Here is a 124,361-nt window from a genome sequence, read left to right as displayed (position 1 = left end):
TGGGGACTAGAGATATCAGTTTTGCTGATCAAAGCCTGTCACCCAATAAAAACCCAAAACAGGAAACCATGACAAATATCTGACTATCTGGTGTGCAGCCATTTGGAACACAAAGGGGTATGTGCAACCCATCACACATGTAACACGCACACCCACATGTATGCAACCCATCAGCTCAAGGGGTATGTGTGTGCATGCATAAATGCATGTGTGTGTGTGTGTGTGTGTGTGTGTTTAGGGTCAGTGTGGAATAATAGGCTGAATAAGAGGATAAGGTTTTATGATATACACCCGGGGGAAAATCTGTGTAAGTTATGCTTTTATCTTGTTAGGTATATGTTATTACTCAAGAACACTTATACCTGGTGATCCAGCAGCTCAAACGCACATACATGCACACACTCCTAACTTGATATCACCCTGGTGTACACTAATTGTCTTAAGCCACTCATTTGATTCAAGAAGCAAATATAACTCTACAGCAGCAGTTCTCGACATGTGGTCAGAGACCCCTGAAGTTGCCTGCAGGAACTGTGAAGTCATACAGGGCCCCATGCTCAGAGCTCAGTTCAATGTTCTCCTGTGGCTGTCTTGAAATTCTTTATAACTTTTGGACAAGAAACAGCATTTTCACTTTGCACGGGTCCCCATCTATGTAACTGATCTTAGTTGCTTGAGATCCTTTTAGGAGGTCCATGAGCTCAAAACTATTTTAACAAGAATAACAATATTAATATATTATTTGCCTTTTCTACTCTGATTTTCACACAAGTATACAGTGGAGTTTTCCGGAGGTGACATGGCATTGGTATTGCAACAGACTAAGTGCACAGCAGATTTAAGAATCCAGATCTCTTAGGCCAGACATTCAAGAGATTTTCAGAAATAAAAAACAAAGCCGCTTTTCTTGCTATATATACTTTTTGCGTTTGGAAAATATAGCTATTTTTCATAAAAATACATTACTTATGTTAATTTGTAATGGCTTTTAAAATTATTTTTTAATCGATTAATAAATAACCAAGGATTTTCTCAGTTTTAGTTTCTAATATGTTAAATATCAACAGATATAACTTATAAAACCAAAAGACTTTAAGGCTCATAATAATTTCTAAGACTTCAAAGGGTTACTGAGTTCAAAAAGTTTTAGTCACTGATCTCTAGGTATTTACTGTTTCTACCAGAGGAAAGAAATCATTGTGGGAATGTGATCAAATGATAGTGTGTTTGCTTATACTTGTTCCTTTATGTGGGCAAATCAATGTCTACTGAAAAAAATGAGGTAAAGAGACAACCTTTTTCATTACCCTTGGACTTCTGCAGAATTTTCCTAAGTGTCACCTAACACAAGTCACTTGTTTTTACTTGTTTTTCTCCTTTGTTTTAGAGCAGCAGGTTCTAGGTTATATCTAACTCTTGTAGTTTTCTAAAATGGAATGGCTGTTAAAGAGAGATCGCGAGCCTCTTTTCCCTCAAGGGGCTTGGGAGAGGTGCTACAGACGATTCCAGCATGAGGCAGAGTTGGATAAAGTGACCTCCGAGGGTCCTTTCAGTTTGGAGGATGCTAGTAGAGAGAGTCTTTTCCCTTACCAAGTTCAAAGTCGGCGGGGGCTGAAGTAATAACAAATGAGTACATAAAAGGCAAAAAAAAAAAAAAAAAAAAAAGACATTCTGTCAGCACAGAAGCAGCAGGCAGTCACCAGAGACTCCTGCCTTCCATTGGCGAACAGGTCACCGGCTCCGTCCTGAAAACAGAACTTGGCTCCGAGTGATGCAGGCAAAGGAGAATGCTTCCGATGGGAGGGCAGGGCAGGGTGGGTATGGGAATCGCATGCTCTCATTCTTATGACTCTGACTCACTGAAACGGATCCCTCCCTTCCCTTTTTGAGGCCCCTATTCCTCCACTTTTAGCACCAAAGTGCTGACGTGTCTTTTCCCCACTTGTCTTTAGAAAATCTATCTTGCAAGTGAATGCTAAGGTGCTTGGCTATTGACAGTTTCACACATCACCCTTGGCGGGGTGGGGGTGGGGGGACGGGGGCGGTGGTTGGTGGGAAACGATGACAAGGAGAACCCGAGACAGTATCTTTACCCCAGGAACAAATCTCCAAAAAAGGACGTTTTAGACACTGGGCAAGCAGAATTGACATATTGGGGAAAGAATGTTTTTCTAGCACTTCTCACACCATGCCTGCTGTTTCTGTTTGAAAGCGTAATCAATTATGTCTGTCCTCCCTTCTTCTCTCCACCCATCTTTCCTTCCTCACTTCCACTTTTCCTCCTTCCTTCCATAAAAGGTCTTATGGATTCTCTGTTATAGCCCAGGCATTGCTTAGATATTGGGGATTCAAAGATAAATAATGTGCTGTCATTGATTTTATAATTTGTGAGTGGCAACAGACAGGTAAACTGATCACTGTAACAAGAGTAGGCAAATGCTGCATGGGTGGGGGCTGGGGGGTGGTGTGTGTGCTGAGTGCTTGGGCAGCCTGCCTGGGATGGAGGAACAGGGCAGCCCTTTGACCTGCCTCCTGCAGGGGGAAGTGGATATTTCTAAGGGGGAGAAAGAGAAGAAGGTGCTCCAGGCCCAGAGACGTTGAGTCATGCACCCAGGTTCACATGGCTATGTCACTGGACCAGGCCTGAGCCTGGTTTGTCTCTGCACCCTCGATCTGTGTGCAGTAACTACTGCCTTTCCCAGACCACAGGCATCTCAGTGTGCGCGGGCATAGGATGAAGTGAGAGGGAAAGAGTGGCCGGGAATGAGGCTGTGGTCAAGACTCCACACACCATTCTTTGCATCATACCGGAAGACAGAAAGAGAGGCAAATATTTATGGACCAGGAGAAAAGTAAGCCCAATCCTTTGCTGTTAACTTACATTCATGCCACAAGTTATTTAAAATATATTCCTGGAGTGCTTTCGAAGTGTGAGGGCAGACATCACTCCCTGACCTCTGGGAGCTCATATCTTTCTTTCCAGATTAGCTGGGGACAGATTGACTGTACTAAGCAGAATTCACTGTTAATAGCTCAACGCTTTTCTGCAGATGCTGTGGTTACAGCTCCTCACCGCTTCCTTAGAAGCTCTTTTGCCCCTTCTGATAATAAATGACCTGACTCTTGTCTTTTCTTTTCCCCTTCCTCCTGACCCGCCTTTGAGAGATGAATCAACCCCCGGGCAGGTTTCCTGCAAGTAGTGGATGGAGGAAGGGCCCCAGCTCCTAGACCAGCAGAAAAAGCAGGAGTTGACCGATTTCTGCTAAGCTCACTTGACAAAGGGATCTGGTCCCCTTTACTTACCAGTCTTTCTGTACCTGCCTGACACTGGCAAGGCACTTACTCTTCCAGAAACAGCTGGGCCAGAGGAAAATGGCCCACCCCTCCCACAAGAATGCCAAGAAACAATCGGCTATTAATTTCCAGTAGGACGAACAGGAACTCTTTCAGCCAGGAAATCTAAACTGAACAGTGATTAAGTCATTCAAGCTCCATGGCCCTGTTTAATTTCCAGGTCTACAGATGGCTCTGCCTTCCTCTTAGAGACCATTTTTAGCCACTGGTCTTGGGAGGGTATTTCACTTTCAAATAAGGCACCTGTGTGTTCTTGTCAGGCTGCACTCTGTGGTGGTTAAACCCACAGACTAGTGGGGGCAAAATGTCCAGGTGTGAATTTCAGCTCTGCCATTTGCTGTGTGACTTTGGGCAAGTTACTTACCTCTCCGTGCTTCAGTTTCCTCATCTATGAAATGGAAATAATAATAATTGCACTGGGCTCATAGTGTTGTTTCATGCTTTAGGAGAATTAATGAGTTGACACTTGTGCTGAGAGCTATGCATAGTAAACATTTTTGGGGGTTAAATTAATACACATATTTAATTATCCAACTGTGGATGGGCCTTGCCTTTGTCCTTTCCTTCTCTCATGAGGTCTGTCATTAGATAGAGGGAATGAATTTAGTAAAGAGGTTAAATGCAGAGATCTGGGGATCAAATTGCCTCAGTTCAAGTCCTGACTCCACCACTTAATTAGAGGTTAAGTCATCTCACCTCTCTACTCTTCAGTGTCTTCATCTGTAAGGTAGGTTATAATTGCACCTATTTCTTAGGATGGTCATGGAGAACGAGCTTTGTAAAGTTCTTAGAGTAGTGCCTGGTGCTTAGTAAGTGCTCAGTAAATTTTACCTATTGCATTATTACAAACTGAAAAAAAGTGACACATAAACACAGCGGTTTTGATTATACAAGCTACAAACTGCCCAAAGCTAACGTCCTGAGCAAGTGTAGCCAGGGCCTCAAGCCAGCTCCTAGAGGCTGGCTGTGTGTTAGTGAGCAGGAAGCTTGGCAGTTTGTCCAGATGTGGAAGAGCTCAGCTCTCCCGTGTTTGAGTCCTGACTTTCCTGCTTGTTAAAGGTGTGACGTTGGGCAATTTGACATCTCTAAACCTCAATTTGTTTCCTTTCTCCCTCCCTCCATTCCTTTCTCTCTTCCTTCCTCTAGTGAACATTTATTGAGTGGCTGCTCAGTGGAGGAGGCACTGTGTGAGGTTCTAGATATTCCCCAATGGACAGTTCAGTGATCCGTGTATCACAGGCAGGCTGTAAGGATTAAACGAGTTACTATCTGCTGGGGGCTTAGTCTGGGCCTGGTACTTAATGTAAACTCAGTAAATAATGGCTGCTCATGCTGATTTCCTATCAAACGTCCTTAGATCATATCTGTCAGGTCTCATCATCCCTTCTGTGAAGGAGGTAGCTGGTTCTTATGATAAAGCACTTAGGGGGAATGATTGTTCAAGGTTACTTGCTTTGTTTCTGCAGTGGAAACTGAAGCAGGGCTTTTTTATTCTCTCTAAATTTGGGAGACTATCAGCAGACCAGTCATCCAAGAAATTAAAAAGCCGAAAGCAGAGTCTACTGAGTAGACTCAATTAAGATCTCCCCTCGTCTTATACAGTCTCGGGTCCTTTCAAAGCAAGTTTGACTGACAGGGAATTCTTTTGTCTAGGACCACATTTCCCAATTATATCCTGCAGAATATTATTTCCTTAAGCTCTTAATAGTATTCCATGAAATGAAATTAAACTATTGAATGTATTTTTTCTGAAGACCACCTCCAAGTTATTAATACACGACTGCATTTTCCAGTATTGCAAGCAGTATTTTTCCAAAAGTTATTAGACTAAGGAATGTTTCTCCAGCAACATCAGCCCCTTCTCCTTCTTGGGGAACAGTTTGAGAAATGCCCATCTAGGATAGCTAAGCCAGACTTCATCAATGAAAGCCAGGCTGAAACACCAAAACTCTGGTAACGCAAGTATTATATTTAGAAAAAGAATTGAAGCAGATGTTGAGTGATGGGCCAGTCTGTATTATTGTCAGACTAGAACTGCCCCCTAGTTAATGCTGGAGAAAGAAGAGAGTTCTTTGTGAAGGGCAGCCATCCACCTGGCTGGCATGTCTCACCTTGACTGAGTGAGACATTCAAGCACTGCTAGGTACAGGTGCTGCTAGGGGACAGGGCATCTTTCCTCTGTTCACTTTCTGCTCTTGCAGAAATCTAATTTCTCACATCCAGCAGAAAACCTCCCTGCAATGAGTGGTTTGGATGAGAATATTTATCTTCCCCAAACAGTTTTGCAACTTCCTCTTCCTTAATTGGGAGGTCAAGATGACTGAAGAACTTACACTGGGAAATAAAACTGTATAATTTGTAGTTATTTCTACCTCTGTCAAGCTGTGGGACCTTGGGAAATGACTAAGCTATTTCTTTTAATCTCAACTTCTTCATCTATAAAATGGGGATAATAATAGCACCTCTTTCCTGGTGTTGTCTGGGGAGCAAGTGAGCCACTGCTTGCAAAGTACCTCACATAGTGTCAGCACATGGTACATCTGCAATTCATATTTTTTTGCAATTAATATTAATGTCAGTTGTAATTTTTTTGTTTTTATCAATTCCATATTTGTGTGTGTGTGTGAGACAGAGAGAGAGAGACGACAAAAAGGGAGGAAGAGGGAGGCATATGCCATACTTAGAGTATAATGTCAATTCTATTTTGCAAAGGAAGATTTAGAGTAAAATGAAAAACAAATACATTTCCTATTAATGACATCTCTTTTGCTAAAGAGATAATTTATAAATGTGATTTTAGGTAGAAAGTCCTAGAAACCAAATTACTGATTAATTACTATTTTAGTTTATTTGTCACTCTCTGGGGAATGTAGTTAGCATGAGTTAATCCCCCAAAGCTTACTTTGTATGGGATGTACCTTGTATTATGGTGCCTAGGACGCTAAATTAGTGGTTAGAGGGTTGTACAGTAGGCTTTGACTCTGAGGAAAGGGGCTGAGATTGCCTTGAGGAATTTTTGATTGGGTCTCTTGAATAGCCTAGATAAACTATCCTGGCCAGAATTCTTTCACAGTAGAGTTTAAAACTCCTCTCTCCTTCTTTCTCCCCTTCTTTGCCCTCCCTTCCTTCCCTTCTCCTCCCTTCTCCCACAGACAGGAATGAATAAGCATACACAAATTTTTGCTTATTCCATTCGCCTTTCTATATATCCAATGTAGACTGCTGTCTTATGTCATTATTTATGTTATATTCATGTGATTGTGTTCCTTATCTTGATTTTATCTGTTTCTGAAGTGGGAAGGGTATGAATGTCAATTTTTATTTTTAAGATTACGACTGTATTTCCATATTCTCGGACCACTTATTGAAGTCTCATTTATATTCAACAGCATGTAGTAATACACATCAGAATGTAACTAAAGGCTAAAGCATATGTTCACCAAATTGGGAATAGAATAAAATACTAGGCTTTGCCATAAAAGAATTGAGATTATTTATGTGGGGAAACAAACATAATGGTTGGTCAAGAACACACAAGGTCTCTTATTTCAAATATGGTATCTAATTATTTTTCTTTGTTACTAAAAAATGTATTACAATGTGCCAAGCATTGTGCCAAGTATTTCACACAGCTCTCCTAAACCTCATTTAGGCCTCACGAAATCCGTGAGAAACAGGTAGTGTCTGCAACTGCGACTCTCACTGCCTTCAAACGGAACTGTCCTTAAATGGTGCTACCAGGTCTCAGTCCAAACCTTAGCCTTTTTCCCCACAAGGAAACATTGACTGACCTAACGTTTGGCTTATACTAGAAGGGATGACTGTTCTGGTCAAGATATTTGGGTTTCAAAGGACAACTTGACCTGGACCCCGGACCCCGGACCCCACTATCTCAAATAAAAGGGGCGGTCTCATAGAAACAAGCCCAAGCCAGGCTTCATGGGAGCTGGGACCAGAGAACTTCTCTCTCTCTCTCTCTCTGTTGCCGTCTCTCTCTCAAAGTAAATACAATGAAGTGTATGAGGTAAACAAAAGGGTAAGAGAGTCCGGGGTGTATGTGAGGGAGTTAATATAATAAGGGAATCTAATCTGGGTGAGGAGGGAAGTGAGGACTTGAGGATGACCAGCTGTGGGTTAAGATAGTATATCTCAGGGGAGCTGAAGATTTGTGGGAGCCAAAGCACTAGAGGGAATGACTGTGAAAGATGGGAGGTGGTGATTAGAGAGTGGGAGTGGGTGTAAATAGGAAATGACAACGTCAAGGCCGACCATGAGAGTAAGTGGCTGCCGTAGAGAGGAGAACAAGGTCATCAGGGCAGAGGTCAAGGATCTGAGCTTCTGAGATATTGGAAAAATCATTTCTATGGATATTGAAATCATGGAGAATTATGAAAAGAGCAACATCTAAGACAGTGATCATAAACTCTGAAAATTTCAAGGCAAGAGGGAGATAACCCAGGAATCTGTAATGACCACTACAGGGGCAGGGGATAGCGAGTAGAATAGTCTAATGGCTTGATGGGGATTTTAGGGAGGGATTGTGGTCTGGAAGTGGCACAAAAAAACAAGGAAAACAATAACTCTACCTCAAAGTCCAGTCATGCCATGAGTGTGGGAGAGAAACTACCATCATTTGAGAGGATTTTTAGGGCCTCAGCAGAAAAGCAGAGTTCACTTTGAACAGTGATTCTCAAAATGTGGTTCAGGGACCCTTACGGAATCTCTAAGACCTGGCAGAGATCCACAGCTCAAAACTATTTTCATAGAAAACTAAGATATTATTCACCTTATCACTCTCATTCTCTCACAAGTCTATAGTGGAATTTTCCAGAGTCTACATAATGTGTGATAATGCAACAACCGATTGAATGCAGAAGTCAGTAGAAGAATCCAACTGTCTTCTATTAAGCCAGGCATTAAAGAGATTTTCAGAAATGTAAAACAATACCATCCTTCCCAGTACTTTTGTTTTGTTTTGGAAAATATAGTTATTTTCCATAAAATATGTGATGGTTTTATTATTATTTTAAACTGAATACATTAATTTTAATTTTTAATTTCAAATACAGTAAGTATTGATAGATATTACCCACGCAAATCAAAGCTCTTAGGGTCCCCAATCACTTTAAAGAGAGTGGTGAGATAAAAGTGTTTGAGAACCACTGAGTTAGTACATAAAGGCAAAGGAAATGTTCAGAAAAGAAGTCAAAGTGTAGGGGATTTTGCCGGTGATGGACTATGGGTTTCAGGGTGCACAAAAGGAGGCTTGGGAATGAGGAAGGGCTGGGAGACAGGTCAGAAATGGGGATGGAAAAAAGCACGTGGTGATGATAATCTGGGGTGATTAAGAGAACCTTAGGCCCTGATCTTTGAACTGATGGGCAGAGACAAGGATGCAGGGCATAAGGTGGCCAGTCCTGATCACTGCAATGCGGAGAGTGATGCTGACGCTGAGGCTGAGTGTTGTGAGGAAATCAGAAGCCAGCTTCTGCTGGGGGAGGATGAAACTGGGAGACCAGTTATCTTATACAGCATGTGGGTCCCTTAGTTTGAATCCCAAAGGACACTTTGGTTGGCACATCTCATCTGCTCATGTGTCAGGTGCCCAGTCCCAGGACCAGTCACCTGATACAGGTCTAGGACAATCCGCTGCCCCATTCTGCAGAGTCTGAGGTATGTGATGGTTCCTGGAAAAGGTGGTATGGTCTGGTCAGATGTTCCCCAAAGGCATCTACAGTCACCAAAAAAGATGAAAATCTCTCTCTTTTTTTTTTTTGATAACTCTGGGAATTTATTTATTTATTTTTTTTGAGATGGAGCCTCACTCTGTCACCCAGGCTGGAGTGCAGTGGCACGACCTCAGCTCACCACACCTCTGCCTCCCAGGTTCAAGCGATTCTCCTGCCTCAGCCTCCCGAGTAGCTGGGACTACAGACTCCTGCCACCACGCGTGGCTAATCGTTTTGTATTTTTGGTAGAGATGGGGTTTCACCACGTTGGCTAGGCTGGTCTTGAACTCCTGACCTCAGGTGATCCACACACCTTGGCCTCCCAAAATGCTGGGATTACAGGCGTGAGCCACCATGACCAGCCTGCAACTCGGTATTTATTTGGTATATTATTTGGAATGTTTCCCATTCAATCCTGTCTTAAGATGCAGAGAGGGATTATTTGCAATGGAGTGTCTTCCATTGATGCAAAAGGCCTTCTAGGAAATGAACTGGGCAATACAATGGCAGCATGTTTGATCATGGCAGTGGTGACTTCCCACTGTGACCAGCTTCTTACCAGGACCTTACCATGACCTTGCTCTGTTGCTTGGACCTCATCTTGTCCCCCACCCCACCTGTTTCCTATGCTTCAACCATAGCAGCTTGCTTTCTCCTTCTAACTTGCCATGCTTCTTCCTGACTCAGGGCCTCTGTACTGACCATTTCTTCTGTTTGGAACATTCTTCTGTTTCCATAGATGCCTCTTTTCATCATTTAAGTCTCTATTTCAAAGTTATCTTCTATGGAAGATCATCCTTGATGACCCTACGTAAAGCGTTTCTCTTCTTTTTTTCCAGTCACTCTAGTTTATCCTCTTCATAGCACACATCAGTACTTGAGATAATCTCCTTTATGCATTTGTTTCCATGTGTAACGTTTGTCTTCTGCTCTTTGGTGTTAGAAACCTTGTCTTTCTTGTTCACCATTACATCACTGGTGCTTGACAGCAATAAGTGGCCAGCCAGTATTTGTTGACCAACTGACTGACTTAGGACTGTGGGAAGGAATAATTGAAATCCTTGAAAGTTATCCAAGAGGCCAGGTGAGGTGGCTCACGCCTGTAATCCCAGCACTTTGGGAAGCCAACGCGGGCAAATCACAAGGTCAGGAGTTTGAGACCAGCCTGGCCAACCTGGTGAAACCCCATCTCTACTAAAAATACAAAAAATTAGCTGGGTGTGGTGGCAGGCACCTGTAATCCCAGCTACTCGGGAGGCTGAGGCAGGAGAATTGCTTGAACCCGGGAGGCAGAGGTTGCAGTGAGGCAAGATCATGCCACTGCACTCCAGCCTGGGTGACAGTGTGAGACTCCATCTCAAAAAAAAAAAAAAAAAAAAAGAGAAGAAGAAGAAAATTATCCAAGAAAAATTCAAGTGGGATTACCAAATTTCTTTTTTCCCTGTTAAGATTTGCTCATTCAAATTATTCTCAAAAGACAGTCAGATTTAATTCACTACCAGCCACTTCAGAATGGAGGGCAGACACTCCACAATACCAAAAGACAGAAATGATGAGAAAACCCAGCATACCAGAAATACCCCATTGCTAGCAAGAGAAAGATGAAAGGGACTAAAATAATTATTTTGTTTATGTCATCCAAAATTCTCCCAAAAAGCGAACTTCAGGGTTCTCAATTTTTCTACTGTGGAAGTTACAAGGAAGGCAGAAGGAGGGCAAACTTTTATCATTTTTGTGCTAAATCTCCATGCTGTACCAAAGGTCACTGATTTTACACCCTGGTGTTAGATCAGATGCTGAGCACATTTCTCAAATGGTCCCATTTTTATGGGTAGTACAGTGCTGTGGTGGTATATTGAGTGTTTACGCAAGTTTTATATCTAGATTGGTATTTATCATGAGTAAGTACATTAACTCTTTTTATTACCTGAGCTCTGAGGACCTGAAAAACTGTGTGTTCTTATGTTGTACGCAGCTGGGAGATCTACCTGTGCTCCTCACAAATTGTGCTAGGCATTAACAAAGGATCTTGGATTCTCAGGGCCTCCTTTTTTCCATCTACAAAAGGAGAAAACTTATGGGAGGACATATATTTTTCTTCATTGGAATACTTTTATATCATAGTATGAGACATTAGGGTTATTGTGGAGGGAGATCAAACTTTAAACACCTAAACTTGGCAGACATTTGTTTCACACCTATTGTATATCAGACCCCTAAGGCATTAAATGCGATAATGTGGGCTGGGCATGGTGGCTCAGGTCTGTAATCCCAGCGCTTTGGGAGGCAGAGGTGGGCGGATCACCCGAGGTCAACAGTTGGAGACCAGCCTGGCCAACATGGTGAAATCCCGTCTCTACTAAAAGTACAAAATTAGCTGGGTGTGGTGGCGCACGCCTGTAATCCCAGCTACTTGGGAGGCTGAGGCAGGAGAGTCGCTTGAACCCAGGAGGCAGAATTTGCAGGGAGCCAAGATCGTGCCACTGCACTCCAGCCTGGGTGACAGAGAGACTCTATCTCAAAAAAATAAAAAATAATAAAAAAAAATAAAATGAATAAATAAATGCGATAATGCGTAAATTGAGTAATTTTCATTATTATTCAGAGATGGAAAGAGTTAATCAGAGGAAGAGAGAGTGGACAGAGATCTCTGTCCTGTCCTTTTTTGCCTGTGTATAACTTTAAACAAGTCACCTAACCCTGCCTGAACTTGGTCTGATTAGGCTCTGTGCGGGGTAGAAATGAGTAATGGGAATGGGGTGGGCAGGCATTGTCATGGGAACAAAGCAAAAGTAGAACAATGGCCCTCTGGAAGAACAGAATCTGAAAGGTGGTTTTGATCACAAGGCAGCCTCTCAGGGAGGGCCTCTGCTTCTCCTGGTCTTGATGTCCAATTGTCTTCTACTGCTTCTTTTATCTCAATAGTGTTCAAATTATGTGGTTCCAAGCAAGGTTTTCTTTGTAAAATGGTTTGAACCCATGCCATTCTATTGCATAATTTCTGCTTGCTCATAGCTCTGGCCCCTTCTAACTATGTGTCCGCATCCCTTGCAAGCTGCATTCAGAGTGGCAGGAAAATGGGTGATCAGGCTGGTAACAAGAGAAGCAGGGAGTGGCTGGGATTGTGGCAAACTGGAAACTGCATGTTCTCCCTAAAAGGGAGAAAAAGCACTGCAGAACTAGCCAATTATGGACTGCAGGTCTGCAGCAAGAATGATGCCAGGTCCCGTAGGTTTTTCAAGGCAAGCTGAAAGATCTGTATTTTTGCCTGACGTTTTCTAATTTTAAAATATTGGCAAGTAATTCAAACAATGTTGACCTCATGAGGTTCAAACAATACAATCTAATATATAACATTGAACAAGCCCACAGCCAGTCTGCAGCTTTTAGAATCTAGAGTTCAGATAAAGTCACAAACTTCAGCTTTTGCTCTGCCTAATAGTTGTGTGTGTGTGTGTGTGTGTTCACATTCCTGAAATGTAATCTTACTGGTGAAGTGTACTTTTTGGGGCCAAAATTTTCACAGGACAAATCTATGGATTGGATGCACCTGGGTTAGGTGCCCACCCTTAGTCTTAAAGGGGGCTGCCTAAGGGATAGCTACTGTTTCAACAGGAGCCTTGATTGGACTGACTTCCATTTCACAGGTTGTGGACATGGCAAGCTGTGTATATATCTAATAAAGACCTAGAATTTCCTCCTCATAAATTAATGTTTAAATAGAATGACCAACACTGGTTTCTCCTATGAAGGTTCTGTTTCTTAATAAGAAAAAGCAAAGTCCCATTGATATTTAGGTAGAATTTTGGTTAGAATTTGGGTGGTGACAAGCATCCTGTATTGGCATTAACGGTCCTTAAGGAGAAGCTCTGATTTCCATGGAAATACTGACTACTTCTCATCTTAAGAAAATTCTGGCTTGGCGTGGTGGCTGTGATCCCAGTGCTTTGGGAGGCTGAGGCAAAGGCTCAGTTGAGCCCAGAAATTTGAGGCTATGGTGAGCTATGATTAAGACACTGCAGTCCAGCCTAGGCGAGAGAGCAAGACCCTGTTTAAAAAAAAAAAAAAAAGAAAGAAAAAATATCTGCTTATGAAATGAGAAACTCTTAGGGTTAGAAAAGAATTTAACCTCTTTAAACTTCCGTTTCAATCCTTCAATACTTTTTTATGGCATGCTCCTATGTTGTGAATACTTCTCTTTACCAGGAAGTACGCTTCTTCCAGAGGAGCCTCTTTCATCTTTAGATAGGCCTCATGATTAACTTTTTTTTCTTGTTGCACAATGCCCTGCCCACCATAGGCAATCAGTACAGCATACGCTAAATGAGTTCATTTCTATGGCATTTGCTGAGTACATACTATGTGCCAGACACTATTCTAGAAACTTGGGCAATATCAGTGAATTAAAAAAATCGGATTTGTTTAACTAAAGCGATCCCTTATAGAGCTGATGTTCTACCCTGAAAGTAGGAGGTGGTAAAAGAGAGATAATAATATTTTTTTTCTATTTTTTTTTTTTTTTGAGACCGATTCTTGCTCTGTCTCCCAGGCTGGAGTGCAGCGGTGTGATGTCGGCTCACTGCACCCTCCACCTCCCGGGTTCAAGCAATTCTCTGCCTCAGTCTCCCGAGTAGCTGGGATTACAGGCACCCGCCACCATGCCTGGCTAATTTTTGTATTTTTAGTAGAGATGGGGTTTCGCTATGTTGGCCAGGCTGGTCTTGAACTCCTGACCTCGTAATCCACCCGCCTCGGCCTCCCAAAGTGCTGGGATTATAGGCGTGAGCCACCGCGCCCGGCCATAATTTTTTTCTTAAAGTAAACCGTACAATATGTTACAAGGTTATAGATGCTATTAAAAAAAAAAAGCGGAGTTGAATGAGGGAGACTGGGAGGGAGGGGCGAATTACAACTTTAAATAGGTGGAATAGGGTAGGTCTCATTGAAATAAAACTTGAAGGAGATTGAGAGAGTTAGCAATGTAGAATGGATGTTCCCAAACTGACCTCCCTGCAGCTGGGTAGAACTAGCTCCCTTTCCACTTCCCAGGCCCTAGGGATAATGATAGGAATAATAATAGCTTAATATCCTTTGAATCCCAGCAGGGATTCTAAGCACTTTTTCTATGTGAATTCACTAAATCCTCATAGCCACCCTAAGACATAGCTACTACTTTTATCCCCATTTTCATATGAGTAAACTGAGGCACAGCAAAGTTGAGTAACTTGGCTAATAACCAGAGGATGGGAAGAAGAGGAGCTGCTGTAGAGACCTTGCCATTTTGGCTCCAGGCTTTGGCTCTTAATCCCTCAGACCAGCCTCTTTTAAGTCTCCTCTCTGCTCATTGTCCTCTCAGTTTCTTGCCAGGCACGGTGGTTTATGCCTATAATCCCAGCTCTTTGGGAGACGGAGACATGTGGATCACTTGAGGTCAGGAGTTCTACACCAGCCTGGCCAACATGGTGAAAGCCTGTCTCTACTAAAAATACAAAAATTAGCCGGGTATGGTGATGCATGCCTGTAATCCCAGCTACTCGGGAGGCTGAAGCATGAGAATTGCTTGAACCCCAGGAGGTGGAGGTTGCAGGGAGCCGAGATCATGCCACTGCACTCCAGCCTGGATGACAGAGGGCAAACTGTCTCAAAAAAAAAAAAAAAAAAAGATTTTGTTTCCTAGGCATGTGTCCCATGCCCAATCTCTTTCATTGTGTGTGATTCCTGGGATGAAATTTAAAGCCCTTCATCATTCTAGGGCTTCTGTTGAGGATCTTTTAGCTTTACCTAATATCACAGGACAAATGAGACACCCAGAACTTCCTCAACCCGCTCCCATGCCCACAACCACTGTAACACATAGGTTTTATAGGGTCGCAATGACCAAATCAAAAAATGAAAATGAGTCTTGCTCAGTTTTGAGATAAAAGGACATGCACATCTTTTTCTTCAGCAAATGTCACTGTGGTTTCAAAGCCTATGTGTGATGTGCGATCCGGCAGCATTTTTAAAGTATTTCCTGCTCAACCATAGCGTGAAATGATGCAAGTAGTGAGTCCTGCAAACAGCTGCACTAAATTCTTAACACCTGCCAAAAAAAAAAAAAAAAAAAAAAAAAACACAAAAAACACACACACTAACAGTTTTCAAAATAATTATACATTGTTTTTAATTTTTGGCTTGTTGGTTTTCTGTGGTTTCAAACTCGGAAGGACCCTCTAATTCATGAAACCTGCAGTTAGAAAATGAGTTTGGGAGCTTTAAAAGAATTTGCAAACAAGGGAAAGATTTCACTTGCATTATATTTTCATCAATGCACTTAAAACAACTTCTGGAACGCCCTAGGGACTATTCCTTAAAAAAAAAAAAAAAAAAAAAAAAAAGAGTTTCAGGCTCCACTCCTCTCTTCAGCTCCGCCCTGCTCCTTTTAAGTGAGCCCCAGAATCACCTCTTAGCTTGGCAGTTTCCCATTGCGGGGCAGCGGGGCCGGGGATGGGGTGGGGGGGCGGCTGCAGATCTCCCCTTGTGTGAGAGAAACGCAAGCACGGAGCTCCCTTGACCTGCTGCATCCTCCTCGGCAATTTTTTTTTTTTTTTTTTTTTTTAAGTCAAAAAGCTTGGATTTCCTGAAATTGTTGAACTGGATGTAAGTGCAGGGCCCCCCTCTCCGCTCTCCCCAGCAGGGTGAGAGTTGCTGAAGGGGAGGAGGAGTGGGATGGGGTGAAGTAAGGTGGGGGCCATTGGAGAGACACCAAAGCTAGGTGCCCGGGACAGGAAAAGTGGGAGGAGGAGGAGGAAGAGGGGAGGAGGGGGAGAAGGGGGAGGAGGAGGAGGCCGTAAGATGAGAGAGGAGGGAAACGTGTCACCAGCCCGGCTGTGGGAGCTCCGCGGCCGAAGCGTTTGTTGACTCGCGCTGGAGAGGAACCGAGGCTGGACGGGACCCCATCTAAGGGCAGAGCTGGGGGAGGAGGGAGGGAGGGAAGGAGGGAGAGCTGGGCAGAGCGCGACGGGGAGAACCATCCAGGTCGCTCATTTCTCTCCGGTGAGAAAACTTCCTTGGGAAGACCGGAAACTTCTTCCTAGGCGCGCGGAGTCTGGGGCGGAGGCGAGCGGCGGGTGTGCGCGACTCGGGGTGATTCACGCCGGAGACCCCAACGAGGTGAGTGGTGGGTGGGGGGCGTCTCTGGGAGTGGCCAGAGTCATAGGCTCAGCAACCGGGCAGGATTGAGCGAAAATTACCGCCCACTAATCTGACGGGGCGCGGCGTGGCGGGGGTAGGAGCTGGGGAAAAGTGTCACATTTGGGGGGCAACCAGGTGGGAACTCCTGAATGGTTAAGGATCCTCCGATCGGACGCTGCAGGCAGGCGTAGGCGATCCTACTCGCGACCACCATGGTGGGGCGGTGGGCAGGCCACGCTCCCGGTCTGCTCTTTAGGGTGGTTGAGGTACCGCCGTGGGGTGGGATGGGGATGCTGGTGATCATGGGACTTAGGCTGAGCCGGGAGGTCGAAAAAGAAAGTCGGCTTGTTTGACTCTCTCGTTCTCCCTCTGTGGGGCAAATCTAAAGAGCTGTCCCCTCTTAAGCGCGGAGAGGGGGGGGATTTCGCGCCTGCAGCAGCCTTTTCCCGGCGGTCCCCCTTTTTCTGGAGGGAGGCGTGGGAGAGAAGGGAAGGGAAGGGAGCCACTTTGTCCCGTGCGCTGCTGCACGCGCGCGCTCTGCGGACTAGGGTGGGCCAGGGCCCAGCGGGTGGGGATCCCGCCGGGACGGGCTGCGAGCAAGCCCTGGGACGGCCCTGCTGCGGACCCCGCGCTGGGAGCCCGCAGTATCCCCCTTCCGTTTTATTTCTCCCGCCTGCCTTCCTTTCGGCGAGGCTTTCCTCTGCGCGCTTACTGTGCGCGCACGCCGGGCTCGCTGCACGCAGGGGGCGCTCTGGGGGCCCCGCCCGGGCAGCTGGGACCCTGCCTGTCCAACCCTCCGGCCCATTTTCCTAGAGGCCGCCGCCCGGGGTGGGACCAGGCTGTGTGCTTGCTAACTGTGCTTCAGGAATCCGCTCTGGGATGCCTTCCTGTCTGGCAAAAGGGGTTTCCCCCAGTTCTACCCAGTCCCTGTCCTCGGTCACATGCTGCCACCGCCTGCCTCTTCCCCCCCGGTGTCGGGAGCCCGCGTTTTGTTTGTCAGCAAGTTAGGCGGTGAGTATTTATAGACGCCACGGCAGGCCTGCGGTGTGCAAGGTTTCAATCACTGCGATGCGCCCCACAAGACCAAAGGTCACGCGCTGCGTCTGAGCTGCACGTCTGCCCCGGAGACCCGCGTGGAAAAAGCTCTGGGCTGGAATCTCCGGGCTTCCCTGCTTGGGCAGAATTCTGGACCTGTTGCCCAGACGACACGTGCACATTCAGATGACCCATGCTAAGGACCAAAGGGATGCCACCGGCCCAATGGACTGCCCTCATCCCCCACCATCCTCAAGGGACCCTTGCTGATCAAGCCCGGGAGACTACCCTTTTTGACCTCTCTTTGGTGATCCTGACCAACGTAGAAATTTGCAGTCATGACATTTCATTGCCCTACATACTGCAAAATGTCAAAATGCTGAGCTGTGGTAAATTGCTCTGGGGTGGAAGGCGCTGTTACTGACAACACGAAGCAGCTAGCGGGTCAGGAGGGGAAATGGAGCTTGCAGAAACTAATTTAGCCACATTTAAAATTTAGCCCCTGGTAAGGTTCCCAGTATGACTGACGAAGGTGCAGGGCTCCTGTCTGTGGAACCTGGCTGGTTAGTCTTCTCTGGTTGCAGCCCTAGAATCAGGATCAAGGGTGCTGTTTGGAGCGGTTTCTGTAGAATGTAGCCTTGCAGATAAGGGAAGTCATGCCTGGTCAATCCACAAAGTTGTCTTCAGTTTTTCCAACTGCAACCATTGTTCTTTGAGTATGTTACTGATGCTTCTAACAACTGGAACCATTAATATGTAAAAGAAGAAAGGCACTAGAAATAAGAAAGTCTAACTAGCTTATTTCTCAAAGGCTTAGTTTAGACTAGTTTGTTTCTCAAGGGTGGGACCTCATTTCTTTCAGGTCCAGAGGGCCATGGATTTATATTTATTTCTGTGGGTGAAATTTCAATAATGTTCTGTCTTAGAACATTACAAACATGTGCCACTTGTTTTAAAAAGGGGAAAGGTGCAAACACCTCTTGAGGTCTTATGATGTCTTAAGCTTTGCACTGAGAGACTTTGACAGTATTATATACTCCTCATGCAAACAATGATATAGGTACTATTATATCCCTATCATATAGATGAGCCCACTGAGGCTTGGAGAATTTAAGTAATTTGTCTAAGGCCATACACACAGGGATGGAGCTGAGAATGGATTACAGATTTGTTACTCCAGACTCGTAGTCTGGAGATGTCTTTCCCTTCAATTCTCCATTGTTGATTAGCTCACGTTATAGCTGATTAGATTGATGGCTTTTTATTTATTTTTAAAATTTCACAGAATGTTACAAATTGGCTCAGATAGGGAAAAAAGCCCTAATCTTGTCTTTAGAAAACTGTTACACTGATTATCTGAAAATCTCTTGCTGATAGTCCAGACCTAAATCCTAATCCTCACTTTGCTCCTTGACTTAATGTATCTTCAACATTAAAGCCATTTATCTGTAGAAAATTGAATTCAGTAAGGACTTTGTGGATTACTTATTTTTTTTCAGATTTCTCCATACTAATGATTTGTAGGCATGCATGTGTCTGTTTTCCTGTGGTTGTTCCTTTCGTACAAGGTAAAATATGCTGAAATCTCTCTTAAATTGCAGCCTTTTTCCTTTTCATTCTTTCTGCAGTGCTAGACCCAATACAGAATTGATTTGAAAAATAGTGTGTGAGTTCCTCTGAAAGATCCTTACAGTGTCTAATGTTCATCATGAAAGGTTTGTTCTCAAGAGTTGCCTCTCTGTATGTAAAATGTAAATACATGTTAAAGGCAATGCTTGTAGAAATGACCCTTTGTTAACAAGTCAGTGTGAATTAATATTTTAGTTGCTGAAATATAGGAATAAAATATTTTGTGGATTTTTTACAGAATATTATGGGGTTTGGAATTGGGGAACAAAGAGAGCGGTACCCTGACAAGCAGAAAGCACTGTTTTACAAGAGAAGATTTCACATGGAGCTAAGGAGGGGGATGGATGGCAGTGATGGGGCATCAGAGGTGAACTTGAGTTAATTCACATTTTTGTCAGTACCTGGGGATCCAAGATTTACTTTGAAACTTGTACAGTTAAAACAAATGAGCTGACTTATTTATTGGGCAACTTCTGTGAGCCAGGTATAGCTATGGTAATGGTATTTGTGCCTCCCAGCAACTCAGGTAGGAAGGTATTATTTTCTCTATTTTCAGATGAGAAAACAGAGGCTCAGAGAGGGTTGTTACTTTCCCAGTGTCACACAGCCATGAACTCAAGCGTCTTGCTCTTTTCAGTATATTCTGATATCTACCCTTGAAGGCCTTCCATGGAGAACCCAGGGTCCCAAATTCTCAAGAAAATCCTAGTGGTTCACATGGAAGTTTCTGGACCAGAAGTCAACGCCGGAGCTATTCAGGGACTCTAAAATGAGGAGACAAGAGGTGGGTGAACAATGAAGCCTGAAGGGGTAGTCTGGATAATTCTGACAGTAGTGATGCCACAGAAGAAGGAAAGTCAGGCCCTGTAGATATTGTGAATATAGACAATTACTAGCATTGGCCTGGGCGAGGATGGCTGTCACATTGCAGAACACACCAGATGAGGTTCCCAGAAGGGCAGAGTGGGGAAGTGTCTCCACTTCCCTCCCGATGCCTTCTGCTGCCCGGTGTTGGCTTTATAGTCAATATAAATTAGGGAGCCTGTGGGACCTGTTTCCATTTTAATTAGACTTGGCCCTTTGAGGTTCCAGTCACTCAGTCTCCCTCTTTAAATATTCTTTTTTTATGCTTTGCCACTTTATGGCCTTTGTAGATCAGTCCTCGGATTTCATGTACGGGAGACAGAAAGAGAGAAAAAACGCAAAGGTTAGTGATTACCTAAATTGGATTAAGTTCTGTCTAGCAGCGTTTAAAGAAATGCCGCTTGCTCCCTAATTACCATCAACTAAGAATTTAAACGGTCTATTAAATTTAAGCTGACTTTTTTTAAAAACTCCCTGAAATTTCCAGCTGTAACATATTCTGAGATTTTAGAGGCTTTTATATATTCTTCAAATGTGTAGAGGACATTTTCTGCTTTCCCCCCCTTTTAAAAGTTATTGTATTTCTGGAGCAAGATAATAAATGACATCACTATATACTAACTTCATTAAAAAAGCAGAAGCTCACAGCTAGGCTCAGCTAGAAGGGTTTGTGGAGAGCGGTAGAAATCCATCTGACCGTGGCCTACGGGAAGACCTCATAAACATCTACCCCCTCCAAACAACCTGTCATTAATTATTTGTTCAATTTATTTAGCATATAATTATATGTTACATAAAATTATGTATTTACTCATATATTAAACTTGCAAAGCTTTCATTCTTCTTTTTCTCCCCTCAGTTTTGAGGTGTGAATATGTTTCCCTCACCCACACATCAATGGTCTGGTTTCACTTTAGCTGGTTGCCAAATGCCAGCAAAACTTCCACTTTCCCGTTCTTTCCTTACTTTACCTATTACAGTACTTTCTCCAACTTTGCTGGTTCTTTTTGACACAGGACGTGTCCTGTATTTTGTTGATGGCATCTTTGACAGCAGTTGGGTTTCCAGCAAATACTAGGATTAAGGGACTGCAATGGATTCAGCTGTTTCGGAACTGGAGTATATGTTAGCTTAAGTTGAGCCTGGAAGAATAGCTGAAAGGATTTGTTTTTGCCTTTTTCCCAAGGACAGGGGGCAGGGTAGGGGTGGGTGGGGAAGGGGAGAAAAATCTACCATTGGCTCTGATGTGTGTCTGTATCAGACTGAACTAAGCTGCCTCAAACCCTGTCACAACCTGTTTGTGACCTCAGCCACATAAAATCCTTGGTGTAAACCCTTTTACGCTTGCCATTTAATTCTAAATACTTCTCTGGAACTGGTTCAATATCATTCCCCGGATGTCTTTGAAGAGACCACATCGACTGCTGCCATCATTTTGGAGAACTGTTTCATCATGCTACCTCCCGGACACCACCACTATGGGAGCAGTATGGCCACTTTCCTTGTAAAACGTCTCGCAGGCTGAATTAGTGGGTAAACATGGTACTCTTCTGTGGTGTCAGGGATAATTTTTTAAAAAATTATTCACCAACAGGACAATAGATTCCTTTCAGGCCTCAAAAAAGCTCCCCACCAGCCGGGCGCGGTGGCTCACATCTGTAATCCCAGCACTTTGGGAGGCTGAGGCGGGTGGATCATGAGATCAGGGTATCGAGACCATCCTGACCAGCATGGTGAAACCCCGTCTCTACTAAAAATACAAAAAATTAGCTGGGCATGGTGGTGCGTGCCTGTAGTCCCAGCTACTCGGGAGGCTGAGGCAGGAGAATCGCTTGAACCCGGGAGGCAGAGGCTGCAGTGAGCCGAGATCGTGCCACTTCACTCCAGCCTGGGTGACAGAGTGAGACTCCATCTCAAACAAAAGAAAACCTCCCCACCAAGGTTGGTATCAACTTTTCAGAGGGGCAGGGTTGTTGAATGAGCCCTCATTTTGGTCCTAACGGGCATCATGGAGATAACACAGGTTGAGGAATTGAGATCTGGAATCTGATCTCAGCTCTGCCATAAGCAAGCTGTATGACCATGGTGAGTTGCTCAGTTATTCTGGGCCTCAGTTTCCCTATTTACAAAGTAATGACTTTGGCCTACCACTAAGGTTCCATTCTGTTCTAAAATTCCTTGATGGCAAAGGAAGCGTGGTCTAGAGCTGTGCTTCTGAAAGCACACTTGCATCACCTGGAGATCCTGTTAAACCACAGAATCCGATTCAGTAGGTCTGGGCTGGGGCCAGAATGTCTAAGAAGCTCCCAGGCAATGTTGATTCTGTTGATTCCCAGACTACAATGTGGGTAGCAGGGCACTAGAGCCTTGGTCAGGGCTTCCCAACCTTGGCCCTATTGATGGTTTTGGCGGATAATTCTTTGTGATGCGGGCTGTCCTGTGCATAGTAGGATTTTTGGCAGCATCCTTAGCCTCTACCCATTAGATGCCCATGGCACCCTCCACTCCCATAGTTATGACTATCAAAAAGTGTCTCCAGGCAGCGGGACAAAATCGCCCCTAGTTGAGGACATTGGTCTAGACCAGTGTTATCAAGCCTAGTTGTACATCAGAATCACTTGGAAGATATCTGGGAAGTACAAATTTAGGTATCTTGGCCCCAGTGAATGAAAATGACTAGGGGGAGGGCCCAGGAATCTATATTCTTTAAAAATAAGGTGATAGAGATGGCCTGGAATTCTTCTCTTTAAGAGTCTGAAAAAGTACAAGATCTACACCTGAGTTCTGGTGTTATCCCTCCATAGCTATGGGACCACACAGGCAAGTTGCTTAAATGCTCTGAACCAGAAACTCTCCACTTCTAAAATAGGAATAATAATGGTGTCCACCTCCTAGGATTGTTGGGGGCCAAGTGGGATAACATGAGGAAGAGCCTTAGTAACTATAAAGTGCTGTGCAGATGTTAGTGGCAAGTGTTATACCACACGCCTCTGGAGTTTAATTTTTTTGGTCCAATTACTTTATTTATTTTTCCCAGGGCTGTATTTCTTTTTCTTGAGGCTTAGCTCTGTAACCTTCACAATATCTCTTTTCATCATTCCTTTGGCCCTCACAGTCAACAGCTGTGTACATTTGTCCCCACTCAGTCCCATGCAAGGGTCTCAAACTGGCAGCCCGTGGGCCAAACTTTGGCATCAGACATGTACTGTTTGGCTTGCATTGTATTTTGGGGAAAAGAAGAAAACAAGATGATTTTTTCCAGTATTTAAAAGTTGGGAGAGTTGACATCTGAACACAGGTTTTCAGCTTTTCTGTAATAAACCAAAAGGAGTCTGAGGACACTCTTTAGTTTGCCACATCCCCCACCTGGCCCGCTAATCTTGTTCACGTTCTCTGCTTCAGTCTGCTGTAAGCATTGTTTCCCATCCCAGCATTAGGCTTTCCTGTCTTTTTCTTTCTTTTCCTTTTTTTTTGAGATGGAGTCTCACTCTGTCGCCCAGGCTGGAGTGCAGTGGTGCGATCACGGATCACTGCAACCACCGCCTCCCGGGTTCAAGTGATTCTCCTGCCTCAGCCTCCTGAGTAGCTGGAATTACACGCGCCTGCCACCACGCCCAGCTAATTTTTGTATTTTTAGTAGAGATGAGGTTTCACCAGGTTGGCCAGGCTGGTCTCAAACTCCTGACCTCAGGTGATCTGCCCGCCTCGGCCTCCCCTGTCTTTTTCTTTAATCATGACCAGTTACTATTCCCTTTTATTATTATATTATTGTAGGAGCCATATCTGGCTCATCTTTGTGGCAAGGGTAGTAGGTACTCCCTAGATATTTGTTGAAATGTGATATTTTCATCCTATACCTGGTCTTTCATAGTTAAGACCTTGGATACACCTTGAACTTTTAAAGCTTCTTACCTATGAAATCTTGTTTTTCCTTCTCAAAATTTCCTTTCCAGTCTCCAGGCCCCATATTCTTTAGAGTTATGGGCAAGGAAGTGGAGAACCTGTAGTTTTCAGTTGACCTTTCATTAGCTTTGCTTCATAACTCCAGAATGTGAGTTAACCTTTCTGCCTCAATCTTGTCTCAGTTGTCCATCTTCAATTACAGCTGTTGGTGTCTGCTTGCATTTATAGTATTACTTTTGGATATTTCCTTAGAAACCCTGAGCTCCCTGGGAGAAGATAATTTATTCTTCTTTGCCCCCTGTAACTTCCTTTACTCAGATCCTGGCATCCAGTGGACACTCTAATGTTTGGTTGAGTTAAATGGACTTGAACTGGACTCATTACCTCCATGAAATGATCATATGTGGATATTTCCATCAGTTTTCTGAGCCTCTATTCAATGCCTGTTATACCTAGCTATACTACCCGAGAAGAAATTTCCCTTCCCTTCATCTCTTTTTCCTCTTCTTTTCTTTTCTTTTCTTTCTCTTTCTTTCTTTCTTTCTTTTTTCTTTCTTTCCTTCTTTTTTTTTTTCTTGGAGATAGTGTCTCACTTTGTCACACAGGCTGGAGTGCAGTGGCGTGATTATAGTTCACTGCAGCCTTGAACTCCTGGGCTCAAGGGATCCTCCTATCTCAGCCTCCTGAGTAGGTAGGACTACAGGCATGTACCACCATGCCTGGCTTTTTTTTTTTTTTTAGAGATGGGATCTGGCTGGATTGCCCAGGCTGGTCTCAAACTCCTGACCTCAAGGGATTCTCCCACTTTGGCCTCCCAAAGTGCTGGGATTATAGGCATGAGGCACTGCACTCAGCCTCATCTCCCTTTCTTAGGAAAAAACCATTTTATCTTATTTCTGCAATGAGAGAGTGGAGCTAATTTTTAAAAGTAAGTTGCACATTTTAATCTAGAGCACATTTTCCCACACTTAAAACGCTTGTTGGCTGCCAGACTGTAGCTTTTGACTACTCTTTCACTCACCAGGGTTTTATATACGTTACATGTCAGAAATGTAATTGCTCACTCACATAATGGTCAGTCTTAGCTACTGCTTGTGTCTAGACTTTTTGGCTTACCATCTGGTAGGCGCTGCAGAATCACTCTGGATGACATTTGGGGGCCACACCCAGACAATATGCACTCCAAGGAACTTGATACTTAAAGTGGGCTTATAGATGAGTAAATAAGATGTGTGGTTATTTCCCACAGCTTTGTTTAACTTGTATCACAGAAGGGGATTTTTCTGGTGATTATACAGTGGCTTGCAGGCCAATGTGATGATGATGTGATGATATAATTGCTTCTAGGTGCGTCTAAATTGTCAGCTTTCTGAATCCTGTGGACACTTAGTGAACACCGTTAAGCAGAGATAAACACTTGAGTGTGTATCCTGTTTGCCCTAATACTTATGGTTGCGCAAATTTGGACTCTCAGACTCTTCTGTCTGCACTCGGTTTCCAGTAGCGCCTAAGAAAGTTGTCTCTTGCTTCCTGTTGAGCCCTTTCCATAGTTCACAGTTGACCCTTAACATTTTCTTGTTTGGAAGAGTCAGTGTTCATTCCTTGGCCGGCTTTTGTCTCCTAAGAGTTGCAAAGATTGGTCCTTAATAGAAACAAATGTGCTACGCTATGTAGCACGTACTTCTGCTCTGCTAAGTCTGTGGGCTCCACTGACCAGCAAACAGACTCAGGATTGCTCACCCATGTGGCCCAGGTCTATGTCCCCGTGGACAATAATGCTTAGGTGGACCCAAGTTTGGTCAGCAGCAAAGAAAATTATTCTGATCTCTCAGAAATGGGAAGGCCACTCTTCCTGGTGGCTTGGAAGTGCACCTTTCATTCCATCATTTAAAAATATTTGGGCAGGCATGGTGGCTCACACCTGTAATCCCAATATTTTGAGAGGCCGCGATGGAAGGATCACTTGAGGCCAGGAGTTCAAGACTAGTCTAGGCAATACAGCAAGACCTGTCTCTACAAAAAATTAGCTAAGTGTGGTGGTACACACCTGTAGTCCTAGCTACTCAGGAGGCTGAGGTGGGAGGATTGCTTGAGCCAGGAGGTCAAGGCTGCAGTGGGCTGTGATTGTGCCACCATACTCCAGCCTGGGTGACAGAGCGAGACCTTGTCTCAAAAAAAAAAGTAAAAATAATTAAAAATACATTAAAAATAAATAAAATAAAAATATTTATTGGGTACCTTTTATGTGCTCACTACTGTGCTAGGGACCAGGATATAATAGTGAACAAGATGGGCAAGATTTTTGCCTTAAAGGAGCTTGCATACTGTCAGGGTTCATCAGACACTGAACAAGTAAACAAACACAACAACTGCAGCTTGGTCTGTGGGTGCCACAAGGAAACAGACTCCTTGCTTGAGGGGCAGAGTCCTCTTGCTCTAAGGTAAGAAGCTATGGGTAATGTTTATGAAGGGAAGCAGTGGGTGGCGTTTAATCTCTCGGCTCTGTGTGTGGCACACACGAACATTGTTTAAAACAGAGAGGTCAGGAGTTCAGGCTCTGGAATCACACAGGATTTGCCTCTTGGTTCCTCTTCCTAATCTTCTGCCTGTGGGCAAGTGAATCCCTATGCTTCTGTTTCTTCGTCTGCAAAATGAGCCTAATGAAACCTACCTCATTGGTTTAGAGTAGAAATTAACTGAGGTAATAGATGCAAATGGAGGCTTGACACAGTCCTGACCATCATGGCCAGCCTCTGATGATAGTTAATATTATTCTAATCAGCAGTCATAATGGTAATAAAATAGTCATGGTTGACAATTGATTTGACCAAATGGCCCCACCACTTTTGAAAATCTGCTTGTGACCTGGTTTCCATCCAATGGGCTGGCACAGGGGCAGGCATGGGGTCCAGAACTAGTCTCCTATGCTGGCTTGGAGGGTTCTGCCTTCTGTGTGTTTCCTTTAGCAGTACCTTGGGTGCTTACCCTGTATCTGGGTGTGTATATAATACATAGGGGAGTATGTCATACATAAGGCTTCATAGAGAAATCGGTGATGGGCCGCATGTTCTCATTCATAGGTGGGAAATTGAACAATGAGAACACTTGGACACAGGGTGGGGAATACCTCACACCGGGGCCTGTCGTGGGGTGAGGGGAGGGGGAAGGATAGCATTAGGAGATATACCTAATGTAAATGACGAGTTAATGGGTGTAGCACACCAACATGGCACATGTATACATATGTAACAAACCTGCACGTTGTGCACATGTACCTTAGAACTTAAAGTATAAAAAAAAGGAAATCGATGATGGGCTGACAGTGAGATAAGACAGCTGCTAAGTTAAGAGGCTGGTGAATTAGATGATGTGGTAGGTGGGAGTTCAAACATGGCTGAGGGATGGTTCTGAGTTTGTGTTGTGTTAGGGTATCAGCCTCTGCCTCCTCTCTCAAAGGTTCTCAGTGTGTATGGCTCCCAGGGTAGGGGCTGAATGCACAGCCAGAGATGGTGAAAGATCATCATGGCCATCAGCTGGGCCAAACCATTAATTAACTGGTGAGTCAGCAGATCCAGAGACGTGAAGTGACTTGCCCAAGGCCACAGGGACTGATTAGTGCAGGCTTACCTTATACCTGGCTTAGGCTCTGCATAAAAGGTCTGAGAAGGCTGGAGGCCGTAGCTGTGATGGGGTAGAAAAAAGGTCACAAACTTCCATGTTTGACCTTCAAAGTGCTGGTTGGTCTGGTGAATTAGTTGCCAACACTTACAAATCCAGTGATTTCATATTTCTAAAAATTTGGATTTTTGGCCTTTCTTGGGAAAAATCAGATCTGGCAAAACCAGGCTTATATCCTAAGATGGCAAACACCAGATCGGATTGAGTAGTGGCCGCCTCCTTTAGCCAGGGCAGGTGCTGGTAGTAAAGCAAGCTTACTGTCCACACCTGCCTCACTCCCTAAGCTGGTCCCAGCCTGGCCCTTTTGGCCTGTTTATGATGCATAGTGCAGAAAAAAGAAAAGATATTGGTTCTTCCTTTCATCTACGTTTCCTGCCAGTGTTTATTTGCTAGCCCATGTGTTCCTGCACAGGGTCACTCCTATTGTGAAATAAATGCTGAATAAATAAAATTGGTGTCAAATGAATGAACTGTCATTGCTAGAGCCCAGCTTGGGATCAGAAGCTGAATCCTGACTTCCTCCTAACAGCTGGGTGACTTTGAAGAAATCATATGACCTTTATTTGTTGTCTTCCTTTTAGGGAAAGGAGGTTAGGGGAGTCACTATTGCCTTTACATTTATTTATTTGAAGAAGTAAGACATTTTCATGCTTCTGAATTCAAAAAGTCCAAAAGGGTTTATAGAGAAAAGACTTCCCTACTGTGTCGCTGCTACCCAGCTCCTTGCCCTAGGGGAAACCGTGTTAATCTGTTGCTGGTTTGCCCTTCCAGAGACATTTTATGCACATGCAATGAAAAGGGTAAATGCTCTTTTTTATCTTTTTTACGTAGATGGTAGCATAATGTACACGTGGCTCTGTGTTTAGCCTTTCTTTCATTCAAGGTCGGCTCTTTCTTTTTTTTTTTTGAGGCGGAGTCTCGCTCTGTCGCCCAGGCTGGAGTGCAGTGGCGCGATCTCGGCTCACTGCAAGCTCTGCCTCCCGGGTTCATGCCATTCTCCTGCCTCAGCCTCCGGAGTAGCTGGGACTACAGGTGCCCGCCACCAAGCCTGGCTGATTTTTTTGTATTTTTAGTAGAGACGGGGTTTCACCGTGTTAGCCAGGATGGTCTCGATCTCCTGACCTCATGATCTGCCTGCCTCGGCCTCCCAAAGTGCTGGGATTACAGGCGTGAGCCACCACGATCGGCCCAAGGTCGGCTCTTTCTTAGAGCTGCATCGCCTTCCAGTATATGGGACACCATAGTTTACATATGGCCAGTTCCCTGTTGGTGAGCACTTAAGTTATTTCCAGCTCATTGTTGTTATAAGGAAGGCTGCAATAAAAACCCATGTTACATAAGCCACTTGACGTGCCTTGAATAAAATTCTTGGAAATAGATTTGTTGGGTCAGAGGGTATGGCCTTTGTCCCTTCGGTAGATCTTGTCACATTTCCTTCCACAGCAGTCAATTCAGACTGCTCTCCCTCCAGCGATGCGTGGAAGTGCAACCCCACCACCCATCACCTTGCGAAGCCTAAGAGGGTTTTGTGAAGAACACAATGTTGTATAAAAATATTAATACTAACCATAGCTTTTTGGGCCCCTATTCAGGGCGAGGCCGTGATCTAGGTTATCTCATTTTCATCTTAACAACACGCACATAAGCATTACAACCATTTGACAGACAAGGACACTGAAATTCAGAGCCTATGAGGAACGTAGGCAGGTCATCCAGCTAATAAGCTGTAGAGGCTGGATTTGAAGCCAAGTTAGTCAGATTTCAATACCATGGTGTTTACCCATGGTGAAGCCCCATGTATATTTTTTTTTTTTTTTGGTAGAGTTTTGCTCTTGTCACCCAGGCTGGAGTGCAATGGCACGATCTTGGCTCACTGCAACCTCCGCCTTCCGGGTTCAAGCAATTCTCCTGCCTCAGCCTCCTGAGTAGCTGGGATTACAGGCGCCCGCCACCATGCCTGGCTAGTTTTGTATTTTTGGTAGAGACGGGGTTTCACCATGTTAGCCAGGCTGGTCTCGAACTCCTGAGCTCAGGTGATCCACCCGCCTTGGCCTCCCAAAATGCCCATGTAATTTTAAATGTTGGTGTTCTGAGCTGACACCTGCTTATGGTTCCTGTCTCTCAGCAATGATGCCTCACACACAGCTGGCTCATTTACTCATTCAGAGAATATCTATGGAATTCCTGCTTCACTAAGCCCTGTGCTAAGCCCTGGGGATGTACCTGAGAACATGACAAACAGTGCCTGCCCTTATGGGCCTCACAAACCTATGACAAATAATTCTGTAGTCATTTATTAAGGCAGATTATGACAAGACGACAAAGGAGATGGGGAGGGTGCTCTCTGGGGTAATGGAACCTAATCAGGGGTGAGGAGAAAGGAGGGTGTCTCTGAGCAAATGAAGGTGGGCTATAAAGGGGGTGCAGGTTTGAACCTGGAGAGTTGGGTGGGAAATATTTCACATAGAGGCCATAGCACATGGAAGGATCCTGAGGTGGGGCAGAGCAGGTGCTGGTGGAAGACATGAAGGAAGGCCAACGAGCAGAACTGCAGAGTGGTGAGAAGTGAGCGTGTGAGGATGGTGTTTGTGGATTTATTCTAAGACTTGTGGGGAACATTTGAAGGCATCGCAGCAAAGAGTGACATAAGCGTTGTGGGCTATGGACTGTTGGGTTCTAGTTCCAGCATCCTTTCTCATGAGCTGTGTGACCTGAGACAAGTTAAACACTCGGTACCTCCATTTGCTTTTCTGTAAGCTGGGTCTGGTAATAGCACCTGCCTTCTGGTGGTTGTAAGATCAGACACAGGTGCTTCCAAACAGGTGCTTTCATGTAGTTTTGAGTGCCATATGAGGTATGAAATAAATGAGGCATTTTAACCCAGTAATCATGAATAAATTTATTTTCTCCAAATGTGATGCACTCCGATATTTTCTATTCCATTTCACTAAAAGTCAAGACCTTCTAAGTTAATTTTTAAAATGCTGAGATAATACATGTCAAGTGCCCGCCTCACAGTTGGCAGTCAGTAAATGGTGCTATCATGATCATCAAGGTTGTCATTAGAAAGACCATTCTGACTGCGATTAGAGAATGGATCAGTTGAGTTTGACCGATCATTATCTAAATCCTGGTGGTGTGGAAGGACATTGGGTCATTCCTGTGTTCATGGTCCAGGGAAGGATTTGCACACTGGGCTTTCTGACTGCAGAAGCTTCCGAGGGTTGTGTGTAAAAGAGGCCATCTCTCTTGTTTCTCTGGGAACTAGTTTCTCCTTGTTTTCCAGGCAGTCACATCAGATGGCATGGCTGTTTTCTTTGACTTCTTTGTTATTTACACTCAGAATGGCTTTTTCCTGGAAGCCTCAGAGTTATTATAAGCCACCCACTTCTTTATTTTAAGTTGTTGGGCCATGATTCTACTTCCCTTTTCAGAGTCAAAGGTTGGAGCCCTAGTGGAATTCATTTGCATTTTCCACTAAGTGCAGCATCTTCCTTTACCCACTGCCCCAGCAGGCAGGGCTCTGCCCCATCTCCATGCCCTGACGTGGCAGCTGTGAGGAGAAAGTGAGATGACACATTCTTTTTCTCCTAGAAACACATCTTGGAAGTTTTTGAAGAAACTCATATAAGCTGAGTGTTAGCAAGGCCTGTGATACCTCCCAGTAACCCTGTAACTGCCACCGAATTTCCTGGACCCAGGGCCTGGGCTTTCTAGATAACTGAAGTTAACCCTTTCAGCACCAAAACTTTTAAGTTGCTTTTGAAGGGAATTTTTCTTAATGTAAATGGCATTGGTCCTTCAGAAAGAAATATGGACCAAAATTCTAGTTTCTCTAACTCAGAGACATTGGGCATAGAACATTTCTTTTAATTTTTAATTTTTGTGGGTACTTAGTGTGTATATTTATGGGGTACATGAGATATTTTGGTACAGGCATGCAATGCATAATAATCACATCAGGGTAAATGGGGTATCCATCACTTCAAGCATTTCTCCTTTCTTTGTGTTACAAACATTCCAATTATACTCTTGGTTATTTTAAAATACAGTTGACTGTAGTCACCCTATTGTGCTATCATATACAAGATCTTGTTCATTTTACCTAACTATATTTTTTTATCCATTTAATATCCCCCCTTCCTCCCACCACCACTACCCCTTCCAAGTCTCTAGTAACCATCATTTTCCCATCTCCGTGAGTTCAATCATTTTAATTTTTAGCTACCACAAATAAATGAGAACGTGAGAAGTCTGTTGTTCTGTGCCTGGCTTATTTCACTTAACATAATGATATCCAGTTCCACCCATGTTGTTGCAAATGACAGGATCTCATTCTTTTTTATGGATGAAGAGCACTCCATTATGTATATGTACCACATTTTCTTTATCCATTCGTCTGTTGATGGACACTTAGATTGCATACAGATCTTGGCTATTTTGAGTAGTGCTGCAATAAACATGGGAGTGCAGATATTCCCTTTGTATTCTGATTTCCTTTCTTTTGGGTGTATACTCAGCAGTGAGATTGCTGAATCATATGGTAGCCCTATTTTTTGTTTTTTGAGGAACCTCCAAACTGTTCTCTGTAGTGGTTGCACTAATTTACATTCCCACCAACAGTATATGAAGGTTCCCTTTTCTTCACATCCTCACCGGCATTTGCTATTGCCTGTCTTTTGCATAAAAGCCATTTTAATTGGGGGGAGATGATATCTCATTGTAGTTTTGATTTGCATTTCTCTGATGATCAATGATGTATTAGTCCATTTTCACACTGCTGTAAAGCATTACCTGAGACTGGGTAATTTATAAAGCAAAGAGTTTTAATTGACTCACAGTTCCGCATGGCTAGGGAGGCCTCAGGAAACTTACAATCATGGGGGAAGGCAAAGGGAAAGCATAGTGACGGGAGAGAGAGACAGAGAGAGAGCAAGGCTGGAACTGCCACACACTTTAAAACCACCAGATCTCATGAGAACTCACTCACTTTCATGAGAACAGCATGGAGGAAACTGCCTCCATGATCCAATCACCTCCTACCAGGTCCCTCTCCTGACACATGGGGATTATAATTCAACATGAGATTTGGGTGGGGACACAGAGCCAAACCACATTAAATGATCTTTTCATATACCTGTTTGCCATTTGTAGGTCTTCTTTTGAGAAATATCTATTCAGGTATTTTGGCCATTTTAAAATCAGATTATTATATTTCTTTCCTATAGAGTTGTTTCAGCTTCTTATATGTTCTGGTTGTTAATCCCTTGTCAGAAGGATAGTTTGCAAATATTTTCTCCCATTCTGTGGGTTGTCTCTTCACTTTGTTGATTGGTATCTTTTGCTGGGCAGAAGCTTTTTAGCTCAATGTGATCTCATTTGTCCATTTTTGCTTTGGTTTCCTGTGCTTGTGGGGTATTACTCAAGAAATCTTTGCCCAGTCCAATGTCCTGGAGAGTTTCCCTAAGGCTTTCTTTCAGTAGTTTCATAGTATGAGGTCTTAGGTTTAAGTCTTTAACCTATTTTGATTTGATTTTTATATATAAGACAGGGGTCTAGTTTCATTCTTCTGCATATGAATATCCAGTTTTCCCAGCACCATTTATTAAAGAGACTGTCCTTTCCTCAGTGTATGTTCTTGGCACCTTTGTCAAAAATTAGTTCACTGTAAATGTATGGATTTGTTTCTAGGTTCTCTATTCTGCTCCACTAATCTGTGTGTCTGTTTTTTATGCCAGTACTATGCTGTTTTTGGTTATTACAGCTCTGTAGTATAATTTGAAGTCAGGTAATGTGATTCCTCCAGTTTTGTTCTTTTTGCTCTGGAGACTTTGGCAATTCTGGGTCTTTCGTGGTTTCATATAAATTTTAGGATTTTTTTTCTATTTCTGTGAAGAATGTCATTAGTATTTTGATTGGAATTGCATTCAATCTGTAGACTGCTTTAGATAGTATGGACATTTTAACAATATTGATTATTTCAATCAGTGAACATGGAATGTCTTTCCATTTTTGTGTGTGTGTCCTAGAAGAGGCAATTTGGACATAAAGAGAAACATCAAGGGCATGAGTGCACAGAGGAAAGAGCATGTGAGGGCATGGCTGCAAGGCAGCCATCTGTAAACCAAGGAGAGAGACCCCAAAGGAAATCAACCCTGTGGACACCTTGATCGTGGACTTCTAGCCTCCAGAACTGTAAGAAAACAAATTTCTGTTGTGTAAGCCATGCAGGCTGCTGTATTTTGTAATAGCAGTTTGAACAGGCTAATACAGGGGTAGTAGTAATGGAGGCAATAAAAGAAACCATAGGTAGCATTTATCAAGCACTTGCTGTATTCAAGGAGTATTCTAAGCCCTACTTGAGTCATCTCATCCAATATCTTGCAAATCCTAAATCACCTGCTCAATGCCCCACGGGAAGTGGTGACACCAGCCTGACTCGGGTGCCTTTTCTCTCCGCCTCCACTGCACCTGTGTCTAGCACCTATACAGTTCCGGGAACCATGCAAAGTACTTCATAGACGATCTTTCTGGTAATCACAACTCTCCAAGGTAACTCTTCCTATTCCCACTTTTCAGATGTAGAAACTGCAGCTCAGAGGTGTCCAAGGTCACACTGTGAGTGTATTGGTTTCTTGTGGCTGCTATAACAAATGACCACAGCTTTCATGGCTTCAAACAACAGAAATATATTTCTTTCATGGTTCTGGAGGCCATAAGGGCAGAATTAAGGTGGGGCAGGGCTGTACTCCCTCTAGGGGGGAATCTGCTTCTTTTCTCTTTCAGCTCCTGGTGGCTGCATTACTCCAGTCTCTGCGTCTGTCTCCACATCACCTTCTTCTCTATGTGTGTCTGTGTCTTCTCCTCTTCTGTCTCTAGTAACTTCTGCATCCCCTTTATAAGGACACATGTGATTGCGTTTATGGCCCACCTGTATAATCTGGGACCAGCTTCTCTTCTCAAAATTCTTATCTGAATCGCATCTTTTGCCATATAAGATAATATTCACAGGTTTTGGTGACAAGTGTGTGTATCTTTGCTGGTGGTGGGGAGATGTTTTTCTGCCTACCACAGCGAGCGAATGGCAAAGTGACCACTGATTTTAGGGTTTATCTGCCCCCAGAGCTCTGAGTGATACACATTTGTGGCTGTACATCCTTCAGAGCTATAAGCATTATACTTCTCAACATCTTTTCTGCAATGCTATTTCTAGGCTCTGGTGGGGGTGGGTATTAGAGTCATAACTAAGAATTTCTGGACCCTTTGATTCAGAAGTTCCATTGCTGAGAAGGCACCTTACAAACGTGGTCATGTCATCCCGAAGACCCACAGATGTGCTCATTCTTTACAGTAACCAAAAAAGGGGAAACTCCCTAAATATCTACCCATAGGGGACTGGTTAAATAAAAGGTAATACCTCCTAAATGGAATAGTCAAGCTACCATTAAAAATAATAAAGTAGATCAATATGTAGTGATATGGGAAGATGGCCATAACATGTTATTAAAAGGAAAGAAAAACATTACTCATTCTTATTAGGATACTAATAAGAATGTGTGTGTACACATGTGTGCAGCTATTAACAATTAAATAAAATTAAAACTCAGTTCCTCAGTTGCACTAGCCACATTTCAAGTTCTCAATAGAGAATAGCCATATATGGCTAGTGGCTACCATATTGGACAGCACAAATACGGAACATTTCTGTCATCTTGAAGTTCTACAGGTTAGAGCTGCTCTATGCTAAGTGGCTAGAAAGAGGCCTTTCACTATGTTTGTCATAGAGTTATGTGAATGCTTATGTTTTTTATAATAAATGACCAAGTATGCTATTATCAGAAAAATAGGGGCACATAGAGTTTCCAAGGTAACATTCTATTTCTTAAGTAGGTACTAGTTCATCATTATTTATTTATTATTATTATTATTATTTTAATAGAAACAGGCTTTTGCTTTGTTGCCTAGGGTGGAGTGCAGTGACATGATCACAGCTCACTGTAACCTTGAACTCCTGGGCTCAAGCAATCCTCCTGCCTTAGCCTCCTGAGTAGCTAAGAATACGGGCAAACACTACCATACCTGAATAATTTATTTTTATTTTTTTTTTTTGTAGAGGCAGGGTCTCACTACATTTCCCAGGCTGGTCTCAACCTCCTGGGCTCAAGCAATCTGCCCGTCTCAGCCTCCCAAAGTGCTGGGATTATAGGCGTTGGCCACTATGCCTGGCCTATTATTATTATTTAAAATGTATGTTTGTGTGTGTACAAACTTTTAAAGTATGTTTCGTAATGAAAATATTTTGAAATATATAGGAAAAAAGAAAAAAGGAATCTCCTGGCAGGCTCAACAGTGAGCCAGGCGTGAGGCTGGGAGACTTCCGGCCGGGGCTGAATCCCTGACCTGACAGCTTTCCAGCCTTGGCCGAGTCAGGCACCTGCTCAGGCCTCAGTTTCCTAATTGGTGACAGACTGTCTGCTCCATCTGCCTTACAGGACTGAGGTAAGACTTAGAAGCACACCATGTGTAGAAAAACACTTTCAAACTGAGGAACTTGCTACACAGAGGTGTAGGGTCAGTAAATAACGTCATGAGTTATCAAAGGGCTAAGGAGGCAAGCCTGGGTGCACTGTGACGGGAATGGGGGCTCAGAGGACTTGTCTGCTCCTCAGTGGAGTATTTCCAGATGCTACTGCGTCACCAGAAGCAGAGGGAGCTGCTGTTGTATCCCCACTGCTATCACGGCTTGGCAATTTAGAAATAACTACAACAACATGATTTTATTTATTGAACGAGCTCTTATGTAGCACTTATTTGCCAGGTACAGTTCTAAGTGCTTGACAAATATTTATTCATTTAATCCTCCTCCAACCCTCAAGTAGTCACTCAGGGTCATTTCATGTGGGAGGAATCTGAGACTCAGAGAGGTCAAGTAACTTGATCAAGGTCACACAGCTCATAGGGAGTGGGTGTCTAAGGCAGCTGTGCTTTCTTCTTTCATCCTTTCTCACCACTCCTCTTGCCCTATCAAATATGGTCATAGAGTTCCTTATGCCAGTTTATTTATCTCAGGGGCATGAGATTGAACTTTTGATAGGAAATTTAGTTCCTAACTTAGTGGCTTCAATTCTGGTTTTCTGGCTGAGTTTGCTAGCATGGAAAAGTGGGAATGGGCTGGAGAATGAGGCACCAGTCAATGATCTGCCACTCACTAGCTGTGTGACTTTGGGTAGGTTACTTAACTTCTCTGATGTTCAAGTATTTTTTTTTTTTGAGATGGAGTCTTGCTCTGTCGCCCAGGCTGGAGTGCAGTGGCACGATCTCGGCTCACTGCAACCCCTGCCTCCTGGGTTCAAGCGATTCTCCTGTCTCAGCCTCCTGAGTAGCTAGGATTACAGGTGCGCCACCACGCCTGGCTAATTTTTGTATTTTCAGTCGAGACAGGGTTTCACCATGTTGGTCAGGCTGATTTCGAACTCCTGCCCTCGAGATCTGCCCACCTTGGCCTCCCAAAGTGCTGGGATTACAGGCATGAGCCACTGTGCCCAGCTCAACTGGTATTTTGTGAGGGTTGAGTAAGTTTATGTATTGTGACAATGCTTGGCTTCATGTCAGCCAGGCAGCCGATGCCTTTTTTTTTTTTTTTTTTTTTTTTGAGAGAAAGAGAAGCCTTGCTCTGTTGCCCAGGCTAGAGTGCAGTGGTGCCATCTCGGCTCACTGCAACCTCCACCTCTCGGATTCAAGCGATTCTCCTGCCTCAGCCCCCCGAGTCGCTGGGATTAAAGGCATGCGCCCTCATGCCCGGCTCATTTTGTATTTTTAGTAGAGACGGGGTTTCTCCATGTTGGTCAGGCTGGTCTCGAACTCCCGACCTCAGGTGATCCACCCACCTCAGCCTCCCAAAGTGCTGGGATTCCAGGTTAAGCCGTGAGCTTAGTCTTGAGGATACAGAGGTGAATAAAGCCCGATGCCTGTCTTCAAGGAGTTTGCAGAATGGCCTAGGTGGGAGCTGGGGAACATGCTCAAACAGGTGTCGGGGAACAGCTCTCACAGTCCTGGCCCTCTTCCTGCCTCGAGCACCTTGGACGTATTTCTTTGCTTCTTTGCTATACCTTTGTCATCTGTAAATGGGACCTGGACTGGCCCCACTCTGAGGCCCCGTCTGTTCTGTCATTTTCTGACTTGTCAGATATAGGTCAGGACAGGCCTGCGTCTGCCGGGCCAGCGCTGTAGCAGGTGAGCCCAGGGTGTATCAGCGTCTCCCTTCAAGCCACTCTTGTGAATGCTCCCAACGGCCTCCTCCTTCCTCCCTGTGCTGCTCTGGGGAGGTCTCTTGGCTCTGCCCAGCAGTAGGAACGGTGGAGACAAAGACAGCTTCATATTCTCTTCAGCTGTCAGGATTGAGAGTGGTGGATTCGAGAGGAGAAAAATGAGTCAGTGGCAACTCGTTGTGTGTGACTCTGAAGTTTATCTGAGTCCGCGGGAGCCACAGTTGTAGGCTGAAAATGACCCTTATTTAAGAGAGGCTGAGTGTGTGGATGGGGCTGCCCAGGCGCTTTGCTGGACTAGGCAGCCTGGGGACACTAATTGAGAAGTGGATGGGGACAGGAGCCAGCCTGTGATTCTCAGTGTCTTACAGTTTCCTGGAGAAGTGGGTGTTTCAGCAGGAAGGTGGTGGGTAAACACCTGGAACGATCCGTTCTGCTCACTTTTCTACTTCCCTGTACCAGTGCCATGGAATGAGAGGCAGCTCCATTAACTTGTTTAAGATCCTCATAAAGGGAGTTAATATCCTGTAATTACACAGGTGAATTGCACTTAGCAGGCCTATTTGAAGAAGGTCAGCGAAATGGATCCTGTCTTAGTAATGTGACCTTTACTGGGCGAATTAAATCCCAAAGCTAGCCAGTTTAAGGATACAGAAGGACCTTCTGTGGCTTTATTTCTTCGTCACCTCATTTGTTGGTTTGTGTAGATCTTTCCACGTTGCAGTGGCATTTATGAAGCTGCTGAGGCCTTCTGAAACTTGACAGGCCTGTTATGCTTCTTTTGTTAATAAAGTTTAACAAAACTGTTGAACTCATTCTGAGCAGGGGGTGAAGGGGCAAAGACTGTACAGGAAAACAGGACATACGTCTGCTTTCCTTAAAAGAAAAAAGCTAAGAGACAGGACAAGCCATTTCTTTTCTGCCTCTTCTTGTTACAAGTTCCTTGTTGCTAGGCCTGTTGCCTGTAGATAGCTGCTAACACCTCCCGTTACCTCTCGATGGCTTGCCTCTGTGCCCATCTGAGTGGCTTAACTCACTCTTCTGATCACAACAGCATGTTTGATTTGGAGGTGAGACTTCGGTTCCCCCTTCTTCAAATGCTAACCGGCTGGAGCTGCAAAATCTTCTCCCCTGGCAACCTGAAGGTTGACTTAAGGCTAGAATATCTTTTTCTTGCATCGTTAGTTTTTGGGACATAGCAGAGTTCGCTGATGAGAGAGATGGCAGTGAAAATACTTCTGGGCTAAACCTACTAAACCCTCAAGTAAAAAGTGACTATGAGATTTGTGGTGTTTCCTTTTGTCCTTCACTCTGCTGAACTCTAATACTCACCTTTTAAGTCATTCATTTAGACTTTAGAGTCACTAAAGAATAAGAGACTGAAATTACAGGTCCAAAGGTGTCGAGGAAAGAAAGAAATTCATCTGAATGGAAATAGCCAGTCCTTGAGGCCCATGGCTCTGCCATTCTGCCAGCCATGTCACATGATCTCATTTCATCTCTCCAGTCCTGGAAACTGGGCATTAGTAACAGCTGAGGACTTCAGACTCAGTGTGTTCAAAGTCACACAACTTGGGAGTGGCCAAGTTAAGACTCAAACCTGAAGCCACTGCCTTTAACCGCGAAGCCATGAAGTCTCCCAGCAACTGCTACAAGGGGACAGTGTCCTTGAATCCAACCCTGCAGGGCGAGTTGGGTTTAAATAAGCAGAGGGAAAAAGGAAGAGAATTCTGGGCAAGAGGAGTAGTTGGCACGAGCAAAAGCATGGGGGAAGGACTGTGCATGACATAGAAGAGTGCCTGCTGGTTGCGAGCTCCATGGGGCAGTGCACCAGGGCCTCTGGAGCCATCTTATATCTCCCAGTGCCTGAGTGCCTGTGCATAGTAGCTGCTCAATAAATATTTATTGCATGAGTGAATACTTGAAGACAGTTATCTTCTCCATAGACTGAGTACCCTGAGGGCAGGGATTTGGTCTTAGAAATCTTTGGATGTTCTGCAACTCACAGTGGTTAATAAATAGCAAACACTCAGTGAGTGTGTCCTGATGAAATGAGTGAAGGAACAGCAGGTAAGGGAAGGTGAGATGTGCCTGAGTGAAGAGTCAGTGATACTTTGAGAAAAACTGAGCAATGTATGCAGACTGGCATGGTAAGGGCATATCATGGACGGTCATCAATGCCAGGATGAGGAGCTCTTGTGTCCTCCTTGAGACATTTTTTAAAAATCCATCTCTTACTGCACAACATCGTGGGCCACAGGAACCCAGGCAGTGCCCAAACTCATGGTGCATATTGGAACCAGAGTCTAGCACAGCTTAGAAATCATTTTTCTGCAGGACTGGCCTTAGGCTGGCCCCATTGTCACTGTCTTCCCACTTGAGGGTGACCACACTGTTACAACCGAAAAGAGACCTGTACAAACCTGTGAATGGGAACCTGCAAGGGAATAGATGCTATTGTTGGGTCCCGCAGTTGTTTTCAGGGTAGTTAGGCTGGAAAGTCCCAGCCAACTTCCTCTAAGAGGTGTTCTCAGGCCAGGAGTTCTCAATAAAAGCTGCCCTCTCTTTTCAGGTGTTGGCTACGTTTGTGGTTTTAAGAAAGCCTGAGGCCCTGAAGGCAGCCCCTGGAGAAGCCCTTTTCGAGGGCATTCGGAACCTTCTGGTCCTAGAGGTGAAGCTGAACTGTCACCAGGACTTATGACCCGCGGCTTCGCTCCCATTCTGCCCGTCGAGTTCCACAAGATGGGCTCCTTCCGCAGGCCTAGACCGCGCTTCATGAGCTCCCCCGTGCTCAGCGACCTTCCCCGATTCCAAGCAACTCGGCAGGCTCTGCAGCTGAGCTCCAGCTCAGCCTGGAACAGGTGAAGGAGGCCGCAGGATGTGGGGTGGAGGGCTGCCAAGGGCCATGGCAGGGAGGGAGGCATCCGGGGGCTGACTGAGCTTCTGCTGATTCTGGGAAGGCCGTGATTATGGGGGTAAATAATGATGAGAGCAAATTTTCTTTTTTTTTCCTTTTTTTAGAGACAGGGTCTCACTCTGTCACCCAGGCTGGAGTGCAGTGGTGCAATTATAGTTCACTGCAGCCTCAATCTTCTGGGCTTGAGCGATCCTCCTGCCCCAGCCTCCCGAGTAGCTGGGACTACAGGCACATGCCACCACACCCAGCTAATTAAAAAAGCAATTTTTTTTTTAAAGAGAGGGGGTCTCACTATACTGCCCAGGCTGGCCTTGAACTCCTGGCCTCAAGGGATCACTCCCACCTCAGCCTTCCAAAGCGCTGGGATTATGGGTATGAGCTACTGCACCTGGCCAAGAGAGCAAGTTTTTTTTATATCCAGTGTGTCTGTTAGCTTTCTTTGTTTCAGTAGCCAGAAAATAGACCACTGAGAGCCTCTGGCCTGTTAGAGTCAGTTTACCAGACTGGGACAGTTGCACTGGAATTTACAGTCACTATTCATGCTCATTAGTCACACCTGAAACTGTCAGCATATCCGAGAGTGGGCTTCTGTAAGAAACCTTAAGTAACCTACTTCCCACTTGGGAAGATAAAACATGTCTGTGAAAAATTAAATGATTGGCATAAACCCAAGATTATGAAGACCTGAGAGCCACAGGTGCTTGGAAGAGGCACAGAGTTTTGTTAGGTGTCTAGCCAACCTTTTGTGCACCAAGAATTGAGCAGACTGAATCAGCACTATGTCTTATATGCTTGTGGGCTACTGTTTTTCAAATCTTTGCAGACACTGTTTGGAGTAATTAAATGCATCATTATTTTGAAGCATAACTGAATTCTTTGTAGTTTGGATCATTATGGATCTTTTCTCTTTTTTCTTTTCTTGAGACAGTCTTGCTCTGTTACCCAGGCTGGAGTGCAGTGGTGCAATCTTGGCTCACTGCAACCTCTGCCTCCTGGGTTCAAGCGATTCTCCTGCCTCAGCCTCCTGAGTAGCTGGGTTTACAAGTGCGTGCTGGGTTTACCACACCTGACTGATTTTGTATTTTTGGTAGAGACGGGGTTTCACCATGTTGGCCAGACAGGTCTCGAACTCCTGACCTCAAGTGATCCACCTGCCTCTGCCTCCCAAAGTGCTGGGATTACAGGCGTGAGCCCCCGTGCCCAGCCCATTATGGATATTTTCAATGAATGGACACAGAAAGCACGACTCTGATGATAGGGATGGAGAGAGGGGGCTCCAAAATGTTTTGGTGTTAAATGGATCCCTGTTTTTTAAAGAAAAGGCCAGGGCCCTTAATATAGACAAGATCGTAAGCAGCTCCTTTGCTGAAACACTGGGCTGTCGTCCCAGAGGCTGTGGAGTAAGCCCTGATATGGCCTCTCAAAGAACTAACTCTACTGCCGGTACACCTCACAGGAGTGGAAAATATGAGGGGCCTGTAAGGCTGGCCTGCGAGAAATTCTTCCAAGGAAAGTGCTGTTAAAAAGGAAAGGACTTACCGGTTCATGTTAGCTCAAGGCCACCAAGCTTCCCTGTGAAGACAGGGGCTGTGAAAGAACCGTAGGCATGGGTCAGCTTCTGGTTGCAGGAAATGCCATTTGGAATCTCCCAGGCCCATGCAGTTTCCTGCGATCAGATCCCACTGGCTGCCCTTGACTGTGGCTGCACCAGCAGGGCCGCTGGCGAGGTAAGGGAGGAAGACCCGCCGGCTTGCAAGAAAGCGGGGGCTGCTTTTGAGTCCTTTCGGCTTCGGTCTTCCTTTCTTCCCAAGGACACTGAGGAAATGGAGGATGGATGGAGAGTGTGGCCAGGTTTGTGCTATGAGCTTCCTGGTCACTCCACCCACCTTCAGCCCTGAGCTGCTATTGAAATGGCCCAAGAAGGGAGATTCTCTAACCAGGGGTTATTCTCTTTTCCTGTAGCGTTCAGACTGCTGTGATCAACGTTTTCAAAGGGGGTGGCTTGCAAAGCAACGAGCTCTATGCCCTGAACGAAAACATCAGGTATGTGGCAGGCCAGACTTGGTGCCATTTTCCCCTATAAGCCTGAGCAGGGGCATAGGGGCTACCACCTTAGGAGCCTTAAGCGTTTTTTTGTTTTTTTCCTGCTTGATTCTTATTGCTTCTTCTGTCAGCTATGCTGCTTTCATGGCTGTTGCGTTCTGAGACCTGTGTCTGTCTAGACTTCTGATCCATAGAGAATCATTTGTTCAGTGTGTAGTGTGTTTTGTGGGGGAAGGGGTAGAGGGTTGATAGATGGCAGCTGTCATTTATTCTGTAAGCGTTTATTGTGCCCTTCCTAACCATTAGGTACCATAATAGGCAATTCAGCTTAGTTGTTGGAACCAGACTGCTTGGGGTTTTATTGCATTCTTCCTTTTACTAAGTGACTTACCAGCAAACATTTGAGTGCATCTCTGTTGGCCAGGCACTGGAGAGACAGCAAGGACCAAAGACAGACATGGGCCCTGCCCTCCTGCATTGGGAAGAGAATCATTAGTCAACTAGCCACACATGTGAAATGTAAAAGTGCAACTAAGACAGCTACTCCAACACAGCTGATGTGATGAAAGCATATGTTAAAATGACTTGATTTTTGTCAAGGAGGCCAGGAATGGTGTATGTGATGCTGCTGCTGTGATCTGAAACATCCATGGAAATTACCTAGGTGAACAGGGTTCCAGTTGGTAGAAACTGCACATGCAAAGTTCCTCTGGTTGCAATGAGCAAGGAACCAAAAGAAGGCCCATCCATGTGCATAGAACACCAGAAGTTGGGTAGTTGTGCAGTTAGGTCTATGTTTTGGTGAAATGATAGCAGCAAGTCAGGCAGGGCTCAGAGCACCAGGATCTTCTAGGGACGGGAGATCGATCCATCAGGTTTTTTTTGTTTGTTTTTTAAACGGGGTCTTGCTCTGTTACACAGGCTGGAGTGCAATGGTGCCATCTCGGCTCACTGCAACCTTCTGCCTCCTGGGATCAAGCAATTCTCTGCCTCAGCCTCCTGAGCTGGGATCACAGGTGCCCACCACCATGCCTGGCTAATTTTAGTATTTTTAGTAGAGATGAGTTTCATCATCTTGGCCAGGCTGGTCTTGAACTCCTGACCTCGTGATCCACCCACCTCAGCCTCCCAAAGTGCTGGGATTACAGGCATGAGCCACCGTGCCTGGCCTCCATCAGGTCCTTTCATGCCCTGGTATTCATTTGTTTCTGGATATGTTAAGTGCAGAACTTCAAGGCTAAAGACCCAACCCTGGAGTGGGCAGAACAATAAACAAGTCCATTGTTCTGGTCCTGTTTACTGTTAGTTAAGGCCTGCATTAAGGTCATTGAGGTGTTTTAAGAGCTCTACTTTCATTAAAGTCTTTAGAATTGTATTAAATTTCCATCCATGTTCTTGAATTTCACATCATACTTACATAAATATGGAAAAAGACAAAAGATATCTAGCCCAAGGCCTCATTTTACAAAGGAGGAAACTGAGGCCCCAAGAAATTGAGTGACAGGGGCAAAGCGGGGTCAGCCAACACACACATTGCAAAGCTTCATTTTTCTCCAAGAACTAAAATTCTGGCCTTTCCATGAGGTTCTTTAGTTCACAATAGAAGAATAAATAAATAAAACAGTGACTCAGGAATGTGCTAATTATTTTTCACTTTGGGAGGCTGATCCTGAAATTGTATTTAAAAGCTCTGTTTATGGACAGCTGGGAGAAGTACAAGTCAAGCCAGTTTTCATCAGCCCAGGTAGCCCAGGGGCTGCTAACTCAAAAGACTTCAGGTACCAAGCAGGTCTTCTGAATGGGTGAAGCTGGCGTGGGTGTCTGGCAGTGAGATTGTGCCCTCTGTCAAAAGAGGATTACCCTGGTAGAACACAGGCCCACTGATACATCTCTTATTTTTCAAGAAGAACTGGAAATTGAGATGTTTATGTAAATTTTCTGACTTTTAAATGTTGGTAAATAATCCAAATTTCCCCAAACATTTGTGCAGGCCAAACAAAACACATCTGTGGATTGAATATGGCCAAGAAGCTGCCCTTTTATAACACCAGCCATTGCATGCATTGGGGAGGCATTGCTGCTTCAGAGTGTTGAGTCCCAGAAAATGCTAGGTGCCTTTCTCCTACATCAACACATTCAACCCTCCCCACAGCCCTTTGTTATGAGTAGTTGATAAATGAGAAAATCATGCATTAGAGAAATTAAATAAAAGTCACACAGCAATGAGCAGTGGCAAAAGGATTTGAACTCCTTTCTGACTTAGATACCTGTAGCAGTTTACTGGGGCTGCCATAACAAATACCATAGACTGGATGACTTAAATAACAAAAATTTATTTCTCAATGTTCTGGAGGCTGGGAAGTCCAAGATCAAGGTGCCGGTCATTTCCATTCCTGGTGATGGCCCTCTTCCTGGCTGGAAGATGTGTACTGTGTGTACACATGATCTCTTTTGCACTCGATGGGGAGAGAGAGCTCTCTGATGTCCCTTATAAGGACACTAATCATGTGGGCCCTACTCTTATGACCTCATCTAACCCCAAGTATCTCTCAAAGGCCCATATCCAAATCCCATCAAATTGGGGGTTAAGGCTTTGACATATAAATTTTGGGCGGACTCATAGCAACACCTTTGTTCTTTACACTATATTGTAGTGTCAGAAAGAGAGGTCTTATGTTGGGAGAAGGATTAAGTTGATGGTTCCTGATCTTTTTTTCTGCCATCGTTCCTTTCCCGAGGTCTCTGTGAGCCCATCTCTTATCACGTCCTGTGACTAACACCCATCATGAGGAGCATGACACTCCCCCAGCCCTCCTTTCCAGTGTTGGCGTTAGGGCTGCTAGATGTTCCTCTGTGTCTTGAGTGATTTTTCAGACTAGTGGGAAATACATATGGTTGAGGTTTGAAACTATGTGCCCAGATATAAATTGAGCCCAGAATAAGCCAAAGCTTAAAAAAAAAAAAATCAGAGCTTTCCTTCCCCATGTTTCTGTACCTTGCATTCTAGCCACACTATTTTAGAGAAGGCCAGAGGATGGAGATAGGCTTTCACATCAGAGACGCAGAATATAACTGAGGATGTGAAGTATCTCCCAGGCATTGACGTGACCTGGATGTCCCAAGTTGAATGAAGCTAGCCCTCCCACATCAGCAAGTGCCTGTGTGGAGGTAAACACAGCTGCCTTTATTCCAGCATCTTAAACACTGAGATAGGCTGCTCTCTGGTTACTTTCAAGTAGACACTTGGGTTTTGATTTTCCTTTTGGAAGAGACTTGTTTGCAGAATAGATCTATCAACTCAACATGGTTGAGGCAGGACTGGTGGAGAGGGTGAGGCACAGGATGGTAGGGATGTCAGAAAGAGATGTGCAAACAGAGAAGCCTCAGTTCTTCAGCCCATTTTTCAGTTGTGACAGTTCCTGTTATATGCAAGAGGATTTGTGCTAAGTTTAATAGAAATTTTTAACCGAAGAGAGCAGTTTCTGGATTCAGAGAAACCAGGGATCAAGATTGGGCTAGCTGTGTGACCTTGGGCAAGTGACCTCATTTTTCTAAGTCTGTTTTGTCTTTTATGAAATGAGGATAATAATAGCACTAACCTCATGGTCATTGGGAGGATTGAGATAATGCTAAAAGCATCCTTAGTACAGGGTCTGGTGATTTAATAAAGGTTTAATAAATGTTAGCCATATGATTCTTATTACTGTGAACAGTTAAGAAATTGTAAAGTGATACATAATGGGTGAGTACGATGCATGAGAGCACAGGCCGATGTGATGAATTGCCCCATGAATAGTGCTGTGTATAACCCACTCCAGGCCAGGTGTCACGCTCCCACCTGTAATCCCAGCTCTTTGGGAGGCTGAGGCAGGGGGATCACTTGAGTCCAAGTGTTTGAGACCAGCTTGGGCAGCATAATGAAACCCCGGTTTCTACAAAAAATATAAATAAAATGAAAAGCTGGGCGTGATGATGCACACTGCACTCCAGCCTGGGCAACAGAGCAAGATCCTGTCTCAGAAAAAACTTCTCCAGCAGTTTGGATGAGGTGAGCTCACTTTGAACTAGAGAGTCTGGGACAGAATCCTCAAAGAGTGGTGCCTGGAGTTGAAGTTTGGGTGAGGCTAAGTTCTTACAAGGAGAGCCAGCTGTTTCTCCTTTCCACAGAGAAAAGAACAAGAGGAAATGACTTTCTCAGTTCTCCATTCTACTGAACCCAAATGGTAATAAACTTTTTGATGGAGTATCCAAGTCTGGGGTCAAAGCCTAAATCAGATTCTTTGGGTCACTCATCCCAGCCACCCTGGCCACTTTCTATCTGTAGGGTTAGTACGTACCTGGGAAATACAAATTTATTTAAATAGTAGCCAATGCAAAGGATGACTAGGAAGGTAGATGTTTTATGTAACTGGGTCTTGTAATGCAGTCATTATTATAAGTGGCCTTTCCATTTAAGACATGTCTTTGAAAATAGACTCTAGTTTAAATGTTAGCAGATAGACTTTGAAGTAATTATGAGGAAGAACTTGGGACTGAGGACGGTCAAATTCTAAAACACAGTATTGGATCCAAAGACAGGTTTCTCCACACTTTAAGAATAAATCCGTCAGGCCAGGTGCGGTGGCTCACTCTGTAGTCCCAGAACTTTGAGAGGCCGAGGCGGGTGGATCACCTGAGGTCTGGAGTTTCAGATCAGCCTGGCCAACATGGCAAAACCCTGACTCTACTAAAAATACAAAAATTAGCCAGGTGTGGTGGTGTGCGCCTGTAATCCCAGCCAGCTATTTTTGGGAGGCTGAGGCAGGAGAATCGCTTGAACCTGGGAGACACAGGTTGCAGTAAGCCAAGATCGTGCCACACTGCACTCCAGCCTGGGGGACAGAGCAAGACTTTGTCTCAAAAAAAAAAAAAAAAATCCATCAGAAATGTCTCACCTCAATATAGCGGCCAATGTTGCCCCATGTAAAAGTCAGGGCACATGGTCTATTGATATGAAAACCATAAATCAGAATATTTCCTATTGAAACTGCCTTAGGAGGCACAGCTTGTACATTGTAATATCTCTCAAGGAGAGAAAATGACCTTTCAGAATAGATGTATTCTAGCTAAATCCCCAGGCATCACAATCAATAATTCTGGCTTCCCTAAATTTCCATCTGCCGGAGTTCGGGCTGATTCTGGGAGTCTTCTTGTTTTGAATTCTCAGTGGGGTGTTAGTGCGGTTTTTAACACTCCTCTCCAGCCTCACCCCTGATGTGGCTGCATTTTGGCAGCGAGGAAAAGTCTGGGTTAGAGGTTTGGGTTTCATGAGCCCTTCCAAGAACAAGAGCAGCTAAGCTGACACAGGAGCGCACTCTCCCTAAGCAGTCTTTTCTGCCAACTCTCCCACTGATTTTATGTGACCGAGAAGAATTAGAAAAGTGTGAAAAAAGCAAGATTGATGTTTGCTGGTTCTTTGAAGAACCTGCTTGCCGATGTTCTTGTAAGTGCTTTCAGTCTTTGAGTGTTGGGGTGTGTGTGTCAAAGGAGGGGCCATTGATTCATTGATTTATTTATTGAATAAATGTGGAGTGCTCTGCCCAGTACTGGGCTGTATACTGGGGTGGTCATTGAGTAGGTGGTTTGTGTCTTGGAGATCTTACAGCAGAATGAGAGAGGAACGGGGCAGGTAGTTCTCAGGCAATGCTTTTAGAGGGGTGATGGTGGAATCTGGAGTGCTGGGGGCGTGTGGACGATGGGCACATAATTAGACCTAGGAGAAAATGATACCCAAGTTGAAATTGGAAGTGGGAGCAGGCAGACAGGGCAGTTGAGGATCTAACATTCTTGCCACCACCACTCACTCCATGCCCTCCCGCCTCCTCAAACTCCCTGGGAGGACTTTTTCTCTGCAGAAATAAATGCTCAGAGATGAGGTTTCCGGAAACCAGAGATGAGTTATCTGCAGCCGGCCTGAGACAGGAAACGCACATTTTCCTTCTCTCTCCAACCACCCTGCTTCTGTTCTTGTTGGGAGGGAGGAGGTGGTGTGAAGAAAACCCCAGAGATTTTCAAGGAAAGAGGAGGTTCCAAGAATTGTGTTTGATCTCTGACAGGTCTGAGTTGAAATATCTTCCTTCTGAGTCAGTTGGTTGCCTGAAACCCAAAGGGAAATCCACCTCCGATTTTTCCATCTCTTTAACAGAGTGTTGACTGTAGGGGAGGGGGACCCACAGTAGCGGGGAGAGCTGGGAGGGAACCGGGAGGAAGGTGAGCCTGGATCCAACTCACAGGCTGATACCATAGACCAGTCCCAGGCTCGATGCCACGAGGTAATGATAACTGCAGACACTTGCTTAGCCTTTAGTATGTGCCAGGCTCCAAGTGCTTCATATGTGTCAACTCCTTTAAAACTCCCCACACCCTGTGAGATAGATACTGTATCCCTGTCTTACAAGGAGGAAGTACAGATACAGAGAGGTGGAATAACTCACCCGGAGTCATGTAGCCAGTGTAAGTGCCTGAGCTGGGATTTGAACCCAAGCCTCCCACATACTTAAACCCTTAGTAAGTGGGCTGCAAGAGCTACACAGAGCTGGCATTATCCAGATTTGGGCTTGATGTACCTGGGCATAGGTTCATGAATAGATCATGAGGTAAGGGGGGCATTGCCCTTCTGAGGAGCCTAGTTTTGGAGGGATTAAGATGAGGTCTCTTCTTGGTCCGGGTGACTCTGCCTGATGATGTGTTACTACTTTGTACCTGCTGTGGCTGAGAAACAGACTTGCTTTCAGGTTAAGAAGGGTTGTTAGAAATGGCAGATTGGAAACCCATGGGGTTGGCGCATGTGGTTTGGCCTAAAAGTTGTTTAGAAATCTGGACATCTCACCTAAAACTCCAGGTTTCCGGCCTCTCTGGAAAGGTCAGACCTGGGCACTGGACTCACGGTCTGGTGTGGAGCCTGTCAGGGGACCTGAGGCCTGGCTGCTGGCTTTAGAGGGACTTTCTTGGTCCTTACAGTACACACTCACTTGCCTCCCTTCCTTGCCCACCTGCCCCTGTGGCATGGGGGGTACCACTGCCTGATTAGTTTGGCCTCCATTTGAGTTGGGATCTACCAATGTATGGCCCCTGGCAAAGCTCTGAGCATCAATCTTATCTGAAAAATGAGGATACACTCCTACCTGTGAGGCTGTTGGAGAATTTGAGATTCTGTGTGCAGACTGCCGAGCATAGTGTGCCACATAACTAGGAGCTCAATAAATGCTCTTTGTCGGTTTCCTCCATGTTTCTCACTATTCCCACTGCCACCCACTAGGATGCAGACACCCGAAGGGTGTGAGTACTCCATGTCCTGAGTCAAGGACACCACCTCCCATGGGCTCCCATGGAATGGACCAGAGAAGGGGAGGGGGCCTTTCTATCTGTTCCTGCTTAAGAGAAGCTGCCTCCTTGAAACATATCCTATTGCAGAAGTGAGGTGGGTGATTTCAGAGCATTCAGCAGTCAGGCTAGATGGGCACTGACCAGCTACAGCATTGGGCCCAGGACTCTGGAGGACCCCTGCTGTTCCTGGATCTTGAGGCGGTCTGGGCGGACCTCGCCAAAGGGCCAGGGTGCAGGGCCAGAGAACTTGGGGCAAACCCTACTTGCCAGATGGCGCAGAAATATTAACTACTGATATGGTTATTCCAACTCACCTTGGCTAACCTGCAGCACTTCTTTCAAGCTGCCTCATCCTCTTTAACCTCATGTGGGAAGAGAGTTGGGACAAGCAGTGGGATTTCGCCGCCTTGGGTCTTTCTCTGTGTGCAAGGCAGACTGACTCCGTCCGAGGTAATTTCCCTCTGTCACTTCTGCGCTTGCCCACTCTGCTGCCATCCTGCTGTCCCTGCGCCTCTCCACCAGCTTGATTGCAGCTTTTAGTAATGCCTCCTTTACCTTTAAGCCCACAGAAGTGGGAAGCTGAGTTGACAAGACGGTGAGGCGTGAGATTGCAGGTCTGTGTAATAACAGGAAATCCTGTCAACTGGGGTGGTGTCTCAGCTGGTCAGCCTGGGAGGGAGAAAGGGTGAGATAATGTAGACCAGTCAGTGCTTCCCCATTTTTCCCCCTGTTATGGCTCCTTTTGGCTTCTGGCTGAACTTCACGCTCAGTTTCTCATTTTGGTCAGGCCCCATGTAAGTGTCCCCTTCACATTACCCTCAGCTCCCGGCTTCCCTTTTTCTAGCTCAGTGGCTTGTCGTGGTGGTTGGTAGCAGCAGAATTCTGTTTTCAAATGAAACCAGGCATGGAAGTCCAATATGTGAAACAGATGGCATATGGGGGCTGCTGAGGCTGAGGGGTTGCTTTCATGTCAGTTACACGTCCCGGCAATTCTTTTCTCCAAAGCTCTGCCTCCACCTTCCTACCTTCTTACCCTTTCATCAGCTGGTCTGGCCCTACCTAACATATTACCGGCTTTATGAATTTCTCCTGGGTCTTCAATCCCAGTGTAGGAAATGCTAGTGTGGCTGTACTTGTAGGAAGATGTGAGAAGCAGTGGGCTGGAGTTTTCAAGACCCTGGGCTTCAGAGTCCTGGGTGAAATCATAGTAGCTCATGCTTGCCAAGCCTTGCTGTGGGCCAGGCAGCATTCTACCAATTTGATGAGGATTAACCCATTTTACTTGTGCAGTAATCCTGTGAAGTAGGTATGCTTATCCTTCCCACATTCTAGGTGAGGAAATTGAAGTATGAAGAACCAGTGAATTTTCCCGGGTCATTGCTAACAACAGCTACTAAGTGGCTGCCAGGATGCAGAGCCAGGCAGCTCTGGGCTCCCTGATCTCAACAAGACACTTGCTATCTCTGGCCTGTGCTTGCTTGGGTCAGTTTCCTTGTATATTAAAATTGAGGATATTATTGCTGCTTACAGTTCTGTTTTAGGCTTAAATGTGGGAACGCCTACATTGTTGACAGTGGTGTCCGGCACCCAGCAAGTGCTCAATAAACTTTAATTGGAGAAAAAATGCCGGGTTCCATCCTAGGAGCAATTTGTTTATTATTCCTTATGATGATGATGATTGTTTGTTCTAACAAGTAATTGCTTTTCTGTTGACAGGGCAGCAACCCTAGGATAGAGTGGAAAAGCGGAAGGGAGGCTGCCAGATTCTAGGCCTGAGCCTCAACAGAGCTTATGGCCTAGGTATTAGGAATCAGGATTTTCAGCTTTCCTGCATCTAGGGAACCACAAACCACAGCCTCTTTAATTTGGCTGTCTCTTTCCAGCTTTTCTCTTCTTTCTTGTTCTTTCCAAATTAAATTGGTAAAAGTAAGTCAGGCTACAGGGTGAATTGTCCCATTGTGATTTTGGCCTAGGTATCTAATGCCTTGATATTTTTTACTCTCATCTTTTGGGTAAGATGAACCTCCTGTGCCCTGTAAGAGAGTGGCCTAGATCACTCTCTCATAGGGCCCAGGAGAAATCATCGAGCTCTGTTTCATCCTTTTCTTCTAGCATCCAGCACCATGTCTAACACATAACATTATGTTTTCAGTAAATGGTTAAGATTCAAAGAATTAATGAATGGGGTCTCCACTCTGAGTTCCTCTTTTTTTGGTGGGGGGAAGGTAGCTTTTAAGTGGAGAAGCATCTGCCAAGTTCCACTGGAGATGGTGTATCGGAACAGAGCTGTGGAAAATCCCCTTCTCTCAATTCAGCTGAGACAAGAATAGAGGTTTTTTCAGAAGCATTCTTTCCTTATAAACCAATGCAAGCAGAATAAACAGAGTATAGACATGGATTGTAGATTTGCAACATGACTCAGCCACAGTCTGCTCACAGGCTGGCCTAGCCAGCACTGCTGGGGACTCCTGGCCGCCTTTCCTCATCTCTTCACTCTCTATAGTCCTGGGAACAAGGGTTCTTGGGTTACCAGCTTGAGGCAGGTCTGTATTGGTGGGTTCCCAGGACTTGTGGGATTCTCTGTTAGCTGGTACACACCCTGCTTCCTGATGTTGTGCCCTTGGTAGGGACTTACTCCTGCGATTCTTTCTCGGGCTTCTGGCCATTCTGCGGTAATCTTGGTGGTGGTTATTAACTTCAGAATCTTAAAAATTTGTTTCTGAATAGGATTGTATTGACATGGTTCGAAAATTTTACACATATAGCAAGGGTATACAGTAGAGTCTCCATCCCTGTATCCCAGAAACCAGTTTTCCATTCTCTTTTCCTTAAAGATAAGTATTAGTAACAGTAGCTTATTGGGTATTCTTCCACAGTTTCTTTATGCATGTATAAGGAATACATATGGAAACACAGTTGATGATACTGGATACTTTATACAGGGTCTGTGGACTAGACTGGGGTCTGGTGATGTGGTGTTTGCAGGACAGCGTCTTCCTCGAACTTCAGGGAATCAAGCTGGCTAAAGTGTTGTGTTGCCTTACGTAATTTCCAGCAACAACTTCAAGCTTCTTCAAGGCTTTACGTGTAGACATGGAGAAGAGGACACACAACCCAGTGCTTTTTTACATATGATTTTTTAAAATGCATATGTGGGCTGGGCACAGTGGCTCATGCCTGTAATCCCAGCACTTTGGCAGGCCAAGGTGGGCAGATCACCTGAGGTCAGGAGTTCGAGGTCAGTCTGCCCAAAAGGGTGAAACCCTATCTCTACCAAAAATAGAAAAATTAGCCAGGAGCAGTGTTGGGTGCCTGCCCTCCCAGCTACCCAGGAGGCTGAGGCATAAGAATCGCTTGAGCCCGGGAGGCAGAGGTTGCAGTGAACTGAGATCGCACCACTGCACTCCAGCTTGGGCAACAGAGTGTGACTCTGTCTCAATAAAAAATATTTAATTAATTAAAAAATAAATAAAATGCATATGTGTTCTCTGTGTTTAAAAATCAAGGAGCTATATATTTCAATTCTAAGGGCCTATGGGGAAACCCATTCATATAGTAATACAGACTTGAACAGCAAGTTATAAGAGTGGAATTGACCAACATATGTGTTAGTGTTGTGTAAACTAAAATGTGTATTCTTATTTTTCTCTTCCCATTTTACAAGGTAGCCTGTTGTATGTACACACTGTTCTCTATCTTGCATTGTTTCTTTGCTTACTATGACTTAGATCTTTCATATCATTATTTAGAGCACTTCTTCCCTCCCTTTTTAAAATAGTTGCATAGAATTCCATTGCCTGAATGAACATAATCTTTTTATTAGCACTTTATTGGTGCATATTTATGTTGATTTCTATATTTTGCTGCAGTGAAAAACTCTGCATATATATATAACATGTGACCCTGTCTAACCATGTTATCATGCCCAGACAGAAGGCAGGATTTCGTAAGGGATAAGGGCAGTGTAGCTTATTGATTTGCCCACGTAGAGCAATAGAATCTTGACTTAAATGATTAAGAAAAGTCTCTTCTGTTCAGATAATTCTATGAACAGTACCTAGTGGAGAAGGTTTTGCATTCTGGATTTGATAAAAGGACAAGTGTGTGGTTCTCCTGCTGTACCTGGCTATGGCCCATTACATTTAAAGTATATAAAGCAGATTACCACATCGTGTCTGGTTCCTCCTCAGTAAAGAAATAGTTATCACTGTCAGCATGGTGAAAGGCCCCTCTTCATGTTCTACTTCTTTATTCTTACCCATTACCATCTCATCCCCTGTGTTACAGCTGCTTCTAGCTTCAGAGTCTTTTCTGCTAAGTCTTTGTCTTGGAAGTTGCATTGTCTGCTCTTAAGCTTGTGCTCTGTTATTGGCTGATTTCTACCTAGACTTTTCTCTTCCTGGGACACTGCAGAATTCTGGCCTTGGCTGTGGCTTGCTGCACCCTAGCTGCAATGTAAGGCTGCTGTGCTTCCACCCTCTCTGTAGAGTGAAGCCCCTTCCTGCCCTCCCTGATAGGAGGGGAGGAGATGTCTTGGATTCCTCAACTGGGTAGCATCAGGATGCTTTTCTGCATGCCGCTGTGAGATGCCCGGGGCAACCTTTACTTGTTCAGCATATCCAGCCCAAACTCACAATTATTACACCATCATAGATCCCTCCTCCATGCTGCTCTCCAGGAGGGTGTCCATAGTTTTTTATTTTGAAGACCCCCTTAACCCCGACCTCTTTCTTTTTCAATCTTACCCATGGCATCTTCATGAGCATAGTGTTTTCCCACTGTGGGTTCCTTGGGACACCAATTCCACAGCGTATTATTTGATCTCAGAACCACATTAGTCCCTCAGCATCATGAGTACCCAAGATATCTCCTTGGGAAGCTCTTCCCTAAGTAGCCTATCGGTAGGACTTGTTTTTCCACTTGTGCGCAAAGCTTGGCTTCTTCACCTACGGTTTTGAGACTTCCCAAGGACCACGAAGACTTTGTTAGGAGGTGTTTCTTCCTCCTGTGGTCAGAAGCAATCTCCTTACCTCTTCCTGTTTCAAAGCCTCCGTCCACTTGGGGCTGCCCCGTAGGTTGCTGTTTCCTGTCTGAGAGACACGTCTAGCCTCTGCCTCAAAGACTAGCGATGCCCAACCTGCTCTTAGTCCAGTGGCTTTTGATGAAGGCTTCCCTGTCTCAGATCAGACCTGCCCACATCTGAGAGAACTCCTGGGTTGTGTTGACGGGGTGGCCCTCCATGAGACTGCCTTTAAATTGGCCCTTAAAATGCAGCATCCACAACAGACATATATTCTGTCATGGGAAAAGGAAGGTATTTTCTTTGTTTAACGTGTGTTTGTGGCTTTCCAGGGCTTTTTCTGCTACAGTAATTCAAATCATGGGTGGTTCTCTATTCTTTTGTCTTAATTTTATTGTGCCTGTTTTCTCTGCACATAACATCTTGCTGTAACCTCCTGTTTATCCTTCAGTGACATGAGTGAACGTGTTTTGGGGGAGTGAATACTCAGCAAGGGTTGTCAGACACTTGAGCATTTGCTCCTTAATAGCCATAGCCAATGGGATGAGCAAAGAAAATCATTTGAAATCATGAAGGGTTTACTCACTGGATCTGGGGAGCCAGTTATTCTTGTTTTTTGTTCCCTTACCTTGTCTGGATCAAAATAAAGAATAGTATGGATGGTTCCATTATTTGTCACAGGGAAAAGGAAAGCTGGTGTCAATATCCCTATTTTCCATTTGTATTTTATTAGCACTTAAGATTCGTTGAAATCATCTTGTGAGTATATTTATTAACGTGCTATCTATCCATCAGCCCCCAAGAAGAGAGCAGATACCTTGTCTGTCTCATTCACCTTTGAACTCTGTATGCTAGAACAACATGTAACACATAAAGAGCCGCTCAATACACCTTCGTTGCTGGATAAATAAAATCTCTCTATTCTCCCTGCTGTGGTCCCCTTGGAAGACTGCCTCAGTCCATTGGGCATGGGTTGTAAGACCACCCAAACCATGGTACCAAGTTGAATTTTAACTTAGGGTGAGGGGAGGGGGTTCTGGATTTGGAGGAGAGACAGGGTGGAGTTATGGGAAAAGATGTTGAATTTGCAGAAAGTCTGGGTTCACATCTTGGCTCTGCCACTGACTTATTTTGGGGAACTCTCTGAGGCATAATTTTTAAAATCTGTACAGGAAGAATAATAATTACTCCTACCCGCGGTGGCTCACGCCTGTAATCCCAGCACTTTGGGAGGCCGAGGCGGGCGGATCATGAGGTCAGGAGATCGAGACCATCCTGGCTAACATGGTGAAACCCTGTCTCTACTAAAAATACAAAAAATTAGCCAGGCGTGGTGGCGGGCGCCTGTGGTCCCAGCTACTTGGGAGGCTGAGGCAGGAGAATGGCGTGAACCCAGGGGGTGGAGCTTGCAGTGAGCCGAGATTGCGCCACTGCACTCCAGCCTGGGTGACAGAGCAAGACTCTGTCTCAAAAAAATAATAATAATAATTACTCCTACCCCACCCCACATACACTTTATAATCCTTAGTTGAAGAATGTATGAAAAATGTGTTTTAAACTATATAGTGCTCTGCAAATGTGGAGGAGTGCAAAATGATGGTCTTTCTCTTCCTTCTTTTTGCTTCATATAAAGTCAGATGCCCTGGCCTGCCCCTAGCAGCTCTGCTAGAATTAGGATTTCCTGTGGCCAGCTGCCCTCTTCACAGTGCTACTTCCTCAGAGTGAACTGAGGAACGCATCTCCTTCTAGGATTCCCATCACTGCAATTCCATGATAACAATGGGGGAAGGGGGACCAGGACCTAAGAAAGTGCCCTCAACATCTCAGACCTGGCCCCACCCCGTGCCACTGGTGAGCACATTGTCACCATGAGCTGTACCATCAAGGGCTGCTTGACGGTGTTTCTCTTCTCCCTTCTCCCCAGGCGGCTGTTGAAGAGTGAACTTGGATCATTCATTACAGACTATTTTCAGGTAAGCTGTGTAGATCTGAGCATCCATCATTATCATGCATGTGGGGGCATGGACCTAAAAGGGGTGGCCAATACTGTACAGTTGGACATTCCTTCAACAGACAAAATTACGTATCTCAAGTCCCTGCTGTGTGCTGCGCGTTGCAGAGGGGCACCAGTCCTGTGTCTCCCAGCGGTTAATGGAGATCACAGTCTCATGCAGCAGTTCTCAGGCATTTTGGTCTCAGGACCCCTTTACACTCATAAAACGTATTGCTTATTTGGGTTATGTCTATCTTTACCATAATAGAAATTAAACCTGAAGAGCTTTAAAATATGTCTTAATGTATTTAAGTAATAAGCCTATTACATACTAGTGCTAATTACATTTTTATGAAAAACAACTCTCAGAATAAAATAGTAAGGAGATCTCTGCATTGTCTGGCTTCATGGAAGACAGTTGGATTCTTATATCTGCTTCACTTTCAATTTGTAATGATATTGCATGCCACGTAGTTTTGGGAAAATTCCACTGTAAACTCGTGGAGAATGTAAGGGAAAAAACAAATAGCTTAGTATTACCGAAAAAATAGTTTTGACCATGGGGATCCCTTGAAAGAGTTTGGGTAGTGGGGGTGCCCCAGGGGACCCTGAATCATACCACATCTGGATCCATTGTCAGGATCAGACAGTCAGACTTCTCCCCTGTCTATACATTGTTGGTATAAAGCTAGTGAGTTTAAGCTTCCAGGACCAATCAGAGGATAGTTTCTAATTCACAGACACAAGCTGTTTTCGTGACTCTAACCACAGGCATATGGTGGAGAGGGAATGGGGAGTGTTGAGTGACAAGGAGTCACTGACTGGACGGCACCTTAGTGAAGTCAGAATCCCTACTTCTCACTCATCTGCTGAGTGGGCAAGCTGTTTCACCTCCCTGTGCCTCAGTTTCCTCATCTGTAAAATGGGACTAAAAATACAACTTACCTTAAAAGGTTATTATATGCTTTATGTGAAATAACACATGTAAAGCACTCTGTACGTAGTGTGTAGGGGGCAGTATAGGGTAGTGGTCAAGGTTGCAGCCTTTAGAGGCAGAGTGCTTGGGTTCAGTGCCCAGCATAGTCACTTACTAGCTATGTGACCTTGAGCAAGTTGCTTTACCTCTCTGTGTTTCCTTTTCTGTGAAACAGCGGTAATAGGACCAAACCTTATAGGGTTGTCATGAAGACTAAATAAGTTCTTTATAAAAAGTACTCAGTGACTAGCAGAGAGTAAGACAGCAATAAGTGCTTATTAAATTTATATAAGTGCCTATGTGTTATTCTAAGGTGTAATCCATCTCTTTTAATGGGAAAGTAGCATGAAATGCATAACATCTTGGTTTCAAGTTAGCAATGTTATTCTGTATCCAAATAGAGCATACTTTTAAGACAGTTTAAAGAGATTTTAGGTTTTGAAAACAGTACAGGCATCCTTTTATAATTTTTCTTTATGAGATTCAGGAAGCTTAAACTTTTACCTGCACTTTAAAAGAATGACATGTCAGTTGTTTAAAACACACACACACACACACACACACACACACACACACACGAACAGCTCCTCTAAATCTGGACAAACCAAGACCCAACAGAAGCCTGGAATTCAATCGGGTCATATGTCTCAGCTGCTTGGAAGACAGCTCCTGCTCAGGGAGAGACAAACATAAAGATTAAGAGAGAGATAATTAGTCACAAATGTGAATCATTTCAGTCACCCTTGACTCAAAGGTCAGTCTTGGCCTCACTCTCTTCTCTTGCTGTCTCTACTGATTGATTTTTTTTTTAAATCTAACTACAGAGAAGTGGTTTTTCAGTTAGTCCTGGAGAAACCTGCTGGGTTGAATTGCCTTCCTCCTTGACATTTAAAAGCTCCATGGTTTGGTGTGGTTTCAATCAGGTTTTAAATGTCATTTGTCTTTTGGCGCTGGGGGTTACCCCTAGGACAGATAGGAAAGGGTGTTTGGGTGGGGACTTGTTTATCTGGGAAGCCCTGAGGTTTTTGGGGGCGGTTAATACTGCTTACGAAGCATGCCAGATGCTTAAAAACTAATAACCACTTGTCATTTCCTATCGGGAACATAATCAGAAATGCCGCTTTGTGAATACAGAGTCTCTTGCTGGGGTGTGGGGACGAGGACTGGTTTTCACAGTTTTAAATCGAAGTTTATTTAAGGTGTTGATCTGGAAAGAAGGCTCTCCTAGATACAGTTTTGTGTTTTTTTTAAAATAGATTTTAAGTGTCATGTGGGCACACAGATTTTTTTTCCTTCTTTCTTAGTCTTTTGGTTCCCCACTCCCTGCAAAGTTCCTGGAACAAAGTAGATACTCAGTAAACCTTCCTGGGAGAGAGGGAGGGATTTTCTGCCACAGATCACTGAAATGATTTTAGGCGATGCATGCAATGACATTAAATAACGTTAGGGCTTGTGGTTAGAAACTGCTCTCCTCTTTTATTTTCCTTTCACCCTTGGGATTGTGCTAGAGAGGATCTTGAGTTGCACCATGGTGTCCTCTCCCCTCCTCCAGGATTTGGCAATCTCCCTTGTTTGAAGAAGGAGGAGCAGTCCCCGAACTTAGTGTCTTCAGCTAGGGACACTGACTAGTTAGGATTTCTTAACATTATTTTGTTGGCATTGAGTTGATCATTGAGTTCCATTCCACTTAGTGTAAATGACGTTGCTGTGGTTTCTGTTTTAAACATATTTACGTGTTTAAAAAGTAGATTGATATAAGAAAAATAGTATGCAAAGAATAATCATGTAGGTGGCCCTGGCTCTGGCCCTAGTCATGCAGGTGGTTCAAGAGAGACTCAGATTTGGAAAGCCCATTGCCAGGCACTGCTTAAAAATGGGCTGGTTTCAAACCATTCACTTTACAGAAGAAATCTCCATATAAGGAGACACATCCCAGAGGGAAGGCTCGTAAAGGCGAGCTTAGCTTCACATTCGACTGTCAGATGTCTTTTCAGGAGGGAAAGTCAGGAGGAACTCCAGAAAGTGTGTTCCTCCAGTAAAGGGGACAGATGAGGAATGGAACCCAGGGGTGGACAGGAAAGTCACCAAAACCACGGACCTGGCTGTTGGGAAAGGTGAAAGATGGGCTTCCTGGGTGCTGGGCTCTGCACTGCAAAGGCTCAGAGAGCCATGCCTAGACATCTGCACTCAGTAGTCAAGTCTGTCTCCTCACCCTGACCCTCAACTCTGAGCTTGCCACTCGTACAGCCCTTGCTGTGGCTTTGCTTTTGAAAGCGAATATTCTCATTTTACATTCTGTGAGTCCTAACACAGAATGTCCTGAGTGGGGAGTAATGAAAATGACCCCAGGTGAGGCCAAGAGAAAGCAGGTAGGAAAATTGTGCTTATCTCATGCCTGCACACAGAGAAGACAAGCTGTGTGATCTGCAGAAGTTCAGATAGACATCCATAAGGCACCGGCTGGAAAAGTTTCTGACATTTCCAGTATTGATATTTTTTCCTTTCCCTCTGTTTTGAATCGTGGCCGGAAGGAAAATTGGGGTTTCCGAGAGAAACGCTGTATACCTAGTGACAGCTCCGAGGGATAATTGGTTTCTTGTAATTTTTGAAACTGATGATATGAAACGTTCTGGATTTTCCTATTTACCTAATTAGGTATCTTGGTGGTTCAGAGCATGGGCGTGTTTGCAGATTGCACTTTCTGCCATTCTGTATCTACTGGCTTTGTTGTGTGTGTTATAAGCTTTTCCCCCAAGCCCAGAAAGTTCAATTCCTTTTGTTGGAACTGGAGTTTTGCTTGATATAGAAACTCAGGCTAGAGTCAGTGGCTTTGAATGAGTTAATACTAGGAAGAGAGGAAACTTAGCTACTACCGTTGTCAATAGGTCATGGATACCTGGTAATGTGTGAGATATATTTGTGTGCATGTATGTGTACGTGTGTGTGCATGTATGCACATATATGTATTTTTCCATTTGCTGCTCATATCTGCAAGAGTCCCAGTAGGCCAATTTCCCCTAGAGTTTACAGAATATGGCAGAGAGCTGAAAGAGTGTAGTGTTAACTGAAGACCCAGATGGATGGCAAAGAGTTTAAATCAGGCCCAGAAAAAGCAATTATACTTTGTTGGTACAAAGATAGGACTTCTAAGGATTCATGGCAAGCTGGATGGAGAGAAGATCAAGAGTGGTGAAGGTAACTTTTGTGATTTCTACATCCAAATTAGGAGGAGAGAGAAGTTTCAGCTGTTCTTTGATCAGCTGGACAGGCTTCTCTAACAAGCAGGACTCCCAAAATGGAAAAAGAGCTAATTGGGTGAACAGAAAGTAGTAAAAGGAATTCCACATACACTCTGCTTTGAAGGTAAAATTGGGGCCTATCTACACAGGGGGGCTTTGAACAAGTGGAGCGGGGATCTGGTGAGAAGACAGAGGAGAAGTTATGTTTTGAGGTGAGAGGTCATCAGAGGTTGCATTTTTTGATTTGGCCAGTACTTAGAGAAGAACAGCATTGTGGAATCTATAAGCTTTGGGGTGACCTAGAAGCTCCCACTGGCCACTGTGAGGGGCAAGAATGAGGTGGAGCCAGACTGGGGGCTTCGAGAAGCACCCCTGGGTGTCTTGGGCTACTCACTGTGGGGCTGGCTGCCTGCCAGAGGTCACTTCTCAGCAGCTTTGCCATTCTTAATCTCCTTAGTAATTATTTGAATTTTGTACAATTAGTTGAATATTTTGATTGTACTTTTATCATACTTTATGAGTCTCCGTGGAAAAAAATGGATCTTGAAATTGATGACCACAGGTCTTAATATAATTGAGATAAAGATGAAAATCAATAGGCTTGCAGAAGTGGCAAGTCTTTATCCTCATTGGACTCAGGTTATTGCACATCAGTTGTGGAAGAAAGGAACACATGGGTACCAAAGGCTGAAAATATATCACCCGAAAATGAGCTCTGAAGATGAGGTGTAATTAGGGATTTTATAACCCTTTCAAGCTCTATGAGGACAGAATTCCTCCTAAATCATGGAAGTGTGGTATTCTACATGAGTATGTATTTGCAGGAACTCATTATGTATGGAATTTGGTGATTTACTGTAGATGAGAAAGGAGTGGCAGGAGCCAGGCTTAGGGCATTGATGGGGGAGGCATAAAAGGTAGGAGCAGATGCTGGAAACGACGTGGTATTAAAATAGTGGAAACACTCAGTGATTCAGTGGGCGTGAGAAGTAGAAACTGAGTTGGAAGCGTCGGGAAATTTTTGTTCAATATGGAAAGCAATAAGGTGACTTTCTCTGAGGCTCTTGAAGAGCTATAAGGAGAACAGAATTAATGATAATGGTAATGACAGCTAACATTTTCAAGCACGTACATGCTGGGCATTGTTCTAAGCTGAAGGTTCTCAAAAGTATGGTCCCCAAACCAGGAGCTTCAGTATCAGCTGGGAATCTGTTAGAGAAGCAAATTTTAACTGAATCAGAAACTCTGGGGTTAGGGTCCAAGTGATCTGTTGGTTTTTTTTGTTTTGTTTTTTGTTTTTAGGCAAAGTCTTGCTCTTGTCACCCAGGCTGGAGTACAATGGCACGATCTCGGCTCAATGCAACCTTCACCTCCCGGATTCAAGCGTTCCTCCTGGCTCAGCCTCCCGAGTAGTTGGGATTACAGGCGCACCCCACCATGCCTGGCTAATTTTTGTACTTTTAGCAGAGATGGAGTTTCACCATATTGGTCAGGCTGGTCTCGAACTCCTGACCTCAGGTGATCCACCCACCTCGGCCTCCCAAAGTGCTGGGATTACAGGCGTGAGCCACCGGCCCCAGCCACAATCTGCGTTTTGATGAGTCCTGCATGATTGTGAGGCATGCTCAAGTCTGGCAATGCTTTCAGCATTTCTCCGGGGCTAACTTATTTATTCCTCCTGATAACTGATGAGGACGGTTCTGTTATTATGTATCCCCCTTTTACAGATGCTGCCACTGAGGCTCAGAGATGGGGGTTATTTGTCTAAGATACAAATACATACAGCTAGTAAATGGTGGCATGAAGACCCAGCCCAGGTCATCTGGCCACAGAAGAAAAATCTCTTGGATTATATTTAAAATGCCCTCAAGGAATCCCCAGGAAAAAAACCAAAAACCCAGGCAGGAGGAGTTCCAGAGTTACTTTATTTGTTGTTGTTTTTGTTTTGAGTGTTCAGTAAGTCAGACACGGACTGTCTTCCTTCTTCCTTATAAACATAACCTTTCAAAGGCCCCAGTGTACACTTTAACTATGGCTGAAACAGTGCTAAATGAAGAATTAGCATTAGCACCGAGTTTCCACTTCTTCAATCTCCATCTGGGGACTTCTCGTGGGTCTCATCACACCCACACACACCAACACTGGCTTATTAGGAACTCTCTGGGCCTGGGAGTAAGTTGTGTTTGTAAGACTTTGTTGTTTATCTAGGAAGGCATCCAGGTTCACAGGAGATGTGCCCATCATTAGAGGTGATGGCTGGCCTTTCAAAGTCATAGAGGGGGAAAAAAAAAAACAAAACTGGAAGTGGCCTATAATTTACAGCCCTGGGTTTATGCCAACAACAGGAACCTTCTAAGACATTGATATCACCAGAAGCAAATGTCTGGAGTGAAACTGGTTAACACAGGTTCTGGGAAGGCAGAGCAACACAGCTGCCACCCCTCTGGGGTAGGAAAGAATATCTCATTTGGAAATGGAATCCACTCGAGTGCCAGGCACTCCTCTTGCTAGATGTTGAATGTGGATAGCTGAGAGGAAGGCCCAGCTGAGTGGAGGCCCTGTGGCAGAACCCAGTTACATGGCCTGAGATTGCCAAGCCAACTGCCCCAGTATCTGAATCTGTAATGGATCCCATCTGCTTTCTCCTCTGGGCAAGGACAGAAGAAACCTCTCTAAGGCAGGAGAGCATGATGTCTAAAAGCACCAGCCTTTCTGCCAGTAGGTCTGGTTTCTAATCCTTGTTAGAACACTTACTAGCTGTGTGCCCTCAGCCTTGTTACTTAGCCTCTCTGATGCTCAGTTTTCTTAATAGTAATCCAGGTGGAATCATGGGAACTACTTCATATGGTTGATGTGGTTACTAAGTGAGATGACGTACACAAAATGCCTGATTACATAGTGAGCAGTCAACAAGTGATAAGTATTTGTATCAGTATTTTTATTACTATTGCTAAGTAAACCAGAAGAATACAATAGGGGAAAGATATGGGCTTTGGATTCAGACCAACCTTGGTGCAAAGTCTGGTCTCACACTTGCTAGTTGCTTCTTTGAGCCTCAAGTTCTTTATTTGTAAAAAGTGGATAGGTTGTGACGAAAGTAAAACGTGAGAAGGCAGGAAAAGACTGTAAGACAGTGTGTGACACTGAGTAAAAACCAACAAGTGACTCCACTGACATTCTTACTGCATTATCATCACCACTAAAACATTAAAAGGGACAGTAGCTAGCAGCCTTAGCTTTTACAGAATTCCTGCTTCCTGGTCTGTGTGGAAAGTTCTTCCTGCTGGGAAGATGGGGTTCTCCCTGTACCTAGCCTTCTTGGTTACCCATCTCATCTGGGTCCGTCCCACCGGGTTGGGAAGGTGCCTGCTTGGCAGGAGGCATCCATCATTGGTAGCCCCCACACCACCCATGGTCACCCTTTGCTCTGTTCTGTCCACCCTTCCAACACGCCCTCTGTGATAACCCAGGAGGAGCTGGGTCTTTCCTGTCCACTGAGGACTGGGTGGTTTTAGATGCCTTTCCCCAAACATCTTGTTTACATTTTTCCTAGCTAAGCCTCATTTTTCTGTTTGCAGCCCGTTTTTCTATGTCTTAGGAAAATTAGATATGTCAGCTGTTTTTCTTTTTCACTTCCATCTCCTTTGCCACTTCATTATAGTGCGACTTGACTGTGTCCAAGTTCATTTATGGGGTGGGGAGAGGATGCATTAAGTAACAATGGGCCCAGTTCCAAGTCCCAAGTTGCTTCCTGGGTGGTTACTATTTAGTAACCGTTGTTGGCTTAGTCTTTTGCCTGGGGAGGTGGTGGGGTTGGTGCCATCAGGCAAGGAGTGGGACAAGAGAAACTTGGGTCGTCTCCAGCTCTGTTATCATACAGCTCCATCACTACAGCTCAGCAGCTAGCAAACACTCAGAAACTTCTGGAGTCAGGCATTCATCAGGGGATGGGAATACTGTGAGGTGAGGTCCAGGAAGACTGGACACTTAGGAAGAACAAACAATGCAAGATGGCTGCCTGAGCCAAGGCTGGGTTTCGCCCCGCCTTCAACCCATTTGAGCAGGCTTAAGCCCCACAGATGTCAAGTTGGCATATCTTTAGGTGAAGTGACAGGGTGAGCTTCATAATTTGCAGAGCCCAGTGCAGAAGGAACATGTGGGTACTCAGCATTCTGTGCAAGGACTTCTGAATGCCATTCTTCTCACCACCTCTAATGTCAACACTGGTGTCCCTGGCTTCTTCTAAAACAACTCTACTAACCAGACTGGTGTGGGGATGCCAATCTCCCCTTCCCACGGGCCTACCACTGCAGCTCATAGTGGGCAGGTAACCCCAAGAGATTGCACGTCTGCACTGGGCACTCTTGATACCTAGATGGAGGGTGGGTGAGAGGTCCCCATTGAGTCAGCAGCAATTGCACTGCAGCACTGCCAGTCCAGGGAGTGCAGGATGGCTGGCACTATGCCTCTCCCCACGATGTTGTAGGGTGCATGCCCAGTCCTGACTCTCCCTGTACTGGTGCGGAGGCCTCCACCAACATGACTCTGTCAGCACCTTGGGAGTAGGGTGACATTGGTGGTGGAGCCCAGGCACCAGGGGTGAGGTGTAGGTGCCTGAAAATCCCTCCTGGGGAGGTGGTGAGGAGGCAGGGCCATGGGTGAGCTGGGGCTTTAGACCCCAGTGCATATTCTGTTATCCCTTCAGACTTCACTTACAAAACACAAATTCAAAGATAAAAATACTAAAAATCAACTGCAGAGCACCCAACTGCAAGTGGAGGCCTTTGGAGTACAAGGCCCTTAAGAATGCAAGACCCTTTGGGGCTCAAATTCTCTAGAGAGGAGATTTGGGGTTCAGTTTTGAGACCCATTGGCAAAGCTGGAAGATGCAGCTGTGGCTCGGTTGTTGGAGCATGAATGGATGGGCACAGCTCCATTGGGTGGATGGCAGTGGTTTCCCAGTGAAGAGAGTCCTGGGGCTTGGCTAACTCAAAAGATCCTTACTCTGATAGTGTGTGCTGAATAAAACATGAGTAGTAGAGACACTAAGCCTCACTCTCATGTCTTTTATTGGAATTTTGGAGAGGGAGACCCTACTTCTAGCCTCGGTTTATACAACTATAAGATAAGAGCAAAATCTACAGACTCCTGGGGGCAGGGGGTTATATAAGGATTTTCAAGATGCCTTTGAAAGGTACTTTAGCCTCCTGAAAAATGGAAATGGATCCACTAAATATCATCAAAATGTGTGTGACCAACTAATTTTCACCATAGGACTGGCGAGAGGCGAGAATGTCTAGATGATTCTTAAGACCCCTTCTAACCTCAAGTTTGTGTTTCTCTTATTTTGGTCTAAGCTATAGAATTTCCATGCTGTGTATTGTGACAAATTTTAAAAGAGTATTTTCTTTATCATTTCTCCATAATATAGGAATAATTACTTTTCCTTGAAAATAAATAAAAAAGATTTTTTTTCCTAATGTCTCCTTGAAGGGAGAAGACCTAGAAAGGAGAAGAAAGGAAAATCCAGGCCATGTTTTGAGGTTTATTCCATAAGATATGGACACTGTAATTTTCAAATGATTTTAATTCAAATGAAGAAAATGGCAACAAACTTAGGGACCCTATAGCACTTATTCTTCTTTAAAATATTCTTTTATCTTGGCTTCTTAAAAATAAAAAATCTTTATCACTAAAATAGTCAGTATATATATTCAGTAAATATTTATTAGGTACCTACTATGTTCTAGGTACTATACCAGGAGCCAAGGGTACTAACTAAAATACGATATGGTCCTCACTCCTAAGGACCTAAAATTCTAACAAATGAATGGTTTGAATTAATTTCTGTTAACTCATGCTATCACCTGGACTAGGTTTTTATTTCTGTCCGTGCCTCAGTTCCCCCTATCCTCCCCCCGTGTAGATAATTATAGTGATAGAACAAAATGATGAAAATTGAATCACAGAGGTGATCTCTATTACCTCCATGGGAGCATCTCAGAAATGTGAAATTAGGGAGGGTTAGGAAAGTTGTTTTAATAGAAGCCTGGGACATCAGTGTTGACACTAGAGGTGCTGAGAAGAATGGCATTCAGGAGCCTGTGCACAGATTGCTAAGGGGACATTCTGAGAACCTCACCTGGACTAGGTGAAAGGGACCAACCCGGCGGAGACTGCAGGGCACAATTGAGATTTGTGCTCAGAAGCATTCAGGTGGAGTGGTTGCCATCTGAACACACTTCCACAGACCACTCATGTCCAGCTCAGCTGTCACAAGATGTCGATTTGGTGCTGGGGTATTTTCTTGCTTTCTGACCCAGAAAGTCTTGCCATGACCCAGCTGGGATTCATGAACTTGGCTGGAAGCTAAAGAACAGGTTAGGGCTTTGTCTTTATTGCCTGTGTGTTTCACAATTCTTTGTGAAGGAATTGCTTTTTTTTTCTTTAACAAAGTTGGTGTATTCCTATATGTTGTCACTGTAACTTTGATTTGGTATTCTATCTGCCATCTTGAAACTACATGGTAGCTGGGTGTGGTGTCTCACACCTGTAATCCCAACACTTTGGGAAGCCGAGGTGGGCAGATCACTTGAGGTCAAAAGTTCGAGACCAGCCTGGCCAACATGGTGAAACCCTGTCTCTACCAAAAAAGTACAAAAATTAGCTGGGCATGGTGGCTGGTGCCTGTAATCCCATCTACACAGGAGGCTGAGGTGGGAGAATTGCGTGAACCTGGGAGACGGAGGTTGCAGTGAGCCAAGATCCCACTACTGCACTCCAGCCTGGGTGACAGATTAAGACTCTATCTCAAAATAAAGAACTACATGATGACCAGTTACTTTTTCAAATTAGGTCGTATTTTGTAAATTTTAATAGGAGTATGAATTTGGTTAATATGTATCCATCGCAGAAATGGGATAGTACCTTTGATAAAATGTTCTATTAGTACATTTTATAAAGGCCCATTCACTACTGACTCTCGGCCCTCCCACTCCTTTTTTGAAGAAGTTGGGCTGAGATAGCAGCTATTACTGTTGCTACCACCGGTGCTGATTACTAAGGACATAAAATACTGTGTGTATGTGTTTATAATGATTAATGTGTTTATAATGATTATAATGAAGAATGTTATGGTACTGCTAGTATTATGCCATTTTACAAATGAGGAGCTTGGGACTCAGGGAAATTAAATACAAAATCGCACAGCTAGAATGTAGCTGAGCTGGAACTTGAACTGATACCCAAGTTCTTTCCAATCTGCTCCGTATACTTCTTTTATCATTGCAGTAGTATCTAGGGTTTTATAAAGGAGAAGGCTAAAGAATGCATTAGGTCCTTTGGTAAGATACATATCACCTTTGCAGCTGCCTCTCCCATAATCATAGGCCTAGGTAATCTAATAATGTGACATGAGTGTAAAAACACCAGCCCGTCATTGATCTCTGAGCTTCTGTGACTTGCAGAAGTCTTAGGGGGCCAGCTATAGCCTTTCAAGGGAAGAAAGGGGTCTGGGTGGGAAGACTTGCTGGAAGGCAGCGAAGTGGAGTGGAAAGAACATGGCTTACAGACCCAGGAAGATCAGGTCTGTCTCCCTTGAGGAGTCTCTTCACTAACCATCAGTAAAGTGAGGACAGTAGCACCAACTTGATAGGACTGAATTAAATGAGATGAAGGATATAAAGCTTATGATGTAGACAGGACGCTCAACAATTGTTAGTTGCAGTTGCAAGAGGGCTTCACTTTCTCTTTCCACAATTTCCCATGCACACATTCGTTGACAGATGCATATTCACTGCTGCTTAAGATTTTGCACGCAGTCTCTTTCATGCTAGTGTGAGAGGCCCTAAATTTATCTTTTTTTTTTTTAAAAAAAAAATGTTATTTCTGCATAGTTTCCCATTGCCTCAATGCTCCCTTTTGTGAGTTTAGATCACTAAGGGCCTCTAGGACACTGGGTGTCAACAATAGCGAATTCATCCAAGCTTGTGTCATGCCTCTTCCCTGGTCTGAGGGATGAGGGTGGCGGTTGGGTTTGCCTCTTATCTCATTCGCTCTTTTGCTATGGGAAGTCTTACTGCCTTCTCCTGAAGCCTTGGCCTTCCAAGAGGAAGAAAAAGGCTTCTTAAACTCAGAGGCACGGCTAGAACACAAGTGCCTAGAACTCTGCGCCCTTGCCCACTGGAAGTGGAAGAGGGTTCGTCACTCACGCTCTGGAGTTGCCCAAACTCTTATGTTCTTTGTTCTCTTTTGGCAGAACCAGCTTCTTGCAAAAGGACTGTTCTTTGTGGAGGAGAAGATCAAGCTGTGTGAAGGCAAGTACAAGACAGCCCTGGTAGACTGGGGCCTCTGTGACTCAGCCTTTGATGTCTGGACAGCTGAGATGCTTCTGTCCAGAAGGGGCAGGCTCCAAGCGAGTGATTCACCCTGTCCGTTTCCTCCCTACCTAGGCGGCAGCACTTTCATTTGAGTTAGCTGCTCACAGCAGTGCAAGTCAGAACTGTGTTTTAGAAAAATGTAGTGGGATGGAGTGGTTTCTTTGGAGACCTTGTTCAGGGTTTTTTTTTTTTTTTTTTTTTTTTAATGGGATGCAGGCTGGTGGTCTCCTTTGAAGGTATAAATTATACTGTGAATCCTCCATGCTATTTCCTCTGGTCTGTCCCGAGCTATTTCCTACAGGCCTTTGTAATATTTCTGGGGAGTCATAGAAGAGAGGAGTCCTGTCCATTTGCGGGACATTAGGCTAAGCAGGCACTCACTCAATAGGGTATTGATAGATAAAGGGAAATTTCCTGATCTTAGAGTTTAAAGTCCAACTGACAGGAAAGAAAGGAACTGAATGGAGATGGAAACAGGTTCCAAAGGCAAGAATTAGCCAACCCCATGACTCTACCAAGGGCTACTCTTAGCTCCCACCAAAGTGGGGCTTGATCTTAGCTTGCCACCTCCTTCTTGGGTGACTTTTGGTTAGTTGCCAGTTTCTCCAAGTCTCAGCTTTTATCATTTTTGAAGTGGTAAATTGGGGTGAGGGGTTGTAGGGAACATAAGGCACATGAGTGGCATAACACCATATCTGGCACACAGCAGGCGAACATACTGGACCCTTTCTTTTTTTTCTGCTCCAGCCTAATGGGCCGTAGATCAAACTTACTTCCAGATCCAGACTTATTAGGTGTCATGTCATCATCCTTTTGTTTCTTCCCATTCCCTGGGAAAGACACTAGTGTGTCCAGGAAAGGGGCTCCTAGAAAGACAAAGTAGGAAGGAAAATGAGAAACTGACGCTGGAAAGTTCCAAGGTCTGGCAAACAGTAAATGCTTACCAAGCCTTGGGAAGAATAGAGGTTAGAAATTAACCTTTGCACATTTGAGAGTTGGCTGAACCTGTAGCCATTCTTCCCTTGAATACATCGATGACATTTTTTTTTTCAACTTTATAAATACCAAATAACCCAAGACCTTTAGAAAAAAAATTTTAAATTGTGGTTAAACAAAACCCCACACAATATAAAATATACCCTCTTTATAATTTCAGTACTTTACAGTTCAGTAGTGCTAATTATATTCACATTGTTGTGTAACAGATCTCTAGAACTTTATCTTGCAAAATGGAAACTCCATGTCCATTGAACAACTCCCAACATTGCCCCTTTTCCTCAGCCCCCGACAGCCACCATCTTATTTTTTGTTTCCATGCTTTGACTACTCTAGGCGTCTTATAAGTGGAATCATACGGTGTTTGTCCTTTTGAGACTGGCTTAGTTGCATTCAGCATAAGGTCCTCAAATTCATGTTGTAGCATGTGACAGGATTTCCTTCTTATTTTAAGGCTAATATTCCATTGTATGTGTATGCTACATTAGCTTTATCCTCTCATGTGTCAAAGGAAGGGGCTTATTCTTAGGTGACTTGCTTTGACCAAGAATTTAGTGGCTCTTTTGCTTTTTTTTTTTTTTTTTGAGACAGAGTCTCACTTCTGTGGCCCAGGCTGGAGTACAGTGGCATGATTTCGGCTCACTGCAACCTCCACCTCCCAGGTTCAAGTGATTCTCATGCCTCAGCCTCTTGAATAGCTGAGATTACAGGCACGTGCCACCATGCCCAGCTAATTTTTGTATTTTTAGTAGGCGTTTCATCATGTTGGCCAGGCTGGTCTTGACTCCTGACCTCAAATGATCCACTGCCTTGGCCTCCCAAAGTGCTGGGATTGCAGGCATGAGCCACTGTGCCCGGCCCTCTTTTGCATTTTGGAGTCAGGCTAGTACAAAAATGTGAAAGACAACTGTGTGGTAAAGGGAGGGAAAAGAAACATTATCCCTGGCCATATTAATTGTATGTATGTTATCTGGGGAGTTATTACAGGCTCCTGGAAATGTGGAAAAACAGCTCTATGAAAAAGATACTGAATAAAACCAGAGGTTCAAATGCCCTTAAAAGGGGAAGTTGAATGTCTCTCACCCAAGTAACCCTCATCATAGGTACACTCAGAGTGAAAACTCAGAAATGGGGCTAGACGGGATGAACAAAGTTCATCCAAGACTCTGTGCCCCTGCCCTGGCGTGGCCTGAGAGCATCAGGCCTGGGGTATTCTCTGAGTCTCTTCTAGTCCTAGAGTTCTGGGTGTTGGGGCCTTTTCTGTACAGTGAATGGGCATGTGGGGAACCTTTAAGGGACTCTGCCATCTTCAACCGGGCATCTCTACTTTTTAATTTTATGTATTAGAACGCCAAGAAAAATTGTGTTTGGATAAAAGGATTCTCTTGCTATAAAGCAAAGTTTGAAAACAATTAATATGATCTGTCCAGTCACTGAACAAACTCCTCTGTGTTGACATCTCTGCTTAGTTACTTACATGTCTATATATACACACCCCTTCTTTACTGCTGCAGAAAAGACAGGTGGCTGTTCATATCCACTTGTTGCTGTTTTGTGGGCAGAAGACGCCATGTTAACTTCATCTTTTCTAGAGCCTTAGTGACCTTGAGTCTTAGGAAGTTTCTTATACTTACCTATGTACTTCTGGTGACCTAAACTGCTGCGTTACATTAGAGGGCAGATTTATAGGACAGTCATCTAGAACCATCCATCCAACCCCCTTCATTTTTGCAGGGAGCTAAGTCCTTGACTTATGGGCTGCTTCTGGAAGGGAAGGTACCTGTATTCTTTAATTCTTTCTCCCCCAGGGCTACCCTGTTGCTGTGTCTGTGTCTGTCTGATGTTCTTCTCTGAACACTTTCCAAAACCTCCATTACTCTCTGAAGTTTGCAGCCAGCAATTAGACCTGGGTTCTCGGGAGGCGACTTACTGCTGCTGGGTTGCAGAATTACCTTGTGTGCCAATAAGCATCCTGTCTTGACATTGAAAGGGGGAGTAAGTAGGCACCAGTGCTGACCTGCAAGGTTCTCTCTTCTTCCCCTCCTTCAGATCAAGAGGGCCTCTGCTTGTCTTGGTTGTAGAAGGCTTAAGATAAGGGACATCAACAAAGAAGCTGGAGTAACCTTTTGCCCTTTGGGGTAAATTATCCAGGTGCTGGAGTTCACCTTGGTTCTAGGAACCAGGGTGACTCAGTATGTGAGAGGGTCCTTTTAGACTTCCCCCTCCTCCTCCCTGCAGTGAAACAGCATAGCCTATATTTGAAAGAGGATGGTGACTGCTTCAATCAAATGTTTATTTGATTATCTACTATGAGCCAGTACTTTGCTAGGTGCTGGGGAGTCAGGAGTCAGAAAAACCATCACAGCATTACAGGCCCTCATGGAGCTCACACATGAATCAAATCATCACCAAGTATAAAACTGTACCTAGGACAAGTACTAAGAATACAATCTGCAGCGGGGTAGTTTGACCAATGGGGAGAGACTTTCCCCTAGAAGTGATGTTCAAGCTGCAACTAGAAAGATAAACAGAAGTAGATTAGGTAAAGAAGGGAGAGAAAGAGCAGTCAAGGCAGAAGGGCTAGCACATGCAAAGGCCCTGTGGCATGACAGAGAAGGGTGACTGAAAGAGGGATGATTAGAGCCCAAAGGCTGACAGGAATACAGAAGGAGAGGATCAAGACCCAGAAGGAGGAGGCGGATTCTCCTGGGCTGTGTAGATCATATTATTGATGTTTTCTTTATCCTAGGAGCAAAGGAAAATGTTCATGCTAACCATTAAGTCCTGTTCTACACTGTCGCATATTTGGGTTAAATGGTAGCCTCCTTCCACTCACCAGCCCCAGTATCTGCAAAAATCTATACACTTGGCATTTTCCATCCATTCATGCAAAGATTTTAAAAGATTGATTTATTGAAGTGGCTGCACCATGCTAAGCACTATGATGAGAAAGACAGATGGGGCTCCATTCCCACTCCCGTTCCAGTGATGAGACAGAGAAGAAGTGAATAAGCCGTTCCAATAAAGTGTGATCAGTGGTTTGCACAGGAAAGTTGAGGGTGCCCTGGATTTGCATTTTCCCCCTGTGAATTTCACCGTGACCTTTCAAAATCTGCACATCTTTGGACCTGCTGGCTACTAGTCATGCCCTTGTTCTATTCTCTCTCCCCAGCCACTGCTTTTATTGCCCATTAAATTAATAGATGGGAGGCACCAAATGAATCTTTCAAGATTTATTCAGTGGAACTGGCAGTGTCTTGCCAAACGCGTCTCTCAGTGTCTAATCTTGGCTGACCCAGTTTCTCTGCCTCGGATGAGCAGAGGCAGTGACCAATATCAGCTCTGATATCTAGGTCATTAAACAGCAACTGCTGTGCAGGCTCCTCTCTGCCAGGGCCCGTCTTTCCTGGAGGTGCAGAGTTCCTCACACAGTCTTCCGATGGCATTGGGTGACCTGTGTGCTCTCCAGCCTGGGGTAGCAGGGACACTTGGCCATAGCTTAGGCTTCCTGATCCTCGGGGTGAGTAGGGACAGCATCAGGAGGCAGGTGCTGTGTTTTGCAGATGGCCTTTTCAGAGAATGCTGCCTTCCCAGTTACCGTAAAGAAGTGGGTGGAGGAAACAGTTTCCAAGTTCTCTTTCTGCCTCTCTCCATTGACAGCTGAAACCCAGAATAAAGCCTGTATCTTAATGAGTAAGAAAACAAAACAGTATATAGCTGTGCACATGATCTTCCTGGATAAGATTGGCCAAGAGCATGGGTTCTGGAATCACAGCTTTGCCTTTGAGCTGTGTGACTTTGGGGCAGTTAGTTGGCCTCTCTGAGCCTGTAAAGCGGGGGTATTAGAGTCTAGTCATGAGATATCTTATAGGTAAGTAAACTAGCATAGTGCTGGATAATGTTGTAACCATTCATGTAATAACAATTACTATGTGATTTTAAGATGTCAGCTCCCTTTTCTGGATTGGAGGATGGAAAGGCATATTTGCATATTTTCAGTTGAGTTTTCCCACCCAGTCGTACATTTGCTATAGTAAAACCTTGTAGATCAAACATAAGTAATGCACTCTCTTTCCTCCCCACACCTAATGCTGCACCTCCCATTCACAGTCTTACTAGTGAAGACTAGTAAGTTTAGATTACTTATTAGTAAGACCAGAGAGTTAGGATCAATACATGCACCCTTGTGAGATGGAATATATTTCTGCCCTGAGAATTTCTGTTGGTCTTAGCCTGGAATTAAGCTCCTGTAGCACCACACCTCTGCTCTCTGGGCTTTAATAGCTCCTGGCTGCAAGTCTTTTAGCATGTGCAGCTTGACATTTTATGTGAAACTGTCTGCTGGCCTCTCCTACAAGTAATGATGAATTCTTTTCTTTCTTCCTCCCTTCCCATCTTCTCGCCCTCTTGTAGGTGAAAATCGCATTGAGGTTCTGGCTGAAGTCTGGGACCACTTCTTCACTGAGACTCTCCCTACCCTGCAGGCAATATTTTATCCAGTTCAGGTTAGTCTCGTTGGGGAACACTTCCTGCCATCCTCAGCTATCTGTCTTCTCTCCTGGCCCTTGCGGCCTGGGGGCTCCTGGTAAATGGGAGAAAGCTTGGAGATTGGGCACTTGCATTGCTTAAGGAGTTTAGAGATTGTTTAAGGGCTCTCTGGTTCTATATTTAGTACCTAACTTCAAGTGAAGAAGAGTGCCTGCATAACTAGCAATTTGTAGGCTCTTGTTACCCTCTTGGTTTTGAGTATGTCTTTATATTCTTGGAGTGGTTTGTTTTTCTTAGTTTTCAGAAGTAGAGAAGATGGGGGAAGGGAGATTTCTTGTCTCTTTTCTTTCGTTCTCCCCTGCCTCTATCTTTCTTCTCTCCCACCCCTCCCCCCGCCTTTTTTTTTGTGTGTGTGAAGCACAGTTTTAAAGCAAGTTTGCTGTCGCATTCAAATCATGAAAAAGGAGTAACATTCCGTGTTCCTCTGTAAGGGATCCTACGTGATTTAGTAGGAAGAAGGCTGGACAAGGAATCTGTAGGCTTAGATTCAAGAGTGTGGGTTTGGGCAGAATCATTTATCTTCTGCCCAAGCATAGCTCCATTGTATCTCCTACAAAACGAGGAATTTAGAATAAAATATGAATGACACCTCTAGTATTCTTATTCTGTGACATCCACTCCTTCTACGATTTGTGTTGATATCCTCGTCCCCTTGTCTCTGTAGAGGTAATACCACGATGATCACTGCCAGGTCGAAACCACCGCTAAGGGAGGTTGACCTATAGATGTTCCTCTCCAAAATACATGTCTCTCTCACTTAAGCTGCAGTGTACTCACCCTTCTCTCCTCCCACTGGGCTTGAGGCTTCGTATGTAATTAGGTACTGTTGAAGTGTGGGTGTCGTATGCAGAGGAACACAGCGATTAAGCAATGGGTAGAATGACCTTCTGCCACGTAGATTGTTTGGTCTGAACAGCGTTTTAAAGGAATTTTGGATTGCTGAAAACATTTGTCAAATATTTAAAACCTGGGAGGTTATGCTTATAGATTCCATTTTCCATGTTAGACCCACCGTGTAACATTTCCGGTAAGATAGTACAGATAGAAGCCTCTGTCCTGTAGCCTGCAGAAACCTTCCCCTTCCTTACAGTAGTCACTCATCAGCCATCAGTGAGTCTTCTCTCAGGAAGATAGGCATGGGGATAAGGTTGCCAGATTAAGCAAATAAAAATACAGGATGTTGGCCGGGCACAGCACTTTGGGAGGCTGAGGCGGGTGGATCACTTGAGCCCAGGAGTTTGAGACCAGGCTGGGCAACATGATGACAACCCATCTCTATTAAAAAAAATTAGCCAGGCATGGTGGCTTGTGTCTGTAGTCTTAGGTACTAGGGAGGCTGAAGTAGGAGGATCACTTGAGCCCAGACGATCAAAACTGCAGTGAGCTGAGATTGCACCACTGCACTATAACCTGGGTGACAGAGCAAAACCCTGTCTCGAAATAAATAAATAATACAGGATGTTGAGTTATAGTTGAATTGCATATATAAGCAAATAATGCAATATTTGGGACATATACTGAAAAACTCTTCAAATTTAACTGGGCATCCTGTGTTTTATCCGGCAACCCTACTAGAAGGGGTGTGCAGAAAAGACCTGGATTTGTAGGTGGACAAAGAGACATGTTGAATCAGTACTTGGCGCCTCCTGTGTTTAAAGGCAAACTGAACCAGACCCAGGACAGCAACATGGTACCACCATTTCGAGGGGCCCTGGGTCTCTCTTCAGGCCATTTGTATAGGGAATTCCAGGGTGCAGGTGTCCAGATGGTTCTAGAATGGAGAATGCAGGATCTGGGTGGACATAGCCCCAGTATAGTCAAGAAGGCAAAGGTGGGGGAGGGGGGTTTTAAAAGCTCAGAGCCAGGCAGGAGCCCAGACATGTGGGTCTAAGGATAGCTCTGTTTTGGTTCTCTTGAAAGATGGTAAGATCTGGCAACAATTAATATTGCCCTTGTTCACCTCCTCAGTCCCCAGTGACTGACTTGAATGCTGCTTCTCTTCTCGAGTTTGCCATGGCCCCCACCTTGCTGGCTTCCCTTTTCCTGTCAACTCCTGAGGCCATTTGCATGTGCTAACCCTGCTTTATTCAATTAGCTGAATTGGGTTTGGGTGAGATGGGCATGTCCAAATTCAGATTGTGTACAGGGAATATTCCAGGGACGTGGCGAAGATCTGTAGCAAATGGTCATCAAAGGTATATAGCATACCCAGAAAAAGGCAAACTGTGCCTTCCTCCTCCTTTTTGTTCTCAGCTGATCCAGGTTCACATATTTATAGTTTTATAGGACTGTATGCTCTTAGGTTTTACTTTTTCTTTGTGCTTAGCCTAGAGAAACTGGATGGCATTTGGGTAACAGGGATATGCACTGTTATTTTTTTTAGAGTATGTAGGTTGTGAGGAGACAGGCTTGGTTTTGTTATGTTTTCCCCATCAAGCCTGAAACAAGAACAGAAAAGTGAATTCTGGATTAGTATGAATTCCTTCTCTGATTCATTGTGGGCCTAAGAGATGACTAAGGCCTGGTAACAAGCCAGTGCTCTGGTGAATGGCCCCAAATGATCCTCTAAGAAAGCAATGATTAACTTGTTTATGTGGCAGGTTGGTATAAACTGGGTACCCCATACCCTCCCTTAAAAGTATTTTCTGCTTGCATCAAAGGCCAGATTCTGCATATAGAAAAGGCCTTTATGGGTTGGGAACCAGCGAGGAGTTCTCAAGATAAAGCTTCCCCCGCTAGCCATGCTGGGGAGGAATTTAGATATTGAGAGATTGGGATATTGGAGCCAGTTCTAACATAAATGGTGGTGGCATGTTGCTGTCCTTGGCCCGGTTAAACTCACCTTTAAACACAGGAGGTACTAGGTACTGATTCAGTATGCCCTGCTGGTCACTTATAAATCCAGGCCTTTTCTTCTGAGAGTGTAATGTTTAACCATGGGCTTAGAAGTCCCAAAGGCAAAATCCATCATGTTCTCCAGGTGAGTGCTATAACTACCCATGCCCAGTCTAGACCCAAATGACTACAGGTATTTCATAGGAAGAAGTGATGGCAACAGAATAATCTGGGGAAGAAATGAGGGAGGGGGAGCAGCGCCAAAGAGGAACAAAGTGGTTCAAAGCATGAGCTGCAGAGTTAGCTCATGACTGACTGTGTTAGTCTGTTTGTGTTGCTATAAAGGAATACCCGAGACTGGGTAATTTATAAAGAAAAGAGGCTTGTTTGGCTCATGGTTCTGTAGGCTGAACAAGAAGTGTAGTTGCCAGCATCTGCCCCGGGTGAGGCCGCAGCAAGCCTTCACTCATGGCGGAAGGCAACAGGGGAGCCAGTGTATCACACGGCAAGAGGAAGCAAGAGATAGGGAGGAGGTGGCAGACTTTTTAAAACAACTAGCTCTCTCATACTAATAGAGTGAGAACTAATGGAATGAAAACTCACTAAAGAGTGAGAGCTCACTCATTACCAAGGGGAGGGCACCAAGCCATTCATGAGGGATCTATCCCCATGACTCTGCCTTCTACTAGGCCCCACCTCCAACATTGGAGATCATATTTCAACACGAGCTTTGGAGGGGACAAATATCTAAGCCATATTTTCTACCCCTAGTACTCCAAATCTCATGTCCTTCTCACATCGCAAAATACAATCATTCCTGCCCAATAGTCCCCTAAAGTCTTAACTTATTCCAGCATCAACTCAATCAAAAGTTCAAAGTCTCATCTGAGACTCAAGGCAAGTTCCTTGCACCTATGAGCTTGTAAAATCAAGAATAAGTTATTTACTTATAAGATACAATGGTGGCACAGGCATTGGGTACACATTCCCATTCCGAAAGGGAGAATTTGGCCAAAAGAAAGGGACAGCAGGCCCCACTTGAGTCTGAAACACAGCAGAGCAGACATTAAATCTTAAAGCTCCAAAATAGTATTTGACCCCATGTTCCATATCCAGGGCACACTGATGCAAAGGATGGGTTCCCAAGGCCCTGGGCAGCTCTGCCCCTGTGGCTTTGAAGGGTGCCAGCCTCTGGGTCTGCTCTCACAGATTGGAGTTGAGTGCCTGTGGTTTTTCCAGGCTCAGGGTGCAAGCTGGTGGCTCTACCCTTCTTGGGTCTAGAGGGCAGGAACCCCCTTCCCACAGCTCCACTAGGAAGTGTCAGGGGCTCCGACCCCACCTATCCCCTTGGCACTGCCCTGGTAGAATCTCTGTGGGGGCTCCACCCCTGAGGTAGGCTTCTTCTTGGGCACCCAGGCTTTTCCACACATCTTCTGAAATCTAGGTGGAAGCTGCAAAGCCTCCTTCTCTCTTGCACTCTGTGCACCTGTAGACTTAGCACTATGTGGAAGCTACCAAGGCTTATAGCTTGCTCCCTCCAGAGTAACAGCTGGAATGGTACCTGGGGCACTTTGAGCCACTGCTGGAGCCAGAGAAACTGGGATGTGGGCAGCAGTATCCTGAGGTAGCACTGGGCATCCCCTGAGTGCGGCCTCCAAAACCATTATTTCCTTTTAGGCTTCTGGGCCTGTAATGGGAGGGACTGTCCCAGAGGTTTCTGAAATGACTTCAAGGCCTTTTTTAAACTGTGGTCTTGGCTATCAGCACCTCTTTCCGTTTTAGTCATGCAAATCTCTCTAGGAAGTGATTGTTCCACAGCTGTCTTCTATTTCTCTCCTGCAAATGCCTTTTCCTTCTTCACTGCATGGCCAGGCTGCAAATTTTCCAAATTTTTATGCTCTGTTTTCCTTTTAATTATAAGTTCCAACTTTAAGTCATTCCTTTACGCCTATTCCTGATCTTAGGCTGTTAGAAGCAGCCATGCCACATCTTGAATGCTTTGCTGCTTAGAATTTTTTTTTTTTTTTTTTTTTTTTTTTGAGACAGAGTCTTGCTCTGTCGCCCAGGCTAGGGTGAAGTGGCACAATCTCAGCTCACTACAACCTCCACCTCCTGGGTTCAAGCTATTCTCCTGCCTCAGCCTCCCAAGTAGCTGGGATTACAGGTGCCCGCCACCATGCCTGGCTAATTTTTGTATTTTTAGTAGAGATAGGGTTTCACCATATTGGCTAGGCTGGTCTCAAACTCCTGACCTTGTGATCCACCCGCCTTGGCCTTCCAAAGTGCTGGGATTACAAGTGTGAGCTACCGCGCCTGCCCTAGAAATTTATTTTACCAGATACTCTAAGTCATCACTCTTAAGTTCAACCTCCCACAAATCCCCAGGGCACGGACACAATACAGATAAGTTATTTGCTAAGGCATAAAAAGGGTGATCTTTATTCCAGTTCCCAATAACGTCCTCATTTCCATTTGAGACCACCTCAGCCTGGCCTTTGCTGTCCATATTTCTATCAGTATTTTAGTTATAACCATTTAACTAGTCTCAAAGAAGGTCCAAACCTTTCCTTGTCTTTTTGTCATCTTTTGAGCCCTGAGCCCTCCAAACTCTTCCAACCTCTGCTCATTCCAGAGCTGCTTCCACACCTTCAGGTATCTTCATAGCAACATTCTACTCCTTAGCACCAATTTTCTGTATTAGTTTATTTTGCATTGCTATAATGGAATACCTGAGACTGGGTAATTTATTTATTTATTTATTTATTTAAAAAAACAAGGTTTATTATTTGGCTTACAGTCCTGCAGGCTGTATATGAAACACAGTACCAGCATCTGCTCCTGGTGAGGCTTCAGGAAGCTTATAACCGTGGCAGAAGGTGATGGGGAGCCAGTGTATCACATGATGAAAGAAGGAAGCAAGAAATGGGGGAAGAGGCACCAGGCTCTTTTAAACAATTAGCTCTCATGTGAATTAATTGAGAACTCACTTATCACCAAGGGGAGGGCACTTAAGCCATTCATGAGGGATCCACTCTCGTGACCCAAACACCTCCTACTAGGTGCCACCTATAACACTGGAGAAAACATTTCAACATGAGATTTGGAGGGGACGAATAACCAAACCATGTCACTGACCTGGGTTCACATCGTCAGTCTGCCACTTATCATCTTGATATTCTTGGGAAGATAACTTTGCCTCTCTGAGCCTTGGTTTTCTTCTAGAAAATGATAAAACTTGCTTCACAGGAGTGTTAAGAAGACTAAGTGAGATAACACATGAAAAGCACTTAATTTTGCATATGACATACAGTAAGGGCTTAAGAATTGTTGCCATCATCATCAACATCATTATCATTATTATTCTCTGCACAATAAAATGTGTTGGAGTCACAGCAGATAATCCAGTTATTTGGACGAGTTTTTCCCATGTCATGGGCTGAGCAGATGAGTTGACAATGGGTGACTGTTGAGTGTCTACCATATACTGGCACTGTTATGGAAGTGTGGGCACAGCTCCTGAGAGTTGCCTAAGTGGGGTTATGACCTGTATTTTCCTAGTCATCCTACTTAGGAAATCATCCCCCCAGTTGGTGTAAGACAGTAGGCTCTCTTATACACTGTTGCTGGGAGTACAAATGGATGCAATCTTTTTGGAGAGCAACATGGCAGTATTTTTTTTTAAGACTTTTTAAAGGCATATTTGGATTGAGTAATTTTCCTTTGCAGGAGAATAATCTGGATCTGCTGATAAAATATGCCCAACATGGCATGGATAAATATGTTTGAAACACACACACATGTGTGCAAATGAAAGCATCTTGGTCCGGAGATGGTTGGTTACACAGAGTGTGTTCATATAGTGGTAGAATATTACGCAGCCTTACAAGTGAGGGAGGTCAATATGTGCTGGTATGAAAAGATGTCCAAAATATACAAAGTGAAACAAAAGCAAGCTGCAGAACAGTAGGAGGGGTATAATCTCTGTGTGGGTTTAAAGGTTTTATATGTGATTTTGTGGATATAGGAACTTTCTGGAGAAATCCAGAATATAAATAAAAACCTCAAGGAGCAGTTACCAGTGTGGAGTGAGAATAAGAGATTAGACGAAGAGGACTTGTAACTTTACCTTAAGCCCTTTTTCTGATCTGTTTTAATCTTTGCTTTAAATGTTTTATAATATAAATACAAAACCAAAAACAATAAGGCAAAATAATCGTCTATTTGGAGTGCAGTTCGGGGGAATGAAGAGTCCTTCGGGATGCCTTGATGACCTTCTAGGGAATTCCTAGATAATCAGTTCTGGAAAGTGATTTGGCAGTTGTTGGAGCAGGAGGTCCTAGAATTGTTTCCTTTTGCTTTGCAGTCTTTCCTTCCCACCAGAATTGCCGTTCTAGTTTCTAGAAGGTTGCCTGCCCCAGTCTTCCTTTTTCTCTCTTCCCACATTCTATAGATTAAATCAGACAGTTCTATTGTTCACTTCCCTAGAAGGTTGTGAACAAAAAGTTATTTATGTCCCCTCTGCTTCCAGCATCACACAGGACGAAGAGCCAGGACCTGGCCAGAATAATGCTGCCTAATGCTGGCTCTCTCCTGTTGCCTCAGCATCTCTGTCCATCCATCCATCCAACAGAGGTAGTACCAGCTGGCCAACTTTTAAAAGATATTGAAGGAATAAAACCCAATCAATGTCTCTCATTATAAGATAACTTATTTAAAGCACCCAACATAATGTGAGCTCTATTTATAATTTTTTATGTTATTTAAAGGTATGGGTGGTGATTGTGTGTATCTGTTGGATGTGGGGGGTCAGGGGATATAGAGATAGCAAAACCACTCTTGACCATGTTTCTATAAAACTACAGAGTGGCAGGAAATATAAAACATCCTTAAACCTTGGTCAGCTTGGGAGGGTACCCTACTGATGTCTTTGGTTCTACCAGGAACAACCGACTTTTAGTGTGCATTTGTATGTATGTGTGCAAAGGAGAGTCTGAAAAATGCACCCTCTTTTCTCTTTTGTTCTTAAAAAACTTGAGCTCTAAAATCAAGAAGTTTGGGTTTGAAACCAACCTCTACTTTGGGTGTATTATAGTAAGTCTCTGGGTTTTCAGATGTTTCATCTGTGAAATGGGTTTGGCTCTACCAAGAACAACCGATTTTTAGTGCACATTGTATGTATTGTGCAAAGGAGACTGAAAAGTGCACCTTCCTTTCTCTTTTGGTCTTGGGAAACTTGAGCAGCTCTAAAATCAAAAAGTTTCATGTACCATAAAACCTAAAGTATAATAATGATAATAATAATAATAATAATAAAAGAAAAAAAAAAAAAAAAGTTTGGGTTTGAAACACAGCTGTACTTTGGTTGAATTATAGTAACTCTCTGGGTTTTTGGGTGTTGCATCTGTGAAATGGGTTTTATAATGGTACCTATCTCAAAGGGTGGTTGTGGGGATTACACATGTTGTTGACATCTAAACTATGTAGAATCATGCCTAGCACATAGAATTTAATACATGTTAGCTTATTTATAGTTATTATTTTCACCTTCTGCTCCCTACCCCATCCCCACAATTGAACAAATCCCTTTCCTCCTACTTTCCTATTTATTTTCCTTCCTAAATTACCAGTATTTATATAACAATCTAAGAGGTCCTGTGTTTTCCTTCTTTATTTGTATGATAGATGTTCGGATACATTACAGATGAAGTTGAGAAAACGGCCTTGAATGTAGGGAGGTAGTATTGATCTTCTCTTTGTTTCTCCCATCTTTCTCTTTCTCTCCTTCCTGGCCACTCATAGCACTTATAATAGTGTGGCCCTGATTATATGTGCCTTGTATTGTCTTTGGGTCATTTAGGTAGGCAGGTGGAGTCGTGCCTTATCTTAACAGCATTTTAATTCCAGAGGAGCCAAGTCTTTGGTTCTTTGAAAGACACACTGGCCCTTGCAGACGCCTCATCCCATCTTTGGTACTATATAAACCTGTGTTGTCTTGAACCCCACATGGTCAGTGGCAGATTCAGTAAGCTCTCACCTCCCGGCCCTCTCTCCTCTGTCCTCTCTAGGGCCAGGAGCTGACTATCCGCCAGATCTCCCTGCTGGGCTTCCGAGACCTAGTCTTGCTGAAGGTGAAGCTGGGTGACCTGCTGCTGCTGGCCCAGTCCAAGCTGCCCTCGTCCATTGTCCAGATGTTGCTCATCCTGCAGGTGAGGCTGTGCTGGAGACTTGCCCCACGGTGGAGGGAGGGAGCGAGGGAAGAGATTGCCTTTCTGAGATGAGGGGGAAGGAACCTAGTGACCAGAGCACCTTAGCTTGGCTTACTACTATTTAGTTTGTTGGCCCGTGTTCATTCATTCATTCATTTGTTCACTTGAGGTGCATTCACTGAGCACCTGTTAGGTCCTGGTGCTGTGCTTGGTGCCAGGACCACACTGGGGAGTGAGGGAAGCATAGTCTTTCATTCAGGAAGTAGATGCCCTTTTCCCCTCTCCAGTGATGCCAGGGAGCCACAGGTTGCAAGTCATAGCAAAGAATACACTTTTGGCCTAGCTTAAGCAGATGAGTAACTCCCTGAAAAGCTCCCAGGGCAGATGGACTTCAGGAGGGATTACAACCAGGAATGAGGCTGTCTCGGGCCATGAAGCCACCATCCTTTCTCTACTTCCTAGTCTCTACTTGTATCTGAGCTACTTTGTCTGTCTTATCTTGTCCTATCTTTCCTGGACTTGGTCTTTTTCTCCCTGCAAGCTTATGTTCTATGTTTGGTTTGTACCTGATCGAATGTGACACCTCAGAGCTGATGTGTTTCCAGTAAGAGACTGCCCAGTGGCTGCCTAGTGTCACTCAATCCCAATTCTAAATCAATACTAGGAATTTGAGCTAACACTTATTGGTCCTTGGCTATGTGCCAGGCACAGGCCAAGGACGTTAAGTGTGTTGTTTCCTTAATCAGATAATCCAGACAATCACCGTATGAAGTAGGCATTGTTGTTATTCCCATTTTAGAGGTGAGGAAAATGAAACCTAGTAAGTTGTGTGCTTGCCTGAGGTCCCTCAGCTAGGAAGAGGCAGTAAGATTTGGAATTATGCACACCGTGCTTCCTCCCCAGAGGAAATAATTTAATTGGTCCAGCTTGGGCTAGATGATTCCTCTTTGCCCAATCAGCCATGACCCTTGAATAAGATCAAGCAGTATAAACATGGCCTTGGCAAACTCATTCCTATGGGTGGGGGCACACAATTCTCGATGAGTAGGGTTTTTGGCTAGGGACACCTGCAAGAGGTGACTACTATGCCTCTTCACCTCTGTAACAAGTTCAGATGCTGCAGCATTAGCTCTGAGCCCATCCTTAGGGAAGATGGCTTCATCCTTGATCAGGCTAGTGGTGACCCCTTGCCGCCCTCACAGTAGCAATGGAATGTCAGGCATTGGGGCCCCAATCCTTCCCCCACATCCCCCAGCTGGTGTTCTCTTTCAGTCCTTGAAGCTGGGCCATCCTTCTGGGCATTCTCCCCCTTTCCTGTAATTAGAGAGGAGGAAGAGTTGCCTAATAGGATGAGGGTGGGTGTAATTGGCCAGAATGCCAGGTCAAGTATTTTTATGGAAGAGATGGAGAAGGAGGGGGATAGAAAAATGCATGTGGGGCTCGGGTCTGAGAAGCCTTAATTAGAGCATGCTTCCTGAATAAGGAGTCTTGAAAATGAGCCCTTTGGGATTCTGATAGGAACATTCGGAAAGTTGGGCTCCCATCTTCCCATTTCAGTTTATAATAGTTTAGGGCTGAGAAGAGATTCCTTTGTGTTTTGGGCGGTGGCGGTTTGTTTGGTTTTGTGGGAAGGAGAATTGATCCAGTCCTGCAGGTGAAGACTCTCACCTGTTGCTGCTGGAACAGGAGGGCCTGTGTCTATAATGAAAAACGCCTATCACATTCCAACATTCCGGGCCCTATGCCAGGTAGCCCTGCAACCATATGAGAAAGCTGTCATCATACCCCTGAGTCCCCAAAGACAGGTGAGGCTGCTTGCCCAGGAGAATCTACCCTCATGCACTCTGGTTCCTGCCCCCATTTGCTCTCCATGGGACGGCCTCAAACTCTTCAGTGGTTTCCAATCAATCTTAGAAAAACAGCCCAAGTCTGTACCCTGGCCTTCAGCGTCTCCCACCCTTCCATCCCTGCCTGGAACCTGACTTCCCCACTGCTCTGGTCTTCTTGGCTTCTCCTGGCTGCCATGGGATCTTTGTGCTCACCATTCCTTCTGCTCAGAACACTTTGTCTTCTGGGGTCCTCAAGCCCCTGTCTAATCAAGGCAGGTCAGTGTTTTCTCCTTGCCCTTGTGCCCTCAGCACCCAGCATAGTCTTTGGCACATATAGGTATTAATTAAACACTGTCCAGGGAATATAGCACCAGCTAGTAGAAGGTTGAGCAGGACTGATGCTGGGTCCCTGACGTCACACCCATGTTGGTGACCGTCATGTAGGGCTTCTTCTCTTGGTAGAGGGAAGTACAGTCAAAGAAGCTCTGGGATCGTGGCGAATTTCCAGAAAGTCAGGCAAGGAAATGGTTCCTCCTGTGTCTATACCATTATTTTTCCCATCTCACAGCTGAGATGGAGGTTCAGAGAAGGTGGCGACCTTTCTCAAGGTCTTGTACTCATTTATAAGAGAGCTGGATTGCTCCCCATCCTTTAGCCCTTGTCTTCCTACCTCCACTTAACCTTTCTAGGCAACTACTGCCTCCCTTCTGCAGTCTCCCAGGGTACTCGGAAACGCCCCACAGGCATCCTACAGATCATTAAAGATCGTCCCTCTCTCCTGCAGGGCATCTGGCATCACTTCCCCTGAGGGCTTCCTGGGAATGGTGCCTTTGGCCCATGTTCTTCCTCGCCAGGAGCTCTAGAGCCTGGGGCTGGGGGTGTGACTATGAAGAACCCGGATCTTTCCCCGGCCCAAGTCCATCTTGAGCAGCAAGGGCGATGGCCTCTGGATCTGAATGGAACTTCCAGGTGGCACTGCTCTGGGGCCATATCTGCTACAGGAAATTTGGGCCTCGGTACTTAGAATTGTCCATTCTCTTCCTAGACCTGTACTTTCCACAGTGCCAGGAGACCTGGGGCTGATATTTTTCAAAACTACCTGACCCTACTACAGAGAAAAGAGCTCTTTCTTAGGCCTTCAGCTCCGTCTTTTCTGTCGCTCTTCCACAATGTCCCTGACCCAACTCCACCCTTCCCAACACGTACAAATACTCCTACAGTGGGCCATGTGCTCTGCCTTCAAACTGCCCCAGTGAGAGGCAGAATCAGAGATATTGACCAGTGTGAAGATCTGTTTCCTCCCAGCTGATGCAGACAGGTCCTGAGACCACCGTAAGAATGGTGCATTCTCAGGGGCCCCAGCCAGGCAGGGTGTGCAGCCTGTGTTCAGAGGACCCTGAGCTTGGTTTTATTTTCTCCCATCACCATTTGACATTCTTAATGATTTTTTAACACGAGGCCCTGCATTTTCATTTTACGCTGGACCACACAAATTCCATAGCTGTTTGGCAGCCAAGCCAAGGGCTGAGGACAGCACCTTCCTAGAGAGCTGTGCACAAGCCAAGTTCTCAGCAACAACTTTTCTGAGAGAAAACCATCCAGCTCCAAATCACGTGTTCATTATCCATTTTCTTCCCACCTTTTGCCACTTCTCCTTTTTCTGTGGTCCCTCCCTGTTTAGCATGTGTGGAAGGTTTGGGAGAGAAGCCACTCATTTTCTCTGCATCTCTTCTGGCCCTGTTTCTACCTCCAAATCTGCACCATAGCCCCGTTCTCAGCCTCCTTGTATTGCCTGAAGCTGTGTCCTCTCTCCCCCAGCCCCTGGCCGCACCCACCTCTATGTAATGGTACCAAAAAGGGGCCAAGGAAGAGCCTGTTTCCTTGGCAGCTTACATCTCCCCCTGGGATTGCCAACATGCAGGAGTCAGCCCTTCCTGCCTCATTACCTGAACAGCTTCCCCTTCAATCCCTGAAACACCGCACTGGAGTGGAGTCTACTTTGAAAGTGAAAGTGATTTAGAGTCTACTCCATTTCGAGAATTTGCATGTTAACCCCTTGGGCTGGGCACAGCCCCACGGAGATTTGTTTCTTTCCTGGCCAGTCCCCTCTCCTGCCAGGTGGTCTTTGCTTCTTTGCAGCCCCTCAACATGACAGCATGTTTGAGTCCTTTCCAGCAAGAAGCTGAACTCCCCAGGAGTCTGCCAGTTTTCTAGAAAACATTGGTTACTGGCTCCTTTCTGGTTTTGACCATTCTTTACTCGGGGCTTAGCTTTGAGGACTCCTGTCATGCCGGGGTTTTTAATTGGCTCTTCATCTTGGTGCTAAAACTATTCCTGGCTGAAAAAGAATTATCCCTTTCTCTTACAGCCCTGAACTTTTCCATATTCTTTCCTCTCTTCTTTTCTAGCCTGTTAGCAAGTGGCAGAAGAGGGGATCAGAGCCAGATAGCCAGGGTTCCAGTTCAGGTTTTGCCATTTACTGGCTGTGTTTTTCTGCTGAAGGTATTTAAGCTCTCTGGGTCTTTAGTTCTTCATCCATAGAAGGGGGATAATAAGAGCACCTTCCTCTTTGCATTGTCAGGAGACCTCCGTACATTAATATATGTTAAATGTCTCTGTGCTGTTTATGAACCAGTCACGATGACAGTATGGGTAGGATTATTGTCTTTGAGACCAGCCAGATCTCAGCCTTGGAGGTGGGACACCCACACTGCATTGGTGGCCCAATGGGAGAGGCTGCTGTGGTACTAACCATGCACAGTTCTAATTGCAGTGACTCATGGCAAGTGACTAAGGCTTCAGGCCTCAGTTTCCTTCATCCTAATTGCAAGGATGCTGCCTGCCAGCAACACAGCCTTGTACATTAGAGGAGGACAATCAGGATTTGTTGAGTGGGAACCTGCTGGTCATGGCAATGAACACTGACCTTTGTGTATCTTGGCTGTTCATTTTCCAGAGTGTTCACGAGCCCACAGGCCCAAGTGAGAGTTATTTGCAACTGGAGGAGCTGGTGAAGCAAGTGGTTTCTCCTTTCCTCGACATCAGCGGGGACCGTAGCTTCTCAGGCCCCACGTACACGCTGGGTAAGGAGTGCAGCTCTCAGGTTGTCAAGAGGCCCGGTGATCATGATACCAGCACTGTTTAACTGAGCACTGTTTAACTGAGCACTGATACTAGCACTGTTTAACTGAGCACAGCCTTTTGCTTCCTGTGCGGGTCAGTGTAAATCCGTGCATCTTAAGCACTCACGTTCCTGGCCTCTGGAGGCTGCAGTAACCTTCTCCCCCTTGATGATTCCTCCCCAAGGACCGATACTGTGCCTTTGTGGTGGTGCTTGTCTGATCCACATCTTTGATCAGTGGCTTTGATCATTTTGGTGTGCCTAGGACATTAATCTTTCTGTATCTGACACCAGACACTGTGCTTTGTTACACCCTCCCTCTGGTTGAGTAGAGAAACCTCCTGTGATGGATTTCCCTTTGAAACCAACTGGAAATGTCAGGCCAACTTGTATGCATGGCCAGATGTTATCGAGTTGCTGTCTCCCACTCCATTTCTGTAGGTACCACCACATGGCAAGGAAAGGGGCTCTTGGATTTGGGGACAAATCCTGTTGGGGCCTTTTTTTGATGGCTGTAAACCTAGCATCAGTGAGTGTCAGGCTCTGTACCAGGCACTTCGGGAAATCTGGAGATGAATCAGATCTGTTCCTTCTCTCAGTGACACTGCAGTCTAGATGGGTTCAGTACAAATATCTCTATAATATAATACAAAATAGCTCTCAGACCAGTCTTTGTAGAAATAGCTGTATGATAAGGCTTCCAATAATAATAATAATAATAATAATAATAATAAACCCAGTTATTGTCTGAAATATAAACGCTCAAAATGCAGAAATGTTTTATTCATTGTTCTGTCCTCAGGAATGGTGCCTGGCATATAGTAGGCACTCAAAAAATGTTAGATGATGGGCAGCAACGGTACTTCAGGGCCAGGGGAGCCAGCACCCACAGAGAGATGCAGAGGCGGAAATGGATTACTCAAATTGGGAACCTGATGCCCCCTCTTCTCGCTTTAATGGAGTTGTAGTAGTTGAGCTTCAAAGAAAGGAGCGTCCTCCAGTGAGGTTCCTGCCCTTCCTGGGCCTCTCTACCACAGCAAGAGCCAGGGCCAGCTGGCAGTTTTCACCACCCTGCTCATGTTTTTCTGGAGACACCAGCTTAACCACAGCCACCACAGATCGGAGGGTGCTGGCCCCAGCCTGCTGCCTGCTGGTTCTTCTCCCTCCTCCCTCCCTTCCTCACTCATTCCTCCCAGGAGCTGGAATGAGCCAGAGTTTCAATGACACTGAAGGAAAACAGTCTTCTGCAGCCCCACTCTGAGCTGGGCGCCATGTTGCTGCGGTCTCCTGGAGCCCACCTTCCTGCTGGCTCAGCTCACTGAATTTGGGGGACAGGGGCATCCAGGGAGCTGTCAGGACGTCAGCAGGTTAGCTGGGCCATGGCAGGAACGCCACCATTGTTTGGGCCTAATGCCACTGTAGAGGAAGAAAAACAGTTTTTCTTCCAACTCTCTTAAGCTCTTAGTTGGAACAGACCCCTGTAACACATTAACAGGAGAAAAACAAACAGCAGCTTATTAATATTGTATGTTTCATACATACATGGGTCACACCCAGGGAGTTAGTAGTTCTTAAATACGTGGCTTTGAATTCCAGCTTATATAGCATCTTCAACAACAAAAAATAAATTTCTAGAGAAGTGACAAGGCAAAGAAAAACAACTTTGAGTCTTCAGGGGTGGCAGCTTGTGGCAAGGGAAATAGATGGCAGATAAGGGCTGGTTAGTGAGGCTTGTTCATGTAGGTTTCTCTGATGCCATTGCTGGCTGATAAGGGTCTAAAATTGTCTTCAGTGGTTAACCTTTGCTCTCCCTGGTAGAAGTGGGATGGGATACCGTTTGTCTTTATACATCTATATCCTGCCTTTAAGCAAATAGAGGGAGGACAGAGAGCTTCCTGTATCTGCTTCTTAACTGCCTTCAGTTCATAAATCCTTACGCCCAAGAGGCATATTTTGTGGTGGCATATTCTGGTGTCCTATCCCAGGAACAAGAGTCAATTGGGAAGTTTCTTCAGGGAGGACTCACTCTAAGAGGGGATAGCTCTAGCTTTCCAACTAAAATAAGAATAATGCACACTTTTGCCAAATTATAAAGCAAAGACTCAAGGTTTTATTCTTGTACCTAGGACAGTCCCTGCCTCTGGAGAGTTGTCGCACTAGGGGCGGGGAGGGAAGGATGTGACCCTCTTCTGGTTAATTTTAAATTATCATTTCAGCAAATGTGTACTAAGACCCTGTCCTGGCATGCTGGGTGGTGTTATAGATATATCTGTAAATGAAGCCAACCTATCCCTACCCTCCAGTGCACACAGTCCATGGAAGAAGTCACAAACAAGGCAGTGTCTCATCAGTGTACACATGTTCTGAGGGGGAAAGTACAGGGGCCACAGGTCCCAGGGCACAGGGACTTCATTTTGACTAGGGAATCAGGGAAGACTATCTGGAGGAAGTAATGATGTCTGTGATGGGACCTGCAGGATGAATATAAGTTAGCTGAGTAAACAGAGAGGGATGATTATCCCCAGGCCAAGGGGAGGACCTTGGGAGGGTTTGGAGGACAGGAGGTGAGCAAGAGGAAAGAGCGTTAGAGGAATTGAAAGGGCTTCAGAGTTGCAAGGAAGCTGATGGCAAGGGAAGCTACTGGACACAGACTTCGTCCTGGGCATGGTGCTGGCGGTGCTGGATGCTGGGCCATGGAGCAGACACTGCTGTTCCCAGGTTTACAGGGGAAGCAAGTGAGGATTAAGGTCACATGGAGCCAGGATTCCAATGCCTCAAGCTGTGGATACTTTATCAGCTGCCCCACATGCTCTACCATCACCCCCACCCCCACCCGCACTGACCGCTGCCAACTTTGAAGAGGTGACTTTATCAAGGGACAGCCCAAGAGGTGTTCCTTAGCCCAAGAAGGATCCTAAGCCAGATATTTCACCCCATGTCTCTGGATCCTAAGAAGCTAAAGTGGTCACAGGGGTGCCCATCCTGACTGAGGACACTGCTTTCCAGATAAAGAGAGGACTCTCAGGGCCTCCGTCTACCCCTTAGTAAAAGGTTTATTTTGCCTGTGGGAGGGGAGCGTTGAGATGGCTGGCTGAAGTAAAAACTAAGGAGTCGGGTTGGGGGTGATAAACCCCTTTACCTATGGGAGGGCTTTGCCGCAGCTCCCTTGGGCCAAGGATAGGTAGGCGTGGTCGCAGGTAGGCGTGGTCACAGGTAGGCGTGGTCACAGGCAGCGGGGGCCACCCATCCCCTCAGAAGCCACCACTCACGCTGGATTACTGACCAGGGTTTTGGCACGTAACTCATTCCATCCTGCAAGGTACTGTTGTGCTTTCAGTCTCCCGGTCACCTGCAGGGTAGGTGACCAGAGCCAGAGAAGCGGTTTATTCCCGGGGCTCCGCACTGCACTCACGCGCCCGCGCCTGTGTTTGACTGCACGAGGATTCCCGGGAGGTGTTCCTTCCTGCCAGCCCGGCCTCACCCCTGGGTATGCATAGGTCAGAGGCCCATGATGAGAGTGAGAGAATGTGTCCCCCTCTCCAAAGCAGCCACTTTTCTGCAACAGTGGGAGTTGGTGAGGGAGGAGGATGAGGATAGTGAAACTTTTTTTCAAAAGGCCGACTCCTCAGAGGCTGGCCTTTGCCCCATCTTTCAAGTCCCCGAAGTCTCCAGGCTGTTTCCCTGATGTTTGCAGGGCCCTCCAGAGCACACACTCAGCAGCACGCTCGACTTCTCCCACACAAAGGCCCTGGCCTCCCACAGGCCTCCGTCCATTGTGTCTCCCTGGGGGAGGGCCCTTCTCCTTCAGGATACTGTAACTTCTCTGCGTGACAAGCCAGCATTCACGGCTTTCAGGTGCCAGCCTGGAGAGGGACGCCCACCACGGGCTTGGTGTGCTGGGGTCACAATGGCCTTATTATGGCGGTCGCTCCGGTGGGGCCTGGCCAGGGAGCCTGGGAGATCAAAAGCCTGGGAACCAAGTCCCCAACAAAGGGCCCGAGGACGGCCTTATCCAGGCTTTGCTTCTCTCTGGGGGTTTGAAAGGAGCTGCTCTTGCTGGCTCCGGTGCAGGGGATGAATGCCAGTGAATGCCAGTGCTCAGCAGGGCTCCTGGTGAGTGAGGAGGGAATAAAGCCTCCCCTTGGCCTCACCCCGTGTGAAAGGGAAGAGGAGGAGGCAGAGGTGGCCTGGAGATGCCTGCTGAAATGGCAGGACCCGGCCCTCTTCCCGCTAAAAGGGCACCACTGCAAGGGAAGGGCTGGTTTGGAGCCCCAGGGGGTACCCACAGGATAATCAGTCCCTTAGTGGGAGATTCCCTTCCCTGGGTGACAGGGCCCTGCCTTCCTGGGAGCAAAGAAGAAAAAGGTTGGGGAGGAGAACAAGAAGGAAGAGTGTCGGTTGCTGTCTGCCAGCCCTGCGCCTGGCGTTCAGTTTTAAGGCCTCCCAAGGGGCCCAGCAGGCCTGACCTCCCAGTGGGGACACAGCTGACGCACTTGTCTGAGGCTTGGCTCTGGAGTCTGGCGGGAACTTAGCAAGGAAACGCTGTCTGCCCGGGGGACTCAACACAGCCTTGCGGTCCCTGTGGTCCTGGCTCTGCCCACACCCAATCTTGGGAATGAAAACATTCCACCCAGAAAGTAGAAGGAAGAGCTGTAGCCTCTCCTGTGAGTCATCAGCAGGGGGAGAGAGGCTGAGGCAGCTGTGCAGAGAGCAGGGCCTTGGAAACCACAAGAGCTGGGGCTCAGCTGTGTGGCCTGGAGCAACTTCTGAGCCACAGAGGGCTAAGCACAGAGGCCCTGTCCTTCTATTCAGGACCAGCAGGAGGAAGAAGCTGCCCTGTCTCAGGGAAGGGCCAGGTAGAGCTGCCTGCTATGTTATGGACGCCCAGCTAAAGGCGGCCTGGCGCCCATGGAATCACTCCCCGGGAAGGTTGTGTGTACCTCCCCAATCCCTCCCCTGGATCCCAAACCACATCCTTGGCCTTGCTTTGCTGTATTGCCGTGTCCTATTTCTCAGCCTTTCCCTTACACTGAGCTTGCTCATTGAGAGCAGGGATTTTGTATCCCAGGACCTGGCACAGACCTCTCCTGTGAGTGAGTGGTTCAGTCTGTAAGTCAAGCCTAGAGAATCACAGCCCATCTGAAATAGGCTTTCTTTGTGACTTCTCTTCCTTCTCCTCTGAATTTCCAGGGTGCTGTCGTCTGTATCTCCGACCTGACATTTGCCACACTGACCTGTTCTAACAGTTATTTGTGTGTGTGGGTCATGAGCTGGGCCTGCGCTGTCAGCTCTGGGTTTGAGTCCTGGTTTCATCACTAACTATGACTGTAGTTATTCCACATCTCAACTTCAGGTTCTTCTGCAAAGTGGTTAGAAGCCATCAGTGGAACACCTCCTTTTTGGTTCAGTACCTAGCATATCATAGATGCTCAGTAAATAGTTGCTCCTAAGAACTCTTGCCCCTGACATGTGAACATACATGCATGGAGGTACACAAGTGCGCTAGGCTCAAGCCCATGTTGGGGGCCCCACATCAGATTTATGTTTCTTTTCTTCTCTGCAGCTAGTGTAGCATTTTGCATGTACAGGTGGTAGTGTTTGTTGAAGGTGGGGACAGGTGGTGTTGCGGTCTCCTCCTCCAGGGCAGCCCCCCTCACTCTGGCTCCAGCTCTTGGCCTGTGAGCAGCCAGAGTGGCTTCTCTTGTCCATTTGCTGCCTGGGCCCTCCAAGGATCATTGGAGACACCTTTCCCTGGCTCATCCCAGTGGGTCGGGACCTGCGGAAATCATCAGACGAATTCTCATTTCCTACAAAGATGCTGCATGTGTCTGCCAAGCAAGTTGATTTCCTGTTCTCTCGATTTACCCTCTGTCCTCTCTGGTCCCAGCCTTTCTTCCAAGTTTCAGCCATATTATAAAATCTAACATCAATACTGTATCTTTCCAGATACCCCTTCCCCAAAGAGAGGAGTCCCCCATACTCTTATAAAACATTATCGAGGCCGGGTGCAGTGGCTCACACCTGTAATCCCAGCACTTTGGGAGGCCGAGGCGGGCGGATCACGAGGTCAGGAGTTCGAGACCATCCTGGCTAACACGGTGAAACCCTGTCTCTACTAAAAATACAAAAAAATTAGCTGGGCGTGGTGGTGGGCGCCTGTAGTCCCAGCTACTCTGGAGGCTGAGGCAGGAGAATGGCATGAACCCAGTAGGCGGCGCTTGTAGTGAGCCAAGATCGTGCCACTGCACTCCAGCCTGGGCAACACAGCGAGACTCCGTCTCAAAAACACAAAAAACAAACGTCGAAATCTCTAGCAACATTAGAAATAATGTCACTACTGTCTACCTCTTTGACCCTACCCTTTGCACAAACCCCTCCTGGCAGGTAGGTACCCAGTCTCAGAGGCCCAGCCATCTGCATGCAGCAAATGCTCCCCAGACAGGTCTCGTCCCATCTCCTGCTAGACTGGTTGTAGGGTTCAGGTCCCAACATGGGTTTCCCAACAGCAATCTGAAGTGTGTATTTCTATCAGCAGTGAGAGAGAAATGAATTGTTCTTAAGGGCATTTTTTTTTTAAGGACAGTTTTTCAATGGGATCCTTGCTGCTTTGAACTCTTCTGGTGCTTGTTTTATAGTTATTGATTTCAGAGATCATAAAAGTAATACAGGTTATTATAAGAATGTGGGAACATTATAGAAATGTGTAACTTGGAGAGTACGAGCGTCCATGCTTCAGAAAGAACCGCTGCCAATGCCTGGCGTATTCTTGGTTGCTCCTTGGCGTTTTGTCTCTTATCTCCAAAGAGGGGCGCCAGGGTCAGCTTCTTGTCTAGCATCTGCTGGGGGGCAGTGTTTGCTATTACTTGACTTCAGTGGGTGGGCCACTTCAAGGAACATGTCTTCTGAGGGCAGCAGTAATCCTCTGAGACACAGCAGCATGTAGTGGGGGAAGTGTGGGCACTGCCACCTAGAACCCAAGAGAGCCGGGGCTGAGCCTCAGTCTTCCTCATCTGTGCAGTGGGCATACTGAGAACAACTCTGTTTTGGTGGGAGATTGGGACTAAACAGCGAGAATCATGGGTGGCAACACACTCTACACTCTAAATTCTATGTATTATCCTTTGATTTTGAAAAATTGTTATTGTTACCACCAAATAGGCCCCTTGGGCTTCTGAGTCAGTAGACTCAAGATTTAGTCCAAAGAGTTAGAATTTCATTCTCTTCATTATTTATACAAACACACAACAGTCCGATGACAGGAGCTGCTGTGAGCTTTGCAGATGGATGTGGGCAGGTCTTGCTGTGATCTCCTTCCGGGAGCATGGGCTCTGGAAGTGGCTGACACCCGTGTCTAGGGCCCTCCAGATCCACTGGAAGAGCAGAGAGTAAAGGAAAGCAGCATGAGCCACGTGGGCCCATGGGCCAGTCTGTGAACAGCATGGTTTGCTTTCCTCTTGGAAAGTGGGGTGTTCCCCCTCCTGTCCGAGTGTGGTGGAAATACTGATACCATCGGGCCCCACTCCCTTTCTCCCCACAGCACTGTCCTGCCTGGCTGGCAGAGGGAACACCTTTCTCTTGGGTCTTCAGGGTGTCAGAGATATGGGCACTGTGGAAGGCAGGGACAGGTGAAATGGTGTGTGTGATTGGGAAGCTGGGGAGAGGTGTGCTCTGGCAGAAAGGGAGGCTGAAGAGAAGGCCCAGAACAGAACCCACCCATCCCCCAGCCCTCTGAAGCTGTGTTTCTCCCATGGCCGTGCCTTCAAATTCACTCTCTCCCAGGCCAGACCTGTTGCAGTGGCTGGACCATCCCACGCCTCTGCCTCTCTCAGGTCCGGAGCCGCTCAGCTTGTGACATGATACCAGGCCTAGGTGGCAGAGGAGGCAGCACTGCCTCAAGAGGAGCATGGGTTGGGGGACTTCTCTGGGACCAAGGGACCCAGCCTTGTCATGGTGCTTACTGTATTCCAAACTCTGTGCAGGTTTCTGCCCTAGCGCAGCCCATGTGAAGGTGGGAGAGCAGAGTCCCTGGGAGCTGGGGTGTCACTGTCAGATTTGCTTCCTTTCTTGGGACTCTACTCCCCAGGCTTCAGTTACCTGAGCGTTTTGGTTCTTCTCCTGCCTCTCTGACCCACCCTAGGGTTTCCTTCCTTCTGGAAAGGCAGTGGGGCTCACCTGGTTTTTGGAGGCTGCTGTTTGTGCTCCAGTCCCAGCTTTGCCTCTTCTTTGCAATGTTGAACAAGTTATTTAACCTCTCCGTGCTTTAGTTTCCCCATCTGTAAAGTGGCAGTGGTGATAACAGTACCCACCTCACTGGGTTGAGAGGATTTAATTATTCACAGATACAAGATGCTCAGATCAGCACCCAGCATTCTTAAGTGCTATCCTGTGTGTTAGCTGTTAATACTTTAGCCCCTCTGAAAGTAGTGCTGTTAGCCCCTCTCATTTTATCCATCCAGCATAGGTGTACACACGGGAATAATGTAGTCCTTTACCCATCTTCATTTTCAGAGAGGTCACATTTACTCGGAGGGCCCCAGCCATTACTAAGTTCCAGAGGACTTTGATTTTCATATCCTAAAATGTTTTCTTCTTATCATAAAATGCCCACATATGGAATGAAAATTTTAAAGACATATCAATAAAAAGATAATGAAATTTTAAAAATCACCGGGTAATACCTTTACCCAGAGATGATAACCAGATATTTTGATGTAGCCTTTCCCAGTTTTTATACATAGGTGTGGTGGGTGAATACAACACCCAGTGTAACCCCAGTTTTGCTTAAAAAGGGACAAAATGCATGTAATACTGTTGTTTATATTCTGCTTTTGTCAGCAAATATTATCAACATTTCTCACTGTCCTTAAATATTTGAAAATGACCAAATTTCTGTCTTTAGACATAAACTTCTTTTCCCAGCTCAAAACTGCATGTCTGTCGGCCGGTGGAGGTTGCCCCTTCAGCATCTCAGACGCGATGTGGCCAGGACCCCGCGCTGGGTCTCACGAGCTGCCTCCTCTGCATCCTCCCCATTCTTCGCCCCTCCCCCAAGTCTGCCGTTCCCTTGTTCCGTCCCACAGCTCCTCCTCCCTGCCCCGCTCCCACAATCTCTTAGTTGTGGGGTTCTGTAGTATCTCTGTAGTATCTCTGTGGTGTCTCCAGCGGTCATCCTCCTCACCTTACTCTCATCACCACAACTCTATTTCCTTTCCTGATCGCCTCTCACCTTGACACTGATGTTAGCATTACCTTTTTTCATATGCGATACCTACTTATTATAGAATATAATACCCGAGTCTTCTCCCTGGCTTTCCTCGCTGCTGGCCTTGCTGGCTCCAGCCCATTCTGCCACACTTCTGCCCAAGGAAGCTTCCTGAGCACAGCCCATCCCGCCCTATGACCTTCGATGTTAACTGCGTCCCCGCAGCTCTGCTGTGACCTGGTACCACAGGTGCTTCCATCTGCCTGCCCGGTCACCTCTCCACTGTCTCCTGGAGTCTGTTCCAGCCAGGCTGTGACCTGATGGTGCACCTGTCTCAGCAGCTTTCTCAGGCTGCTGCCATTACTTAGAACTCTGTCACCCCTTTCCCACTTCTGGGAGTTCTGCCATCCTAAAGGTCCATCTCCAGTGTACATCCTCCAGGCAAGTTTCCTATCTCCAGATGGGCATGCTTTTTCCGGCCCTTGAAGCCCCTCCACTTGGCTCATCCTTCCCTTAAGGTATTTCACCTACCCTAGTTATCTGTGGGCCTTGGATGGGCAGCTAGAAGAGCAAGGGTCTGGAGAGAGACAGACCTTGTTTGAGTCCCAGCTTAAACTACCTTCTATCTATATGACCTTGGGCAAGCTCTTCCCTCTCTGAGACTCAGTTTTCTCATTTGGAAAGTGGAAACTGATACTATACCATGACTTAGGTTCAGTTCTGGGGAGGATTCAAAAGATAAAATGTCTAGGTTTAGCACAGTTTCTGGAATGTGATGAGAATTCAAAAGCAGCAGTTTAGGCTGGACTTGGTGGCTCACACCTTTAATCCCAGCACTTTGGGAGGCTGAGGCGGATGGATCACCTGAGGTCAGGAGTTCAGGACCACCCTGGCCAACATGGTGAAACCCTGTCTCTAGTAAAAATACAAAAATTAGCTGGGCATGGTGGTGGGCGCCTGTAGTCCCAGCAACTCAGGAGGCTGAGGCGGGAGAATCACTTGAACCCGGGAAGCGGTGGTTGCAGTAAGCTGAGATCACACCATTTACACTCCAGCCTGGGTAACAAGAGCAAAACTGTCTCAAAAAAAACAAAAGGCAGCAGTTTTGTAATTAGTATCCAGCCTTCCTGTGTCTGCCTCCTTGGGGTGATCCATGGAACCTAGCCTGTTCTTTGATGATGCTAAAGGCTGTCTGAGTCCAGGAGAATTGACTTGAACAGAACATAGGTCTGAGACCCTTGACCTGGCAGGAGATAAGGGCCATTGATAGTCGTGGTTCTGTATGATTTGCAAGATAGTCCTGCTACCTTGGGTTTGACAACTGAGGTAACTCCCCAGTTATCTCTTCCTCTGGATTTCAGCTTATGAAGACTCTTTTATGTCACCTGTTGGCACGGGAGAGGCCACTCCTGCAGGAAGCCAGGGTGCTTCTTTTGGAATGCCCAGGTCCTCAGAGGACATTGATTGAAAGGGAATTTTAGGGCAAATCCAATGAAGCTCAGGCAGTGGCTGAGAAACACACCAGATTCCCTTGAATCTGTCAAGGAAAGTCTATTGGTGACCACCTAATATGTGGGGTAGGGTTGGTTACAGGCAGGATCTGGCATAAACAGGTAAAGTTGCAAGGGAAACATTTAGGTATCACCAGATTCCTCCCTTGCATTGTAGCAGGGCTGCACCTAAGAGCTGCTCCTAAAGGTTGAGCCACCACCTTGTTCTTTTCCCCCAGTTGGATTAGGAGCTTTTGAGCACCAATACCCCCTCCCCAATAACAGTCTTTGCTGATTTTTCTCTTGCAGCCAGGCGGCACTCCAGGGTCCGGCCCAAGGTGACTGTCCTGAACTATGCCTCCCCGATAACCGCAGTCAGCCGGCCACTGAATGAGATGGTCTTGACCCCACTGACAGAGCAGGAGGGGGAAGCCTACCTGGAGAAGTGTGGCAGCGTGCGGCGGCACACGGTGGCCAATGCCCACTCGGACATCCAGCTGCTGGCCATGGCCACCATGATGCACTCAGGCCTGGGGGAGGAGGCCAGCAGTGAGAACAAGTGCCTGCTCCTGCCACCCAGCTTCCCCCCACCCCACCGGCAGTGCTCCAGTGAACCCAACATCACCGACAGCCCTGACGGACTGGAGGAGGGGGCCAGGGGCAGCCAGGAGGGCTCGGAGCTGAACTGTGCTTCCCTCAGCTGAGTCGCCACCCCTGGGCCTTTCCATCTCCTGTTTTGCAACCAGGATGAGGACCCCTCCATCTCCACGGATTACCGAGGGAGGGCTCTTGCTTTATGCGATGCTGCCTTATTTCTTTTAGGGTACTGTCCTGGTCAAAATGACCTAAGGGGAAACTGTTGTTGTAAACCTCTTTATTTTGGTGACTGTGACCACTTCTTTGTAGCCACCAATTGTAGTGACCAATTGCCTAATGGTCACTTTCTGACTCCAGCCTTGCCAGCCTGACTCAGATCCTCATCTCTGGGCCTTTCTCCCTCCGATGTTGGACTGCCTGATGCTCCCAATGACATATCCAATGCTCCTGGCATTTCTGGAGCAGGAGGTTGTCAGGACAACACATACAACCACCAAGCATGTGTTGGCCTTTGGAGTTCCCCTTTAGGTTCCTAGTGATGTGGAGGTTTATGGGTGAAAAATTAGTGGAGAGGGAACTCCTCTCCCCCATTTTGTGTAGAGTGAAAATAGCCTGAAGCCCCTACTCAGCAGGGCTCTGGGAATGTGCCTTCCTTATTTTAGTTTCAGAATTGCTGGGAAAGTTACCCCACTGGCGGGTGAGGATCTATCCTCGCCTACATCCAGATCCTATGTGCTGCTTGCACAGAGGCCTTTGGCTTTTGACCCAGGAGGGCCGCAAGGCTGGAGCTGCCCTGTCTTTCATTGAGCCTCAGCATTTCCCTCTCAGGCTTCCTCTCAAGCTCAAGGAACTCACCCCTAGATAAGAAGCTGGTGCCTCTTGTCTCTCTCATTTCAGAAACGGACTTTCTCATCATGCTTTCCTATGGTGGGTATGAGGGGCCAGCTGATACCAACCAACTGGCCTGTATCTGGATTTGACTTGAATTTTTAAAATGTGTATCGTTTCAAAAAAAATGTTTGCAAATTTTGCACATAGGATCTTGCACTGTTCATTTCCAATGGGGTGAGTCTTCACACTAAAAACACAAGCAGAGCTCCTGGGAAAAGAGACTGGAAGTGGTTCAGGATAAAGATCCATGGTGGGCAGGGCTCTTAGGTCATAGAGCTCTAGAAGCAGCTGGACTTGAATCCACAATGGCTTGTGTAAATTTGTAAATTTCATGGTTTCTAGGAAAAGCTGCATTGGGGTGGGGAGACCCAGTTTTCCTCATAGGCAGAGGATTCTCCAGGAAGCATGGAAAATGGAATGTTTCCATGCTTTACGGTGTGGGGAGAGAGGGGAGATGTGGGCAGGACCTTTTGGAAGGATGTTTATTCTCTGTGGTTAAAGAAATGCCAAGAATTTCTAGCATGTGAAGCACTTGGGGGCAGCAGGCCTTGGCACGGTGCTGCATCCTCCTACTGCTCCCTCCAGGTCTGGGGGCTTTTATCCACCTTGAATCCCTATCCTCCTCTTTGTAGTTGTCGGTCTCACTGATAACAGCTCCAGAAAAAAAGACAAGGCTCCCCCTCTGACCCTTCCTGTTGGTATTTATGAAATCTCAAAGAGATGAGCCACCTTGGCTTCCAATATGGCAAGAGGGTCCTGGGAGAAGGTGAAGATCAGTCTAAGCTGCCATGGTGATGAGACCTTCTCATTTAACTCTTGATGGCATTTCCCTTCTGGGTGAAGATTTGAAATATGATTAGAATTGTGCTCTTGATGGCTGGGAATTTAGAAATTATTTTAAGAGTTATTTCATTTTCATCCTAAGAGCGATGGGAGAGATGTCCAAAAGAGATCTGCTGATCTGCTGAGAATTTCAAACAAAAAAATAATCTCTCTCTATGTATGTGTTGGATAAAGTCTACGGATTGACTGACTAACATGCATTAGCAAATGGAGCATCAGTAGGTAGCAACATGATAATTTATGTAACTGATAGCTTCTGTCCTTATTAGTACACTTAACATTTGAGACTAGTATTTATTGATCCAGGCAAAGTAATTAATCATGCTTGGGCTTACTTTTTCAGTTTGTAAGGTTAAGCATATGTGCATGCGTGCGTGTGTATATAAACGCCTTTTCCATGTCTTAAATGTCCCTGATGAGGAGAGCAGTCACCAATTAAATATATAAGCTCTTAAAATGAGAATGGAAGTGTCAGTATAGACCCAGTGTACTTAATTGCTGATGACTGTTAGCCAGTTTACAACTTTACCATCGATGTACACATTTGATATTCGTGCAGTAAATAGACTGTACCTATAAAAATTTTATTGATGTTTATGGTCATGTTAGCTATCAGAGAGCTATTGGAAGAGTGATAGCTGAGGTGTTCTTAACCACTTTTTCTCTCCTAGATTCATTTTCATTATTTATGCTAGGATTTTCTTATGGTTGATATTTGATGACAAGAAGCAATCCTGACTCTTCAAGTGAGCTCACAGAAACCTTTCATGTTGTCTGTTTCCAAAATGGATTCAATAAACAACAAACATTTTGTCCATGTTACCCTATTCTCATGCTGGGTGCCCCAAGGGTGTCTTGATCGAATTTGCAAGTATAGCAGTCAAATTAGATCTTTTTTTTATTTTCCTCAAATTAGAGCTTGATGCATCCTTCCCTCAGACTCCCTGCCCCAACTTCTGCCTCCTCTTGTTGCCTCTACTCCACAGTCAGACAGCAGCCTTAGCTCAGCCAGTCTTCCCTGGGTTTTGTTTGCAATCCTGGACTGGATTGGCAACTCATTTCCTGGAGAAACAGATTGTGGAGCTAGAAAATACTGAAAAAAGTCTGAGAAGCCAACACTTTTTCTAAAACCAGCTTGGCCTTTCTTCCCAGAGTATTTGACCTAGAGGGAACAGTTACCATATGTACTCATGGATGATCTCATATATTCCCCTCTGATTCTGTTTGGCAGAGGAAATTTATGTTTTACTCTGCATAAATACTTCTAGGAGACCTATAGCAGCAACAGTCTGAGACCTCTAAAGACTTAATAAGAGGCTTTAAAGAGGTGTGACTGATTAGTCATCCTGTAGGATGTAAAAGGAGAGTGTGTATGTTTTGTTTGAGCCTTTGCAGGTCATAACTATGGTAAATAACCACTGAGCATTCTGCCTCAATAGGTTTCATGTCATTAGTGTGCCCATGACATAGCAGTGCACCATCATATTCATTCATCCACCCATCTACCCATCAAACATTTGTGGAGCTTCCATTGTGTGTAGGCGCTTTTCTTGGTACTAGGGATACAGTGATGGACAAATAACCAAGGTTCCTGCTCTCATGGAGCTTACACTGCAGGGGGGAAGGCTGGAAGTCAGGTCAACACAAGCATCACAACTACCAAACAACACTGGATGAAATGGCAAAGTGCCAGTGACTGACTGGAGAGTAAAGAAAGGATGACTGTGGGTAGAATGGCCAAAGGAGGTCTCTCTCCAAGTCAACTGACTCAAGAGCTGAGTGACAAGGATCCAGCCTTACGATCTGCTTTGTTTCCATCACTGCCATAACTATCACAGACTCAGCAGCTCAAAATAACATATTTATTATTACAGTTCGTCGGCTGGAAGTCTGACGGGTCTCACTGGGCTGAAATCAAGGTGGTGTCAGGGCTGCATTCCTTTCTGGAAGCTTTAAGGGATAATCTGTTTCCTTACCTCTGCCAGCTTTTAGAGGCTGCCCATATTCCTTGGCTTGTGGCTTTCTTCCTCCATCTTCAAAGCCAGCAGTGAATGGTGGGTTGAGTCCCTTTCACATGACATCACTCGAAACTACATTCGGCCTCCCTAGGACCCTTGTTGATTACATTGAGCCCATCCAGATAATCCAGGATTATCTCCCAACTCAAGGTCTCTAATCACATCTGCAAAGTCCCTTTTGCCTTGTAGGATACATCGCAGGTACTGTGGATTAGGATGTGGACATCCTTGATGGGGGAGGGGGTGTCTTTATTCTGCCCCACAGAATAATGATTACCACATAATCCTTAGTTTTTGCTGCTTCTACTGATTACTCTTTGTGGGTAGCAAGCTCCCGAAAGACCAGCTTAGCTACTGAGAAACTCCTTGTCCTCCGGCCCAGTGGAATCTGACGGGAAAAGAGAAGGAAAGCAAGATGGACAAAAAGTGTCCACCCTAGGGGCTCTGCCTTCACGCTAAGGAGCAGTGGTAAGTTGGCTGAAGCTCTTCTGAAAGTCCTTAAATGTCCTTGAGTCCCTCAGCTGGCCAGAGATGCACTGGTGTCCTCTCTGGCATGCTTCTTGTCTCCATCCCTCCTCAGCTGGACTGAAGATTTCTGTGGGTACTGCTCCGCTGCCGCCTCTGCTGAAATCTCTCTCCCAGCAGGAGAAAGGCCAGCCATGGGATGTACTGGGGAGCCTGGGAAGATGAAACTGCAGCATACAAGTGCTGGTCTCAGTGTTCAGGGGAGACTGGGTGACATGGCCTGGGGACTTTATGGCCTGACCTCCACCTACCATGGCCTAGACTCCCACAGAGACCACGATTCTGTAGTCCCAGGCTCCAATCTCTAGTTGCCTCATTGCCCTCTGTCAGGCCCTCACCATCCCCAGTCTGGACTTACACAACTTGGTACTTCCTGTATTTGTGTACAGACTCCATCTCTCCCTTATGGACATTCCCATTTGATCTAAGATGCAACCCCTGCTTAAAACTTTTCCTTGGCTTTCAATATAATCCACACGCCTGAACTTGACTTCAAGGTCCTTCACAAGCTGGCCCCACCTACCTTCCTGGCCTCATTGGCTGCTCTTTGACTCCCTCGAGTTGGAGACCAACAGCTTCACCAGGACTGTTCATTGTCCCAGGAAGCCGCCTTCCATCTCCACATCCCCTGCCATGCTCCCACTGTTCCCTCTCCCTGGGGGCCCTCCTCACCACTTCTCCAGATAGAAGCAGCCACTTCAACCTCTATACATTCTTAGGGGCTTAATCCAGGAAGTCAAGAATGGGTAGGATTTATATTTGCAGGCTTAGGGCCTCACAATACAGAGAAGTTTCTAAGTCATGTGCATTGAATAAATGAATGGGATGGTGTAATTCTGATCTCCACCCTGCCCCTCCCAGGTATGTGAGAAAGGACACCGCCTCTCTCCTTTTTCTCCAGGGAGGGATCTTCCCCATGCAGCTCTCTCCAAGCATGTTCCAACCGAGGCTGTGTGGCCAGGTGACCCAGTGAACACAGGTGGGAGTCTCAGCCCTTCTTGCAACTCCTTGCCTTTGCTGCAGCCAATGTCCGCCACTTCCCTACAGAGAGTTAACCCTGTTCACGGGACTGATGTTTTGCTCCAGAGCCAGCTCATTTTCTTGGCCTGCCCTCTTTCTGTCTGTGGTAAGAGACTGCTTTGGGACCTGGCAGTCCTGAGGACAATGAGAGCACCTGTTGTTTGCCATATGGCCATCTCTTTGAAGAAGCTCTCCTGCCAAGAAGAGGGAGTGTCCCAGGCCAGTGAACTCAGGCAAGAGCCTCCTTGTCCCAACCCTCTCTGCATTCAGGAATCTAGCATGAGGGCCGAGTACTAGGCTGTTCCTCACAACAACCTTGCAAGGCAGGTGTCACCCCCATTTTGCAGATGAGCAAACTGAGCCTTGGGTCTTTTAAGCAATGGAGCTTGGACTTGACCCCAGGTTCACCACAAGTCCAGTGGTCATCCCTTTCTATTCTAGGAGGTACCCTAGCCTGATAGAAAATGAAGAATAGCTAAGCCAGGGGCAGAATCTGCTCAGCTTGCTACAAGGTAAGAGATGTTCCAGCGTTTCTAGAAAAGCTGAGGAACAAAGCTGCATCTCTTGCTTTTCTGCAATCGTTTCTAGAAAACCTCATGACGTAGGGACTCTGGCATCCTGGACAGTAAATTTCTTATGTAGAAAAGATTTCGGGGCTTTTTAAAAAAAACTTATGTTAAAATTTGTCTTTAAAAAAGTAATAATTTAATAAGTTTATATTTAATTTAAAATATAATTTTGTCTTTAGAATCAATATTCCATTTCAGATGCAAAGTTTAAACTTTTTTTACGCTTTTAAATTCAGCTTACAAATATTATTCTATTTTATAAGTCTAGCAGATCTTGGCAATAACTTTGGAGGAGTGTTTCAATAATGCTTGCTCTTATTTATAAGCATAGCTCAGCACTTCAACCATTTTAAAACAGATTTAGAAATTTAATGTATTTATTTTTAAAGTACTTTGGTTTTTCTGACCACAGGCAAAATCATCCCAAATTTTAAACTCTTATAGAAGCTAATAAATTTAACTTAAAAGATAAATCTAAGTGCTCTTAAATGTTTTTATACTCAAACTTAGATGTCACCATTAAAAAATCACAAGTCTATAAATGTTAGACCTAAAACCATAAAAACCCTAGAAGAAAACCTAGGCAATACCATTCAGGACATAGGCATGGGCAAGGACTTCATGTCTAAAACACCAAAAGCATTGGCAACAAAAGCCAAAATTGACAAATGGGATCTAATTAAACTAAAGAGCTTCTGCACAGCAAAGGAAACTACCATCAGAGTGAACAGGCAACCTACAAAATGGGAGAAAATTTTCGCAACCTACTCATCTGACAAAGGGCTAATATCCAGAATCTACAATGAACTCCAACAAATTTACAAGAAAAAAACAAACAACCCCATCAAAAAGTGGGCGAAGGACATGAACAGACACTTCTCAAAAGAAGACATTTATGCAGCCAAAAGACACATGAAAAAATGCTCACCATCACTGGCCATCAGAGAAATGCAAATCAAAACCACAATGAGATACCATCTCACACCAGTTAGAATGGCGATCATTAAAAAGTCAGGAAACAACAGGTGCTGGAGAGGATGTGGAGAAATAGGAACACTTTTACACTGTTGGTGGGACTGTAAACTAGTTCAACCCTTGTGGAAGTCAGTGTGGCGATTCCTCAGGGATCTAGAACTAGAAATTCCATTCGACCCAGCCATCCCATTACTGGGTATATACCCAAAGGACTATAAATCATGCTGCTATAAAGACACATGCACACGTATGTTTATTGCCGCATTATTCACAATAGCAAAGACTTGGAACCAACCCAAATGTCCAACAATGATAGATTGGATTAAGAAAATGTGGCACATCTACACCATGGAATACTATGCAGCCATAAGAAATGATGAGTTCATGTCCTTTGTAGGGACATGGATGAAATTGGAAATCATCATTCTCAGTAAACTATCGCAAGAACAAAAAACCAAACACCGCATATTCTCACTCATAGGTGGGAATTGAACAATGAGAACACATGGACACAGGAAGGGGAACATCACACTTCAGGGACTGTTGTGGGTTGGGGGGAGGGGGGAGGGATAACATTGGGAGATATACCTAATGCTAGATGACGAGTTGGTGGGTGCAGTGCACCAGCATGGCACATGTATACATATGTAACTTACCTGCACATTGGGCACATGTACCATAAAACCTAAAGTATAATAATAATAATAATAATAATAATAATAATTACAATAAAAGAAAAAAAAATTGAGAGTAAAAAAAAAAAAAAATCACAAGTCTAAATTAATTCTCAATTATACATTTTAAAGTGGAGTTGTAAAACTGTCAGCCTAATGGGCTTTATTCTCTTAAATATCACATTCTGAAACACCAAATAGGCACATATTCCTTCCTAATATAAAATATTAATGCTACAGTTTTGTTTCTTTTAAATATTTCTACTCTTAAATCTAAACCTTACTGAAGTGTTGGTGAGATATTGTCTCTCAGTTTCGAGCCTTCTCCTTTTTTTGGGATGCTGTGGCTGGGATTCTGCAAACCACATTGCTGCTTTGTCAGCTGGGTCCCTGGTAGGTTCTCCCAATGAAGGGTGCTAGAGGGAGCCTGGGGGACTGGTGGAGGGAGAGGAGTTGGGCTCATCCTGTCTTTGTCCACATCAGCTGGCACAGACAGCTGGGTCCAGCAGCAGTGTTGAGTTACTCTTTGCAGTTTATCCACATTCCCAGAACCAGCCTCAACATCTCCCCTTAGAGATACAAGCACTGTCCAGCCTGGGGCCCCTCCTCAGAATTCTGAAGCCCTCTGGGGCCCCTCCTCTAACTTTTTAAATTTCAATAACCCCTAACACTTCTTTTTGTTTCCCCAGTTCTAAGGGTGGTAGTTGCTTCCTGTAGTTACCACCTCTGTGATTCCTCTGGGTCCCCTCTTTGCCATTTTATTTGTCCAATTTTTGATTAATAATTCTTTATATTAAATTCTGTCTGTTAAAATAATTGATGTGGCCTTTGTCCTCTGACTAGCCCCTGACTGATGAACCAGGGTTGAAAAAATATCCACTAAAGAAGATAATAACCATTCCAGGTAACCAACGCAAATCACTACCAGAAATTTCCTTTGGGTGTGAGACCCAGAGCTGCAGACATTGAGTGGCTTCTTTTCCCCCCACCTAAGAAAACTATATCCCTTCCAGTAATTTTGGTGGTTGCTTCTCAGCATTCTTGAGTTTATAGGTGGAGCATACTTGATTCTTGTGTGAGTCCCCAAGAGACACTGGGTCCTATTTGTGGTTGCTTAGTCAATGACTTCATAGCTTAAAAGAATTGACCTCGGAGCCCTTGTTCCTGTATCGTACAATTGCCTAGTTCTTCAGTTACCTTCAGCAGTATGCATTTCTCACTAAGTCACTCATTAGATTGGCTTTTCATTTCCTTGGTGATTCTAGCCTAGGTCTAATGACTTTTGAGAGAAAACCTAAGCCATGTAAATACCTTGAACCAAATAGACTTCTGAATTCTTTTATATTCTCAGGACTGCATAACTCTTAACAAGTGCTTAAATTTCAGTCTGATATCAGTTAAATATCTCAGATAGCTTTGTTTGTGGTCCAACTTATGAGGTCATTTCATTCTCTGTAGGCTGAAGTAAGGATTAAGTCATTTGCCTGCCAACAGAAACTTCTGCTGCCTAGTCTAGAGCAGTTTTGAGAAGGGTTCAATAAGTGGAAATCGCATTAGGCTTCTGGTTCTGGCCATATGGGAATGGCTTGTATCAGATTAATTGTCCTTATAAAATAATTAGGAAAGCAGGGCAAAATATATAAAGGAACTGTTCAAAGGAACTGGAGAACAACCAGTGCAGGCAGGACCTGAGAGACTGTGATCCCCAAGAGAAAGGAAACATGAGGAAAGCTCCACACTCTTCCTGGCTTTTCCCCTGAGAGGATTTCCCCGAGTCCCTGGAGTGGGTGAGGGTACAAGGGAGTAAACAGCAGAAAGCAGCAGTCTGACTAGGCTAAGAGGAGAGTTTAAAGCTTCCAGAGCTGCTGGAGTTTGAAGGTAGAATGATAGGAAGGGCTGAATGAGAAATATGCACACAAGTTCCCCTCAAGCTGTTGGCTGACTCCTAAGATGCACAAGTACAGTGAGAACTAGAAGAAATCAGCAGAAAGGAAAACAACTGGGAAGCTAAATACGTGAACCAAGTTCAGCTGCCAAATGATGCTGAGGAGCTAGAGGTTCAAGTCCCACTGAGGTGGAAGGGCTTTGGCAAACATCCTGGGCTTTGTTTGAGACCCCCAAAGGGCCACAGTCTAGGAGTAAGGGTCATGCCCCAAAGCAAGCTAGCAGACTTAAACACAACTATATCAGTAATTATGTATGGAGTAAACACTCTGATGAAAAGACAAGGTTAGTAAAACAAGATAAAAAATAATATGTTGTTTATAAGAGACACACGTTGAATATAAGGACACAGAAAGATTGAAAATAAAAGAATGGAAAATGATACACCATGTAAACACTAGCAAAAGAAACAGTGTTACCAATTTAGAATCATGGAAATTTCATAATGATAAAAGGTCAATTCAAAGAGAAGGTATGAATTGTAATACAGGTTGAGTATCCCTTACCCAAAATGCTTGGAACCAGAAGTGCTTCAGATTTCAGGGTTTTTTCAGATTTTAGAATGTTTGCATTATACCTACCTACCAATTGAGCATCGCAAATCAGAAAATCCAAAATCCAAAATGCTTCAATGAGAACTTCCTTTGAACATTATGTTGATGCTCAAAAAGTTTTGCATTTGGGGGCATTTCAGATTTTGAATTTTTGGATTTGGGATGCTTAACCTGTACATAAATTATCATTTACTGGTCATCGACTATATGCCAAGCATCATCCTAAGTATTTCATATTCTTTGTTTTGTGTAGTCCTCTGAGCAATTTTATGAAGTAAATATTATCATCCCCATTTTACTAGATGAGGAAATTAAAGCTCAGAGAGGTTGAGCAACTTGAGCAACTTGCCTAAGGTCACACAACCAGAAAATGGTAGAGAGAGCATTCAAACCTAGTTTTGTCTGATCTCTTGCCAAAGAGCTTTTAATCGCTGCTCTGCTCTAAGCACCATACTGCCTGTGGTATGCTTGCCTGAACTAGTTGGAGAGGTCCTGTGCACACAGGAGTATTATTTAACCCAAGGGCAGGACATTCTGCAGGGACTCTTGGAACTCTGGACTGAAAAAGGTACTCTGAAAAAGGTAGTCTGTCTCTCTCTCTCTCTCTCTCTCTCACACACACACACACACACACACACACACACACACACACACACTTCTTTGTAAATACTCTGCCCTTGGGTACACATGATCCCCAAAAGGCTATCCCAATCTGAGTCTAAGGAACCTTCCAATTCACGGACCACAGCCTAACTTCTTTGAATTTCTTGTGCCAAATTCTCAAGAATCTGATTGGTCTGATTCAAGAATCATGAATCCATCCCTGATCCAACCAGCTGCTTCTAAGGAGCACCATCTCACATGGTTTTAGACTTCACCTCTGTTAAGTCCTTCCCTTGGAGTCGAAGGTGAAGGGTTCAGCAGTTCTTGGGGATAAAGAGAGACTCGTCTGACCCGGGCTGAATCCATGCATGCATATGTGGGTGGCCAGAGCAGAAAAATTCAGATAATCTTTCCCAAGCAACCTCTAACCATGATCTCTCCCCCAAATGTAAATATGGCTGAAAGAGGGGACAGGCAGCAGGCTTATGTAGAAGAGGCTTGGGAGCCCTGAGAGTGAGAAACAAATGGGCCCATCTTCAGGGTGGGAGGGGGAACATGGAGGAAACCATGACATAAAGCACTTCCTAAAGTGGGTAGTCTGGGGATGGAGCCTTATATCTACCCTTGAGCTAACAGAGGGGCACTTTCTCTCAGAATATTGCCATCAACTGCCGCTCCTCTTACTATCTGGGCAGGTGCAACTGGAAAAGCCTCCAGAGAAAATGGGCTAAGGTTGTGGCATCTGCTGTGCTGATGGACAACTAGAATTATGTAGGGGGAGTCCAAAAAACCTATGTGTTTTCCAAGCTTCTGAGATCTCCAAGGATATTTCTGTGGCAAATAATTGTAATAATAACATTTAATACTTATTTAGGGTTTACTGTAGCCAGTTGCTAGCATAATCCTTGCTTTCTCTATATTATCTCCTTTAACCCTCATATCAACCCAGTGAGGTAGATGCTATTATTATTAATATTTTATACATGAAGAAACTGAGGCACAGAGATGGTAAGTTAACTTGTCCAAGGCCATGGAGTAATTAATAAGTGGCAGCCCCAGAATGTGGACCAAGACATAGTTCAGCTCCAGAGACTTTGCTTTTAACTCCAATGTAAACTCCTCCACTCTTGGAAAATGTAGTTATCAATTGCCAAGCAGAATTACAGTCATCGAGAAAGGCAAAAGCTTGCTGGGCAGCCCCTCAGAGCCCCTAGTTTCCCATAGGTAAGTTGCTCCACTCAAGAGAAATCCCTTCTGTGGGTTCCCCCAACACAATGTGTGAGAGCCATGAAGCTCAGCCCCCAAACCTGCCACCAGAAAGCCAGTGGGCATAAGGTAGTGAACCAATTCACAGAGAAATCAGGGGTCACTATTTAGGGTTTAAACCCCACCTTCTTTTTTCTCTGTCACTCTGCTGCCACTGCTGTCAGTCAGATCCTTTCTCATGCCCAGCTAAACTAGCTGTGTGGCCTTTGGCAAGTCTTTTTCTCTTCTGCAAACTATAGTCAATCATGTCTGCCTACCTTGCAGGATTAGAAGGTATATACACACACATGTATTCATACACATATACATACATATGGCAGAGAAAAGGTTTAGGCTGTCTCTGAGTAGGTAAGATCATGAGTGTTGAGTGTTATATTGCTCTTTTTAGTTGTCTGTATGTTCCTAATTTCTGTAATTGGCATGTGATGTCTTTACTACGAATAGAGTTAAAAAACAAACTTCAAAATTCCAACACCATTCATGATAAAAAAAACAAACAGAACAATTTAACAAACTTGGAATAGAGAGAATTTCCTCAACCTTTTGCAGATGCATGAAGGACATCTGCAAAAACCTACAGCGAACATCATATGTGATGGTGAGGGACTGAATGCTTTCTCCCAAAGATCAGGAGCAAGGAAAGGATGCCTGTTCTTGCCTCTTCCATTCAACATAGTCCTGCAGATTTTAGCCAGGGCAGTCAGGCAAAAAGGAAAAACAAAGGCATCCAGTTTGAAAAGGAAAAAGCAAAGCTGTCTTTATTTCAGATGACATGATCCTTTATGTGGAAAATCTTGAGGCATACACACACCCACAAGCCCCTCTTAGAAGGAAAAGACAACTATAATAAAACAAGGTCAAAGGATACAAGATTGATGTATTTCTATATGTGAACAATAAATAGTCCAAAAATGAAATTAAGAATAACCTTCCACTTACAATAGCATCAAAAGGAATACAATATTCCAGAATAAATTTGATGAAAGAAGTGTAAATCTTTGTTGAGAGAAATTAAGGAAGATGTAAATAGTGGGAGAGACATTTCATGTTCATGAATTGGAAGACTCAGTGTTGCAAAGATGGCAATTGTACCCAAGCTCACCTACAAATTCAATGCAATTCTGATCACAATTTCAGCAGGCTTTTTGGGTAGAAATTGAGAAGCAGATCCTAAAATTTAGGTTGAAATACAAAATATTTACAATAGCTAAAACAATTTTGAAAGGGAAGAGCAAACTTGGTGGACTTTCACTTCTAAATTTCAAAACTTATTATAGCTACAGTAATAAAGACAAAATGCTACTACCACAAAGATAGACAGATCAATGGAACAGAACTGAGAGTCCAGAAATAAATCCTTACATTTATAGCCAATTTTTTTTTTTTTACAAAGATGCAAGGCAATTGATTGGAGAACTGTTCTATGTTGTTCAACAACTAGTGGTGGGACAATTAGATACTCACCTCACGCCATACAGAAAAATCAATAATAGATTGCAGGCTTAATGTAAGAGCTAAAACAATAAAATTTTAGAAGAAAACAGAGAAGACAATTGCTGAGATACTGAGTTAGTCAAATATTTCTTAGATATGCTATCAAAAGCATGGTCCATAAAAGAAAACCATTAATTAGACTTCATCAAAATTCAAAACTTTTGCAGTTTTAAAAACACCATTGAAAACCGGAAAAGATAAGCAACAGGTTGGGAGAAAGTATTTGTAAAACACATATCTGTTCAAGGATTGCACTCAGAATTAACAAAGATCTCTTAGAAATCATTAAAAAGATGAAAAACATCCCAATCAAAAACAGGCAAAAGAACCGAACAGACATTTTATCAAATAAAATATACGAATGGCTAAAAAGCACATGAAATGATGCTCAACATCATTAGTCATCAGCAAAATGCAAATCCAAGTGTGAGATACCATTTCACATTTACTAGAATGAACATAATAGGATAGACAATAACAAATGTTGGCAAGGATATGGAGAAATGAGAACCCTTGTATATTGTTGGTTGGAATGTAAAATAGTGGAGCCACTTGGAAAGACAGTTTGGCAGTTTCTCAAAACCTAAACCTAAAACTGCCATATGAGTCGGCAATTCCATTCCTAGGTATCTATCTAAGAGAAATGAAAGCATGTCTACACAAAAACTTGCATGACAGTATTCATAGTAGCATTATGTATGATAGCCAAAACTGTAAACAATCTAAATGCCCATCAGTTGAGACATGCATGGATAGACAAAACAAAGCATATCTATACGGTGGAATTCTAATCAGCAATCAAAAGGAAACAAACTGCTGACACATGCTACATCATGAACAGACCTCAAAAACGTGCGAAATGAAAGAAGTGATACACAAGAGACCACCTATTGCATGATTCCATTTATATGAAATGTCCAGGGGAGCTGAATATAATTTATAGAGACATAAGTAGATTACTAATTGTTTGGGGCTGTAGATGGCAATGGGGATTAAATGTAAATGGGCGTGAGGGCTCTTACTGCAGGGATGAAAATGTTCTAAAACTAATTGATGTTGATGGTTGCACCATTTGGTAAAGTTACTAAAAATTATTGTACACCTGATATTTGTTATTTTTTAAATTGCAGTAGAATATGCATAGCATAACTTTGCCATTTTCACAGTTTTGGGTGTACAGTTCAGTGGCATGAAGTACATTTACATTACTACATGATCCACCTCCAGAACTTTCTCCATCTTTCCAAACAGAATCTCTACCCATTACACAGTAACTCTACATCCCCTCCTTCCCCCAGCTCCTGACAACCACTATTCTGCTTTCTCTGAATGACTGCCCTAGGTACTTCATTTAAGTGAAATCATGCACTATATGTTCTTTTGTGCCTGGGGCTTATTTCACTTAGCGTAATGTCTTCAAGATTCATCCAAGTTGTAGCGTGTATCAGAATTTCATTCTGTATGTGTGTGTTTTATTGTGGTAAAATATTCACATAAGCTAAAATTTAACATTTTAACCATATTTTAGTGTAGTTTTGTGGCATTAAGTACATTCATGTTGTTGTACAACCATCAACACCACCCATCTCCATAATGTTTTCATCTTCCCTAACAGAAATTCTGTACCTATTAAACACTAACTCCCCGATCCTCTCTTCCCCTAGCCCTTGGCAGCCACCATTCTATTTTCTGTCTCTTATGAATTTTGCTACTCTTAGTGCCTCATATAAATGGAATCATGCACAATATGTCCTTTCGTATCTGGCTTATTTCACTTGGCTTAATATCTTCAGGGTTCATCCATGTTGTACCATTTGTCAAAATTTCCTTCCTTTTTAAGGCTGAAATATTTCATTGCATATATATAACACATTTTGTTTACCCATTCATCCACTGATGGACATTTGAGTTGTTTCCACATTTTAGCTATTGTGAATAATGCTGCTATGAATATTGGTGTACAAATATCTTGATATTGGTGAATACTACGATATGTAAAATATACCTCAATATAGTTATTTTAAAATAAAACAATTTAAAAAAATTAAATTGCCAATAAATAGTAGATGTTGATATTATCAATAACTTAAAGAATGGTAAATTTGATCAATGAAGTAGGTTTTAAAAAATCAAGTTAATTTGTTAACTTAAGCTAATTAAGTTAGCTAAAATTTAAGTTAGTTTTTGGGTTGAAAAATACAGGAAAGTAAAGAAAAATACAGAAAAGTACAAAGAAGTAATCATACTTAGAGATAACCATCAAGATTACTTTACAAAAAATTACTGTATTTTAATTTTACTTGAAATTAGTAGAAGGAATTAAAATGAAATGAAGTTGGTGAACTTTAGATGTTTATTTACAACAGAGATACTCATTCCTAATCTCTCTCTCTAAAGGCAAAAGAAGTTATGAGAAAACATTGAGGCTGGCTTGGAACACATGGTTTTTCTATTTAGATTCATGTTTCTTGATGGTCACAGTTTAATCGCCCAGGTTGGTAACTGTTTCATAAAAATCAGAGGACATTTCTGATGTTTAAACAAACACAGCACCCAAATTTTTAGGTTAAAAACAAAAGAACAAAGTTCAAAAATTTAGTGAACTTTCAGGAGAAACTTCTAAGAGAAATAATTAGGGAATGGCTAGCTTATAAACAAAACACTACGAAGAGGACAAATCACTTGTTAAAAAAGGAGGAGGAAATGATTGTAGTTAAGTGTCTAAAATAAATCCAAGAGGTTATCTATCAATTCTCTATATTAGTCAGTTTTCTTCTCCCTCTGAATTGGTTCTTGCTTTTGAATATATCTGCTCCAGCCTGAACTGCCTGAATTGTCTTACCCTGAGTTGTAGAGTCCACCCATTTATGTTCTGCTGTATTCATTCACTGTATAAAAGAGTTATTTAAAACCTGAACATAAGGCAAAAAGTTGAGTGGCATGCTCTTTCAATGTCACACTGGAGAAGTATTTAACAAGTCCACCCAAGGATCATTTAATTTTCTAGAAGAATGTATCTGTGTTTGACTTTGCTATTTAGATACTGTGAAGTTACATGTTAATTGTATTTTCGTATCTGGTAAGAGAGATAACTCCAAAGGTTATGATTTTATTAGACTGCAGGACATTAACCAGTTTCATCCGTAATCTAGCTATCTAATTTTAACTTTTTTCATTTTGAAAATATTTTTTCCTGGTGGATTATATAAAGCCCTTTTCCTCAAGTGCTCTTGCAAGAATCAGCTTTCCCAGCTAATGGCTCCATCATAAGCTAACGAGCTGAATAAAACCTTTGACATGTGTCTGTATTTGAATGAGTCATGATTTTAATGTTTTATCAATTACACTTTGATATAGCTGATATACCTCAACTCATACTTTCTCCTCCTATCTACTGTGCTTACTCTTTAGGTGCAGAAGAGCTACCTGGGAGCCTGTTTGAATGTACATTCTTCCCCCTTCCAGCTCCCACCATCAGAGTCTAATTCAGGGAGGTTTACGTGGGCCTTGGTGGTTGCAGTTTAATAAGCTCCTCAGGAGATTCTGAAGCTGACGGTACTCAGACTAGACACCTTGAGAACATCGCCTGGTAAACTAGGTGCTGGTGATGATCTAAGGCCATATGGATTCACACTGTTCAGAGTAGATGGAGTGAGCTGAAGTTTAACACTGAGGCCTGGGATGGGCTGGAATCCAACAATCCATTTTCGTAAACTTCAATTTGGATGTGGTAGGTGATCTCAGGTGTTCATCCACTTATTGGCTGTATCAGAAAGCAGGTAGGGCTGGGAACCACCAGGAATCTGTATAAATAGGTTGAATCACATGACATGGCTGATATTTGACTTTTTAATTGACCTTAAAAAATATCATTTTCATACGCCTTGACGTAATAACTCCTCAGCTGTTTCTAACTCGAAGCTGATTTGGCGGCTAACTCATCAATATGACAGTTGGGACAGAAGATTTCCAATATTTGCGGAAAGTGCTTTGTAATTTTCACCAGACTTAGAGCAAAAATTTAATAATCCTCTTCCTAGAAAAATGCACCAAGTGTAACCCTTTGCATACAATCTCAGGGGGATTTATGGACTCCTTAAAGGTCCAAGGACTCGAGGTTAATCCTATTTTACAATTTTTTTTTTTGAAGGCTGCATTCTTTAGAGTTTTGCTGCCACCTACTGCCACATGGTTCTTGAGCTGGGTTTGTTCTATTCTTGCCTTGTCGATGTCCTCCAGTTTGGAGTTTTGGAGCTATAAGCAGCTATCATCTCACACCAACTGACAAGAGAAGTCCAATTCTAGGCTGAAATGGGCACCAAAAACCTATTTATAATTCAGACACTGAATTGAATTATTGCGAATGTGGTGAAAAATTTGTGCACACTATGCATTGTCTAGTCTATGCACACTCTTCAGCTTATAGATGATTCTAAGAAGGCTTAAAATAAGAGTTGCAATAGAATAACAGGGCTATCTGGTTTTGAGTCTAAAGGAGCTTATTTTACAACTCTGTCCTGTACATAACTGGTAACAATGCAAAATAATTGTTCTAGAAATGCAAATTATGTCTTATCCAGGAGGTTCTCTTGACTTTCTCCCTGAAGTGTGGAAGAAGCTAGTTTTGGCTCCATTTGCATATTTATTTCAATATTCCTGGTCCATAAGAGTATCTTTTCTTTGGATTCTCCTTTGAGTCAGTTATAACATGTGCCTTATTTCCTCAGAGTGAAATAAAACCTTTCACATGAGCTCATTTGGTATCTGTTTTGAGAGTCATTATACTTTTTTGAAAATTATTCTTTAACAAGGGCCAAAAATAGTTATTTTGATTCCCATCTACGAGAGGTCTAGCCCTTTCTTGAAAGTGCACATTCTAATTAAGGAGATGTTCAATGCTGAAAGTAATTTTTTTGAGATGTCCCAACCCTCTTTTCCCTTTTGCTCTCATTCAAACAGTTAAGACCCTATCTCATTGCCTCAGGGGAGGCAGGGGCAAAACTAACAAAATACAACAAAGGAGTTTGTAAATCTTTCTGGACTTTGTTTTCCTAAAGCTCAAGTTCTTCCAAGAGTTTAGAGAAGTGGAGTGGGAGAGGACCCGAATGTTGGGGGAAAAGAGAGGAGATGGGGTTTTCCTTCCAGAAAACAATGAGATTACCTCAAATTGGGGGAAGGAGGGAGAGGCAGATGCAACAGGACCAGGCCCTGAGAGGTGAGGCTGCAGGGGCTGAATGGACTGGAGCCCAGACCACATGGAATTAGAGCAAGGCTGCGCTGGGAGGGCCCTGAAAATAGGGTCCTGGGAGGTCAGGCTGACCCCTGTGGACTAAAGATCCTTGACAGTGTTCGTGTGTGTGTGTGTGAACAAATTTGGCCTCTAACCTTCTGGGCAGTCTTGACTCAAGAGGCAAGCTGCAGTCTTATAAACTCATTTGTGTCCTGGACTACATTTTAAAAGTGAAAAAAAGGGCAGAAAATACCAGAATGCATAGAATGTGGTAAAAGGAAGTGTTTCATAAACCTTTTGTTTCAGCTAAGTCAGTATGCATATTAATTTTCTATGATCAACCTATATAATTTTACTGTGGGTTCTGAGCCAAAGGAAGAAAAAATCGCAAAAAACTGACCCTAAAGGCATTTTAAAAAGTCAAATTTAACTCAGCCCAACTGTATTCAGAAAACCTGAGCTTTCCTTTTCTTCTTTCACAATGGCTCCAAAAGAATACCACATTAGGGCTGAAATAAATTTTGCTTTCAGGTTCCTACCTATTACAAAGGCAATGACTAGCTACTTAATTTTTTTTTTCCTGTAGAGGTGGGGTCTCGCTATATTGGGGTCTCAAACTCCTGGCCTCAACTGATCCTCATGCCTGGGCCTCCCAAAGTGCTGAGCCACCACTATTACTTTAAACACTTTTGCTGGGGCTTTGTCTACTTTACCTATTTAGCTTCAGGTTAAGTGACCTGGGGGGAAATGAAGCTAGGATCAAGACAGGCCAGACCTCCCTGGACAAGTGTCCCCCACCCCCAATACTCACATTAAAAACAAAATTCAGTCTCTGCCAATCATATTAGAACAAGTGGGAAAGTGGGAAAGACAGGAACAATTATTTTTCAGAATTTGGGAATCTATTTTTCAGTGTGGTTTTATAATTTACCTTTCAGGAATATAAGTTCTGTGACAATCAGACTTGCTTTTCTATGGAAATATGCAAAACCCTACCCAGGTGAAGCAAAAATTATTGTGATTATGCATCATTCCCTGACAAGGTTGCAAGTGTCATGGTAAAGTATTCTTGCCACTGTTGGCCCTGGTAAAACAGTTAATTTAAAAAATGTAACAAAAGAGTAACAGACATGTACAGAATAGACTAGAAGATAGAAGTGTTGAGAAGTTAACCAAAAATAAGAAGTGGAATATTTTTAAAAAATTTATTGCTTACTCTGGGATTAACAACAGTGGAATTTTAATTTAAAAATTAAGGTGGCATTTATAAAGTAATTACATATCTTACCAGCTTCTGTACTCCACTTAGGGAAGTTGAGTCTACTTTAGAAGAGAAAGGGGTTGACCCATAGAGTTTCCTAAAAATGCTGTTAATAGCTCCACAGTAGAGGCAGCTTTGCTTAAAAACCCAATCAGGGAGTTTGGTAACTAGGGAGATGGCAGAGACAGCCACAGCCCTTTCTGCCTCTATTTGTTGGGAATAAATTCATGTTATCTGGCTTCACACTTTCAATTTATCTGTTTTTCTCACTGGACCTAAAGTAGTTATGGAAGTTCCTCTCTCTTTAAGCCTAATTTTGTTTTGTAAAATGCAGTCTTAAAGGCCCCAGGGCAGAAACCACAGCCCACACCAAGGAGTAAAATGAAACCTCACTTACCATTTCCTGAAGGAGCAAGTATTAGTTATTTCAAGTGAAAACTAGTGCCTGAAACTGTTCTCTTCCAATATAGTGAGTTACAGAGTCCCCCAAATAGAACAACTATGAAGCAAAAATCAAAGTATAGTTATTTCATTAAAAACCACCTGGGCAGGGCACGGTGGCTCATGCCTGTAATCCATGCACTTTGGGAGGCCGAGGCGGGTGGATCACGAGGTCAGGAGATCGAGACCATCCTGGGTAACACAGTGAAACCCTGTCTCTACTAAAAATACAAAAAAAAAAAAAAAAAAAAAAAAAATTAGCTGGGCGTGGTTACGGGCGCCTCTAGTTTCAGCTACTCAGGAGGCTGAGGCAGGAGAGTGGCGTGAACCCGGGAAGCGAAGCTTGCAGTGAGCTGAGATCCCGCCACTGCACTCCAGCCTGGGTGACAGAGCGAGACTCCGTCTCAAACAAAAACAAAAACAAACTAACAAAAACCACTTGGACTATCATATTTTAATATATATATTTCATTTTAATGAAGAGTGCTTTCTTGTAGACATCGATGCAGTACATAGGGCTGGTAAGGAAGTAGTAACAGTGGGGAGGGGGTAGGTATGTCAGTCTGGCATGTTTTCTTCTAAATTAATATTCAAAAAGGTGCCATTCAAGGAACACTTTTGGTCATACCTTGCAACCAGTACTGAGACATGACAAAGTTAAAACTCCAGGTGCCTTTGTGAGATAAGTGTGAATCCACATTCACAACCTGGGTTTAGAAAGGTCACACTTCTCTACTTACTAAAATGGAGTCCTTCAATCTTAAGTCAGCCCGGCAATTCAGCTGTATTGACCTGATGGAGGCCATCCGAGGTTTCACTGCCATTAGGAGCAGGGCTTGTTTTATGCGCTCCATGCATGCTGATGGTGCGGGGAGTGGTGGAAGATGTGCCACCTCAAATCTGGATAATTCCTTTAATCCCTTCCTTCAATACAACCTGCTCTTAAAACTGAACACTGATTTTCATTCTTTTCATGATTAGTGTTTCCCCACCCTTATCTTTGCATTCACTCCCTCTCAGGAAGGATGTATTTTCAGAGTCCAGATGGATTAGGATAACTGCTTACAAATTCCGTGGCAATAGTTAAGTTCTGAGGAACAGCAGGCTTTGTGATAAGACCACTGGATGTGTTTCAATTTTCAAAAGTCAGATTTCATTCCACAGCTTGTCATACAGTTTATAGAATTATGAGAAGCCTCCCTGGATTCACAGTGTCTTTCTTAATACATTCATACATTAATGAATGTTAGCCATTATTTAATATTTAAATTTCAAATTCTAGTTTCTACTCTACAGGGAAAAGGACACGAAGACAAAACTGATTGACCCATGGTCAGTCAGGAGAAAAATCTGTCTTAGCTCCTAATTTAGTGACCTATATGCTAAATTATACCTTTTCATCCCTCTGAGAACATAATTCTGGAAGCTTGTATAAACAAAATAGGCCCCAAATTACATTCTCACCACAGAAATTAGATAATTTATCAAGTGCAGAAATAACACGAGAATATTCTGCACAATTTATCAAGGACCTTCAAATTAATCCATTATAAAAAATACCCCTTCAGGCAAAGTAAATAAGACTGAAATTCAGCATAACAAATTTACAAAGTTTAAAATTAGCTTAAAGTTAGGGCTACAATTCCAGTTACGAAGCAAATGTCCCAAGTTCCCCCAAAGAACTTAAATTGATTAAAGTTGTTCAGTTATTTTAGAATATTTTGTTTAGAGAAACCAAACTTGAAGTCTCATTAAAAGTAACATCTATCAAGTGATAAAGCAAATGTAACATAATATTACTGCAGATTCTAGGTGGTAGATGTTCACTATACAAGTCTTTCAACATTTCTGCATGTTTGGGAAATTTTATCAAGTGCTGAAGAAAAAAAGCAAAAGAAGTAACATCTGTGCCTTACCATCTAAAATTTACGTGACAATTAAGGTACCAGAAATTGGTCAGCTTCAACTGCTGCTTTCAATAAATGTTCATTATTACGTATTTGAGCGTGTGCAATGTGCCAGGCACTGTGATAAGAAGAGGGGATTCCGCAGCAACCAGAACACATCCCCATTCCACCCAGTTTACCTTCTCCTGGGGACTTGCATAGAAGAGAACTATGGTCACTGCTGCTTGGGCGATTGTCCGAGTGAGACAGCACCTACCTTCAGAGCTGCAGACATTAAGAGCAGAGGCACATGCCCCAACTTCCCCATCTTAAAGGCAGGGCTAGTGTCCTGCTGAGAAAGCACTCTGAGAGAGGAAAAGCAGCACCACATCTCTCATTTCCTAAAATGCTTTTCCCACCTAGAATTATTTTTTGGGATTTTATAACCCAAATTTCCTGTGGGGAAAAAGCTTTAAAATATTACAGACACAAGTGACATTTAGTGAAACAACCAGGCATCTCCTTGCAAGTGTCCGTTTTTGACTGAAAGTGAAGGCTGTAATTGAGTGTCACAGTCTGCCAAGATCTATCCAATTTGATTTCATCAGATCATCTTTCCGGATACTGGGAATTTGTAAGTGCCAAGTACACTCTACAGGCACAAGGATAGAAACGGAGAAACTAACTTACAGTCCATCATGTCAATCTAGGAGTTTAGAAAAAGCATACTTCAAAATAAAAATATAAATGACTACTTATGGCTCCTTTTCATTTCCTTAAGGCATTGCACTGCTTAGGTTGTAAGCAACTAGGCATCACAAACAGAATCTGATGTTTTTGTTTTGTTTTGTGAGACAGTGTTGCACTCTGTCATCCAGGCTGGGGTGCAGTGGCGTGATCTCGGCTCACTGCAACCTCTGCTTCCCGGGTTCAAGCGATTCCTGTGCCTCAGCCTCCCAAGAAGCTGGGATTACAGGCATGCATCATGACACCTGACTAATTTTTGTATTTTTATAGAGATGGGATTTCACCATTTTGGCCAGGCTGGTCTCGAACTCCTGGCTTCAAGCAATCCGCCAGCCTCCACCTCCCAAAGTGCTGGGATTACAGGCATGAGCCACCATGCCCAGCCTAATGGTATTTTATATAAAATAATGAGTAGAACTTGAGGCAAGCCAAGAAGAGAACAGTGTTAGTACATACAAGCAATTGTTCCTCTGTAAAAATACTGCATTCTAACTGTACACATAATTCATAAGCATGCTCTTAGTTTATCTAAGACTTACTGGTATAAAAACAGTAATAGAGAATTATACTGTGACCTGTATAATTTTATATGGGTCACAAAAATTGCTAGAGATCGTCCATTATCTCTGTATTATTCCATCATTAGGATAAAAAACACCTGCCTTCATCCTGTTTTCTACTATTTATCCCCCAAATAAAAGTTAAAACATATTGTAGTATACCAATAACAGTCTTTGCTGCCAATAGATAGTAATAAACTACCAAACTTCAAATCAACATTCAGACTTGTTTGCCAATAGCAAAATGTATGACATGCAGCAAGTTTCATCCAACATTGGGTTGGACGCTGGGCGTGGTGGCTCATGCCTGTAATCCCAGCACTTTGGGAGGCTGAGGGGGGCAGATCATCTGAGGTCAAGAGTTCCAGACCAGCCTGGCCAATATGGTGAAACCCTGTCTCTACTCAAAATACAAAAAAATTAGCTGCGCGTGGTAGCGGGCGCCTGTAATCCCAGCTCCTTGGGAGGCTGAGGC

The 124,361-nt window shown here is 44.4% G+C and overlaps 1 protein-coding gene across 12 annotated transcripts; it reads left to right on the top strand.

Moving 5' to 3' along the window:
- Nucleotides 1–15,491: 15,491 nt before the first annotated feature.
- On the top strand, nucleotides 15,492–102,941 carry PRR5L (proline rich 5 like). Of its 12 annotated transcripts, XM_063728479.1 has the most exons (12): nucleotides 15,512–15,722; nucleotides 16,160–16,235; nucleotides 19,558–19,704; nucleotides 20,075–20,127; nucleotides 40,203–40,491; nucleotides 42,510–42,590; nucleotides 56,900–56,948; nucleotides 69,441–69,498; nucleotides 74,971–75,062; nucleotides 84,006–84,146; nucleotides 88,932–89,058; nucleotides 100,098–102,941. In XM_063728479.1, exons 5-12 carry the CDS (start codon nucleotides 40,328–40,330, stop codon nucleotides 100,490–100,492), a joined length of 1,107 nt encoding a protein of 368 aa, XP_063584549.1. In that variant the 5' UTR covers nucleotides 15,512–15,722; nucleotides 16,160–16,235; nucleotides 19,558–19,704; nucleotides 20,075–20,127; nucleotides 40,203–40,327; the 3' UTR covers nucleotides 100,493–102,941. The 12 variants fall into 12 exon arrangements, with proteins under 12 accessions (XP_009244740.2, XP_024110699.1, XP_063584550.1 ...); XM_063728480.1 differs by lacking the exon at nucleotides 20,075–20,127 and having other exon boundaries at nucleotides 15,507–15,722; XM_063728478.1 differs by lacking the exons at nucleotides 15,512–15,722; nucleotides 19,558–19,704; nucleotides 20,075–20,127 and adding exons at nucleotides 33,395–33,560; nucleotides 35,678–35,864 and having other exon boundaries at nucleotides 15,905–16,235.
- The last annotated feature ends 21,420 nt before the right edge of the window (nucleotides 102,942–124,361 follow it).

Source organism: Pongo abelii, chromosome 9, assembly GCF_028885655.2.
Source record: "Pongo abelii isolate AG06213 chromosome 9, NHGRI_mPonAbe1-v2.0_pri, whole genome shotgun sequence".
NCBI lineage: Eukaryota > Metazoa > Chordata > Mammalia > Primates > Hominidae > Pongo > Pongo abelii.
This window is presented reverse-complemented; position numbering and strand designations above follow the sequence as displayed.

Bases quoted from the DNA above. Each gene is read 5' to 3' on its own strand.
- PRR5L (XM_024254931.3), top strand. From the start codon at position 40,328: ATGACCCGCGGCTTCGCTCCCATTCTGCCCGTCGAGTTCCACAAGATG. The intron at 56,949-69,440 runs GTAAGCTGTGTA...CTCTTTTGGCAG, and splicing joins TCATTACAGACTATTTTCAG to AACCAGCTTCTTGCAAAAGG. The intron at 84,147-88,931 runs GTGAGGCTGTGC...TTCATTTTCCAG, and splicing joins AGATGTTGCTCATCCTGCAG to AGTGTTCACGAGCCCACAGG.